The sequence below is a fragment of the Trachurus japonicus genome, chromosome 14, assembly GCF_045865225.1.
Source record: "Trachurus japonicus isolate A0001 chromosome 14, Traja_1.0".
Classification (NCBI taxonomy): domain Eukaryota; kingdom Metazoa; phylum Chordata; class Actinopteri; order Carangiformes; family Carangidae; genus Trachurus; species Trachurus japonicus.
In genome coordinates, this window is record NC_140920.1 from 28,119,123 (window position 1) to 28,263,301 (window position 144,179).

The following is a 144,179-nucleotide window of genomic DNA, read 5'->3' on the forward strand; positions in this document are numbered from 1 at the left end:
TGGGCCAATTTGCCAAAATGTTGAACTATCCCGTTAATTTTGCTCTTTCCATGTCCGTCTGTCCCCTCCTCTGTTGATCCTGAAATTTCCTCCATTTTCATCAGTCATTCAGCTTCACCCCATGTTAGGTAGTTTGACAGATTGACTTTGACTCCGGGTCAATTGACTGCAGACAATGGATGGGAACAATCACAGAAAAAAATGACAAAAAAACAAAAAAAACATGGCGTGAACTGAAAATACCCAGCTCCAGAAAACACAAATGAAGGCTCACATCAGCAAATGTATTTTATTGTACATTTACAAAACAACAAGAGTACAAAAAAGTCAGCCCACAGACGTTTTTTTTTTTTTTTTGTTCGTTTCGGAAGTATATGCAAATTTCATCTCACAACTGCAGCGAACAGTCTCTCAGATGAATAAGGAGGAAGGTGGAGGAGGAGGGGAGGGCAGGGACCAGAGAGGAGTAGGAAGAGGGGAGGGGATGGGGGGGGGGGGGTGGCGTACAATCAAACTTTTATAAAGCCTGTCTGTCTGTCTGCTGCCACACCGGAGCCGTCTGCTGCACAGGAACCAAAGGAAACCGTAGAAAAGTCTGTTCCTGGCAGACTGCACAGGTGCAGGTGGTCCCAGTCCGGGGGGGGGGGGGGGGGCGCTCAGGTGGAGTCGCCCGTCTGGGAGCGAGAACCCGCTCGTTTTGGCTTCTTCCAGCCGCCTCTCTCTCACTCTCTCTCTTTCTTTCGACCAGCAAACACACTTTGTGCTTCTTATTTTCTGTTGTTTTGCCATCACAACAAGAGAGTGCAACAGTAGTTAATGCTTTTCCAGAAAGTATACATTTTGACAAAAAAAAAAAAGTTGGCACATTCAAGACATGAGCTTTTTTTTTTTAATAACAGACTTTTTTTTTTTTTTTTACATTTGTGAGTTTTTTTTTTTTTAATATCCTCATAAATACAATATACGTCTCTTTCCCTGTATCCAGAGCCCACAAAAGAACAGTACAGACACAGGTATTTACAAATCAAGGGAGAGGAATGAAATCCATAGCTCATAAATAATCATAGTAATACCAAAAAACAAGATGTAAAGTCTGTATAGTTCTTTCATTCACAGCAATGACGGAGTCTGGTGTCCCTGATCCTGGATCAGAGAGGTGGTGGATGATGGAGGCATTGATGGCACATCGACAGCGAGCTGGTGTTCTTATCTCATGTCCTGGAAAAGAGAGGAAAAAAAAAAAAACATTTCAACATCAGTAAAAATGTCAAATAATATAAAAAAAGGCTGCTGAAGGACAGGAAGTTTCAGCCTCCCCCTGAGATTTGAAATCGCTGTTTCTCACAACCATCAGTTCACCTGATTAAGGTGGACTCAGACTTTTATTAAACGTGCGCGGAGGCAAAAATGAAAAACCACTGAGAGACATTAAATCAATAAGCCGGGAGCAGACGGCGACAGATGACTCTAATCTAACAGCGGTTTGGTTTCGCAATGGCTCAATTTAGTCACGGCTGAGTTTGAAGAACCTGCTCAGTCGTCTGATGGTGAACATTTTTTTCCCCCCTGTTTCCTGAAGCAGCACTTTCAGAGCGAGAGAGAGAACGCGCTGCTCAGCACGTCAGCGCTCCTCCGTGTCCCAGAGGCAGCTCAGACACTTTCAAGAAACATGTTGTATTTCTGTCATATATCAAAAATACATGAATCGCAGTGTGAACGTAGTGAAGAACAGACAGGGAGATGTCTTCTACCTGGAATCACTCAGTGGAGAGACAAAGGTAAATGCACAGGTAGAGTTTAAGACTCTTATGCACATATTTGACTTTAAATCAAAGACAGGAGGAGACAGAGAATCTGAAAACATAAAGTGGTGCTGAGTCATACGATGATGTGTCAAGTGTCATAAGGGGAGGAAAAGAGAAGCTGTAGATAAATTACAAATCAATTGTTTACTCTTGTGTTTGTGTACACAACGAATAAAAACCTCATTGAGTTGTCTGGAAGCTCTTTTAAATGAACGTTTCAGAGAGTGTCTTGAAGGTCAGACTATCTGGTTTTTCCACCAGCACATCTGTTTTCTGCACCTGAGTCAGACGTTTGCAACAAACTTCGAAAGCAAACTGAAAAAAAACAAAACGAAACACAAGACGTGTCGGGAAGAAGAAGAGGAGGAAGCTGCATGATCTGATATAAGACTGAAGGGTGACATGTTCTCTTATATCTAAACTGGGCGTCAAGTCTGTGTTTTTTTATTTTGGTTCCTAAAAGATGATCTGATCATTTGTCAAAATGTCACCTTAACAATGTTTGTTTAAGTCTTGTGTGCTGTGTCTGTCCTACACATAATCTGTAAATAAAGATGGAGACAGCCTCTGTAGGTGCGTTTCCATTACCCTTGGAAATGTGTAAACCTAAATATCGCAAAAACTAGTAATGGAAACGCCTACATCTTGAAGAAAAACTCTCAAATATTGCCTAAACATTTTAACGCTCTCATGAGGTGGTTTTTCATACGTATCGATATAAGACTGTACCGCAAAAGTGTAATGGAAACACTTTTTTTGCATTTACATGTCACTCCAGGTGTGATCAGATATGATCCCGTTGGTAATGTTTTTCTGTTTCCCTTCGCTGTCCCTCTCTTTCCCGTCCGTTTTGGAACATTTTCACCCAACTGGGTTATTTTAATAAAACTTTGGCGTGTCGGGTACAATCATTCAACTCAGTCTGATAACTCAGGTGGTGTCACACAATAACATGTCTGTGTGAATAACCAAACAATAGTTCCTTCTGTTACGTGAGACTAGACTTCACGAGAATTACGGCTCATTCGCAAAACACCTTTTAATGGAAACACCTGCAAATAGGAATTGTACTTTTTTTTTATTTTGCAAAAACTTGCAATGGAAACGTAGCTACTAATGTCACCTAAAAGTTTCTGATGAGCAGCTTTGAGGCTCAGAGTGAGCTGCTCCACTGTCGCCATCTTGGCGTCTGACTCAGTCTCCAACTCCCACCCACCTGTCACTCAAAACAGCTACAACCTCATGTATCATTTTAGCCTGCATACAATTGAAAAAAGAGAGTGATATATAAAAAAGTAAAAAAAAAAAAGAAAAAATCACCCCACACACTTGTTATGAAGGAGGATTAAAGGTGTTTGCACCAGGCTGTAATATGTTTATTTCTGCTGTAAAGTTAAACATTGTAACATGGCAGTCTATGGGGACTGACTAGTGGTCATTAGAGGAACTGCAGTTTGTGGTTTTTCAGTTTTTCAGCTTCATCAGTCATGGTCTAAAACCAGTAACTGAATCTTCCATATTCTTCATCTGTACAGATATGCATTGTGCCTCAGAGTAGAAGTAATGATCTGGAGGACTTCAACCCCCCCTCCCTCCCTCCCTCACCCGCTCTAGCCTGACCGCCGGGGTCAAAGGGCAAAGATAAGCAGTCGACAGCACAGCAGGAAGAAGAAGTAACCTAATCCAGGCTTCCTGTTGAAAAACACCCCAAACTTTACTGTGAAGGAGGTCGAGCTTTCATGTCTCTGATGAGGTGTGAAAAGGGCAGCAAGGGTCAGCGAGGGTCTGAGGTGTTCTTTACTGCCCCACAGTGGGGGGAGGGGGGGTGGGCTGACCTGGGAGGCTCCAGATACAAGGGATCCGTGTGTGCGCGCGTGTTGAGAGCAAGTGAAAGGAGCAATTGTGTCACTTTTACAAGTTGCTCTGCTTGGTTCCCATGTCAGATGTGCGTAGAGGTCGGAGCGGACTGACCCGTGACTGGGCCGTCCTCCCCTGCGTCTCTGGACACAGGCCAGGCTTTATGACGCCTCAGGTCACAGCATTAAACTTAACAACGGCTGCATCAAAGCTGCTGCACGGCCCGTTCCTCATAAATGCAGCCTGTGGATGTTGGCTGAACTTCCCCAATGTCATTTCCTGTCATAGCAAAGTCCAGCGCTCAGCCTGTAACCCGTTTGATTGCTGCTAGTGATTTTTTTTTTCTCCAGCTTTTAAAAAAGTCAACTAAAAGCACTGGCAGAGAGAAAGTAAGTGCATTTACTAAAGGTTTTGGACACGGCACAATTTTACTTTTATGAACTATTGAGTATTTCCATTTTGGTATTTTATTCCTTTATAATTGTTTGGCAGCTACATTTAGTAATTCCCATGCCAGTATACCCACTGTTTATAAAGCAGTGTTTTATTGTGGTAGTGCTTCTTTTTTAAACAGCTAATTAAAATGTGAAGTGAAAGATAAACACAGTTGATAATAATTCAAATCCACAAGGAGTGGTGAATTATTACTTCGCCCTAATTCATCCGTCAATCATGAATTACACAGAAAAAGAAAAATGAAAGCGGATATTGGAAAAAAAACAAATATTGTGAAATAACTGAAATGAATTATGGGAATATTTAGTTGAAGGTCAGATTTTAATTGGCAGCACTAATGTGTCATTTCAATATTAAATTACTCCTGTTTCCTTTAATTTAGATTTAATGGTGAATTACTTTCAGGAGCAGAGTAATTAATTAACTAATTAGACATTGCTCTTCATTTTCCACTGACCTTTTGCCTTTTATTTCTGGATAAACTTAAAGGGATAGTTCAACATTTTAGCAAATTCGCCTATTGTTATAATCCCTGTAGTCATAGGTTTAGGTTCATCACCTTTAATTATCGGTGCATGTTGTTTTGAGATCAGTGGGGCAGAGACGTGAGCTACTCAGCAAACACAATGGAGGTGAACGGTGCAGGTCTCCTGTCCCTCAAAACTCATCGAAACGCATCACTCATTATTTCATAGTGTGACGAATGTGCAGGTCACAACTTTTGATGAATTTGATGAGGGACAGGGGACCGGTACCATTCACCTTCATTGTGTTCACTGAGCAGCTTGCGTCTCTGCCCCGCTGATCTCAAAACAACATGCGCTGATAATTAAAGGTAATGAACCTACCCCTATGACTATAGTGATTATCTGCTCTACAACGCAAGAAGGGGGTAACTCATTTTTTGTCAAAAGGGAGATTTTGTCATTTTTGGGACATTAAAGGTCTGCTACATCATGTGGATAAATAACTTGACTCAACGTTATCTTATTTGGGATATTTGTGGGTGGTTTTCACAGTAACTCCCAAAAACTGCCATGAAACAACAAGAGAACATAGTAACTAGAGTTACCTTATTCTGTCTGTGTATAGAACTATACCCAAAGCTGTGGGGAAACAACAAGAGAACACCGTAACATGAGTTACTGTACCCTTTTCTATCGGTGTATAGAATGCACAAAACCAGGCTACTACCATTTTACGAACCAATGGGAGTTACCCCTTTCTTGAGTTGTATGGCCAGCTTATATTTTGACAGCTCTGACAACTCTGAAATAAGGGTAAAATGTTAAATTTGAGTTAAATATTTTTACACAGCTAGACTACTACTTGCAAAAGCAAGGATTTGACCGATTTTCAGAATCCTAAGTTCAATACAGTTGACTGGACAACAAAAATACTTTAAACTCATTTTTCTCAGAACTGCACTTTGAGGAGTTGCTCCTTTCTTCCGTTGTAGGGCAGTTATGGCAGTAGGCAAGAAAAAATGAACTATCCCTTTAACCTACTCTGATGGGGCTCTGCTTACAGGTTAGACTCGTCAGGATCCTGACTGCACCTCTACCTGTCTACCACCTGCCTACCTGCAGTGAAGCTGGGGGGGGACGTGTCATACATTCTGTGGTGGTGCAGCCTCTCCGGCCTGACGTCCCTGCAGAGCTTTCCATTCAGCTGACACAGCTTGTTCTGCCATCAAAGACAGCGTCCTCATCTGCAGGGGGCGCATTTAAAAGGAGCGCTCCCACAGCGAGGGGGGAGGCCTCTGAAGTGCGCTCCGGAGAGAGCGGCGAGTGCACACGCTTAACACTGTTTCTGACTGTAAAGCCCATTCTGAGCAGATGGTAATGGTAGATCTGTATGTAGTAGCCTGGGAGCTCATTGGTGACTGTGTGCGTGTGTGTGTGTGTGTGTGTGTGTGTGTGTGTGTGGGCGACAGGAGAATGTAGCGGCTTCTTTTCATGAGCCCACACGCACCGTGTAAGATTATGTGTGTTTTATGGAGCGCGAGTAATGATATGTGGATAAAACTAAACCACATGAACCTCTCAGTGGAAGGAACAGCCTTTGTTCCCATGCTCATGAATATCTGAAAGCATCAATTATTAAAACCCTCAGAGGTGAAAATAGAACTGTTTTCATCCAGAAAAAAAACAGTCAAATATCATCAAAACCATTGATGCTCTATACCTCGCTGTGTTTCCGGGCCGAGTTGAGCCCCCGGGAGCCCGTGGAGCCTCTGGACGAGGAGCTTCCCGTGGTGGAGCAGTTACTGGACATCTGACTCCTGGAGAGGTAACCAGCCTTACTACCGTACAGCATCATGTCGTCACCTGGTGGGGGGGCAGACGGAAGACGGGGTTAACCTTTACTCTGCTGTTTAACAGGCAGCACAGTGTCTTACTGTCGTCACACTGAGATGGATGGATCTGCTGGAACCAATGGGAGTTTAAAGCTAAACCACTTCTATTGACCTTATGCAGCTGGCACCCTCTAAGGTGCTAACAGGACCAGCCTGCTGGACGTTTCTAAAGGTTGGCAGCACGTCAACGTTAACGTCATGTGGCCTGTCAGCACCTCACACACACATAGAGGTATTATATTGAACCAGCTCACTACTTCCTCATGCTGCGTTCACATTTGGGGGGAATTTAGCATAAGTTTCAGGTTGCAATGCAATATCAAGAGGAAGCAGAATTTTATAGCCCTAATGTATAGTTATGATAATACCATTAAATAATATACAGTAATTTGTTGTAAACAATACGCCATTGCAACATATTGTCACATGTATATCGTCATCATGCAGTTCTGTCGCACAGTTTGTTTGTGTTTCGCTTCCCGTCTGCTGGATTCCATGTGAACGCAGCATTATTGTTAAGTTCAGTTCATTTTATTGTCAGTTTATTGGGTAACACTTTATAATAAGTACACACTATTAAGCATTAGTTAAGCATTAAATACTGAGTTCATCATTTATAACACATGAATACTCATTAGTATGTAGTTTATAAACACAGTTAAAATGTTTTGCTCATCATTGATAAGCACTGACTGTATTTATAAACTACATACTAAGTAGTATCCATCGTTATAAATGAAGAATTCAGTATTTATTAATGCTGAACTAATGCTTAATAGTGTGTACTTATTATAAAGTGTTACAGTTTATTGTCATTCAACATGTTAAAAACATGAAGGAACACATTAGGTTCAGCAGCGTAAAGGATAAATAACATTTTTAGACCTATAATAATAAATAACCAAAATAACTGAAAAGAATAAATAGGAATAGACACATAGTTTTTGGTTTGATGTGTTGCTATGCGCTTAAATCATGTTTCATTGTTCCTACGGATGCTCTTGTCTTTTCAATTCATTGCTCAGATGCATATTTAAAGTGCAATTCAATCAAAATGTTTAAAATCCGTTGCGGCAGGTGAGTGTGTCAGTGGTGATCGCATCAGGTTCATTCAATTAGTTGCATCATCATTATAGAAAACGTGGCATGTATATTAGATGTTTGTGTGTTTGGGTAGGGGCTGTATGAGGATATTGACTTTTGGACATCATCCAAGCCTACTGCAGGATTTCTGAGGGTTGGATCTCAACCAGACGTTTTCATTTTCTACGTTCTAAATACTATTTTCAGTGTTAGAAGTTCAATCAGGAATGATCTGGCAGCCACTCACTCACTCACTCACTCACTCACCACGCAGTCCCACTTTCTTCTGCTGTATAATAAGCTGTGGAGGAAACACTGCAGTGCAGCAGCAGCAGCAGCAGGGAGTGATACAGCAGAAATGTGGGACTTGGCTACATCTGACCATGGTTAAAATGAAAAGCAAATGCACACACACACACGGGAGTTGGACTGGTGTGGACTGAGTGATATAGGACAGTGTGCAGGACTGTGTCTTACCGTCAGCGTGTCTCTGTCCCGAGCCTTTCCGTTGGTGGCTGCTGCTGCTGTATTCGCTCCTTTCCAGGGAGGACAGAGAGCCACTCCCTGCGCCGTTGGCCTCCGTGCAACCCTGGGGACCCCGCAACCTATCCTCCTCTGGGGGCGGCTCCGGAGGTGGGGGGAGGTCTGAGAAAATGAACGGCGGGGAGGGGGGGGAATAAAACATGAAGAATGTCTAGAGTTTGCTGCACTTGAAAACTAAATTTAGCGTTGGCTTTTGTGTTATTGAATAGATTTATAGCTTTAAAAAAAAAAAAGAAAAAAGAGAGAAAGAACATTTTGTTTTTGTCTGCATAATTGAGAGAACCCCCCGGAGATAAGTCACAGTGTTGTTCTCTCTTAGAAGAACAGGGCTACGTTTAATTAAAACACAGATTCTCTGACTGGCTCATTGTTAAAGCCAGAATCCTGATTATATGACTCGCATGCGGCCGTGTGCTGTTTAATTGGTTTCAAGGTTAGTGGATTCACAATGCAGGCTGACTTTAGATCACCATCTTTCCCACAGCGCAGTGCAAACGGTTATCTGGTAAACATATGGAGTCGGTGTGGAGTCTGTAAACTAAGATTACAAGTCAGATTTACAAATATAATCAGCCACACATCTTGCCTTTCAATCACGGGTTGTGTTGAGTATTCATTCACAGATGGTGCTGCGGAGGATCTTGTGTGTATGTGCCGGGTGATGATGATGATGATGATGATGCATCTTTAGTCGCTCTCAATGACAAATAACTGATTTTTTTTTCCTCTGGCGCTGCACATTCAGCTGCCGAGAACATTTGATACACCCTCCGTCCTTCAGCGCTGTCACGGTCGCGCAAAATAACACTTATTCTAATACTCGGCTGCTCGGCAACACTTTTGTAAATTGGAGAGGATGTCAATAATGGAGAGAAAAAAAAAAAAAAAAAGAACTCCAGCCCACTCACCTCCTTGGATGTCTCTTCTGTATGCTGAACTCTTGGACACCTTTTTTTTCACACGTGATTTTTGGTTGGGGGGAGTGCATGTATCTGCTGGGGATGAGCGACTGTGCACTGTGAGAGGAAGGGACAACACAACCATTAGAGAGGTGTTTTTTTCTCTATCCAGAATATGGGATGTATTGTTATTATTATCATTATTATTTATTTTTTTGTGTACTTTATCACAATGTCTGATTATTTTGTATAATGTTTTTCGTTGTCTGTTAAAGGGATAGTTCAGCATTTTGGCAAATTGGCCCATTGCCATAATTCCTATAGTCATAGCAGTAGGTTTGTTACCTTTAATTGTCGGTGGAAGCTATTCTTTGGAATGGCAGAGCAGAGCTGCGAGCTGACTAATGGGATTTCTTGGTTTCCCTCATCAAACTCATCAAATACACAATCCAACAACTCCAAAACACTCTGGTGGACAAGTTGTGACCTGCACATTCACCACGCTATGAGATAATAATGCAACATTACGAGACAGAGTTGTTTTCGAGGTAAATTCATGCAAAACTGCTGATGCATGTTGTCTTCAGGGGCAGTTTTTCATCAAGCAGTCTCTGCATTTACCTTGAAAACAACTCTATCTAGCGTGGTGAATGTGCAGGTCACAACGAGAGTGTTTTGGAGTTGTTGGATTGTGCATTTGATGAGTTTGATGAAGGAAACCAAGAAATTCCATTAGCCTCCGTAGCGTACTGTAGCTCTGAGCAGCTCGCCGCTTGACTCGGCCACTCTAAAAACAGCTTGCACCGACAAATAAAGGTAACAAACCTACTGCCATGACTATAGGGATTATGGCAATGGGCCAGTTTGCCAAAATATTGAACTATCCATTTAACTGAAATAAAAAGATAATAATAAAAAAAGTTCAATAACTACACAGTGCTATCTGTCACTGAGTGAAAATATAAATTATTCAAGAAAAAAAAAAGAATATGGGATGTACTCAATGCATATGGATTATTTAAATGACAAACAGTAGGTCAGCACAGCTTGAGGGTGAATGCATCATGCATGTACGGGTCACATGACCTCTCTCGCTAATGTGCATATCTGTGTGCGTTATCTGATGTGCAGGCTTGTGCTGTATGTGTGAGTTAAACCTTCTTTACCCGGTGTGGTGGCGGCGCTGCCGTTGTCTTCATTCAGAGCTGCCGGGCCCTGGCTGTGGACGCAGCGCTGGGCAGGACTTTGGCACTGCAGCGTGCCAACCTCTGATGAGCTGTGATGCGGTTGGCCGGAGAGGTTGGGGTTGGACTGGGTGAGCGGCGGGCTCGGCGCCTGGGGGACTGGCACCGGACCGCAGGGTAACCTTCTGCTATGGGAAATAAGGGCAACATGTTACTGGAGAGAAGAGATCAGCTGAATCGGAAGCTGAAGCTTTCGCCTCAGAGACAGCTTTAATGTGTGTGTGTGTGTACTATTTTTACTCTCCGTTTGCTGGTGTAATATCTCACTGCCTTCTCTTGTTGTGATTCGAAATGCTTTCTGCTTCATTGTTATTTAAATAATTTAACATCTGGCCGAGGGATTAGCCATTTGTCTGACAATGGTGCGTGTGGATTACTGGACATTGCTGCTGTGAAAGGAGAATAAATAAATGCAATTGATGCAATGATGTGTTTTTTTTCCCCTGACAAATGTGTTGTGATGGATGTGAACAATTGTTGTCGAAATGAAAAACTAAAGTGAGACCATGTGAAGCTGAAATGATGTGTCAAACTGTGAATTGTTAAAAAGCTCTTTTTATTTGTGAGAGAATGATTTTGTTATTTTATCTGTAGCAAATGAAAAGTCAGAGGTTGAGCTACATTTTGTTAGATAATGCTGCCGAATGGAGCAATTTTGATTTTTCTATTCAATGAATTTTAATTTTCATTGATTTATTGTATCACACTGACCGCTACCTGTGTCTCTGTGCACAACGGGACAATGGAATCCAATGTTTCTATGTTCTATCATAACAATCATATTCATAGAGTGGATTCATACACAAGCACAACCAATCAATGTCAGGCCCAGTGACGCACCGTGACAGCTGCTGCTGGCCCTCCAGCTGGTTGAGGCGGGAGAGGTCGTGCGGGGCTCGGGTCTCCTCGTGCGGGGACGGGGTGAGCGTGGCGGTGGACTGGTGGCTGTAGGAGGTGGCCGGGGACGAGGTGTTGTTCCTCTGCGGGGGACAGGGTCCGTCCTCGCAGCCCTCCATCAGGTAGGTCCTCTCGGGGAGGGGGGGGCACCACTCCTCATCGGAGCTGCAGAGAGAGACGAAGCTAAGTGATACAGACTCATCTTGTCTTTGTGTGCTCTTAAAGGGAAAGTTCAACATTTTGGTCAAATTTGCCCATCCCTATAGGCATAGCAGTAGGTGCATTACCTTTAATTATCAGTGCGTTGTTTTGAGATCAGCGGGGCAGAGACACAAGCTGCTCAGCGAACACAATGGAGGTGAATGGTACAGGTCCCCTGTCTCTCAAAACTCATCAAATACACAATCCAACAACTTTTGTGGAGAAGTTGTGACCTGCACATTACGAGACAGAGTTGTTTTCAAGGCAGATGCATAGCCGGAACTACTTTCCAGACATGACTGCTGGGTGGATTCATTTCAAAAGCGCAAGTAGTTCTGAGTATTTGCTTCATGTGATGTAATGTTACATAATTATACATGATTATTTCATAGCGTGGTGAATGTGTAGGTCACAACTTGTCCACGAGAGCGTTTTGGAGTTGTTGGATTGTGTATTTAGATGAGTTTGATGAGGGACAGGGGACCTGTACCAGCTCACATCTCTGCCCCGCTGATCTCAAAACAACATGCACCTATAATTAAAGGTAAATGAACCTACTGCTATGACTATAGGGATTATGGTGATAGGCGAATTTGCAAAAATGTTAAACTATCCCTTTAAGACATTTTGGTGAGGGCAATTTGTTTGCTCGGTGGTGCCTTCAAATACAGCCCGCTAAGAGGCCGCCTTAAGATTAATGCTGTTCTTTCAGGCTCCACTCAAATCAGAGGGACTTGCCGTTGGCGAAACTGCAGGAGGTTAAGCTTCAGCTGGGGTGGGATCTGCTGCTGAGAGTGTGATGCTCTGTGACAGTCTTGCCCTGAGGTTGCAGGGAGCGAACAGTGAAAAGCAGCACAGCTAAGTGTGTTTTTAAGAGTTGGAGAAACAGTTAAATCACTAAAGCGATTGACCGAGGCTGAGATAATTGAGTTGTCTGAGCCAGAGGCGCGAGAGAAGAGCCACGTTGGCTCCGATACATAATGTTCCTGTTAGAGGTGACAGGAAGTGCCAGCGATGACGTGGTTAAATTACAGAAGGGAGGCGCGGGAGTCCGACTCACCCGATGTCCATGTCCTCGTGCTCTGGGGGCTGGTCGTCGTGCTCGCACTGCTCCAGCTCTCCGATGGGAGGGGGCGGGGGCAACGCCTCCATCCAGGTCAGAGACGGGGTCTTGACAGCTTTACCCATCGCCTTCTGCTTGGGCTTACTCACTAAAAGAGAGAGAGAGAGAGAGGGGATAACACCGGCATGAAAGCTGACACGTATCCCAGCATGCATGTGGCTCACAGAGAAAATTTGATTCTTACATGACTTTTTAATTTATCTACATACTTAATTACTCAATACTTAATTGTCACTGCATGTTCCCACACAACGAGATTGTTCATCCTCGTAGCACAGGCATTCACATATTACAATAGAAAAAACTCAATAAATATATAAATAAATAGAATAAAGCGCAAGTTGCAAAAGAAAAAATATGTTGGTATGGTGGCAAGTGGGCGGAATATGTGTGTGTACAGTATATGCGTGTGAGTGTGTTATCCTTAATCCAGCGATGATGGATCTAATGGATACTGAACTTTAATTTGATGCAATATTGCTGTTTCATTCCTTTGTATTATTTATTTATTATATATTTTCATTTTTATTTTATTGTATACCATTTACTTACTTTATCTTACTTTTGTTCACTCTGTATTGTTTCCCCCACTGCAAATTGTTGAGTGTAAGATAGCACTTCACATGTGCTTTTAATTCCTCAATGGTTTAATATTTTTTGTTTTTTTTGTGTGAGTGTGTGTGAGTAAAAGTCCTTTTTTGTTTATTATTTTATCATGTAAAGCACATGCTGCTTTGTTTGTGTGAAAAGTGCTCTAGAATTAAAGTTTGATTGATTGATTGATTCATGATGCTATGTAAAGTCCATATTATATCATATTATAGTTAGAGCACATTAGAAAACCATAATGTGGGCCAGTGTTTAGCTCCTGCATGTCATTCCCCCCTCTCTGCCTCCCCATTTCCTGTCTCTCTCTCAACTGTGCTTTCCATTAAAAAAAGGCAAAAAAGCCCCAAAAATATACTTTATGAAAAAAAAAACCCATAATGTGTCTGTGTTGACTGACAACAGACAGGTCAGGTCTGTGCTGCCCCCTCACCGTTGCAGCGGTCCGGCTGGGCGTACTGGGCCCCCGACGGCCCCGGCTGGGTGATCCAGTGGCCGTCTTCCTGCTGCTCGCCGCCGTGGGCCGGCGCCGGCGCCTGGATCTGGGTGGTGAAGGGCATGATGGAGGTGGAGGCGTAGGGCGTGGTGGAGGTGTGCTGGGCGTAGGTGAAACCGTGCAGGTCCTCGCTGGTGGCGTCTATGGTGCTGTAGATGGGCCCCTCAGTGGAGCCCCCCATGCTGTACTTCTCCGTCTGGTTCAGGTAGTTGGAGATGCCGGCTTCTGCACGCAGGCGGGAGGGGGGGGGTTATATTTAGAGCGGGAAGAGAGATTGTTTGCTTTGGTATCTCTGTTTTGTAAGAAAATCTCCCAAAGCAGTTTTTTCTCTAAGCACAACAACACAAAACACATTCACACTGTGTATCTAAGCAGCGGCGTACCGTTGTAGTATCTCTCAGCCGTGTCGTGGTTGGTGGTGCAGGAGTTGACGGCCTCTTTGCCGCTGTGAACCAGGTTGGTGGTGGGCCAAGAGTCTGCCAGCCACGGGTAGTTGCCCATGTTGGCTCCCAGCACGCCGGGTCTGCAGAGACGAGACACTCTGGTGTTAGTTTGAGACACCAACGATGGAAATACAAGCAGCAGAGAAGGCAAGGCAAGGCAATCTTATTTGTATAGCCCGTTTTTACAGACAGTTTGTCTCAAAGGGCTTTACATGGCATCATAACAACATCCTCTGTCCTTAGACTAGTGTTTTTCAACCTTGGGGTCCTGAAATTCAAATGGGGTGGCCTGAAATGTCTAGTATTTCATAAAAAAAAATTACTGACAAAAATATTGCTTTAACTAATTATTATTCTTTTTAAATGATAAAAAACACCACACACAATCTTAAACAAATATTCTATAGTGTACTTTCACTTTCTCAAATATAAATTGAGTTTAAATAAAATGCAAGGCAAGGCAAGGCAAGGCAATTTTATTTGTATAGCCCGTTTTTACAAACAGTTTGTCTCAAAGGGCTTTACATGGCATCGTAACAACATCCTCTGTCCTCAGAACGTCATCGACTGAGGAAAAACTCCATGGAAAACCCTTTTAACAGGGAGAAATCGGAGAAACCTCAGGGTGAGCAACAGAGGAGGGATCCCTCACCCAGGACGGACAGACGTGCAATAGATGTTGTTACAGACAAGAAAACAGTTTATAAAAATATCAAAATGTCAAACTGGGATCACAAGCCAAAAAAGGTTGGGAACCACTGCCTTAGACCCACACATCCACATCCACTGAGGAAAAACTTCCAGGACAACCCCTTTAACAGGGAAAAATTGGAGAAACCTCAGGGTGAGCAACAGAGGAGGGAAGAAGACATTGCATGCGGAGTTGCGGACACATTCGAAGAGAAACGAAAAGACAGAACAGAGAAACACAATGGAATATAAATGTGGGACGTAATTTAATTACCTTCCATTGAGTCCTGATCCCTCTCCATGAGGGAAACCAACTGCAGAAGACAAAATGAGGATTACAGTGAGGATTATATTACGCGATCATTCTTTATTTGAATAAAATAAGTCACACAGCCATGCGTAAATTGCATTCAAATATAAAAAATGGCTTCAGCAGCAACCTGAATCCAGGTTTAGTTCATTTATTGTTTCCTCATCACAATCCCATCCTGACCTGCCGGTGTGTAGGCGAAGGAGGTGGTGTAGTGGCTCAGCTCCTTCCTCTTCTTGCGCCTGCAGTAGATCCAGACGCTGAAGCCCATAAGGATGACCCAGCAGGCCCCGCCGATGCCCGCGATGAACGCCGGCTGCTTGACCACATCGGTGATCTGCTCGGCCAGACTTACGCTGCTCTCCTCGCCGCCGTTGCCGGAGCCACCGCCGCTTCCGCCGCCCGCGACAGAGGGCTGTTCAGCTGGTAGCTCTGGAGGGAAGAGAAGGAGAGCAGAGGAGGGAGAAGAAGATGAGGAGGAGGAGAACACAGAGATGCTTTGAGGGGCTTTGAGGGGCCAAATATTGATGATTAAAAGCTGTATTTTGCAGTAGGGTTCCCTGTATACCCTGTCCACCATTGGAATTTAGCATATTAGCATGCTAACATGCATTCTAATGAGGACTTTCTATTAAGTACAGCTAGGGTCGATGGGAGTGACATCAGTTTTCAAAAAACCAAAGACCTAGTCCTAGCTCTAGATGAAAAGCTATGAGATCATAAAAGTGCAACATATTCAGTAAAAATCTAAGAGAAAATTGAATATGGACCCAGGCCTTGACAAAATTCCACTGTAACTTGATCCAGTTGCTTTTAGGCCAGGAGCACCATTTAGTAAACCTGTTGTTAGAGGTCAAAGGTCAGTTTTAGAGAGTTTTAACTGAAAATGTGCAAAGAAGAAAAATAAACATGCACATTCTGAATCAAACTATCCTCAGAATAAGGTTTGTTCAGTGGACCTTTTCAACTTGTATTCAGACAGCCTAGATCTAATACAATAGGACAACTATTTATTTATTTTAATTTATTTTCTGGTCATTTAATTAATAAGTCACTTAGGATGATACAACTACTGCTACCTTTACACATGTTTAACATTTTTATGGGTTATTTACACACTTGAGTTTTTGTTTCTGGACCATATTGATATTTGATTTGTGGCACTTTCTTTTTGTTAGAATTGTGCTTTTGTTTTTTTGTTTGTACATATTGCTCTATCTATCTATCTATCTATCTATCTATCTATCTATCTATCTATCTATCTATCTATCTATCTATCTATCTATCTATCTATCTATCTATCTATCTATCTATCTATCTATCTATCTATCTATCTATCTATCTATCTATCCATCCATGATTCATCCTAGTGGACCAACACGGTCTTGTCTCTAGTCCTTCTTGCCCCTCTCTCATTCTTTTTCCTCTTTGTGGACTCACTGATGAGGACGGACACCGGCTGACTGTGGGTGCCGACGCCGGCGCTGGTCACCGCCGCCACCTCCACCTGGTACAGCACGCCGGGCATGAAGCCTTTCAGCACCGTGGACAGCGTGTTCCCGTCCACCGTCTTGTTGATGTGGTAGCGCGTCTGGTTGTCTCCTCCGCTGCCCACGCACCAAACCTGTTACAGACACACAGGGTTGGAAGTGAGTTCGTTCTGCGGCTGCTTTCTGTGACACTGGCGGACGTTTGTTTAAACTCCTCAGCTCAGCGTGCTATCTGCCTAATGTTTTTTACCCACTGATCAAATAGTTTACTACAGGCTACAACATTTCATCTGTTCAAAAGGACATCAAAGCAGAGTCAGATGTTCCTTGACCACTAACAACTGAGCTCTTTTCTGTGTTTGAAGTTTTAGAGAAACCCAGAGTCCTTCAGTGGAGGTGAACCGGGGGCCCCCGTAGGGAGGAGGGGGCCCATGATGTCCAACTTTTTGCAATGACAACTATGAACAACTATGGACTGAAGCCGTTGTGCCGGTGTTGCTGCCGTAGCCGGCTCATCTACCACAGGGAAACAAGATATCTCACATAGTCTCTACAAAACGTGCTTCAGATGATTGGATTAAATGTTCCTTATTGTCATTCTGAAATTATAAACGTGTTCTAAAATTGATAGTGACACACTATGCATTACATGTTTCAGCAGCACACACTCTGAAAATGTATAGTATGTAAAGTTAAGTTGACATGGTACACCTAAATTCTAGGTCATATAATAGCAAAAACCCTTATTCTGAAATTAAACTGCCATCTAAAGCATAGAGCAACTTCTTTCTGGCCCTGACCAGGTTATGAGATAATAACGGAACGTTACGAGGCAGAGTTGTTTTTGAGTCAAATGCAGAGACTGCTTGCCGAAAAACTGCCCCCGACGGGAACGAGCATCAGCTGTTTTGCACAAATTTAACTCGAAAACAACTCCGTCTTGAAACGTTCCGTTATTATCTCATAGCGTGGTGAATGTGCAGGTCACAACTTGTCCACCAGAGCGTTTTGGAGTTGTTGGATTGTGTATTTGATGAATTTGATGAGGGAAACCAAGAAATCCCATTAGCCTCTGTAGCGTAGCTCTGAACAGCTCATGGCTCTGCTCCGCTGTTCTAAAAATAGCTTGTACCGACAATTAAAGGTAACGAACCTTCTGCTATGACTATAGGGATTATGGCAATGGGCCAATTTGCCAAAATGTTAAACTATCCCTTCAATGACTACTATGGATTTGATGGCTACGGCACCAGCATCAGGAGATATTAATTCCAGGTGCCGTAGCCTTTGCAAAATCTGCCGTCGCTTTAAGTCCCTAGTGTAGAGTGCAGTGCTGTTGCATCAACCCCACCCTACGTAATAAGTGGAACATCTGCAAATTGTGGTCTACACATGAGGTGTTATACAGACATCTGAAAATTGCAGCACTGGGAATAGATGTAGGAAATCTTATTTGTTTCAACACTTTCTACATTAACGATGTGCAGCTTACAGTGTTTCCTCTATGTCTCACATGTTTTCTGCTCATTTGTCTGTCAGTAATTCGATCTTGTCGCCTCCTCCAGTCGGCCGAGTTCAGGTGTTTTTACCTTGTACTCCTGGATGATGCCGTTCTGCATCTCGCTGGGTGGAGGCTCCCAGGAGATGCTGATGCTGGAGCTGTTGCCTAGCTTCATTGTTGCCACTGTAACAGCTCTGGGTGGGGCGCTGGGGACTGTGGGAGGTTGGTGAGACAACATCAACATAGTGATACAAGGCACAACGAAGAGCAGAAAATTAAGTGGGTAAAAATAATTTAAAATTTTTTCGCTCCAGGCGATAGAGGTGACAACACGAGTCAGGAAACATGAAAGCGAGTTGTAGCAGGAGGGAAATGAAGTTTTATTGCATGCTTTTAAAAGTTATTATTATTATTTTTTATATTTTTTTTCCAAATTAATCTACCCAGGCAGGTGAATCTGGAGGCTCTTGTTTTTAATCTTGAGTTTGGATCAACCTGCTGAGGACCTCAGGCTGGGTTAGCCGGAATTTAATGAAAACAGGGATCAAAATAAATGAACCAAAAATTGCAGGGGATATAAAATTAACCCCAGAATTATTGAGATTCATGTGGTCCCATGCAGGTTAATGAACAACAATTTCCAAGGTCCCACAATATCAAAGAAAACCTCGCCAGGTTTAATAAAAAGGCCTTTTTTTTCTTTCTGCTTTTTCAGAATTGATCAGATTTCTTACCTTCTTCCTGGGTTCGGATCAGTAACGTTCTGCTGTCTTTGCCCTGGAATTCGTCGAAATAGGGACGGATCTTTATCTCGTACTCGGTTCCTTTGAAGAGGCTGGAGAGGACGGTGCTGCGCTCCGACGGGGAGTTGATGTCCTGGAGCATCCAGTTCCCTCCGCTGGGTCGGTAGAAGAGACGGTAGCCCTGAACGAACTGGGACTGACGGTCGACCTTGAGTTGAAGGTGGAGATGGGGAAAATGAGAATTAAAAAAAAAAAGCTGAAAGAGGAGATTTCTCCTTTAACTACGCCCTCAAATTCTCCTTCTCTGAACGCAAAAAAAAAAAAAAAAAGTTTCAGCCACTCACAGTCCAGGACACTCTGATGGAAGCAGGTGTTAGTGTGACAGGCTCTTGAAGCTGGACCGCCACCTCTCCCAGCTCCCTCTGCACCTGCCTGTGGTCCACCCCCTGACCTGTAGGACTCACATCTAAGAGACACACACATCCACTACTCCTTAGACAGCTACAGCCAATGCATTAGCGCACACTGTGCTGGTTTTAATGATTATACGTCTGAGCGTTGTGCACTGCGCGGCGTGTGAAGGGTGCAGGCTGACCTTGTGTTCTGACGGGCTCGGAGATGGGGCTGGGGTCGCTCAGGCCGTAGGCGTTGACAGCTCGGACGATGAACAGGTAGATGGTGTTGGGGAGAAGGCCGGTGATTGTGTACGTTTCCATCTTGACCATGTCGGCCACAGTGTGCCAAGTGCTGCCTGCTGATTGGCTGGGAAAAGGCAGAAGAAAACAAGATGTTCAATTTCTGTTCAAGTATGTGTCATCTCAATGTCAGCCAGTGCATTATGTATGGAGAGTGAGCCGCTCCTCTGTCAGCATCTTGGCAGTCTACACTCTGCTGTCTGCCCCTCAATAATGCAGAACTTTGAACATGAATATAAGTTAAAGGGGTAGTTCAACATTTTGGCAAACTGGCCCATTGCCATAATAGTCTTAGGAGTAGGTTTGTTACCTTTAATTGTCAGTAAGCTGCTCAGAGCTACGCTACGGAGGCTAATGGAGGCATCAGCAGGTTTTGCATGAATCTACCTCGAAAACAACTCTGTCTCATAACGTTCTGTTATTATCTCATAGCGTGGTGAATGTACAGGTCACAACTTGTCCACCAGAGCATTTTGGAGTTGTTGGATTGTGTATTTGATGAGTTTGATGAGGGAAACCAAGAAATCCCATGAGCCTCCGTAGCGTAGCTCTGAGCAGCTCACGGCTCTGCTCCGCCGTTCTAAAAACAGCTTGCACCGTCAATTAAAGGTAATGAACCTACTCCTAAAACAATAGGGATTATGGCAATGGGCCAATTTGCCAACATGTTGAACTATCCCTTTAAACAGGCGAGTGTACCAAGTTGTAAAACGTGTTTATTTCTGCTGCAAAGTTGGACATTTTAACATGGGAGTTAATGAGGACTGACTCACTGTCGGAACCACACTCTAGTGGTCAGTAGACGAACTGCAGTTTGTAGCACTTCCTTATTGGCTTCATTTTTCTTCACTGATGTATTTTAAATTATTTATGTGATTATTATGTAACTCACGATTATTATGGAACTTAATTCATTATGGATTAATGTGATGAGTCACTGTTATCCAGAGCCCAAGGAGATTAATTAAAAATTACTAAAGTAATTAAAAAGCTGGAAATCGCCCCCTCCCCCCCAAAAAAACATGAAATATTTGGCATGAGAAATGACCAGTGTTAAAATAAGATCATGTTTCTGTCAGGTGAATTTATTATATCTCTAAACTATAATTGCGTACACTGTTAAATATAGTCAGTTTGCACCATATCATGTTTTACAAGCTCAGAAGTTTTGGATGTAAAATCAGCTTCTCCACTGATCCACTGCTTCTGCCTTCTACCTAAGAGTCCCTGAGCAAGATCACTGTAATGCCGAATACAGCTGCAGCTGGGGGCTCCCTGTCAAGTAAAGTTAGGTACCACGAAAAGGAAATACTTAAGTAAAGTGCAGCTTCTTCAGCCACCTTGAGTTAATGCACTTAATTACATGCTGCGTCGCCACAGAGAGACAACACGCAGCCGCTGTGCCTGTGTGTCTGCAGCGGCCTCACCGTGCATGCGGGAGTGCTTTGCAATGCTGATTTCATGTGCAGCTACACAATTAACCAGTGCATGGGAAGATCTCAGGGCAATAAGCCGCATCTATTTTTGGCTTCCTCTAATATTTCCTCCATGGTAAACAATAGCAGATGTGAGCAAAGTCACTTGGTTCAGAGAAGTTTTTTTTTTTTTTTTGCGCTGGCATGAAGCTTCCCCTTCAAATCGTACAATTTGCTGTGTCGATGAATAATGTAATGAGGCTTGTAAGGAGGCTACAGCTGCCTGCAGGAAACAAGGGCACGGTCTTGGCCTTGTGGCGCTGGCCCAGACGCATTTATCCCACCACCACCCCTCAGACCTGCTCCGCTCTCCTCCTGTCTCCCTGTTGTCTTGTCACCTTGGCAGAGCAGCAGTCACTAAGGCCTCCCAAACCATTTGTTTTTACACTCTCACATTCTCCCCAAGGGCATTGTGGGGGATTGTGGCGAACCAGCTTCAGAGCCGCACGGCACAATTAGAGCAAAGAGGAGAACGACTCATGAATACTCATTGTGTGCATACGTGTGTGTGAGTGCTGCCTGCCCTAAGCCAGCACTAAATTCAAGGTAACTTTGCAGCAGGAGATGCTCAGAGGGAGTTCAAACACACACACACACACACACACACACACACACACACACACACACGCGCGCGAGGCTGTGGCTCCGACAGCGAGGAAATGAATGCAGCCTCACCGGGAGAACAGAAAAGTCTGCATTCGCGCACTAAATAAACACTATTACCCATCTTTCCTACAAACAAACCTCAGCACCTCAGGCAAGGAAATGTTATTGCAAACATCCCAGCGCTCACCCTGCAGCTTCTTTATAAAAGAATCAGTTTGCGGTTACCGGGAAAAAGCGCTCGGCAGCCGGGGCCCGGGCCACGGCGTACGTCTGGATCTGATTAGGCTCTAACCGGTGTTCCCCTTCTTTATCGCATCAGGCGGACACATCCCCCCCCCTGTAACCCTGCCTATCTCCATCTGGAGGCCCCACCACTCCCATCCGAGCCACCCAAACTGCTCGGCTGCATCTACTTTCCCCCTGAATTAATCCAAGGTGAGCTTCCTCTCAAGCGACTGAACCTGAGGGGTTTTTCTGCTGTGAGGGCAGCTTAGGCTCATGAGAAAGTTTCTGACATGTGTGTGATAGTTACAGCTGCAGCAATTAATCGATTAATCGCACAATAATCGACTATGAAATTAATTGTCAACTATTTTGCTAATCGAATAATCGGTTTGGGTAGTTTTTTAAGAAAAAGAAAAACCCAATTCTCTGATTTTAGCTTCATAAAGGGATAGTTCAACATTTTGGCAAGTTGGCCCATTGTTATAATCCCTATAATTGTCAGAGCAAGCCATTTTTAGAACGGCGGAGCAGAGCCGCGAGTTGCTCGGAGCTACGCTACGGAGGCCAATGGGATTTCTTGGTTTCCCTCATCAAACTCATCAAATACACAATCCAACAACTCCAACTCTCATGGACAAGTTGTGACCTGCACATTCACCACGTTATGAGATAATAACAGAACGTTATGAGACTGAGTTGTTTTCGAGGAAAATGCAGAGACGTAACGTTCTGTTATTATCTCATAGCGTGGTGAATGTGCTGGTCACAACTTGTCCACCAGAGCGTTTTGGAGTTGTTGGATTGTGTATTTGATGAGTTTGATGAGGGAAACCAAGAAATCCCATTAGCCTCTGCAGCGTAGCTCTGAGCAGCTCACGGCTCTGCTCCGCTCCGCCGTTCTAAAAACAGCTTGCACCGACAATTAGAGGTAAAGAACCTACTCCTAAAACTATAGGGATTATGGCAATGGGCTAATTTGTCAAAATGTTGAACTATCCCTTTAACATTTTATTGACCAAACTAATCGATAATTAAAATAATCATTAGTTGCAGCCCTAGAGAACAGTGAAGGTCCCACAGATCATGATAATGCACTGATATCAGGTTAACACACCTGATGATGATGATGACGATGTGGGGAAACTCACCTGAAGGCCTCGATGATGTAGGAGGTGACGGCGGCTCCTCCCTCATGGGCGTTGGGTTGCCAGGTCAGAGAGACGCTGTTCTTGGACACATCCGTGACTATGGGTTTGTGTGGAGGACCGGGCAGCTGGAAGGGCTCTGTGGTCTGAGCCACCGAGGGGTCCGCGCTCTCTGGATGGAGGGAGGGAGAGGAGAAAGAGAGCAAGAAGAGACATAAAAGTAGAGAGAGGAGGAGGAGGGAAAACATTTGATTAGAATGTGATTTTGCCTTTAGCATCGCAGCCTCATAACGTCCTCTCTGTGCGTCATCCCACCGAGGGCGACTAAACATTTGCATCGCTCTCCCTGGAGGCCCCGGCTCCTCGCTTTCCAACTGACTCATGCTCATATTAGATCCTAACTAACCATTATGTCGCTAATAGTCAAATAACAAACTAAAGGTGTCGTCGGAGCGGCTTGTTAAAGTCGTTATTCCTTCATTTACAGCCGCTAATGAAATGTCTACTCATTGAAATATTTTATGTGCTAATGCCCCGTGGAGGAAATAAAGAGGGCACGGCCTCACAGAGCGCTGCGATTCAGCTGAGATGCTCCATTAGCATGTTTTTCACCTTTATTTACCCCCAGAAGCGTCTTTTTTCAACAACATTACCCTCCATACTCACATAGTATGTGCAGTGCGCCGTGGTAACAGCCTCAGGACCAGCAGGGGTTAACTGCTTTATTTAAACTCCCCATCAATTAAACAGTACTGGGACACTGTCTTTATAAAGTAACCGCCTGCACATTAAGAATTACCTCTCTGCTCATAAATCCTCTTATCTGTAGTCACATTTTACTGTGTCATTGATAAGTTCATTGCCGTTAATTAAAGCGGTAGAAAAGTGTCGCAGAGACTTTCCACCAAAAAAAAGTTTTCTAAATGACTAACACAGCAGAAACAGGAGGGTTCATAAGAAGGATTGGGCTCGTTCTACATTTCTTTTCAGCTACACAAAAGGTTTTTTAGTTAATTACACATCTTGGTATTGCGTTATATACCTCGCTACTTCATACAACTGCCATTTGCATGTAGTTAAATCACACGGAGACAATTTACCTTTGACTGTGAGCACTCCACTCCAACTCGTCTCTCCGCTGGAGCTGGAAGCCAGGCACGTATAAACCCCAGAGTCCGTTTCCTGGCAACAGTGAGATGTGTATCATTAGTTTGGTGCGTACACACTAAGCACACATGTGTATGTGTATGTGTATGTGTATGTGCGGAAGGGACATTGCGACACTGTGTTAATGCATCCATTAGCAGTGATTGAGACTAAATGTCATATCTCTCAAAGCTGGATGTTTGTACTCAGAATACTGAGCAGAGAGGAAGGAGGTGAGGATGAAAAGCCGACAGAACAAGATGGACGCAACCCACAAAGCGGACAGTTTTCATATGAAAGAAAAATTTGACTTAAAAAAAAGAAGAAAAAGATTAATATCATCATTATTATATCAGATACTCGTACACTGTGGCTCCCACTGGTGCTGCTGTGTTTAAAAAGTGCTCACATACAAAATACAGGAAAGAGCCACCTCCCTCTGTCTCAATGTGTGTGTGTGTGTGTGTGTGTGTGTGTGTGTGGGGCTTCATGGAGGAAAACCATTCAACCTGAGCAAGGCATGAAAATCACAGATGACACCTTCTAAGTTCCTCAGCTGGAACCTAAGCACGTCCCGCTGACAACGGGGGCAGAATTATCGATGCATGGACAGATATAATAACACAGAGAAGAAATTTCTCAGTCCTCAGACAGGTGAACTTTAAAGGGGACGTGGAGCCCCCATGCTAATGCAGTGGCGGGACTCATTTGCATGGTTCAGACGTCAAGTGCATGTGAATTACTTTGATCATCCCCTTTTACAGCAGCAACTTTGAAATAATATTTAACATCAGCGTCAGCTATTGGGAAAAATACCACATTCAAGTCAAAAAATAATTTGGTATATTTATTCAAATATGTTTGTCATTATTTTTTTCATTATGACTTTCTATTAGGAATCAATTATTGTTGACTTAAAATGATTTTTTTTTGGCACTCTACTTTAATTAACCGTTTCTACTTTGGACATTTTGTCACTTGTAGGTACCCCATTTTTTTTTCATAAATGATAATTCTCAGTGGACTCATTTGAAATCAGAGCTTAAGTCAAGCTGGTGGCTTTTATGTTCCTCGTCTGATTCCTACACAGCGGAGGAGGAGAGCTAAAGGAAGGATCAAAAGACAGAATTTTAATGACCAGCTAGACGTCTAGAAATTTCTGAGGCTGGAGTCTTTTATACTGAACAGCTACTTAGCATTCTGGACAGGCTATGAGCAGATGTAATTAAGAGGTGGGTGATAAATGTGCCTGGGTGTGCACATGTGTGTGTGTGTGTACATGTATGTGTGTGTACACATGTGAATGCTGGCAATTAAATATTTGGGGAGGGAAGCCAAAAGCTAGACGGGCTGTGAAATTGCTTACAACAGAGGAGATGTTGGGGGTCTCCACACTGGGGAATCTTTCAATGTGACTCTGAGGTGGTAACAACTCACCGCAGCTGCACCTCCAAACACGTTTTAGTTTGTTTGGTTTCATCCCTCTGTGTCACATTCTCTTTCTTCTTCTTGTTTCTGTCTTTTTTATTCCTTTCATTTTTTTACTGATTTATCCTCAAAACAGGAAACCGTTCTGCTACTGACGGATGTTAGAGGACAAAGACGGTTCAGTCATGTGGAGTCAGCTTTTTAAGTTTACTGGTGTGATCTATGTTGTGGCCACAACACTGCTTTCATTTGAGAGAATTATGGACTTACACGGCAACATGTGGGGACGTCTTCAGGATATTTTCAGGATGTCTTCACAATGACTTTAGAATGTCTTCAGTATGTTTTCAGGATATGTTCAGGATGTATTCAGGATATCTTCACAATGTCTTTAGAATGTCTTCAGGATATGTTCAGGGTGTCTTTATAATGTCTTAAAATGTCTTCAGGGTGTCTTCAAAATGTCTTCAGGATATGTTCAAGCTGTCTTTAGGATGTCTTCATAATGTCTTTATATTATTGTCTTCACAATGTCTTTAGAATGTCTTCAGGATATGTTCAGGTGTCTCTATAATGTCTTTATAATGTCTTAAAATGTCTTCAGAATGTCTTCATAATGTCTTAAAAATGTCTTCAGGATATGTTCAAGCTGTCTTTATAATATCTTCAAAATGTCTTCAGGACATGTTCAGGATGTCTTCAGGACAGTGAGACTGCAGACTTTTAAACAGAGATTCTGCTACATTGCGCTGCCTTGTTTACACAGTGAACCAAACAAAGCCGGCATGATGCCACTGCCTGTGTGTTTTGAGGTAACACGCTGGTGTTCAGGAGTCAGAGACACAATATGTAACACAACATGGTTGCTGTCCTTTACACAGATGTCAATCCGGCTCCGTGACGTTGTCCACTGCTGCTCTATTACTAGAAAAACTGTGTTTGTATCTTTTATGCGGAGAAGTTGGTGGAATAAACAAACAGGAGCTGCTTTGTTTTGTATTGTGTGCTCCACTAGTATGTGCCCAAGGATGTGTGCTTAATATTCACACTGAAAACTGCGTGCAACAAAGGAAAATAAGAGGACAACTGAGGCTCTGATTGGTTAATAAATTCATTTAGCTCAAAAATGGGCATGGTTCTGACATTATCATCGCCAACTATCACCTTGCATGTTTTATTTGGCCTAACTTTCACCCCAACAAATGAATCAGTGCACTGGGAAACTATAAAAAGAGCCCCAGAAATTAGCTTTGCAAATGTTACATGAATAGCTTTTCCACACGGGACCTTTAGCTATTTAGGATTTACTTTGTAAGCTTTTTCCTGCTGCTGAACGGGGCTTCTTGTTGGAAGCAGGTGGTGGTGACTGTCTGATAAGAGCTTCATGCCATCACTGCAGGAGCTTACAACATCGTGTCCTCTGAGTGGTGGGGGGCTAGACTTAGCACTGGTGTATCCACCTCTGGACACGGCTGTGAGTGATGGAGTGAAGCTTGATGCTGAACTCAAACTGGTGAGTAATCAGCTGCTACAGTAATGCTAAGGTTAGCCATGTAGCAGTAGTTAAATAGACATGTTAAAGGTCCAGTGTGTAATAGCCTATTTGTCAAGGTTTATTGACAAAATCTGAATATACTACCAATAAATATATTTCTAAGTGTATCATCATTATAAAATAAAATTCATTTGGTTTTCGTAGCCTTATAATTCTTCTTTTATATCTACATAGCAAGGGTCTTGCTTAGAGAGTGTCGCCATCTTGCACCGCCATGTTTGTACGGAATGGAAAATCCAGCCAACCAGAGAGCACGTTTCAAGAGTTTCATGTTCATAAATAAACAATATAATTATTTAATAGATAAATAATAGAATCGGAATGCCTCCCCTCATTTTACACACTGGACCTTTAACGCTCCAATCTTATTTTCTGCCTAAAGCCCAACAGCGGTGGTTGATGCACCTTAACAGTTATTGACTGCAGGAGATAGGATCAGTGCAATTTTGAAAAAAAAAAAAAAAAAAAGGGACAAATAAGGTTCTGCAATTGGTCGCCTCAAGGACATAACAATATGTACTGTGTGATATAATTGAAATAAACAAAAAAAACAAAGTTTGTGCACTTCCTCCACAAATGTGAACTCCACAGGTTTAAAACCAGATTAATTCTAATCAGAGACACTCAGGTCAGTTTACAGTGTGTGGTGAGGGCAAAGGGACTAACAGCTCGTCACATTCGCTGCACCTGTTCAAGCTGCTGGCTCTGTAAACACTCCTCCTGCTGCACACTGTGCATGTGGTCATACAAGATATGTGTGCGTGTGTGTGTGTGTGTGTGTGCGCTTTTGTGAATTTTAAATGGTTTTTCATCTGTTTTGCTGAAAGACAGTCCGTTGTTTCCGCACAGTTCATCAATTTACATGCAAGAGCTAATCCAGCACAAACACAATCAGCCTTCCCTTATTCACTTATTCTGTGAACACGGCCCATATTACTCCCATTGAAAACCTTATACATTATGCAGAGGGATATGCACGGCAGAGCCTATCATGACTAATGCCTCGCTGAGCTCTGTTGACGCACTTGGCCGTTCTCCTCCCGTGCATCTGTGGGCCGGCTCATCAGTAACGCTGACAGAGAAATTACTCAGGGCTAAGTGGCTTGTCAGAGCGTCCTGCAGGACACGGGACAGGTGACTCTCCAGCCCCCTATGCGCTCCTCCCCTCTCTTTCTATAGGCTCTGACCTTGGGTTGACCTGTGGACCAGCTGATGATGCGCCAGTCTGAGGTGGTCCCCAGATGGTGGCGGTTTGATCGGTGGACAAGGGGGGGTGGGGGATGCAGCACGGAGGGCAAGGCGGGCGGGGTAAACAGCCGGGACACCTGACTATTAATCAAGGCCAGCAGCTCTGGGCACTGTGTGAAACAGATTGCTGAAAAATGGATGAGGCGAGAGGAGGAGAGGAGGGAGGGAGGGAGGGAGGAGGAGGATATCCAAACTTCAAGAGGGAATGTGAATATTTATATAATTAGGACTTTTTCTACTGTATCTCCCAGAAATCATCTGCCAGTCAAACTGAAGGAAACTTTAGTGTTTTTTCATTTAAAGGGATAGTTCAACATTTTGGCAAATTGGCCCATTGCCATAATCCCTATAGTTTTAGGAGTAGGTTCTTTACCTTTAATTGTCAGTGCAAGCTATTTTTAGAACAGCGGAGCAGAGCCGCTAGCTGCTCAGAGCTACGCTACAGAGGCTAATGGGATTTCTTGGTTTCCCTCATCAAACTCATCAAATACACAATCCAACAACTCCAAAACGCTTTGGTGGACAAGTTGTGACCTGCACATTCACCACGCTATGAGATAATAACGGAATGTTACGAGATAGAGTTGTTTTCAAGGTAAATTCATGCAACACCGCTGATGCGCGTTCTCATCGGGGGCAGGTTTTCTGCAAGCAGTCTCTGTATTTGCCTCGAAAACAACTCTGTCTCGTAAGATTCCATTATTATTGTCTCATAGCGTGGTGAATGTGCAGGTCACAACTTGTCCACCAGAGCGTTTTGGAGTTGTTGGATTGTGTATTTGATGAGTTTGATGAGGGAAACCAAGAAATTCCATTAGCCTCCGTAGCGTAGCTCTGAGCAGCTCGCGGCTCTGCTCCGCCATTCTGAAAATAGCTTGCACCGACAATTAAAGGTAAAGAACCTACTCCTAAAACTATAGAGATTATGGCAATGGGCCAATTTGCCCAAATGTTGAACTACCCCTTTAAATATTTATAATTGTAAAAAGAAGAAAGAACTTTTTGGTCTTTGTTTGTTGAACATCTGTGTACAGATGTGCGTGGTGTGTTCAGTGGCGAGGTTCCTCTTGCTGGTGGGTTTTAATGTATGGATATTAACATGCTGCACAGGAGAAGCTTGATAATGATGTCAGATGCTTTTTTTGTGAGTGGGAGCAGAAGGGAGACGTGATTACCGACCAGAGCACGCGTACGCTGGGGTTTAACGTCAACACATGAACTCGATTTCCCGCCGTAACCAGATTACTGCAGTAATCTGTTTTCTTTTGTGTCCGCGTGGTCCTCCGTCCTCTGTCTGCGCCGGCTTTGTTCGCCTCCTCCGTTGCCCAACTGTTCCTGTCCTTTTCCTTTTTTTACCTTGCCATTACCAACCCCACCCCCTTCACACACACACACACACACACCATACTACGCCCACATCAACCATTTAGCAGAATGGCAGCACAAGCCTCTTTCTAACCACCACACACACACACACACGCTTCCTGTCTGTCCAGGACGTCTTGGCATTCTGCGAGGGACAGAGGTAGTGTGTGTCTGGCAGAGATCCCAGGGTAATGGCATCTACCCGTTGCCAGGGTATGAGGAACAAACAGACCATCTGTCCCCCTCCAGGGGCCCAGATGAGATCAACTGATTTATACTGATTATTTCAGGGGTTAAATGTGATTTATGAAGCATGATTTCATTTTTTTCTTCTCTGCACTGCTTAAATTAGGCTCGGTGTTTTGAATAATGGCAGACTCAACAGTAAAGATGTTTAAAGATTTTATGTATCTATCGTGTTATTGATGCAAAACGACTTAAAATATGTGAGAATTTGGAAAAGACTTATTATTTTATTGTTATTTTGTCAAACTATACACATACTGATATGTATTATTATTAGAGCAGATAATCAAATGAATACCAAAGAAGCATCACAGCATGTTATCTAACATGCGTCCTTGCCTCAAGGTGAACTCCATATGATTTTAACACATACTTACATTGTGTACCGAACAAAACCAGCTTGTCTGCGCCTCCCTGGGGGCTGTAAAGTCATTTAAAGGGATAGTTCAACATTTTGGCAAATTGGCCCATTGCCATAATCCCTATAATTTTAGCAGTAAGTCTGTTACCTTTATTTGTTGGTGCAAGCTGTTTTTAGAATGGCGAGCTGCTCAGAGCTACGCTACGGAGGCTAATGGGATTTATTGGTTTCCCTCATCAAACTCATCAAATACACAATCCAACAACTCCAAAACGCTCTCATGGACAAGTTGTGACCTGCACATTCACCACGCTGTAGCGTAGCTCTGAGCAGCTTGCGGCTCTGCTCCGCTGTTCTAAAAATAGCTTGCACCGACAATTGAAGTTAACAAACCTACTGCTATGACTATAGGGATTATGGCAATGGGCCAATTTGTCAAAATGCTGAACTATCCCTTTAACATGCGACATCCAGGACCCTGACTCTTGTGTTGTAGTTTGTCAGACCCACTGTGGGGGCTCGAACCAGCGAGATAAAGTCACGTTCCAGCGGCACAAGTGTCCTGTGAGTCACTGCTACAGAGCGGCTGATGCAATCGTGATGATCAATGTGTCAATCTGTCTCTGTCTTGCCCCCCCCCCCCCCACCCTCCTCTTCTCTCTCTTGACTTTCATAGCTTTGGCACCAAATTAATTGCTGAGATTTCAGGCTGCCGTGAAATCAGTTTAAAGACGTCCTGTGCAACAGGGAACGAGCCGCTCGTTTAACTTTTTTGACTCATTTCAAATCCATCTGAAACAGTCTGATGGCTTTTTAAATAGGTCACACACACACACACACACACACACACACACACACATAAGTGAGCGGTGTTATTTAAAGACGCCCGAACCGACCTTTCTGTTTAGACCCCTTTGGAGCCGATTGTCTCCGCTCTCCTGTTTCCACCCTTCTTCCTCTCAGCTCTGATTTCAACGGGGCTACATTTCAAACAAATAAATAATAAATCACACACTTCCTACATGTCATCTTTGTGATCTCCTCTGTAAAAACCCGAGCCCCGTAGACATCTTTGAGGACACGTCTGTTTGTCTCTGAGTTGAATCTGATCGGATGAAGTCTCCAACACGGCGTCTTGACAGCTTCAAGAGCACCGGCACTTCCAAGTTTTGCAGCTCTCAGCTGTCAAAGTCGCTCCCCTTTTTAAAATTTTTTTTATTCCACGCATGACGTGAACGCAGCTTAAGATGCTCTTCGGGGCCTCTGACTCTTCAACTGTCTCCTCTCGCATCAGCCTCACGCTCCTCCGTCTCCATCTCTCCCGTCCTCGCTTGCACTGATGTGTTGAGGATTTAATTACGAGTCTCAGCGATCGTTAATCATTGAGAACCCACAATCAATTAATGTGTGAGCCTCCTTGAGTCTCTTGCTGAGGCTGCGGTGACCTCAGGTGCTTCGCTTCTCGCCCAGGAGGGAATTCTGGGCCAGAATGGATTTCATTAGCATCGAGTAAGACGGCTCTAACGACTGCTAATGGCCTCGCTCGCTCATTATCATGGCGATCACGCCTTACCGATGGCGTTTCGCTACATTCTCTCCTCCTCTCCCCTTTCTCATAAAAACTCATCATCGGAGCCAACAGTAAAAACGTCCTCTGTTTAAGTGCTTCACACTGACCCCGTCGGTTCAAACCGTGCTGTTTCATCATGTGGGGTGTGTTTATCTTGCGTGAGTTGTGTCGTGTTTGATGTGCAAATAGTGATGCATGCGTACGGTGAATACATTTTAATGAGTTCAGTGGGAGGTGAGGTGTCACGGAATTAAAAGCCGTAATAAATACTAAATAAATGACTGAGTTGAAGGTCGTTACAGAGAAGCAGTCGGTTTAAAAAATGAAAATAACAGCTGTGGAAAGTTTTTCACTTCCTGTTTCATTGCTGTGGGGTTTCGCCGACAAACAGACTGTTATTGCGCTCCATCCGTCTCCTTTAAATACCTGCAGGTTGGTGATTTGAAAGGTGCCGTTCTCCATCAAGCTGACCCGGCCGTCGTTTCCCAGGATCCTCTGGCCGTCTTTCTCCCACTGGATGCTGGGGGTGGGGTTGCCCATGATGTGGCAGTGCAGCTGGGCGGTGGCGCCCGGAGCCAGCGTGTGATTGGCCGGTCCCTGGCGGATGATGGGGGGGACGCGATCTGAAGGTGCTGCAGGGGGGCAGGAGAGTGGAAAAGTTACATTGTGCTGAGCTTCAAAATAAAAACACATAAAGTTCTTCTGAATTTAGGAAACATATCGATATAAAACTTGTGTTTCTATATTCTCACGAAATACACAGTGGAGAGTCTGTACCACAGTCCATCTCCTTGTCAACACAATGACACTCTGCAGTGGGAAAATGTGGCTACCCATAGACTGAAACATGGTGATCATCCAGTGGATAGTTGACCTCATGCTGGTTCTCCATCCAGAAAACTACAGACTGCTGCTCTGACACTGGGATAACACAGACTCCTCAACTTCCTGTCTAATAGTTTCCAATCTCATCGTCCAAGATCCATCCAAACAGGATGGATAGGAATATCACATCTCATCCTGCTTCTGCTGCACTTTGGATCATTGTCCTCTCTTCAGTCTCTGGGTTACAGATCTAGATTCCTGCCCATGAAGCCACTGTCCTACCATGTAATAAAAACATCACCCTCTTCCACAGTCTCTCAGGTCGACCTCTCTCTGTGGTCCTGCTCCACTTCCACATGCAAATCGAAAATGATGACATAGATTTCTGTGAGGCAACAACATGTTGATGCAGTTTCCTCCTGACAAGGCTGATGGACCACATGACAGCATCTTAATTATCTGTTTAAAAAAAACAACAGCCGTGGATAACATGGGATATGGACCTGCTGGATAACTGATTATTCATACTTTGTTTTCCTCACTGCTGTGGAAAGGTTTTAGGCTCTGTTAGTGTTTGATGTCCCATCAGGAGACATCTGATTGGTCTTTGTGCAGCAATAAGTGGTCAATGAGTCCAAACACAAAACCAGAGCCTTTAAAGGGATATTTCAATATTTTGGCAAATTCTCCTATTGCCATAATCCCTTTAGTCATAGTAGTAGGTTCATTACCTTTAATTATCGGTGCAAGCTGTTTTGAGATCAGCGCGGCAGAGACGCAAGCTGCTCAGCTAACGCAATGGAGGCTAATGGGATTTCTTGGTTTCCCTCATAAAACTCATCAAATACACAATCCAACAACTCCTAAACGCTCTGGTGGACAAGTTGTGACCTGCACATTCACCATGCTATTAAATAATAACGTAGAATTATGTAATATTATGACACATGAAGCAAATAATCTGAACTACTTGCACCTTTGAAGTCACTCTGCCAAGAAACCGTGATCGGAATGTAGTTCCGGCTACTTATTTGCCTCGAAAACAACTCTGCCTTGTAACGTTCTGTTATTATCTCATAGTGTGGTGAATGTGCAGGTCACAACTTGTCCACCAGAGCGTTTTAGAGTTGTTGGATTGTGTAGTTTGATAAGGGAAATGCAAAAATACTGAGCGCCGTGCAGAGCTCACGTCTCTGCCCTGCCGATCTAAAAACAGCTTGCACCGACAATTAAAGTTATGAAGCTACTCCTAAAACTATAGGGATTATGGCAATATACAAACTTGCCAAAATGTTGAAATATCCCTTTAAGAACCAGTCTGGATCTCATGGAGAGACACTGAGCAGGAACAACCTACCTATCTGCTGAGTACAAGGAGAACTGGTGCTGCTTTAAAGACAGAAGCAGTAAATATTTATCTGATTTACCTTTGTTCCAGTTTTTCTGCAGAACCTTTCAGTCACTGGGTTTTGAAACCGTCCTAACTTTTACTTTTTAGTGCCTGAAACTTCTCTCAGCACTGACTGTGTTTTCCAGGAACGAAACCACACTAGAGTTTTATAGATTCATGACCAAGAGACACTGTGCAGTCCACAATCTGTATTCCTGCAGGCTGCCTCTAGTGTTCCAGTTGAAATGGGCTTACAGGGTGTGCAGGCCAGAATACATCAACACAGCTTCTGGGTCTCTTGACCCCCGTGTGCCCGCAGCCTTCCTGACGGTGATGGTAGCCACACGGAGACCACACAGAGCAGCCCATGAACTTATATGGCCGTGCTCCCGTGTCTGCTCGCCTGTAGGTTCAGTCTTGAATGTAAACAACTGTGGTACGAGCGTTGCCAACCACCAGAGTTATGCTCAGTTTGGATAAGTCATAAAGAAACATAAAGTCATAAAGTTTTTTTTTCTTTTCTTTTCTTTCCCCTCCTCTGCGGTGATAACTGCTGCTCCCACGGCTCTGAGAGAAACGACAACACCACGTCGCTGCAGGGCGACATTTTCCTACAGACATATTGCTCGGCCCCTCGGTGCAGTGGGGAGCAGAGATACCATCAGATAACTGAGAGCTAACTGAAAACGTGCAAAAGTCAACACAGGAGTTAGAGCAGACAGAGCTGAATACAATCCCTGTTTACTCTCTGAATGGATGGATGGGAGGGAGGGAGGGAGGGAGGGAGGGGGGCATATGTTGCAGCAGGGTTATTTGCATAAAAACTATCACCAGTTGTCCCTTTTGATCTCATCAGACAAGGACTCCTGCTGTTTGCACATTTGAAGGAAGGGATATTTGGATATATGTGGGTTGCACATGTGGGATGGGGGAGGGCGGAGAGGTGTTATAACAGCAGATTGTGAGAAATAATTAAACAAAATAAGAAGCCTGGGGCGTTCGGTTGAAAGATTTGTGAAGGAATCAATGGATTTCAGAAGCTAGACAAGAATATTTCCCTAAAACACACACATGGACTTTGGTTCATCCAGTTAATACATAAACTGATTGATTAATTAAACTCAAGGGTATAAGTCACTGCAGTCTGAGGATACACACAGATTTCAGTGCAAATGCTAATGAAGAAATATGAAATATACATTTCTACTGATCAAAGCAGCATTTTTCATTTGCTTAAGGTTTTTTTTTAAAGCATCTACTGAAAATTTCTCATCATTTTGCCAATATGTTAAATATATAAGAGCACACAGAGAGGGGAAATTCATGAAAGATCCTTTGACAGTCCTTATTTTGTGTAATCAGGTTACTGTTCTCATGTAAATCCACACACCGCCTGCCTGCCTGCCTGCCTGCCTGCCTGCCTGCCTGCCTGCGTTAATGTGTGTTTCTGTGCTTCCACTCACCACTTTCCACCTCTAGCAGGGCTTTAGTCAGGATGCTGCCAGCCACGCTGATGGCCTGGCAGATGTAGTAGCCAGAGTCTTTGACTTGGACGTCGGTGATGGTCAGCTCGCCGCTCAGAGACACGGAGAAGCGTCCCGCCTGTGACGGCTCCTGGATGGGGAAGAGCAGGATCTGGAGGAGAGGAAACCATCATGAAGATTTTTCATTTTTCTCCATCCTGTGCACTCAGTACCAACCTGATGAATGATTTACATCAGTTTCATGTACACGGTATCTCTTTGTGCATATGTCAGTATCTGTTCCTACGACAACAACCCATCAGATGAGAGGGAGGCGGTGTGGAGCGTCTTCCTCTGGGGCAACCTCCCGGCCCTGACAGCTACATCCAACCTGCTGTTAATCACCTTTTACACACATGCTTGGCTGTTCCCTTTCACCTTATATTTAACTCCATGACAACAACAGTCTTTGATGCCTCATCTCGTCTCCTCTCCCTTTTCTCTCTTTCACAGTATGAAATAACTGGATGTTTCCTGGGTGTCTCGCTGAAAGGCAGCCACCGTTCCCAACTCGCTGCCCACATACTTCCTCTCCTCCTCTTCCTCCGTGCTTTCTCCTTTTTCTTTTTTTTTATCTCTCTCCTCCACTCTTGTTCTCCCTCTCTCCCACACACACACATACACACACACATTCTCCAGGCCTCCTCCAATCTCACTCTACCCCCTCTAATCTGTACCTGGGAGCCATGCTACAGGCACCCACGCACTCTCATCAGGGCTTTCAGCACATTCCAACAGGCTGCAGTGCTTATCACACACACACTCGCCTTTCTCTCGCATACACACACACACACTTCATTTTCCCATCATCCACACAGGGTATTATTCACCAAAGCGTGAGTCTGTACAGGCCTGCATGTCTTCAAAAGTATGTATCTATGCGTGTGTGTGAGTGTGTGTGAGTCACCCTGGCATGAAACTACAGCACATAGAGATAAACACAAAGGATGACAGTGAAGAACATGTCAGTGGGAAGACATGGAGGCTCTCCTTAAACTACATACACAGTACATGAGAGTAGCAGAGTAAAAGCTCCTCTTTCTTATGTGAACATTTGGATTTTACTGAAACTGGCCAAGATAGTTAAAGGAGAATTCCAGTAATTTTTGACCCCTAAATCGTTGTCCTGATGGTCACCCAGTGTTGGGGGCAGCAAAAAACACGACTAAAATTGATGCAGGCAAACCAGAGTTACACCATGGCTACCCAGCGCTAGGGATAGCGATAACGCTAACCCATGGGGGCAATTCTTTCAACCACCACAAACACTCAATTCTGGTCATTTTGACCATCAGGAAAACGATTTAGGGATCAAAAATGACCGGAATTCTCCTTTAAATATTACAAAAAAAACAAAAAAAGACAATTATACAGTGATTATTATTATTTCTTATTTTCTTTATGTTTGATTGCGCAGCAGCAGAAGCAACAGGTTGGCCGGTGAAGCTGTGTCAAAGCCGAGAGAGAAGCCGCTCTGTGATTACAAACAGCAGGGGAAGAAATGATAACTGACCTCTGAGTTGTACAGTCTATTTGATATATATAAATATATATATTCAAATATAAATGTGACTCACCTGGCTGCCTTCTTTCTGCCAGAAGACGGCTGGAGGCGGGTTTCCTTTGGTGCCGCAGAGGAAGGTCACGGTGCGACCCGGAGCCGTGATCTGGTCCCGCGGCCGAATCACGATCTGAGGGGGCACTGCAACACAGGAGGCAGAGAGAGGAATGGTTTAGCAGCTTGAAACTGAAAATTAAGTCTTTATGTGTCACCCTTTTGTGTGTGTATAGTATGTGTGTGGTCAGTGTGCGATGAAAGAGTTTAATACAGTGAGACGGTGCCAGCAGTGACACTGAGTGCATTAAGCCATGACAGACCAGCAGTGATGACAGCAGCTCATAACTGGTAACTCTCTCACTCAACTTGTCTCTGTCTCTTTATCTCTCACACACACACGCACACGCACCCAGACTTAAACGCACTCTGAGGAAAATAAACCAGGACAACACAAATCTCTGCTGCTTTCTCTCACTTGCAGGGCATAAGCTCACAGTATTCCTCTGAGTGCTGCACAGGCCACAAACAGGTCACGTGTTGGAGAGAAGTCAGAACATAAAGATCTTTTTTTTTTTTTAAGCAGAGGCGTCGGAACCAAGAGAGCCTTCTTCATCCTTTTATCGGCTGCCATGACACTTGCTGTCAACCCTCAGTTAACCACGTTTGAATATTCATTACGTCCATATATTCACTCAAGGTTGAAAAGCAATTACTCTTGACTAAACATGTTTAACATGAAGAGGAATAGTGACATAGTGGTGACAGACCATGTCCAGGCAAAACAGACAATAATGTTAATGATGACTTTATACCAGGGCTCCATCTGGTCCTTAATGGGGGCATTTTGCCCCTTAAATTTAAGACAGTGCAAGTACATTTTTCATCTATTTGTGCATGTGCAACCAGTAAATTTGGTCGTTTTTTTTTAAACACTGTGGTGAAATGCTGAAGGGGCGACTCAAAGAATCTGGAGTCTGTCATTACAGGTGGCAGACCAATGTGTGTAAGGATCATGAATGAAAAGGAAATGTGAATACTTGCTTTGAAAGTGAATTTACAGTGTGCGACTTTAAATTTTTTGTGTTCTTAGTAAAAAAACGTTAGTCTGGAGCCATGAAAGACTTTTGTTAAACGATACTCTGTAGAGGGAACACTTAGAACACTGCTGTTTAAATGAATGGTAGATTAAAATCACTGACTATTTGAAATGATGAGTAAGAGCAGCTGTGGTTCAGAACAGATAGGACAGAGACACGAGGATCATAGAGCAATAAAAAAAACAGCAGTTTAAGCTTTTTTCTTTGCAATAAAAAAATCAGTACATCTGTACCCAGGAAGCCGGGACTGACTGAAGCTGGCTCATCGCTCATGCTTCATTTACCTTGGAAGTCAGAGCTGGGTATTACGTTCCAGTGCAGCCAGCCAGGAGCTTGTTAATGTAGTTGCCTGCTTGTTGTTGTTGTTAATGTTGGCAACGCTGATACAAGCTCCAGCATACGCGGTATTTTACAGTTGGACGGAGCTCTGTACCACTGATTTAATGAGAGGCGGAGAAGACAGGCGTGCTAACAAACAGGCTTTCATTCCTGATGATGCACAGAGCAGCCATCTTGGATTCCGAGGTCAGGGTCAGTGAGGTCTTCCAACTCCCAGAGGTGAAAATCTCACTGGAAAATATGGGATTTTGGAAATTCCTGATAGAATATTTGCGGGTGGAGTTTATAGAGTTTATGTCTCTGATTGGACAAACACAAACACAGCAACTCTGTATCACTTCAATCAAGAAACAAGGAAGTACTGGCTGGGACACATCAATGTTTTCTACTTCCATCCATCCATCCATCCATCCATTCATCCATCCATCCATCCATCCATCCATCCATCCATCCATCCATGACCATGCATCCATCCATATGTCCATCCATCCATCCATTCATCCAACCAACCATACGTCTGTATCACTTCAATCAAGAAACAAGGAAGTACTGGCTGGGACACATCAATGTTTTCTACTTTCATCCATCCATCCATCCATCCATCCATCCATCCATCCATCCATCCATCCATCCATCCAACCATGCATCCCTCCATCCATCACAAAAAACAGAGCGAAATGGCAAGAGCGAGAGCAATCTGTCTGAGAGCATGAGGAGAGGAAGCAGTGATACAGTTTGATTTATTTCACACTGACTTCATCTACTTCCAGGCTCCTTTCCCTTCATGTCTCTGTTAGATCCATTTATCACATTCATGAGTCACATCAACTCAAACAACAGTGTCTGAAAGTTATCGTTTGGCTTTGTGTGAAGATTGTGTTTCTACCCCCCACAGTCACATTTAATGCGTCATCAGACTAATTTTACAAACGTTTATCCACACACAGAAACCCACACACACACACACACACACACAGAAAACCTGGAGCTATTTCACTGAGAAGGAAAAGGGACAGAGCTACTAAATCCTGCATCCTCCGTGACCTTGATTTCTTTGGCTATGATTGATTAAGTCACAGATGCTTGTTGGTTACATTCTGGGTCTAGAGTCCATCACAAAGTTCAGCCCAGAAGCCGCAGGGGCCTGAATCCAGGTTTGTGGGTTACCGTTCTGATCCCAGGCACCAGGCTAATGAAATGTCTCTGAACATTGATTGAGGGGAGGAGGGAACAGGGGCTGTGAATAACTGCTGGAGTCTGTCTCACTTTCTCTCTGCTGCTGCACGCCACATCTCATCTGTGTGTGTGTGTGTGTCTATGTCACACAGACACACACACACACACACACACACACACACACACACGTCTTTGATTTCTATTGATTTTGGAGCAAGTGACAGGGCTTCCTCCACAGAGGGGAGTGTGAATGCATAATGATGCCCTCCACCAGTCCTAATTGATTTCTCATCTTCCCACCTGATCTCCTGCTTCTCTTTCATTCTCAGTCTCAATTAGCTTTGGGAGAAAGTGAGAGAAAGAGGAGAGGAACGGGAAAAATCAAACTGAAAAACACTTAACGAATAAAACAGAGAAGACTGATTGTTTTTTTTGTGCAAAGTTTAAATTTACACACAGTATAAATACTGAATGAAGAAACTAAAAAATGAAAAGCTACGATGAAACCAGTGACCGAGATGAGTAAAAGCTGGTGGTTAAATATAGTGTGTAATGTGACATTGCAGAATTCAGAAACTCAGTTTTGCAAGACAAATGATGGAGAGATACCCGGTAATAGAAAACAGATGTTACTTATAAAAAGGACAGAGGGGGAGGGAAAAAAAACCTCAATCACCTCAAACTATTACAATGACCCACAAATGCAGGGTTCAAATACAATCACAACAGTTTCAGCCCAAAGTAATTACACTTTGAAAAAAAAACTGCTTGCTGAGGAGGGCTTGTATGTTTTGGAAAAGTTTAGAAATGAAGTTAAAGAGAGAAGTTAACTTTGGGAGTCTGAGTCCAGCGCACAAAGCAGATGGTTCTGCTGAGATGTTCTGACATGAGAGGCTGGCTCAGGCTCCGCCGCGGGGACCGAGCATCCCCCGACTTCCCTCGTCTCCAACACTCTGCCCTGCTTCCTGTAATCGCTCACCTCGGATGCGTGCGCGCGCTTCATTTCATGCCCTGCATACAGATTTGATACCTGGCCTCGGGGGGATTACCCGGCCCCCCCTCTCCCTGCTTCTACCACCAGGCTCCTCCTTTAACACCCCGACATCTCCACGCAGCGGGGAGAGCATCCGTATAGCGTCAGCGGCGGGGATAAATCACAGCTCTAAGTGAGTGCCTTGCTGCGAGTTGGGCATGGGGTCACCCCCTGGGATCAAATATGCAGTCGTCCATTAACCTTAAAGGTCAAAAGCCCAAACAAGCAGCCAGTGTTTGGATGAGCAGCACAGAGGGGATTATACAGCAGCGGAAGAAGAAGAAGATTTTTTTGGTAACACTTTACAATAAAGGTCCCTTAATTAATGTTAGTTAGTACATTATTAAGCATGAATTAACTGTTTACAGATATATTAACAATCATTATTATGTATTAAGCAAAAAGCGAAACGCTTACTTCAGGTACTCCGACTGAGCCAAGGAATTATTTAAAAAGCCTTTACTTTATTTTTAAAATAAAGGCTTTTTATAGAATTCCGCTTTTTGCTTTCTCTACTTTGGACTTCTCAACTTCATGAGCACCTGAACAAATTGTCTGGAGTCTACCCCCCACCTGTGAGCGCTCGGTAACTTTTTTCATTATTATGTATTAGGAAACACATTAATGTAGCCTATTAGAAAGCAGTTAATTAATGTTTACTACTCAAAGTTAGTTACTAAATTATTAAGTAATAATAAAAGTTGAATAATGTAATAATTTCATTATGTATGCATTACTCAGCATTAATTAACACATTAGTTTATGCTTAATGATCTACTAACTAGCGTTAATTAAGGGACCCTTATTGTAAAGCGTTACCACTTTTTTTTTTTTTTTGATTTTTACAACCACACTATTCACAAATCAAAACAGCTGACTGAGTATCTATTTATTGATTGATTGATTTGGGGTTGTTTGTGTATGTATGAATGTGTGTTTATGGTGTGGTTTTATAAATAGATAAGTTTGTGGTCGGGGAAAATGAACAGCTGATACTGTCCCGTGATTTGTGAAGAAGAAGAAGAAGAAGAAGAAGAAGAAGAAGAAGAAGAAGAAGGGAACACCTGCTTCTCCTCCTCCTTCCACCTCAAGGACAGACTTCCTGTTATGGCTGATGCAAGGCCTGAAATATTAAAGAAAGGCAGGGTAATATTCTTCTTATATAATCTAACCGCAGGCCTGTGCACACACACACACACATACACACACACACACACACACGCACACACACGCGTGATGAACACACATGAAAAAAAAATGCTGCATCAGAGAGAGCCGGTTGACAAAAACTCGCAGACACCTGAGAACACCCTCCCATACACACACACACACAGACACACACAGACACAGACACACACTCCCCCTCCCCGCCGCCCACGCCCGCCTGACACAGCGCCATAACTTTGACCCAAATACAGTGACAGCTCGGAAGATTCAGGCTATTAAAATGCCATTTTGGTGTGCTACACAGCTCCGTCTGGAGAATAACAATGTTTGATTTGAGGAGGCAAGCCGGCACATTGCCTGAGGCTGTAATAAATAATTAGCAATAATGGGTGCACTCGGCGCGACACTGAGCTTTAGATTTAGGGCAGGGAGAAACATTAGTATCTTCACATGGGATGGAAACAGAGGAGATCAGTTGTCACAGAGCGGCTGAAATATACATGACAAAAATCTGCAAACAATGTCTGCATGATATTACAGTATTTGCACAGCATGTCGCTTGTGTAATAATTTAGTTTTCTGGGCTGCTGGGGTTTTTTTTTTCCTTTTGGGCACAGCAGGTTTTACTGCTTAAAGAGCTCTTAAAAAGGAAGAAGAAAAAGTCTGTTTATCAAACTCCTGACTGACACCTTCATTTTCTAGTTTTATGGAACGTATAAGCAGGTCTGAAAAAAAAAGGAAACATAAACCGATAACTGCAAGGAGGAAGTGTCAGAGAGGTAAATTGGGGAATGTCTAAATAAAGAATGAAACAGTGGAGATAGGAATTCAAAAGGAGCTGAGAGACTTCTTTCAAATGCAGGATATTGCCTGAGCCGGAGAACACATAACAAGGCTAACATGCCAAGAGGGAGGCAAAAATAGATGAGCACTGAAAGTTATATTGCCACCGCTTTTACGATAAGAAACTGTCAAAGTGAAGGAGGGAAAGTCTGGGTGTGAAGTGCCGGCTCTCTTTAAATATTAGTGCGGTTCTGTGTGATGAGAGCCGAGTGCTCTGGTGAAGATGAGGAGAGGCCCACCAGAGAGAAGACATTTGTCACCTCCTTACTTTGTTTTAACGGCCAGCTGAAGTTAAGACTGGAGCTCGGTGGGAAGGTCAAGACTGTGTCTGAAGTTTTGAGTTCAACATCAGACGACGGCCTGGACCCTGACAAGTGTTAGCTTCATGTCTGTCAGTCAGAGACAACTCAGACTAATCAAAGAGACTGACTGATACACATGTAAGCACAGATTATAAGTTTGACTGATCTACAAAAGTGCTGTCATTTTTTTTTCACCAGTATGGACAGCATGACATTAGTCTATCCTTAGAATTATCTATGAGAACTTTTCAGAATAAAAGCAGCTCACACAAAAAAGCAGAGGTGATTTTGTGAGCAGCTGTTGCAGCCGTGATCTAATTTGGCAAGAGGCAACAGCAGCTCCTGTTAATGTTGACAGTTTGTATCATTCACTCTCAACATGAATAAAATATGATAAACGTTGCCTAAGTGGGGTTAGAACTTCTGATGCAATGGGCCTAGTGTTGTATAGTACTTGAGACTGGTCTTGGTCTCAAAACTGGGTCTTGGAATCGTCTCGGTCAAGCTGGACTCAGATTTATTTATTTTTTTTAATGCAAATGTCTCTGTTACTCACTTTGGTTGATTGTGTGTATATGCTAATTCAATAACTTTAAGACAATTAAAATGGTCCTACAAAAGTCTCTGCTTGTGTAACCATCTGAAACAGTTGGTCGTACCAGAGTCAACAGTGGAGGAGACTTCAGCAGGTTCTTTGTTGTGTTCTTCTGTTCAATCCAAACTTTATTTGAATTAAATATGGTTTAGATTTTATATAAAATCACCTTTTCTTTTTAGCTGAGGAGGAATAATGTAAATATTGAGCCACATGATTATTATGAGAACTGGTACTGAACACAGTAATGGTATTGACGATGGTCTTGCATTGGTTTGGTCTTGGTCTCGGACTTCTCAGTCTCACCCCCCCTGGTCTTGGTCTTGGTCTTGACTTGGTCTTGGGTCAGGTGGTCTTGACTACAACACTAAATGGGCCAATGGGACGGTATCCTACAGCCTGATCCCAGCCCTGTATTCTAGGAATGATTGACAGCTCTGCACCCCATAATAATACATGAAGTAGTCAGCTGTTCATCTACACAGTGTTTCTCTAACCAAGTGGAATCACAAACCACAGCTGTGATCTCTCTCTGCTCTTCAGTCTGACATACCCACACACACACACCGCCCCCCCCACACACACACACATGCCGGTGTGTGATGTAAGGTGCAGCAGGACACTCTGGTCCGGTGATGCTGATCCAGGTTTCAGAGGAAGTAAAATAAAAACCACTGTCAGCAGAAACAACCTGGAGCAGACAACAGACACACGGCGGCTCAGCTGCTCACCACATACTGCGCCCCCCCACCCCCCCCCACCCGCGCTCACACAGATCAGTCTGTAATTTGCTGCGCCGCTGTCGCACGGTGAGCGCTCCTCTCCGGATCACACGGCGCAGGCAGACAAAGTGCTTACAACCAAAGCGTCTCACCTACCTACCCCACTCCCCCCAACCTACACCCACACCCGCACACTTGACATGTGATTTGCAGCAACATACTGAAGCTATCACAGACAGGGGAACACAAACACACACACACACACACACACACACACACACACACACACACCCTCCCAGTAGGAGTTCCCCCCGGGGCCTGGATGTGACAGGCAGCTGTCACAGTCCCACGCTGATGCAGACGGCATGTTTCACACACTTACGCTCCAGTAAACACACTCTGCTGCTGCTGCATGAGCATCAGCCTCTCTCACTGCTAACTCTCTCTCTCTCTCTCCCATACGTTTGCTTTCTCTTTTTTTTCAATTATTATATATATATTTTTTATTTTATGAGTTTGTTTTCATTCTCAAATGAAGATTGAGGAGGTGGCCGTGTTATAGCCGACCCATAACTCATCTGTGCTTTTATTTAATTGGAGTTGGACCTTTGTGCCCAGAACTCCTGCCTACTTGTCCAAAATCAATATATGAATTGTACGTAGGGCTGGTAGAGCTCTAATAAAACAGACTGGGAATAAGTTCCAGAAACACTCCCCCATAAGGCTTTGTGTTTAGAATGTCTAACCAGCTTCTCCTGCCTCAAGATGACTGACAAAGAAAAGTAAGTTTATAGAAGTCAGTGGGACGGCCATCTTGGTCTGTTAGGAGAGATTTTACAGCAGATACAGATTTGCTTCCCTGATTCTTCGGTCCCTAAGGTTCCATGTTCACACACTGGACTGAATAATTGATTATTAAATTAATCGTCAACTATTTAGGTAATCGAATAATCGGTTTGGATAGTTTTTTAAGAAAAAAAGTCCAAATTCTCTGATTTCAATATTTCTGGTTTCTTTGTTCCTTTATGACGATATCTCTTTGGTTTGTGGACAAAACAAGACATTTGAGGACGTCGTCTTGTGGTTTGGGAAACACTGATTGACATTTTCCAACATTTTTTTTACATTTTATTGACCTAACAACTAATCGATTAATCCTTTGCATAATCGACAGATTGATCGGAGCCCTAATTAACTCAGTAACAGTCTGGTAGGAGAGTGTGGGAGTGTGTGTGAGCAACTCAAACTCTTCATGGTCTCCATGCTCTTCCAGCTGAACCACTGGGCTGCTCCACCACAATGGCTGACTTAGAGCACAATCCCAATGAAATATTGAACAGATATTGCATTTGCCTCTGGACTGATGCAGTGTTGCTAAGCAACACATAAACATCTTCCTCCTGACCTGCATACTAACTCACTTGTCCTAGCTCAGGCTTCTTTCTGTAATTTCTGGGACACATATTCATCTTAGCGAAGGTCTCTTTTAATTTGGCAAGTTAGAAACTATAATAACAACCAAACCACTGACAAAGTTTATACCGTAGCCTCTGTGCTGCCATTGTGTCATCAAGGTGTAAATTACAATTTAAAGAGAGGACAGATCTTCAGAGGAAAAATATTACAGGGGAACATTTGGCTCTAATTCGACTGCAAGTTTATTTAGCTTGAGTATAATTGGCCTGGTTGGCTCGGGCCCTCCTTCCTGATTGTTATCAAGCAGCATGTTTGATGTGTTAGTCGGAGCTCTTGCAGTGGGAACAATCCAATGAGCGCATTTGTTATTCTGACCAATGTCAAATGGAAATCACGGCCATGTGTTACGAGAAAAAAAAGGATGTCAGATGAAAAGGAAATGTTACGGTTCTCTTTCCCTGTTGGCCCTCATCTACATGTTCTCTACTCTGTGATTTTCTTTTTTTGTCATATTCAATCTAATTTTTTTTTCAACCCAAGAATTGCCCATTAATTTCAGTGATTGACTATTCCACACCTTCATATCCCATTTATTCAAGATTTTCCTTTTAACGTTTTGAAGACGAAGAAAAAAAATGCTCATTTCACAGTGAGTGCACAGTGAAAGGAAGTCATTTTGTTTTCATTTCCTTGACGGCAACAAAGTCTGTAAGTGAAGAGACGCTGTCAACATTTTTAAAAACACAGCAAAGGAAACCATGGTTTTGGACGTATAATATAAAAAAATGGTTTTAAGACTCAATACTAAAGGTGATAATTGGTTTAATTCTATGTTGTGGACCAGTGATGGACTGCTCCATATAGAGAACTGTTTCTCTAATGGACATAAATCTGTTGACGTTCTCTGTCAATGTGCTGCAGCTTAAAGCGATTTGTCCATAAGTGTCAATAATAAGCTTGTCTCAGAAACACATGTGTACACTGCAGAATAACACATAAAAACACAAAGACAACAACATATGTATAACCCAGTTAAAGCGGCTCCTGAAACCATCATTTACACTCGATGTTGTGAGACTGAAACAAAAAAGTGTCTGGGTGCAGATTCCTCAAACACCTTTAAGAAATTGCAACTCCTTCTTGTTTTCCTCCATGACATGTTTGTCGGGAATACTAATGACAAGCTCACACACAGCGGTGAAGAAACAATATTTTTACTGCATGGTAAAAAAAAAGAAAAAAAGTTCTATTTCAAGCGCATTAGTATTTTCCTGTTGGTGTCTTCTCGGTCGCAGCTTTTATTCATTTAATCAGCTGGATTCCACCGGTACAAGTAGAAATGGTATCATGGCCCGACAGCTTGGTGTTACATGATGAGTTTGTCAGCGCTGCAGCTAGCTGAGGGCGCAACAACAAACACTGGAAAAACTCCGTACTTCACAGAGAGGAGGACTTTCTTTTTTCTACCAGAGAGAAAATAAAATTGTCAGAGCACAGTGTATGACTGCTGCACTGTCTCATGTCATCTACACTCTACAGTGTTTCCTTTGCTCTATGTTCTATTGTGCACTAAAATAAAATGACAGACCCGTGGTGTTAATGGTAGTGGAAGCTGCTAAAAGATGCCTGGAGTGCAGTTATGAAAAATAAAAGCTCACTCTCAGAGGCTGGTCTAATACTAACTGACCGTCCTCTAGGCTTGGTCTGATGTTGACCAGTATTGGCTGAGTCAGACCCTCATTGCGCTGCTTTGCTTTCTGCACACACAACACTAACACATGTCTTAGGATGACCATAAAGCAGCTGGATGGAACAGCAAAAATGATCCAAAACAGTGGTGAGATGTGTCCCAGGCAAAGGTGTTTTTAATTCAACCATCTCCTCACAAAACAAAGCAGCAGCAGCAGTTGATGGAAAAATGTCCTGTCCTCACCACCTCTAAAGCCTCCATACACATGCAACAGGTCTCCAATCTGCTTCTGGTTCACTAACACACCCATTTTTCTTTATAAAATATTTGCAAAACCTGACATTCCCTCACCCCTATAGTGCAAGCAAACACATCCAACCTCCTAAAGCCCACAGAGATAAAAATACACCCTCCACCGGCGCCCAACTGGGTCTTTTATCACGTTTCCTGGCTGACAACCTCAGAAGCTTCCATGCACAGCGGTCTGCCACCTGCTTCTAGTTCATTAACACAACCTTGTCCCTTTATATTAACTAAATATATTTGCACACAGCCAATTTCCCCCACCTTGATATATGAACAAAGCCGAACCCATTTAGCCAACAAAGATAAAACATACATCCACCAGCACACACCACTCTCACATCCAACTTGGTAAATCCTTGAACTATAAGAAGGAGTCTGGCCCCCGGGGAGCCCTGGAGCAGGCAGAGGACAGTTGACTGTTGCTTATACCCTTAACACTAACTCCACTTAATGCATCAGCGCACACTTATGGCCCAACATCGCACACAATGATATCCAGTTATTCTGGCCCAGTGTTCCATCGGTTACGAGCAAAGGGATGCAACACATTGTCTAAGTTCTCTCTTCCAGAGGGAGCTGAGCAGTGCCGGAAGACAACATATTCATGCTTTGAAATGGAGAAAAGATATAGATAAAATATCACAAAAATAATATTTTACAAATCCAATAAAGTGCAAACACTTTACTGCCAAAGTGCAAGGTGCCTTTTCGAGTTCATTTTAAAAAACCCAGCTGTGCCATATTTAAAAGCCCAGACATATCTCTTCCAGGTAACTAAGTGCTCTTTGTTTCAACATGTATTTTGTAAATGGTGGCTATGCAAAGTTAGACTACTATCCTGTCTTATTGGCAGACAAGCAACAGCAGCCATGTGTGTGTTTCTGCACACAGTACCTCTCTCTTTCATGTCTCTCAATCATTCACACACAGGCAGGTGCATGCAAAGATGGGATGAAATGGAATACTCACTGGATGGACCGACTGCGACAGAATGATGCAGGAAATGGGAGGGAAAAGGAAAAAAAGAGGAACAGAAAGATGAATGAAAAAAATGAGATGATGAGTTCATGATGAATTGGTGATATTAAAAATGAAACATTTGAACATGACAGAGTGAAACTCCAGAGTGCCACGACCACCCAGATCCATTTAAAAACCTGTAATAACATGAATTAACTGGCTGCTATTTAAAATAAAGTGCTCCTGAAAGAAAAAGGGAGCAGAGGACGAGTGTGGGGGGGGGGAGTGTGATGATGAACTGAATGTGGATTACAGGTGAAGATGAGAGGCTGTGTTTTGATTGATCTGTGGTTTCTCTACCCATACGTGGTCATTTTCCTTTGTGTATGTGCGCGTGTGTGCGTGTGTGTGTGGTACTCTTATTATCCCTAATACTGCAGCTGCACGCACCGACCCACAATCAATTTCCATTTGCTTAACAGATGCTGCTGGGAACGACTTCTTCATTCTGCTACTAAATTCTATTAGTAAAGTGTGCGTGCGCGTGTGTTGCCTCTTGCGCCAACAAATACACTGTGTCTGTTTATCAGTGCATGTGGATGTAGACTGCGAGCCTACATGTGTTGACAGATGTCAGAAGTGCCTGTGCCGACTGAAGGGGCCCCGCTACATAATCAGCTGTTGCAGAGTGAAACTCTAAATATTCCCTTTTATCATCACAAATGACAGATTTCTCATACGGGTGCCGCTCTCTCTTCAAGGGACTCATATTATTCTAATGTAATTTCAGTGTGTTTTGATCTCATCCAGAGGGATGACGAGGCCGGGGCTTGTTGAAAGTTTTCCGTCTATTTGCTTATTTTTCTGTCGTCCAATGGGGAGACATCTTCTGGCTGTAAACCATCTTGGACATTAGATGATAACATTAGGACATGTTGTCAAAGCCCCTGGATATTAAGGGGCCTGAGAGGAGTGAGAGGGAAAAAAAGAAAAAAAAATGGGATGGGAAAGTTCAATAACACTTTACTATCTCTATAACGCATTATAACCATACTTATAATGAGTTATAATGTAGTTATAGCACTATATAACTATAGTTATAAACACTCATACATGATCATAATATTTTATAACAATAATCATAACACACTATAAAGCATTTTATCATGACTTATAAGGTCAGGTAATCTAATATGTTATAACAGTAACTCGCTGACAAGGCCCACATCGATAATGTATTATAAATATAGTTGTGTTATAATTGGCTTATGAACGTGTATAACTATCATTATAAACACTCATAAATTATCATAAGACTTTTTAACAATAAGCATTACACATTATAGAGCATTTTATAATGGCTTATTATTATTATTATTATTATTATTATTAAGTATAACGTTATAATGCTCTATAATGCTTATTGTTATTAAGTCTTATGATAATTTATGAGTGTTAATAATGATAGTTATACACGTTCATAAGCCACTTATAACACATTATAACTATATTTATAATCATTCATTGTCAGCGAGTTACTAACAATTATAACGTATTATAATACCTGACCTTATAAGTCATGATAAAATACTTTATAATGTGTTATGATTATTGTTATAAAGTATTATGATCATTTATGAGTTTTTATAACTATAGTTATCCACTGCATTATACCTCATTATAAGTGTGGTTATAGGCGTCAAATAAAGTGTTACTGAAAGTTCTCCACAAAAAAGAAGCAACATAATGTAATGCATCAAAAGAAGGACAATTAGATGAGACAGCCTGCTAGCGGAGCTGTGGGCATTTTGTGATGCATCATTGCAAAACTGTCCATCTGTGCTCATGTATTCAGTGTCAAAATCTATTAGTTTTAAATCAGAGGCGAAGGATAGTGAGTGCAGATCTATCCCCCTGTCTCACTTGTCTAATGATGTTTTTTTTTAAGTTGGCAGCAGATTTTGGCTTTCTTTTGTTAAGAAAATGACACTTTTTTTTTCTCCTTTGTATCACCCAAGCACTTTTTGTTCATATTATTCACACTTAATATTAAATAAAAGGAGATGATGAGAAAAAGAGTTTGCATATCATTTCACTCTGAACACCTCCACAGTGACTGTGCAGTGGCAGGTGCATCAGCTGGACTTTCCAAAGATAAGACCTGACAGTGGATGTGTGTCTGATTCATGTGTCATGTGTGCAGGTGTGTGTGTGTGTGTGTGTGTGTGGGGGGTAAAGTGGAATAGGCCGTGTCTCACCGTGCACTTGCAGCGTGCCCGACGCCTCGGCTTTGCCCACGCTGTTCTCAGACACGCAGGTGTAGGTGCCCTCGTCCTCGGCTCGCACTTGGGTCAGTCGCAGGCTGTTGTCGCTGCGGATCTCGAATCTGTAAAGACAACGACAGCGTTTCACTGGAAAGCTGCTGCCGCCGGCGGGATGAGAACTGCAGCGTTATCTGGCTGACTAAATATCTGGAGGCAGAGAGAAGGATTTTCATTTTCTCTGAAAAAGGTTGGCAAACAGATATGAAGAGGAGGGGGGGGGGGGGGTTTACGAGGAAAAGCTGTGGCTTTGGAGTAAGTTTCTGAACTGAGTGGCTAATGTGTTCGCTACACATGGGCGCCTGAGACAGTGAGTTGTCCTGTGTGGCTTCGAGGCATCGGTCAAAAAATCCATCAGAGTCTCCCTGAGCAGATCTGAGTCCTGCTGACAACAAGGGAACATTTTACTCGATTTCCCCTGGGGGATCATTAAAGTTTCATCCAATCAAATCCACAAAGAGAAACAGAGATAGAGACAGAGACAGAGAGAGGGGGGGAGGGAGGGAGGGAGGGAGGGGGTGAATGAGTGTGACTGTCACAGTCACAGTGTAAACCTGTGAGAGTATCAGGACTGCTGTCACACACTGTCAGGGTTCAGCATCACATGATACAGATGACTCTCTGTCTGACTTTGTAGTATGTGCTTCTTCCTGTCGCCAACACATCATCCCTTTGGAGTTATAGAGTTCTATCTGTGCTCTGACCAGATTGAGATATTGATGTTTAAAGGGATATTTCAACATGTTGGCAAATTCACCTATTGCCATAATCGCTGCAGTCATAAGAGTAGGTTCATTACCTTTAATTGTCGGTGCAAGCTGTTTTTAGATTGGCGGGGCAGAGACGTGAGCTCTGCATGGCGCGCTGTATTTTCGGCTTTCCTTCATTTAACTCATCAAATAGTGACCTGTTGTGACCTGCACATTCACCACGCTATGAGATAATAACAGAACGTTACGAGACAGAGTTGTTTACAAGGCACATCGGTAGTCGGAACTACATTCCAGACACGGCTACTCGAGTGACTTCAAAAGCGCAAGCTTCATGTGTCGTAATGTTACATAATTATGCGTTATTATAGCATGGCGAATGTGCGGGTCACAACGTGTCCACGAGAGCGTTTTGGAGTTGTTGGACTGTGTGTTTAGTTTGATGGGGGAAACATGGAAATAGCATGAGCCTCCGTTGCGTTAGCTGAGCAGCTCTCATCTCTGCTCCGCCGATCTAAAAACAGCTTGCACCGACAATTAAAGGTAATGAACCTACTCCTAAAACTATAGGGATTATGGCAATAGGCAAATTTACCAAAATGTTGAAATAGCCTATCCCTTTAAAGTCGTTGCATACCAAATATTCAAACTGATAAATGTGAAATATTGAAATCCTTGAAAATTTGGAAATGGTGTTTTTTTTAAACAGGTCAAATGCTGAGAGAATCTTATAATTCTAAGAAATAAAAATCAGCTTTTAGAGAGAATTAGAGAATACTAACACATTATTCATAATTTACTTGTAAGCAACACTTGTGTAGTGAAGAGAAATTGTTAAACTTGAAAAAACACCTCCTATTATGTTAAAGCAGAAGTAAGCAATATTTTTGTGGTAATAAGTCTGAAATAGTTGTATCTTCCGACAGCAATCACTTACATAGAGTGTTTGGACCGAAACACGGGTCTGTCAGTCACTCTGCTCTGCTCTGAGCCCAGGAGAAAACATTTATCGTATCCTACAGTTTTTATCCAATGAGGAGAGAGAACGGCATAAAGGGGCAGTCCTCTCTGTGTGTGCAGCCAAGGGATGCACGTGAATGTGGTGACGTAGGGACGAGGACCAATAGATCCATGACGAGGGCGGGGGCTGCTAACTCCATCGGCTGACAAGACGTTATGGTGCGTTCAAGGCAACTCGTAACTCGTGTTTTTCCGACCTGTGAAGTCGTACCAGTTCGATCTGGTACGAGTTCACAGGTCGGAAGTTACGAGTGGCCGTTATAGTGACTTTCACCGGTAAAACAGGTCGGAAAAACATGAGTGGGTTGCCTGGAACGCTACAAAGTCGTAAGTTGTGACTTGAAGCTGTAATTTACGGTTTCAAAAGCCTGCCTGGAACACAGCATTAGCCAAAACGACCGGATCGCTTACTTCTGCTTTAATAAGAGCTGGAATATGTCAATAACTGTCAGATAAGACCTTATAGTTCCAAAGAGATGACATGATGATGCCCCATCTGAGTCTGCAGGGCTCTGGGCCTTATTAACAGTCTTACATGTTTCTTTGTACATTGAAATGTAACATATTGCTGAGTACCAGCGTTGGCAACGAGCATGTGTTGTTAGCATGATGACACCAGGTTGGGTACTAATGCATCATGTTGTACTTGTTGTTTCCACCGTACCTGCCCCGGGGCAGCTCTCCCTCCTCTCTCCGCCAGCGGACGGTCGGCGTCGGGTCTCCATGCACCTCGCAGTAGAAGTCCACTGTGTCGTCTGCCAGCACCACCTGGTTCACCGGCTGTTTGGTGAACATGGGCCTCTCTGGAATTAGAAGGAGACAGAAAACGGGGGAGGGGGAGGGAGGATTAAAACTGCTTGTGGTGCAACTGCCTAATTGCAGTTTGACTTTTTTTTCAGATTTGTCAGCAATTTATAACTCTTGGCTTTCATCTAGTAGAGGAGTGGACACAGCTTGGCCAAATTCATATCATTTCAAATGAGAGAGAGATGGAAAAAAAGGCTGTAATGAAATAAAAGGGGAAAAGGAGACTTATTGTGAGGTCTATTGTGCTTAACTGTGCAGATATCCACCGTGTTGCATTAGAGCTCTCTCTAAATATTTATTTCAAGCCAACTGAGGACAACAAAGGCCCAGGGTCAGAACCAGAACCAAGACACATGCAGGTACTGATGAAGAATCTCTGTTGATTTATTGTCATTTACATTATACTTGTTATATTATACTATACTAACAGATTATTATAGAGATGAGACTGAAACCAGACCACCATACCTAAACATGCAATACCCTATTGCTGCAACGAGTATGCTGGTATTATAAAACAAGTAGATGCAAAGGCAAGACCGCATTGAGTTGCACAGGTGGGCGACTAAAACATGCATAATATATGCACTCTAAGCTCTTATTGCGATCATAATAAGCTCTAAATTCTGTGAAAATAAATCAGTGCAGATGTGCAATGGCTGTTATGTTTCCAGCTTCACAGATGGCAGCCACATTAAATATAAGGGGAAGTGTCATTTTTGCATTTTCAGAGACATCAATTTTGAAATTAAGTCGCTTCGCCCTGGGTTTCGGTTTAATGCTGTGCAGAAGGAGCAGAGGAATCTGGACGGTGCTGGTGTTAGTGGTGGTGGTGGTGGTGGTGATGAGAATGAGGGGGCTGGGGGGTAACTGAAATGAAGAAAATATCAATTTTCTATCTGTTTCCTCTCAGATCAATACACACTCTGAGAATGCCTGTAGTGTTGGCGCTGCGCAAGGCTGAGCGAGGCAGAAAATCCGAGGGGAAAAGAGAAAGGGAGGTCAAGAGAGCAAAGCAAAGGGCAGCTAGGAGAGAAACATTCATCTTCTTCTCCACCAGGAATATCAGCCAGGCTGGAGAAAGATCAACTCAAATAATATAAATGCAGCAAGAGGCTGGGAAGAGAGGAAAGTGTGTTTCAGGAAGCTCCATTTCCTACACTGTGTATTCAACACTTGAATGAAATACAGTGATAATAACTCACCAAACACCACCAGTTCGGCAGGATCACTGTCTCTCCATCCAACCATGTTGGTTCCAACACACACATACATCCCAGCATCGCTTTTTCTGGTGTTGGAAATCATCAGCTTCCCTCCTCGGATCTGAATTAGAGGCGAGGGAGGGGGAGGAGGACGGAGGAGGGAAAGAGGCAGAGAAGAAAATGGAGATAAAGGTAAGAAGAGGAGGAGGAGGAGGGTGGGCAGTGGAGGAGGGGAAAGAAAGAAGACAAATCGAAGGAGGTTGGGAAGAGGATATTGAAGCATATTGGTGAGGAGAGAGGCCACTCCATCATGTTCAGCGTCATGACAGATGGCTCCTCTGTTAGCTCTTTACACTGTTTGGCAATGGGTCTACTTCAAGGCCTTATCGCCATAGAAACATCTTCAGCTGCTCTGTGTGTAAGTAATGTGAATGTAAACTTGCAATGTAAATGTGCAAAAATATAAAAAAGCATATGTGCATCTACTCACAGTGATCCTCTCATCTTGATCGCTGACTCGCACGTCGTTCCTTTTCCATGAGATGGTGGGCTCGGGGTGGCCCCTGGGGGGGATACACTCCATGACGGCCGGCTCACCAGCAGCCACCACCACGTCGCTAGGCGTCTGACGGAAGTCGTCTCTCAGAACTGTGGAAAAAACAGCAAAGGTGCAGACGGATGGTTAGAAAGAGCGAAAACCTCTTGGCCGATGATACTGTCTTTTATATGGACAATTCTGATGACATTTAAAGGTGACATATTATGGAAATATCACTTTTTGAAGGCTCTTTGCCTTTTGGCCCCCAAAATGCAAGAATTGACAAAACAAATCTGTAATGTTCAGGCTCCCTAGGTTGAAATCCACGTGGTTTTACGAGCTGTTCCCTCGGATGTCTTCCAGTGATGTAACTAGTTTTGAATTTGTATAATACCACCCCTACCTGGGACTGGTAGAAGGGGCGGGGCAAGTAGTGGTTTATTTGCATTTAAATGGACAGGCACTGAAAGCAGCCGTTCTGAACAGAGCTGTGATGTTTGATCCTTGGCATATTTTGACCAAAGCATGTCAGAGACATGTCTTTAAGATCCCTGAGAACTATTTTAATCTGTGGAAAGGGGGCATAATATGTCTCCTTTATCTTGCTGTTGACGCTTTATCTGACTTTGCATAGATGAAATCATATTAACATCATGTTGACATTTGGCCTTCAAAGAGAAAAGGCAGAAAATGGCAAAAAAAAAAGATTGCACACACGCAGCACAACAAATGAGGACAATCCATCACAGTTTGGCCGATAAACACAAAAGCAGGACAGGACCCTGACAGGACACTGATACTGTATAACTGCGAGTCAATCATGGTATGCACGTGTCCCAAAGGTCTTCATAAACTCTGTGTGATTTCTGCAGCATCACAGCACATCAATAATGAAGGCTCTCATAGCTGACAAACACAAAGTAGATGAATTATTCAATCCCATCCTCACTCACTCATACACGCACACACACACATATATACACACTCCCCCGGTAATTGTGCATGCACAAATACACTAGGATTTGCGGTCAAGATAACAAGTCGCCGCTCAAACAAGCACATCAGCATGAGCAGAGGGACCCCGCTCTGGATATGACAACCAGAATTAACTACCTCTGTTCTACTTTCTTTGACTTCATTCATAAGACATTAGAGACCTGTCTTTGACTCACATCCGCCTCCCCTACCTCCAAATTGATTCTTCTGTAGTCAACATCTGCATGTTACCTGAAGGCATTTGGGCTTTTTCTTCCTCTCTGAAGTCTCTAGAGCTCTGCAACCTCTCAGATTACAGGTATGGTGGATGCTTTTGTCGTCTAGAGTGGTGCACTGACAGCACCGGTCTACCAGGATGAGGTCAAACCCATGCAGGCCTTCAGGCTACAAGTCTGGTCTAAGCCACTCTGGGGATTTACAGAAGGGATAAACCAATGGGAGGGTTCGTACGGCATTCCTATCTGGTCCAAATGTTGAAGCTGATCTGAAAAGCAGATCTCACAATCTTTTACATCACACTCCCTCTTAGGCATTTATAAAGAAACTTCCAAAGTCAAGCAGCAACTCTTTAAAAAATAGCACTCTGGGGTTATCAAATTTCTACCCTCAAATATTCCACAAAGTTCTCTTTGAAGCTATGGGCAGATGAGATTTTGGACATCAAGGAGTTGGTGGATGATTAATTGATGCAGGAGCATAACGCAGCTGATTTGCATACATTAAGGTGATCCAACCCATGATATAAGTCGTACCAAAATGATGACATTCAGCTCCTGTCCTCAACTCAAGTCTCCCTGAGTGTGCAAAATGCAGCATCTGTCAAAAGCATTGTAAAGATAAACACAAAAAATCTACTACTTCACCTTAAAAGTGCAAGTCATGTCAGAAAGCAGCATCCTAATTCACTCCAACAGCTTGTCAAAGACTTTTGAACATCGCTACTAAAGACGCCATTGAGTCAAAGCACAGTTTTCTGTACAACATGCCCCGAGCACAGAAACTGACAGATACAGTAAGTTTGTCATATTTGAGGAAAATATTAAAGTGCTGTCTTATTCATTTATTTCTTCAATGACTATTTGTCATTTGATTTAACCATCAACTGAATGAAATCAACAGCAGCCACATTTACACCAGACATGTAAACTATCCATTATGTAAATCCTCTTTCTCTTTGATTGAGTATTTCAGCCAGGACATAACAGCAGTAGTAGCAGGCAGCTAATACAAATTGGCACAGATGGCTATAGTTAAAGCTACAGTAGGTAAATTGACTAAAGTGAAAATAAAGTCTGCGACTTGGTCGGAAATTTCAAGATGATACACTGTCAGGTCCCTCTATGAACCTCCATTCCAGCAAATATGACTGAATAATTGTTACCAACTGAATTTAAAAGGTTCTGGTAGATACCTGTGACCATTTAGATTATAAAGCAACGTCTAAGTTCTATATTAGTACTTTAAAAGTATCAACACCTCAGTCCACAGAGATATGCAGAGAGCATGTATTCAGAAACCAAGCCTTAAAATGAGCCGTACTTTGCTCTCAGCCATGGCCCGAGCCCCGCCCACCTGGACCTGCCATCCAACCATACAGGATTTGTTTTCTCTCAGTAGTTTTTCTTTTCCACATGAACAATATTGTGTTAGAACATTTACTGTACTTCTACATCAGAAGAAACAATCTCCTTCACTTCATTTTTCATGCTCTGGATTCATGTAATGTAAGTTCAGTAAGTTCAGTTGCACAAACAAGTTTCATCATGTGCCCATGACAGTCTGCAGTGCTAACATTTAAAATGCTCCACCACCTAATTTGACATGTAAAGCCTTGCAGACTACATGCACTCATTGAGGATAATATATGGTTTACTACAGCTGTGGAGTATGACACAGTGTAAAACTTGCTAAGCTATCTTCTACTGAAACAAACATCCCCCTCGTCCCATCCTCATGTGTTTATGGTCATGTACAGCACTGACTTACATGTTGTATCGTTTGTCAATAAAATGGAATTGTACTGATAGATGCTGGAATATATACAGCGCATTTGTGAATGTGTGTACATTTATTGCATATGCATACATTTATTGCATATGCAAATGAATGTGAGTCCATGTAAGCGAGGAACAAGTGCCAGTGTTGATCGAATGTCAGAGGCCAGCAGGGGCGGGTCACTGCCTCGTCTGATTAATGACACATCTCCTCTAATAACAGCAGCACCAGCAGCACAACAAAAGCCCCACGCCATTAGCATTATCATCTCCATCCATATATCAAATCGGTCCATCCCTCCATCCATCCATCCATCCATCCATTCACACTAACCCACTCGCGCTCAGACTTCTCAGGATTTCTTTATCTCTGCTACCTGGGCCTGTGTGAAAAATTTATAGTATCTCTGTGTCAGTGGCTGTACGCCCCAGCAAAAGCGAAGGCTCGTTTCTCTTCCTGTCAAGATAGCGTGGCGTCCTCTTTGAATGAGGGTAAAGTGTGGGTGTGTATGTGAGGAGATAAATCTGCCTGTTTGTTGGTAATCAAGGTCATGGGAGACGGCCACATCAGTGTTTGAGGGGAGAATAGGATATTTTTCATTTCCTCATTAGCTAACAGATCCGGAGCTTTGCCTTTGCCCTGACACCGCTCTACACAAATTCATTGTTGGCTACTGAACCATTATGCTGCTGTCTTTTTTTTATCCATGTCTCTGAGAGGGATGAAATTGCCACTTATGGCTGTAGTCAGGCCCGTATCCCGATGGCCAATTACTTAGCCACAGAGCATTTGGGGCATTCCAAATCCCATTGGTCCCTCCAATCCTGAAATGATATGCCAAACCACACCCTGACCTTATCTGTACCTTATTCTTTCCCCACCGATCGCTATTCACGGCAGATTACAAAACCTTGACTAAATTGTTCGGGAGCCCCGTCCCGACACGCAAAGCAGGGAGGGAAATGTGACAGCTCGCTGCACCCCGGGTCTGAATTATCATGCAACTGGGGTTAAAAGACCACCGTGGTGACCTGTCACACACACCGCTCGGAGATCACGGTTCCAGGGGCCTCCTGATCTTTTCCACTCCCCAGATCTGAGCAAAAAAAAAAAAAAAGAAGGTCTCCAGAAGTTTATTAGGCACTGGCAATTACCCATGAGGCCCTTAGGGGCCCATATTAAGTGGGTGCACTTTGACCCGTTCTTTAAACCCCTTCAACAAAGCCAGAGTAATCCCCACCACTGGGGTTGAAAAGCAGACTATAATAAGAGCGCAGACACACGAGGTAAGAGATAATGATGACCACAGCTGTACGCATCTGTACATGGCAACTGTAACATGTTGGCGCACTGTGATAGATACAACTAGAGTTAATAGTTTTCTGCCATTTACCTGTTTTCACTGTTGACACAAGAAATCCTAGCATGACTAGATAACTGATTCAAACATCTTAGCGACTTAATCTTATTATATTTAATCTCATTATTTGTCAGATTAAGTGTAGGATATTTGACTCTGTGTATAAGAGCATCAGTGGGTTTCTGAACATGAGCTAAAACACAGCCGCCGCGGAAGGCAAAGAGCCAGAGGGAGCGGCGTCGGTCCACATTCGGTATTTACACAACCTCGTCTTGTAAAACAGACTGGTAAGAGCTTGGCTCCAGGTTCATCTGTGGAAACTCAGAGGACGTCCAAGAAGGGAAAAAAACCCAATGCTCGCAAAACTACAGAAGATTAAATTTTGCCAAAGAGCATGAGAAGAAGGCTGATGGTTGCTGGCAGCACATTCTCTGGTCGGAGAAACCCAACTACATTGGTTTGGGGTCGTATGTTCGCTGTGGTCCAGTCCAGTGACTCCACACGGTGCCGCCCGTGGAACATGGAGGTGAGATTGCGCCGATTTGAGGCAGCATGACAGCAAAAGACTATTGATTACACTCTGATTGAACAGAGGACTCCCTGTCTGAAGAAGCTTGGCAGGGGAGGATTTTATTTTTTAAAGAAGAAAAAGTGAAAAGAATGAATGAGGAGAAACTAATAAGAATCAGGCAGAACATCTCTCCAGATGTTTGTTTGATTCGTATCAGACAAATCCAGGATGATTGGATCTGTCATCAACAAAAATATCCAACAGAAAATGACTTTGCATCTTTGAATCCATTCAATGATGCAAAAATAATTAGTACAATTGTCAGGTATTATTTAACTGAGCCAAAAAACACATATATGTGATATATCACATGGTGGTTTTATGCATCAGCTGTTTCTCAACTCAATATCTGGAGAGCAAACATCCCAATGTAAATTTACAAAGACCATGAGGAGATTTTATCACTGACACCGTCTGTGTCGCATCGGTGTCATTGTGTTTCTTTACCCAGCGACACACACATCAGTCATGACTAAAACAAACAGCGGCCCATCTGCACGGAGCATCCGTCAGCCGCTGATGTCCCCCTGATGGATGTGCAAATTTGCAAAAGAAACCGTACCCAATCATTACGAAAATTAAAAAAAAAAACGCCGACAGAAGCTTATCTAATTTGTGCCCAACAAAGTGTGTGCGATTGTATGGAAGTAATATCTATCTGCCAGTGCTGGACCTGTGTGATTTAGCACATGTGCGACGTATTGGGGACCCCCCCCCCTCCACACACACACACACACACCCCTGCTCCATATCAGGCCGTCATTTGAGCATTTAATTGCACATAAAAAACACCTTTGGGGGTAAGCTCAGTCTCACTTTTAATTAAATGGCTTTATCGCTGTTGTTAATGTTCCAAGGATTGTGTGTATGTGTGTGTGTGTGTGTGTGTGCACCCCAAAGAATAAATATTCAGATGGCAGAGAGAGAGTGTGACAGATAGTCCCTTGGCTGGAGGAGCAAAAGGAGCGATGGAGGGGACGGGGGGGATCAAGAAAAGTGTCCAAGGGGCTCAGGCTGTTGTGTGTATGTGTGTGTGCGTGTGTAGGGGGGATTGAGCCGGTCATCTGTCAATCCGTCAGCTTACACTTGTCCTGACATGAAGCAATCTGCTTTGGTGTGAACGCACACTCGAAAAACACACTGATGTTTTTTTTTTGTTTTTTTGCTCTTTCGTCATACATCTGCTTTATCAGACCTAGTTACACACACACACACACATATAGCTACACATCTTCTTCTCTGTTGTGTTGTATCTGTAAGCGTTTATTCCTGCTCCCCAAGGCAATATCTCTCCAGGCCCTTGGGCCCAACGGGGGCCCCCCATCAGAAACCACCTTCCATCAGCCACTCTCATTATCCAGAGTGGACCCCCTCCGATCCCTATCAACCGCTACACTGTGATGAAACGGCCCGCACAGGATATTGCTATGTGTGTGTGTGTACTTGTACATCTATACATGTGAGGACCAGATTGAGTTTTACACCATCAGAGCGAGGACATTTGGGACTGTGGGGACATTTTGGCCGGTCCTCACTTTCTCAGACCCCTTTAGGTTATAATTATGTTTCAATTAGGTTAAGAGTAATGGTAGGCATTTGTTTTGGATGGTTAAGGTTAGGGTAAGGGGCTAGGGAATACATTATGTCAATGAGTGTCCCCACAAAGATAGCCATACAAACGTGTGTGTGTGTGTGTGTCTGTGTGAGATTTTCTTCTTTTTTTTCAGTGGTGATGGGAGGGTCTGGAGAGGCTGGAGGGGAGGCGGGGGTCTCACAGTTGGAGACAGATGTCCGCACTGCCACTAAGCACCCATCACCTCCCCCACCCACACACACACACACACACACACACCATCCAGTACAAACACAGACACTCGCTGATACGATGCACAGCAGCTGTAACAGCAAACAGAAAAACACAGTCTGCATCCGATATGAGCAACACGGAGCAGAGTGGAGACTGAAACCTCCTACACAGACACACACACACACACACACACATACACATCCAGTGTCAAACAGCCCTTGCCATTTCTTTATAAACCGTATTTCCCATCGTTTGCCAGCTGACCTCGAAGCCCTCATCTTCTTAAAAAACAACTCCATCTAAAAGAGTGATTCCAGCGGTGTCATTGGCTCTTCACGGCCTCACACCCTTATACGGCCTTGAGTAAATGACATAACACAGTCCGTCTCTGTGGAAATGCTTAATCGACCAATAGGGAAGCTGAACGGGCGCTGAAGCTTAAATGAAATGGAATCACAGCGACAGGGCATTTCAATTACTCCTTCCTCCGAGTCCAGAAGGGGTCACCTTCCTGGCCCCCCACCCGAGCCCCTCCGGCCTCTCCGGCGGGCGCACGATCACACACGTATGACCTGTTCATCGACATTACACAAATGTACTCCCTCCATTTTCTTTTGTCCCTCAGTGCGTCAGCTGGCGTGGCCATTTAGGGCCTCCGCCGCTGCTGTTTGGTCCCATCAGCTGATTCCATTTAGCAGCAACAACAGCTGCCCCCGACCCCACCCACCCACCCTATCCACCATCACCGTTACTTACAGCCCTAACACCCGTGTTGCCACCAGACCTGGGTTAATGGTTCAACAGCAGCGTGAAAAATGATTTCTGTGCAATTTAAGCTGCAAAAAAACAACAACAACATAAATCCTACAGGTTGAAGGGAATGTGTTTTTTTTCTTTCCCCCTCTAGTGAGGAGATCAGGCATTAAAATGATACCGATTCAAATAATCAGTTTTGAGGGGGCACTGGAGTGTTTTTGCCGAATTGATCCTGGGTAGAAGTTGACAGAAAATCTCTGCAGCGCAAATTAAAAAAAAAAAAAAATCACGCGAAAGCCCTGGTGTTTCTCACAGTAAAGCTCAGGAAAAACCAATTATTGGTCACAGAGCTCCGATAAGACCAAAATGAAACCCACAAGTCACAGTGATGCATTACAAACTGATTATAAGCTTGTTATTAGCATAGATAAACCTCCTCCCAACATAATCATCAGTTAAAAAAAAAAACACCAAAGAAAATTACGCTCACTTTAATATTCAACTCGTGTTCCGATGCTGTTTACGATGCTTTCAAATGTGTTATCAGCGGCGCTACATGTTAAATCCTGCTCAAAATTGAATTAAGTGATAAAATATGAGAAACCTCCATCACACACACACACACACACACACACCACTCAAAGTGCTGCAGGGGAAATAGATGAGATTATCTGTCAAGGTGCAATGTTTCACGGCTAAAGCACTCATAAATACCCAGGGCCTGGACTCACCATAGGGTCTTGTCACACCCAGACAAGAGGGGGTAGAGGGGGTGGGGGGGTGCAGGTGGGTGGAGGAGGAGAGGGGAAATACTTGGCAGCGGTGCTGTCTGCAGCCAATATGACAGCGGGCCCCACATGCAGCAGTGGGACAAGCACAGCAGGCACTCATTATCAGCCATACAGACACTGGAGGGAAATGAGGGGAAGGGGAGGGGAGGGGCTTTATGTGCGTATGTCTCTGTGTGTGCAGCCTATGTGTGTGTGTGGGTGTGTACGGTTGTGAAGCACATGGCTAATAAACATGCCGGAGTGCAGAGGTTGAGGATAATCAGGCGACAACTCGCAGGCACCTTGTGAGGATGGAGCTGCAATCATGTGACGGCAAAGATTATGCGTTTAAGCCAGTTCACGCTTTACAAAAAGGGTGGGGGGGGGGGGGGGCATGTTGTAGTCTGTAAAATTATGTAAGAGGCAGCAACGTCTCACGAGGTCGAGCGCTTAAAACGACACAATACAAACAGAGATGTTGCGTGGACGACTGGACCTCATTTGATTTCATGCTGCCGTCATGTGACAGTATGCTACTGTTAAGACTCAGACGGAATGACTCTGCAAAGCTTTGGTTAGGTTTAGACAGAGAATATCTTTTCAACTGACCAACATCTTTATTGATAAGCTGCATGTCCTGTCTCCACCCTGATCTTTAAAGGTGTTCAGAAATAGCCGTTTGTCCTGCTTGTCGCGCCTCTTTCCATGGGTTTTCCACGAGTTGCTGCACGAGTTTACGCGAGTAAGGAAAACAAATTTGATTGGGTGTTATCGAGCGGGCGGGATATTCAATGTTTGGGGCGGGACCAAGCTCGATTTACTCAAAAATAGAATTTTGCACAAAGTTTGATCTACATCGTCTGATAGATGAGTTATTACACTAATTTTAAGACCCATAGTGGGCTCAAATTCAAATTTCTTTTCTGGATACCTTTAAACTCTGAAACTGGGTTTAGCATTTTGTGCACCAGGCATCTACACAGTTTCCAGCTACAGACAACATGATGCAATTTGTAAAAAAAAAAAAAACTCTATCAATATTCACACATATCTAGCAGTCATCTCCACTGCAGACCTGCTGCTCATCACTATCAGAGTGAATGAAAGAATGTAAATACAGCAGCTGAGTGAAGAACAGATTGTAAACCCAGCTCATGCCAGAATACAACACAGCCATTTAAAGCAAGATACGGGCGGGCTGCGTTTAATTCACCCATCCAGTTTTGCAGGGGTGTCTGTTAACCCCCTGCACCGAGCATATAAATCCACCACATTACAGCCTGCGCTGACTGCTGGATGTGATTTCATTCAGTATATGCTGCTCTGCAGTACGTCCAGACCTATAGATGTATATCAAGTCCTGAAGAACCGGCCAATAAAAATAATATTCCTACAGATGCTGGGCTGCATACAGATTTGTCACTGTGTAGCCTAATCTATGTAGGTCCATCTGGTTCACCCAGCTGATAGAAAAATAAAGAAGCAAAGAGTCGAACATGAAATATTTACAGCGCTTTTGATGATGGATGAAGAGGACATGACTTTTCCAGCAGTGAGCTTTAAACTGTACTTATTCTGTATATATATGTATGTGTGTGTCCAGAGAGCTATTAAAAGCCCTCCATCCCTCCTGCTACACCCCCCACCCCCCTCCCTCTCCACCTTCTAATTCCCCCATCACACACACACACACACACACACACTTGCTTCACTCAAACAGAGCAGAACAAGCCCAAGGCGTGCCAGAGCCATTTCACTGAAATAGCCATATTTCAAGTCAAGGAGGGGAGTGTGTGTGTGTGTGTGTGTGTGTGTGTGTGTGGGGAGGGGGGGGGGTATTAAAATACCACTTGGCAGCCAAAAGTCTTCTCATGTCGAAGCTCCCTACCAACTCCTCCCACGCCCAGCCTCCTCCCATTAACCTGGTATTACAGGAGATGCCCGGAGTTTGTGCGCGGACACGGATGAACCCAGTCTGCTGTGAACACAAACACACACAACACACACACACACACACACACACACACACTCTCATCGGAGTGCAAATCCCTCCAATCTCCTGGCACAAGGAGCGCTCACCTATGTGTGGCTCGGCAGCAGGTTCCCATCCCCGGCTCTGAGCGGGGTGCTGCTGCTCCGGCTGTGCTCACCCACCCAGCAACCTCGAGGTTAATCCACCGCAAACCTCCCCTGGCATGCCATGTTTGTGTGTGTGTGTGTGTCCATGTGCTTTTTCTGCCAATTTTCCATCTATGTGTTTAATCTCTGCAATTCCTGAAGACTCCTGCCATCCCTCCACAACTTTAGAGAAGCAAACTCAGTGGAGGATTTGGACTCTGCAACTCTGCAGCGTTCTGGTGGGGGTTTAAAGCAGCGAGGAAGTGGAGGGATCCCACAGGGCAGAGTATTGGGACTCTGTCTGTTTTCAGTCAACATCAACCCAGGACTGTGCCAACGGCCTACCGCCCCTGCTGAAGTGTCCTTGGGCAAGACAAGTGATTTGTCTTCCTGCTGCAGCGGCTCTCCCCTGACTCCCTGACCTCCTGCAGTCAGCAGCGAGAAAACAATTTTCTGGCGCGGATCAATAATAACACATTATCAAAAGGCTATATTTAAGATTTATTTCTCCTTCTATTTAGGCTCTTAATGGGAATAGATGAGCGCTAGCCTCGTGACCTCAGATGAGGACAGACTCGAGGTGAGCCCTTTATCAGTTCATCTGTTTAATGAAGCCGTCTCGGAGGGTTTCAATTCAATTCAAGAATGTACATCTGAGATTAAAAAACATCTATAATCCTCGTCCCTCCACCGAAATCATCCGTTCCTATGATGCATATCTCATGAACTTCCTGCATGAGTCTTCTCTGTAATTAAAAGTGGCGTCTATCCTTCAGGGAGCGTGCAGAGATGCATCTCAAAGCCCCACATCCCCTTTGTTAGAAAAAAAGCAAATGTATGCTTCCATCACGGACAGCACCACCACGACAACGTAGCCGACAAGAGATGGAGACATGCCACGTCTCGTCAAATTAACCACTCTCGTTCATGAAATATTCAAACAGTATACGACAATGCTTACTTCAGCTCCAGTGGCTCCTCGCTCCTCCTAAAGCCGAATAATTATCAGGTGAAGCCATTCACGCCTGATTGACAGGCTTGTAAAAAGCAGTTTATGCCCCTGAGACAAAATATAGATCTGACAGAAAAAACACACACAAACAGATATTTTGGAGTGGATTTTAAAGGTTTTTTTTCTTTTTTCTTTTTTCTTTAGCTTTTTGCTGGAAATGAACCATGCCTTTAGAAACTGAGGAAAGGAGAAAGATGAAACAACATTTTGATGGGAGTTGTTTGGCAAAAACAAGCCGGTGGAGATTCAGAGAAAAAAAAAAAAATCTGGACCGCATGCTGCAACAGGAGGAGGAGGGAGGGGGGATTTACAAACATGCACATCCATACACACACTTAATCTGATTGTAATTCAAGCAATATGTCCACAAATATGTGATATTGCAACATGAGGGTGATGAGTGTGCAGCTGCAGCATTTGCACCAAAGTGTGTTGGTGTGAGGGGGGGGGTATTTAAGTTTATTTAAGTTAAAGTTTATTTATTTAAAATAGGGACAATATTAATGGACATATACATGTAAATATGCAAGATTATAGCCAACGGCTAATTTCCATCTTTAGTACCTTCGGCAGGTTGATGTTAACAACATTAAGATTAATAAGACAACAGTGACAACAAGTAGAACTATTAGCCTTAATGGCCAGTATGAGCAGGAGTAATTACAGAGAGAGAGAAAACGTGTCCTTGAAAACACAATAGGACAGAAAAAAACAAAAAACAATGAAACCATATAGTGGATCATGAAACATACAGACCAAGGGTCAGGGGACCATACGTATTTTGCTAGTATTTAAATTAGATATCAAAGGGCTGATTAAAGTGCAGAAGTGTTAGGTGCGTAATTATATTGCAGATTGCCCGACTGCACAGTAAATATAAAGTGCTATTTTAAATGCACAATACTCAATGAATATTATGTATGCATGGCATTGCTAAGGAGAGTCCAAGCATCATCAGACCTCCACTCCTCTCAGCTGGTAACACCCACCCCCTGGACCCCTGGACCCCGAGGCACCCCACACACACACACAACAATACCATTACAGAGGTGGTCGAAGCTCCTGTGTGTGTGTGGTCAGCTAATAAAGCAATTGTCTGGCCCTGAAAAGAGGATTACTTTAATCTAGTAATGGCCGATGTTGTGCAGCCTATAGAAGGGGAGGGGGTTTGGGGGGGGGGTGGGTCGTAGGGAATTGCTGAGAAGCCCATTGTAAGACAACTACGCCCCACTTCGCCCCCACACTGCCCTTAGCTGACCCACCAGCACGGTCCAGGCTACTGTAGTTCACCCATGTGGAAAACCAGAAACACTCTTTAACTCAACCTCGAGGGTTGCCCCCCCTTCCTCCCTCCCCAACCCCCACACTCCTCAATCTAAACATACACATGGCACACACACAAGCCATTAATTATTGACCACTGCAGCGGGACAGTGTGGCCATGAGCACTTTTAAAGAATTCCTCCCCAACAATGAGGCATTCAAGTGACTTTTTTTTTTCTTTTTACAAGGCTGCGTTCACACCAACAATAGCTCAGTGTCAAAAAGCCACGACCCCTCCTCGGCCGAAGTCGCACCACGGGGTCGTCGGACCGAGGCCACGTCATACCTCGCAGCCGTCCAGCCGGAAGACAAACAGCAATTCATGGACGTATCGTTTACAACCGGGGGGCTTCACGGATCACATGTGATACCTATCCAATAGAAACACACTTTGATGTCCATGTGTGGTGTGATTATATAGCAGCTCTGGGTTCTGTATTGATACCGTGAAAAGTAAAGAAAAGCCTCAGTCCACAGAGAAAGGCATGTGCCTGTGTTCAGAAACTGAACCTTAAAGAGGAACTAAGCAGGATTTTATGCTACATTTTTACCTTAAATAAAAAGCGCTGGAGTAATTGTGATAGTTAACTACATGACTTGTGACTTGTGACGAGTGAGAACGGAGGCTCTCTGTCTTCCACCTGGCGTCTCATGGCTGAAAACCAACCTTGCAACATCAGCGTAGTAGCTACCTGGCCGCCATCTCTGCAGCAACATAAACACGCTCCGTAACATTGTATATGTTAGCCGGCTTTGTTGTAAACAAATGCACATGGTCGAGAGGAGGGTTAGTAAAACAGAGGAAAAGCGACCAGACTTACATAGTAGTTCCCCTTTAAAACCAGCCGTCAGGACTTCCTGTGACTTTGTGATGTCACAACAAAAAGCAGCCTCTCTCTGCTCTCAGCCCCGCCCACCTGGACCTACCATCCAACCTAGCAGGATTTGTTTGAGTGTTTTACCTGAAGAGATTCTCAGAGCCTCCCTCTCTTCTGATTGGCTCTGCAACCTGTTGTTATGAGAGCAGCCAGAGAGAGGATATGAAAAACTACACTGAGATTGTTTTTCGGTTCTTAAAACTACAAACGGATCAATACTTCTAAGAGTCTCACAAATAAACAAATGACATCTTGGCTGCGAGGTGTAATAACACGGAGCAGCAGAACCTTGACAGCAGCTTTTCATCTCTGAGACTTTAAGTCCTGTGGATTGGCTTTTTGTTTAGATTCTGACACTGTCCACTTTCCTGAGCTGGCTGCAGTGCCAGAGAGGTGAGGAAGGTGAACCGTCTATCTGATGCTGGTGTCTTCGTGTTTTGGAGGCGAGCCAGCCTGCTTGTGTAAGCAGAGCCACCACACCCCCCACCCACTCCCTCCCTCTCCCCCCCTGTCAACTGTCTCTGTCCACTAACACAATCTATGGCTGAATCCCAACCTGTCAGAGACCTGTGAATATGTTCACATCACCAGGCCGACCTCCACATCCTGCCTCGTGCCTGGCACGCTCCTGCACCCCCCGTTAGCGTGCCACGCCTGCACCGACAGAGTGGGGAGGGGGGGTGGCAGTGTGATTGGGGGGAGGGAAGAGCAACAGTTCCAATTTTCCACCCTGTCAACAAACTCCAAAAACAGATGGATCTTGGAGTAGAAATCCATTTAGCTCCACTTGAATGACTTAAGCCCCCGTTCGCTGACCTTTTCCAACTCTGCGTCTTAAGGAGAAATGAATCTTGTGCAAATATACACACCAGTAGAAATCAATAAGCATTTTTCCACAGCTGCTCACCCTCGCATTTACCATGTGCACGACAGGTCAAATGTGCCTAAATCCCCCTGAAATCCCTCTTTCTTTACCGCATAAAGAGCCGCGTGCCGGTGTTACCTCGGCCGCACGGAAATACTCAAAAGGTGAATGCCTTCATCGGTGAGCAGTTACAAAGGTTAATTTTTAGTCCCGAACTGCCTTTGAAACAGCCGCCGCTCCGCCAGCCACCGGGGGGATTCAGAAAGGTGAGACATAAAAGTATAGAAGCGAACAAAGACGCGCTTTCTAAAGGCACATCCGACAAGGTGACATTAAACATCAAACAATCTTGTGCACATAATCACAGTCTGCAGACGATGCTCCTGATATGAAAGCATTCCTCGCAACATAAAGCCCTGATTTACATGCATAGAGGGAAGTGTGTCAATAAACATCATGCTAATTGGGGTTTGGAACATGACTGATATTTTCCTTCAATCTCATATTCATCTTCCACACAGTGCCGACAGGTTGCACCGAATCAAATGACAGCACGCACCTGAAACTGAGCACTGAGAACAATCCATCCAGTCGCTGGACTGGGCTCTGTCTACTTCCTGGACTCAGAGCGGCGTGAACTGCCAAATATCCACAACCCGGTTTCCAACTCAGACCGATCCATCCAAACACTCACTCTCTAATGATTAAAATGAGTTGGCAAAAAGCAGAGTGGGTTATTTTTACAACATTTCAGAACGAGCACCGACCACCACCAGTTGGAATTTGTTGTCCGACGACTTAACAAAGTTTTCCAATTACAGAATAAAGCTGGCGCGTAATCATTACACTATACTGGACTGTCTAGCAACTGAATCAGTTTGTGCGACGGTAACAGTGATGTGAATGAAAATTTCAATGCCCCGGCCCCTGCAGTCAATCATCCTGTGGACAATGTTCAGACTCTCAGAAATCCTCCATCTGCCGCTGTGATGTGACGTGTCCACTTGTTCCAGCACGGTAACAACAACCACACACATCTTCCCTCTGTAGCTTTAATGATCGCTGATTGTGTTGGATTGATTTGCTCGAGCCATGTATTGATTGCGTTGGCCTCTTTGTGTTTATTGTCTGTCATGAATTACGCCGGAATCTCTCCAGATGCTTCTCGTACTCCGCTACTTCTGTGGGGGGAATTGATGGATATATTTGCACCCACCCACTGTCTGCTACTAAAAAAAACACTGTTGTATCTGTTGTTTGTGTTGTTGTTGTTGTTGTGATGCCTCCTCATGTCCTCTACAGTCTCATCCAGTCCAACATTAGCGGTGCATTAAAAAACCATCAGGCCTCTTATTGAAGCCATTGAGGCCAAAGCGTTGGTGCAGAGAGGATGCAGAGTAGTCCCATCCTGTCTTAACATCTAGAAAACCACAGTGATGATCAACTCAGAGGAGGAATACGTTGCTGCGGTTTCACAGGTCACTGGGTAAAAAAAAAAAAGCACCACATGAGCATGGAGCCTCCAGATGAGCAGTGTGTTGTTATTGTGTCTGATAAGGCTTCCTACTGGACTTCCTTGTTCTCCCTCTCCTAATCTGCGCCCCGAAGCAACACACACTCACACACACACACAGCTCCCTCATGGAGTTTTACCACAGGGCTATTGTTGGCTTCAACGAGCCCAGAGAGGGGGGTCATTTGCATCCTGTAAGCCCGTGACTAATGAATGGCAATTAATTACACTGTGAGTCGAGACATGTCAGAGAAAAAAAAAATGTTTCAAATATTCATGAAACATTCAGGTTTATTAGGGATAGAAAGAAAAAAAAACACTGATTGTGTTTCTTTTTCTCTTTTTTTCCTTTTTCTCCATAGCTGCAAAAATGAAGTGCAGGCTTTTTAAATGCAGGGTGTATCCACCCCCACCTCTCCCTCCTCTGCCCTATTTGTATGGAGGAGGAACACTTGAAGATTAACACAATCCAATACCAGACACAGAAAAAGGCATCCACAACTCCCATCGACAAATAAGTCAGTTGTTTCCCTCCTGCCTTCAGATAAGCATCCAGAGCAGCAGCAGATGTTCTGGACCTAATGCTGGTGTGAAAGCTGAATCAACCCCTCAGTAAAATGTCAGGGCAACAATTAGTGTAGTGAAACACAACTGTCTGGGAGAGTCGTGTGTGTGGCTGCATCCATCTAAAAAGCAGCATTTTCAAATAAAAACACCTGAAAAGACATGTGACACACTGAGCACGATGAAGCGCATTGTCCTCTCTGCTGTTGATGAGCGGCAAAAACACAAACAAAGAACAAAAGAGACGGGTGCTAACAAAGACAACAAGGTCGGTAACACTTGTTATTCATTATCTACTGTTAGTCAGAGCCAATTACAGCCAAGCACGCAGCAGCAGCAGCAGCAGCAGCTATGGGGGACTGTTTGTCATTGTTCCCAGAGGTCTATGTTTTGAGGTGTTTTAACATGGGGTCAGCACCGTCAAAACATAAACGGTTCCATCGGCTTCCATTCTCCTTCCTGAGCCCATAACCGGTCGGTGCAGCCGTCACAAAGAGCTGGAATATACCGGCTTCACTTATTAAGACAGACGACACAGCCTCGAGTTTGTTTGACTGGCAAGGACTCGGCATGAGCAAGCCAACAGCCATTTATTTAAAGATTTGCTTCGCTGGTGTCAGTAAAAGGGCACATTCAAGACCAGAACATTTTGCAACGGTTCAACAGTTTCTTTTTTTTTTAAAAGTCTACATTTTCAACATTTTCAAAATAAAAGCATAGCAGAGTGGGATGCAGCATGTGTGTCGGTGCAAGAGCGGCTCGCAGAGATAATGGGCCGTGATTGGACGCAACGGTCGCCTTTTATTGTTCTCCACAGCCCCCCGTGGCCACTGTGCTGTGTCATTAAAGAGGTGGTGGGGGGGTTAAGGCTCTTCCTCACACCACCTGTTGTGAAACCCCCGTCCGCCCCCCATCTCATCCCTCTGCCTTTGTTCCACTGACCCTTTATGACACAGAGCAACACACACACACACACACACACACACACACGCTGGTCACTGGTCCTGCTCGCCTTCACTATGGTCTAATTAATTCATAGCTATCCTCTGGAGGAGGGTTTGGCTGCTGGGTCTGGCTCAGTGACTGGCAGACGGTGGGATCATACAGAGGGGGTTTAGCCACAGGCCCGTGGCCTCACTCCGGCCATCTGATCCCCCCACACCCACACCCACCTCACTTCACCCACCCACACCCCACTCTTTTGAGATCAGAATGGCCACCGGCTGTATCCTCCACAAGGCCGGGACCTGCAATCCCATTAGTGAAGCATGAACACACCTCAGAGCTCACACAGATACACACAAACACACAAGCGTGTGCGCCGAGAGGAGCTTGTTATCATCAAGCCAGCGAGAAATGTCACGGCCGAGGAGAGTCCAGTACAGGAGGTTAGCTGCTGTTTACTGTATCACCCTCAACACAAACACACACAACCTGACTCACGGTTATGATGACGTATTGTGATGCGCATATCTGCAATGTCTCCACCAGTCTGCCCCACAAAGGCCAAGTGCAGTTTTTGACCAGGCTATGTTTTTTTTGACCAATCAAAAGTGTGGCCTATTCTCTTCAATCTGGTAGAATTTGATATTGCTACTGCTAAAATCTCCAGAGTTATTGGGCTTTTTTATTTTGCTGTCCGTCCAAAAAAGCACTGTGAAACCAAGGCAAAGTGCAGTATCTGCTGTTATCCGCACATTCTAGAATTTACTCTCTAATTCCATTGGAGTAAAACCAAGGCAAAGTGCCGTATCTATAGCTAACACCAAGCCGAGTGGGTGTATCTGCCATAAAACGGTCAAAATTGGTCAGAAAGACAAACTACAAAATACATTTAATTCAGTTCACCTTTATCTAATCAATTATAGACTTGGTAGTTATTCATAATTTGATGCTTAAACCTGACAATGAAAAACACAAAAAGCTGTTTTTCTCAGTTTGGCATTTTTACAGATACTGCACTTTGCCTTTGTAGGGCAGCAGTGAAAAAGGGCGGATTCACACAGAGATGAGTGAGAGGTGATTGGAGGATAAGGTTTGACAGTTGGAGATGTTGTTACACACGGATGTGAATGGACAAAGTGCTGCAGACAGCTGGTGGAATAAAACATTGTCATGCCTCTGTGGATGTGCAGGAGGGCTGAGTGTGAAACTCACATCAGCGGGATGTGTAGACAGCACTCCTGTCAGCAACGCCAATCCTGATTATGTTGTTGTTCGTGGATTATACTGTATGAATAGCAGAAATACAAATACGAAAACACTGCCACACAAAGTAATGTTCTTACAAATAAAGAGAAAGTAGAGTACTGTTAAAAGATAGGATCAATAAATAGTATGACAGATGTCAAAATAAACAGGCTGCTAATTGATGCTATCTGGAATCAACTGAAGATCATAGGATTTAATTTGGAGTAGACTCCATGATGGGTCAGCAGCCTCTCTTTCTTCCAGCAGCTGATTGACAGGCTCTTAAAAGCATCTTATGGTGAACAGGTCAAAAGACGAGCAGATATAATCTGCTTCATTAAAGCTTAACAGATTATATCAGCTCCTTCAAAGTGGGCTAACAGCTACACTTCAGGATAGGTTAACGGCACACTAAGAATAAACAGGGGCCAGTGTCTGCATTTAGCCACTTAGCCCTGGAGAAGAACGAGGCTGTCAGCAGCTTTAGTGCAACATTATCACATCGAGACTTTTTTTTTTTTTAAATAGCTCAGAAGGAGATTCTATTTAAAACAACTCATGGTTAGACTGACAGTAGGCATGTTTACATGGACACTAATAATTAGAATAAAATAGGAATGAATCGGGATGACTGCTTCATGTAAACATGTTGATTGGAAAATTTGAATCTGAACGAGCTCATTCAAACAGAAAGTTCTTTCCGATCAAGATGAATGCCGGTGGATTTCCGAGATTGATATAAAGGGTTAATCTGATCGAAGTCTCTGCTTCTGACCTTCACCCACTGGCTCCTGGTATTTGGTGGTGGAAGGGGCACTAAATGAACCGTTGCTGTTATCTGAGGGTCCTGCTGTAGCAGACCCCCCCCTCACATCGATCCCAGGAGAAGTATAAACAGCCATACTTGCAGCTTAATTAAAGAGAAAACCAGAAACAAAAGGATATAGATCCTTATCGCTTATTCTTCTACTGTTTTGAACAAATTTGATACAGTGATTTTATTCTGATTAATTCCTTGATGCATGTACAAGCACGTTTTGATTGGATCACTTTAGTTTGCGTCCATGTAAACAGTGAAGTTGGAATTTCCAATCAGAATTATTCTAATCAGATTGTATAAAAAATATGTCTACAGGTGTAGGCAGAGACTGATGGCAGGTCATGGGATGCTCAGCTACACCCTGCAGGCTGGTGCAGCTACATGAAGATGTACACATCAGGGTGACTGCTCTCCTCTGTGAGCTCCAATCACAGCCCATATGGCTGCAGAGCGCCGGGGTTAACAGAGACAGAGGGCAGAGGGCCTGGGGAGGGGGTGGAGAGGAGCGGGGAGTGAGAGATTTGAAGGATGTGGGGTCAGTTTTATCTCCTTTATCAGAGCCTCCCCCTCACAACCCCACACTGAATCGTAAAAAAATCCTCTCCCTATTTCCAAAACCATAAAACCCTGAAATCCATTTTTCTGCACAGAGAACAGTACGACACGTGTATGTGTGTGTATGTGTGTGTGTGTGTGTGTGTGTGTGTGTGTGTGTGTGTGTGAGAGAAGGAGACAACATAGAAAGAGAAAGGAGGATCCAGCTGGTGACACTGCTGTTCAGCTGTTTCCCCCACACTGTGTCTCAGATTGCTACAGGTGAGAAAGTGGGCCCAGACTGGTGGATGTAAACACACACACACCCACACAGACGCGCATACACACCCACCCACCCACACACATACACACACTGACAAAGACAGAGACTCGCACTTAGTGCAAATCCACACAAAGGCAGAGGAGGACGGGAGTTTCATCACAGCTTCACCTGTTCATTCCCCAGATTCCACAAGGCAGCTGCTATCTCCAACCTTGAAGGCTTGACCTCCAAACAACCTTAAAACGGGAGCTGGGAGTGGGAGTGGGGGGGGGGGGGTGGTTTGGGGTGGGGGGCATAAAACCCTTTCAGTCATGTTTTATTTGCAATTCCTCTGACTCCGCCCCCTGCACCTTAGAGAAAGCTCTTCTTCCCCCCCTCCTCTGTCAGAGTGAATATTCATGAGCCATAAAGCCGGGCGGTGGAAACATAGCAGGCATAATAAAAACGTCAGAGGTATAAAACACTCAAAGAAAAAGCCGCCAGGAGCTCCGGCAAGTCACTCTGAATGCCAAAATCCCAAACCCAGGGGTGTCTGGTCCGTTAGGTCTATTGTGCTTGACTGACTTTTATGCCTCAGACATGAATTGGCCTCTGCTCCCGGCACCTAACTTTGCAGGCCACGTTTTCAGGATCAAAGAATCTCTTTTAATGCGTGAAATTGGATCGGATTGGAGAGGGGGAGAAAAAATACAAATTTTGGAAGGAAATATTCAGTTAAGTGTTGTAGGATCTATTCTTAATGCAAGGTAAAGGAAGGTAGAGACTGGCAAAGCGCACAGGAAGGGATTTAAAAAAAGGCTTATTGCCGGGTGACAGCTGCATTTTTAAGAAATTTAAATAACTCACGAAACTGTGTCGATTTTGTTTTTCTCTTGGGATTTTCTATTGGAACTATATTTAGGAGTCTCCAAGTTAATGCAACATGATACCTTAGATGTAATAACGGCCGCTTTGCCACATAATCGGTGTTCTGTTCTGTTTGTTTAAAAAATGCAACAGCGCTTCAACCCGCCAGCTACAGTATATCATATCTGAGTTCAACCTACCGGAGCCTGAAAAGACTCTCACAGGTCATCCATCAAACATCCATTCATCAAATATGTCATTAATAATAAGTGGAAACTGTTACCGGGGTAACTAAGCAGAACCTTCCCTAATGAGTTATTGAGTACCTAATTGTCAGTGTATGGATGCGTGTAGAGGAAATATGGCCGGGACGCACTCGAGGAATAACGAGGAAGAATTATAGAAGCCATCCAGTCAATGCAACCGCTGATTATCAGAAAGTTTTATGACAACTCCTGAATGTCGGTGACAGCGTGCAGCTGTTGGATGTTGTCGCCAGGATGGATCACACACAAAGTACCGATCCTATAAAGTAAAGGTCTTGGTTACAGACACATTACATTTTGGTGCTGATGCAAAAACATTTCTGATGACTTTGACTTTTTTTTCCTCTGGTGTCTGGTGTGCGTTGTTAGCTGTGATGGGAATAACAGCCATTATAAAATAACGATGTTACCATGTAGAGCACTGCATGGTAACACATGTAATAGAGCACATGTGTAAAACATGTTACCACATGTGGAAAAATGGGTTCGCATGGGAATTCACATGTGATTCATATGAATTTTGGGCCAAAATCACATGTTTCCCATGTGCAAATAACATGTTTCCCATGTGCAAAATTTTTCAAATGTGAAAAATCACATGTGAAGTTCATGTGTTTTTCCCTAAGGGAACTCAGTTACTAACTCAGTTAATCTTTGGGGAAAATACCTAGTAACTATAGCTAATTGCTTTTTAAAAGTAAAGTGCTCAACACTAGTTTTGACACTGGCTCTTACAGTGGATGTGTGTGTCTCCTCGGTGTGTGCTGTGGGTAAACATGAGTAGTGGGTTGGACTCTGAGCTGGCAGATTCCCAACATTAAAGGACTCCGCTCAGGATCGGAGCCAAAAGCTTGATTGGGACGTCAATTGTGCACTAATGTGAATCATTCTGCTATTTTAAATCATAGTGTTGTTGATCTGCCCAGCATGTTGTTTTACAGTGAAATATCTATAGTAGCTGAAAAACACATTACCATGACTTTGGTGCAGACATGATGGTCCACAGAGGATGATTCTTAATTTGGTTTTCTCTTGAAATTAGATCAAGCATCACCAACGGGGTACGTTAGCTGTGTCCAAGTTGCACCACTGCGCTGATGTCAACAGCAATTTCTATGGGGAACCAGAGAGATGTGAGTGTGTGTTGATTGTGGTGCAGATGTTCTCTGTCAGCGAGGAATGTACAAACATCTTACAGCCACCTTTTCACGCCTGCATGCGCAGCTTCTTTGAGCTCCCAATGATTGATTCTGGGTGGAGAGAGCACTTAAAAAGGTGGAATCCATCACTGTGCACATCCAAACTACAGCTACGGCGATGGGAATGTCTGCTGTTATCCAGTTATTTGACCTCAAACTGCCACTTTAATTTGACATGAGAAGATGTTTTCTACATTAAAATCATCGGTGCGGTCGACTTGTGGAAAAAACTCAGGTCAGGTTCGCCGGTCATCACCCTGCAGTGTAGGCCGGACTGTGAGGGGTTGAAAGGATAGTTCAACATTTTGGCAAATTGGCCCATTGTCATAATCTCTATAGTCATAGCAGTAGGTTTGTTACTTTTAATTGTCGGTGCAAGCTGTTTTTAGAACGGCGGAGCAGAGCCGTGAGCTGCTCAGAGCTACGCTACGGAGGCCAATGGGATTTATTGGTTCCTTTCATCAAACTCATCAAATACACAATCCAACAACTCCAAAACGCTCTGGTGGACAAGTTGTGACCTGCACATTCACCACGCTATGAGATAATAATGAAACTTTACGAGACAGAGTTGTTTTCAAGGTAAATTCATGCAAAACCACTGATGCCTGTTTCTGTCGGGGGCAGTTTCTCAGCAAGCAGTCTCTGCATTTGCCTCAAAAACAACTCTGTCTCGTAACATTCCATTATTATCTCATAACTTGTCCATGAGAGCGTTTTGGAGTTGTTGGATTGTGTATTTGAAGAGTTTGATGAGGGAAACCAAGAAATCCATTAGCTTACGTAGCGTAGCTTTGAGCAGCTAGCAACTCTGCTCCGCTGTTCTAAAAATAGCTTGCGCCGATAATTACCTACTCTTAAAACTATAGGGATTATGGCAATGGGCCAATTTGCCAAAATGTTGAACTATCCCTTTAAAATCATCCGTGCAGTCAACTTGTGGACAAAACTCAGGTCAGGTTTACTCATCGGGGGGGGGGGCGTCATCACCCTGAAGTGGACGCCGGACTGTGAGGGGTTAAACCTCCTGAACCCTCCACCACCCTCCCCACTGTGTTGGCTGCCACCCTGATACCAAATATACACACCAATACACCCCCCCCCCCTCCTCTGTGCTTCCAAGTCACAGGCTGGGGAGCAGAATGACTCCATGCCACAAAGTGCCATCTTGTGCCTTCTCTGATGCCACACTGAGGCCCCCACCCCACCCCACCCCACCCCACCCCACCTCCTCTAGCCCTGTTGGTGCTGAGCAGACGAGGCTGGCACCGCTCTGTGTTTGGCTCAGGCCACTGTTTGTTCTGCATAACCCCTCTCTCTCTCTCTCTCTCTCTCTTTGGAGGCAATACTCCAAAAGTGTGTTTGTGGGTCTGTGCACAGAAGGACGAGACGACACACACACACACACACACACACACACACACAGACTCTTGCAGTTTTTTCGTCCACCGCGGCAGATTAGTGGGTTCTTGTCTGCGAGAGCAACTGCTGCATGTCGGCTTGTGTCCTTGAGCATGTGTCTTCCCGCAGACAGCTGCGGAGAATGTCACCTCCCGGAGGACGGAGACGTTAGAGAGAGAGAACGCAACGGGAGGCCACACAGACACGCACAAACATAGATGGAGCGATCAGCTGCAGGCTGAGAGACAAGGGGCCGAGAAATACACAGAAAAAACATCATACTGCAAACAGGACTCGCTTCTGTGGCTGTGTTTTTGTTTTGGATGAGGATATTTTCCCTTTAGCTGTGGACTTTATGTTTGGCATGCTCTCAAATGCCCTTATAGTATACTTATGTTTTCACCAATAGACGTAGTAGAAAGGAACTACCTGTGGGTGAATGGTCAGAAAAATATAGGCAGGTGTTTTTGTTTATATGTGATATATCAGGGTTCCCACTCTTTTCTTATAATAATTTTCCAAGGCTTTTTTCCGGACATTTTCATTCATGCTTTGGAGGAGTGTTCTTTTCAGCAGTCACTTTATTTTGTACATTTAACCAGTTTGTTTATATGTTTATTATTCTAAGTTTATTCCTCTCTAACTCCCAGAAGTCTGATTTAAAGATGTGCAGTCTATGGCTCTAACTCATTTTTGAAATAATCTCTTACAAGCTTTGAAATTATGACAAATGTATCATAGAAAAGGCAAAAACATGTTTTTGTTTTTAAACCCCACTGAAAACAGCTCCTGCTCCTTTATCTGTCACTCAGCAGAGGAGACAGTAGGTCCAATACTGGAAAACACTTATCAACTAAAAGTCTCTCGTTTTCTCGCACTTCTTTGAAAAACAAATCCTTAGTGGGGTCTGAAAAAGTCAAACAGCGCTCTGGAAGCTGATTTTCTAAGGACAACTCAAGCTTTTCCAGGACATTTGACTTTTTTTCTCATTTTCTATTGGTCAACCAAAGTTTTCCAGGTTTTCCAGGACTCGTGGGAACCCTGTATGTCAATGTTTTATGTGTTGGATGTATGAAATTAGGATCCTGCTTGAGTTTAAAACAGTTGCTTCATTTTCATTTCTCAGTTAAAGCATGACAAGCTGTAGTATCGAAAAAAAACCATGACCCTGCACAGCCCCACAGAGCCTCATCTGAGACGTTGTCAATGTCGCTCTACAAGGAGGGGGATTAGACCGTCCTGTCACCTTCAGCAGTTGCCAGAAATATCACAAAGGTGCTGACAAATATGATATTACCCCTCAAGACGTGTCCTTAGTTTCTAAAGAGCACCTTCCTGGTGTCATGAATGAAGAAAAGCAAAGACAGCCTGTTTGCGTGGAGCTCAAACAGCAACGAATGAGCGCAAAAGAAAAGTGTAGGCAGCAACGTTAAGGATTATTCACGGGGGCTAAGAGAACTCCTGGCATCCATCACCGCTCCTTTTTTTTTTTTTCCATAACCGGCTCTGTGGAAAGTGATTCACAACACCTCCACCTATTCTATCTCTCTGCCTGGCTCCCATGCACACGCAGCTTATATCACAAACACCCTGTGGCTTCTCGCGTTGATACCGAAACAGAGCGCGAGCAAAGTGAAAGGTGATTCTTCACGCTGCTTGAGGAACGCTTTGTGGAGGTGAGACGACGGGCACACTGCGCAGATCTCAGCTGTTTGCACAGGATAGGGAATGATTCATGGACTGTTGCTTTTTTTTTGTTTTTTTTTCTTGTGGAGTCTGATTATTAAGTTAAAGGGCGGGGGGGCCGGAGCCTTTCAAGAAAATATGATGTCCGACCTGTAAGGTGTCTGACAGGAGTCTAGAGTTTCACAGGTTTTTTTTGTTTTTTATGGGGAATGGAGCTGGTTTTTACCACCTTCAGCTGGTTTGTGTTAATAAGAAATGAGAAATTCCTGAGATGGTTTTCAGCTTTAAAAAGTGTCCGGTACTGAGAGAGGCCGGAGTGAAGGGAAAGCAGATCTGGACCTTCACGGGTGTTTCTGTAAAAAGCTCTTCACAGCCCCATGTCCACTATCATTATTGTCAAAATCTTTCTATATATCAATAATTTAGTAACATATGTGCTTTTATGTCGTATTATTTTTAGGGATGTACAGTATGTAATGCTGTTGTTACAGGCTGGCACTTAACACCATGCCCATAAGTGGCTCCTTAGCCAATACTGACACATTTACAGCAATCTCAATTAATGTGCTCTGTCCCAGTGAAAATAAACAAATACAAGTAAGTAAAATAAGTAAAAACAAAGCAAAACAAGCAAAACTCCATCAATATGATAAGTTGCAAAGTCTAAAACTACAGTATATCTGCAGCTGTAACTTTCTCTATATCATCTGCTGCCGCTGTCAAAACAAAGTTCCAGCAGTGATCTGCCAACACGAAAGGTAATGGCCGATTGGAACAGCGAAGATTTAATTGGCCCTGTCCGCATTTCATTAAAGCGCCCGCCGGCGATCACAAGCTGCCCTGCTGCAGGAAAAGTAAACAACGTCGAGAGCTGTCTGCTGGAAACTCATCTGACAGGGGTTTGTTGTATTTTAAGGGGGCCAACATCTGCTAGTGAGAGGCTGCCAACTAAAAAAGTGGCCTTCCCTCGCTTGAAAGTTTCTTTTCCAGCTTTCCTGTCCAGTGGCGACAAGCGTTATCTCTTTTTTTTTTTTTCTCCCTTCCTTCCGCTGTGCTAGCTGTCATCCATCTACATTAACAGGCCCGGTCACAGGGGCCTGGTCACAACACGACAGGGGACCGGGCTCTCTGGCACGGAGAGGAGATAGGATGCCTGGGAAGCAGACTGAAGGGTGGGTAGAGGAGGGTAGTGGCGGTGGTGGTGGTGGGGGGCCTCAGGGTGCAAGCTGCCAGGAGATCTGACACCAAGGTCAAGGATGGGGTCTCGCGTTAAGTCAGCCGAGTGATGGCGATGATAAGGGAGCCGAGTCCTTTGAAGCCGCCTCCACACTCCTCTGCTCTCAGAGCGCAGCTAACGTTGTTACAGGCTGAGATCCTCCTGCCATTCAATCCACCTCTTATTACTGGGACTAAATAATACAGAACAAGATGTCTGACACCTGATACGTGGACCACACACACCACATAGAACCTGCACTGTATCCTCTGATCATCTCGCTTCTGCAGCAAAAATATATAAATCATAATAATAATCTAACCTTCCTCTTGTGTTCCGGTCACCAGTGACCTGTTTTCAGGTTTTTTTTTTGCATAAAAGCACCACATAAATTGGTTTATATTATAGCATCAAGGCTTTTTGACTTTGTCAGGAACCTCTATTTAAACAAAATTGTTTTCTAAAATGCTCTGGTTAGAATTATGACATTTGTGGTTTTGACCCGGTTATAATGTTAAGAACAATAATTAGAATTAAAACTGAAATCATAAGTACAAAACCAACCTTTAATGGATAACTAAGGAAGCCTAACAACGTAACCAAGAGATGAGAAACAAATGGAATGATAAATAATTGTTTTCACTGTGTTTTACAGTTGATTTAAGACTCAGGTCAAAACTGATCCTAACACCATAGATGGTAGCAGAAAGCTGACAAGAGGAAGGTTCAATTAAAGACAAGGGGTATACTGACAATAAAGGCCCAGGGGCCCACAGCAAAAAATATTAAAACCCAAATTTTCATGGATAAGGAAGACTGACAATGTAACCAAGAGAAGAAAAAACAAATTGGATGAAAAAAAAAGTTTTTAGTGTATTTTAGAGCTGATTTAAAACACCATAGATGGTAGCAGGAGGCGAACACAAGACGCAGGCTGAGTCACTTACTTGCCACCTCCAGCGATGCGTTGCGACTGACCGCCTCCCCGAGGTAGTTGCGCGCCACGCACACGTACACGCCCTCGTCCGGCTTGCTCCGCCTCCCGTGCACGATGCGCAGGAAGAAGAGGGAGCCGGCGGGCAGGAGCATCCGGTGGGACCGGGGGTCGTCCCGATCCGTTTCCACGCGCTCGCCATCTTTGTACCACTCCACCACGGGGGCCGGTCGACCCTCTGCCTTGCAGTTGAGGGTGGCCGGCTCGCCCTTGGACACGATCAGATCGGACGGGTGCTCTACGATCCGAGGAGGGCTGTCCTCCAACCTGGGTCTGGATCCTGGAGACAAAGGGGGGAAAGAAAGGGTTAATATTCTATTTGTGATGATTTTTTTTTCATTATTATGGAGAAAAAACAGACAGCAGATTGGAGAGAAAAGCAAATGAACAGCTTGTGTTGCTGAGAGATGTTACAGGTATTTAAAAATCATCATATCTGCTGGGTCCTTATGCTGAATGAAGCTACATTTCAAGCCTTCTGCTTTTCATCTGTGACAGCATGATATATTTGGAGTGCTCAAACACTCATGCTGTATAGTGGTTGCACCAGTGTAGGAAGGGTACAGGCTATAATAAACACAGAACATAAAAATCCTCAATCCTCAACACAAAGAGGGAAGTAGGTGGCACAACTTGTAAAAAAGAAAAACACACTCTGTTGCCCTCTCGCTCTCGAAACCTCTTGAGCTTCAGCTCCGTCGAAACACACACACACACACACATCTTTATCACCGACAACACGGCGGTGTGAAATGAGCATGTAATGCAATTGCTCAACAGTAACATTCAAAGTATAAATCAAGAGGACTTGTGTAAATGACATGCTCTACATTCTGCAGCTATTAAAGCAAAACCAGATTCTCCAGCAGTGGAGGAAAGGAAGGGGGGGGGGTTAAATGTGGTAGAACTGTGCTATTCAGAACCTCAATAGAAAGTAGGTTGACTCAACTGGAATGGAATGATATCAAACATATACAGATACACACAAGTCAATATTTAATAATGTGTCTTTCTCTCTAGAGCTCACCAGGATGCAAATGACTTGTCAATATGAATGTGCTGTGTTTCTGATCTGCAGAGTCTATGAGTCTGACTGACACACACAAATGAAAAGAGACAGAAGCAGATGAAGATGTTCCTGCCACCTGAATGTGGTCAATATTCCTTTAAAATATATGTGTTTCAATACAACTGAAGTGCAACAGCAGATTCTAACATTCTGAGCACTGACAGGTGAAGTGAATAACAGTGAATAACACTTCATCGTGACACCTGTGGGGATATATTAGGCAGCAGGTGAACATGTTGTCCTCAATGTCGATGTGTTAGAAGCAAGAAAAATGTTCAGTGTAAGGATCTGATCCAGTCTGACAAGGACGACTGGGTCTCTCATGTGAGAAGCTGCAGCTCTTGTGGGCTGCAAATGCTCTACTGAATGTCTGTGACTACAGGCTTGTGCCGATCAGCAACCCGACCAACTATCATCGACTGAGAGGACGGTCGTTGTTTTTCTTCCTGCCGTTATAAGCTGCTACATCTGAGCAGCCACATCCACTGTGCTTTTTTTTTTAGCAGCTCTGTTGTTACAGGTGACGCACATCTATATGCATATGAGAATTAATTTTGAATCGAATCGAGACACTCAAAGATTTACATCCCTACAGCCCAGTCTTTTGAAAAGAGAGTATAAGTTCAGCTAAATGTAGCAGTTTACTTTAAAATGGTTCCAATATATTGCTGCAGAATAAATCTTAAAAACTGACTCAAATGTGATGTGCATTTTTGGGGGGAATTATGACTCCTGATATAGGTCTGTAGTGTTAAAGGGATAGTTCAACATTTTGGCAAATTGGCCCATTGCCATAATCCCTACAGTCATAGCAGTAGGTTGGTCACTGTTAATTGTTGGTGCAAGCTGTTTTTAGAACGGCGGAGCAGAGCCATGAGCTGCTCAGAGCTACGCTAAGGAGGCTAATGGGATTTCTTGGTTTCCCTCATCAAACTCATCAAATACACAATCCAACAACTCCAAAACGCTCTGGTGGACAAGTTGTGACCTGCACATTCACCACGCTATGAGATAATAACACAACGTTACCAGACAGAGTTGTTTTAGAGGTAAATTCATGCAAAACCGCTGATGTGCATTGCCTTCAGGGACAGTTTTTCATCAAGTAGTCTCTGTATTTACCTCGAAAACGACTCTGTCTCGTAACGTTCCGTTATTATCTCATAGCGTGGTGACAACTTGTCCACCAGAGGGTTTTGGAGTTGTTGGATTGTGTATTTGATGAGTTTGATGAGGGAAACCAAGAAATCCCATTAGCCTCCGTAGCGTAGCTCTGAGCAGCTCGCGGCTCCGACAAATAAAGGTAACGAACCTACTGCTATAACTATAGGGATTATGGCAATGGGCCAATTTGCCAAAAAACTAAAAATCACAAAAATCGTAAAAGAATCAAATCGGGAGAAAAGAATACATCGTCCCAGCCCTACAGTATAGCTACTGCTGCTCAAACTGCTGAACAAGTTCATGCTGCTTTTGATAGAAAGCTTTGTATGTGTGTGTTTTTTTTTGTATCACTGTGGTGGCATGAGGTCACAGCGGTTAGCGTTATCACCTCGCAGCAAGACAGTTGTGGGTTTGATTCCCAGGCTTCTGAAACGTTCTCTGCAGGTTCTCCCACAGTCCAACATGCAACCACACAGCAGCTCCAGATACAACTGCAAACAGCTCGTAGGTGTAAATGTGGGTGTGCGAGGGTTGTTTGTCTGTGTGTGTGCCCCCCCCCCATACACCAGGTCTTGTATCACCCTGTGTAGACTTGCAGCGACAACAGTGTTATTACAGCAGACCAAGACGAGGCCTATAGGTAATTCCCACTGGGTTTTTTTTGCCAAGCTTTGTTTGAAATTGCTTTACCCCCACCACCACCACCACCACCACTGTCTTCTCCTCTTCCCTTGACAATATGAATGGCAGCGTGTTGGTGGTACAATTATGTATGAAAAGCAATAACACAAACTGGAGCACCACAAGGCACGAGTGAAATCTCCCCCTGGAGAGAGCCGATGAAAGAGCGACAACGGGAGGTGCGTCTCGCCGCTGATTTCCACAATAATCAAGTTTCTGTCGCTGTGATTGTTCCAAATGTTCCCAGCTTCACGTCTGTGTATTTCTGATCCCCCCTCCCCATCACCAACCAGTAAAGCTGTGTCATTTCTTAAACTAGAAAAAAACCCATTTTCTCCGTCTCAGTCACAGGAAGGCTTCCTTTAACCCCGTCCCATGCAGCGCTCGATTACGCAACTTTGTGTTTTCAGAGCAGCCACAGCGGGCGGTCGGGGGGAGTGGCTGTGTGCTCATGACAGGGAGACAGAAAACATGAGGTGCTTTGTTCAGCATTCAGGAGTTTGTTTTTATTTTATTTTGTTTTTTTTGGTTGATTTTCTGCACAACCTGGCTGCCTGCATCACTCCGGCTTTGTGTTTTTTTTGCTCATATGCTGCTGCTCTTGTGGAATAATTCACTGCTTAGCAAAAAGTCAAAACAAATTATGTTTGCATAGAAATCAGGCTTGGGAGAGATCCAGAATGCTAGTGAAATGAGGGGTCGGTCTTGGCGGTAGGGGAAACAAAAGTGGAAAAAATGTTAATGGTAAATATTGCATATGGTGATAAATACTGAGATATTAACAATTACAAAAACAAAAACAGTTGCTACCCTACAGCAACAACCACACAGTGCAATATAGATTGTGCAGCTCAGCAAATTGAAAGTTGTGTGTTTGTTTTGTTTCATTATTTAATGTCTATTTGTTAACTCAGCTTATGGATTTCCTGCCCCCCACCCACCACCACCAAAAGAAAACTATGAGAAGCACCTGATGAAGAGCCAGTTGATTGAAACATTGTCTCTTTAATATGTAGCCCTTGAATAAATATGTTTTCTATTTCAGGAAAAGAGAGTGTTGCGAGTTCTCTTTTTTGCCTTCTTTCATTATTAACATTATTTATTCTAGCTTTTTTTAATACTTTTAAAATCTTTCTTTTTTTATCTTTAAAATCGCACCGTCTGGTTTGGCATTTTTAATTCTGTTGTAAATGTGACAATGACAATAAAGCATATTCTCTTCTAAATAAACATCTAATTCTAAGAGAATATAAATTTGCCTCAGGGCAATAGCAACTTTTCTACAGAAGCTGAGTCGTTTTGGTTGTAGTGTGTGGTTCAATGACAGTGTTCATTGAAAAGGAAGAAAATAATAAGATGGAGACTCAGGTGGAAGGACGGAGGGTTTCAGATCTAGATAGCAGCTCGTTTCCACCGCTCTGTGGAAAGAAAGCTGGCAAATGTGCCTCCAGCAGCGCTACACAGCGTGTCATGTGCTGCAGGCCCTATAGGTGAGATAGAGGGGCCGTAACGCTCCTGCAGCCACAGGTGCATGAATGAGGGGTTCAAACATTCAGACTCTGGCCTGATAAGACCAACAGTCGTCCAAATTCCTCGGAGTGACAAACCCCTGCGTGCAGGTTTCAGGGGGATTAAGAACACCACTTCAGTGCTTTTAGATGATGGGAATATAAAGAGTATTATCTGGTGGATCTGCTCTGAATGCAATTACATTCAGCGAAATGGGGGAAACTCTGAAGAGCAGGAAATGGCAGCGAGGCTTTGAAGTTGTTTCCTAGTTAGTGTCAAATAGCAGATGAGCCTGTGTCTGACGTCTGCTCTCAAAGCACTGAAGGCTGAATATGATCAGATTTAAGGTCAGAGCGCCCTTAATGTGAAAAAAAAACACATTACTGCTCTTCCGTGTCTGTCTCTTTCTGGACTTTCTGACCTGAAATCGAACATCTTGAGTGCAGCGTCCACTGTGGAGCGATGAATCTACTTTTACAAATATTACCATTCGCTGAGTGAGAAAACTGTCAGCGCTGCCTGTGCTGCCGTTTTTGCATCACAAAGAACCAGAGACAAATTAATATTCTAAAATGAATCAACCGTGAGCTGCAGTCGATATGAATTCCACCTGAGCGCAGAGTTAAATAATGCAGTTTCTTAACATTGTTTTGAAGTGAATTTTAATTAACTGAATTTTAAAAACGGTTGAGAAAATCAACCAAACATATCAGCACTATGTTATTTATTGATCATGGCTGAGGTGATTGTTAACTAGCTGCTGGTCTCCCATAGTGCCATCATGAGTCCATGGAGGTCTAATCTTATCTATGCAAACACATATAATCACTGATCTTTAATGCAGAACTACCAGATAAACTTTTGAGGAGAAACATTTCTAAAAATGAAAATATATATTTTTAAAAACTACTCTTTTGGGGTGAAAAATAGAAACCATCCTCCCTGTCCTCACCCAAGGTCTCTGAGCTGCAGACTGCTCATCTAGTAGCTCTAAGGTAGCATATGTATCATGTCTGAGCTGAGTGTGTCTGGCTCGGGGAGGGGTTTAGGTGCGGTTGGGAGGGGGGCTCAGCAGGACAGAGCCTTTAAGAGCTGACTCATAAATTTTACAGTCGGCACTGGTTGGAACAAGCCATGTGGAAATGTAAAAGGGAGGATTCTTAAAGAGAAGAGACCACCGGGTGAGACTGAGCTAAATATCACCATCTGAGCGCTGATGATCTGCCCGCTGAACCAATTTAGACCGGATGAAATGATCCTCCACCGCTTTTTTACGGTTCAGTTAGAACAAGGGGGGGAAAAAAATAATAAAATCATTAGACATCCTCTAGATCTCTGCCAATCTGGCTGTGCATTCATACTGACAGCAGTATAGACACACGGCGACCTGACTGCTGCGTTACCATACGACTCGACTCTTATCTGAATTTCTAAGATGAGTGGTATCCCCCTGTTGCGGTGCATCAAAGTGTTGTGGATGTATTTAACAGATAAAGCGGCACGGCTGGAAGAGATGAGCTGAGACTGGGTTAAATGGACAGCAGGAGACGGACTGCAGCGTGGTATGACTGCTTGTCTTGAAGAAGGTGTCTAATAGGAAGGCCCCGGCCCCTCTGAGGACCTATTAGCTCCTGCCTGCGGTGTACTACAGCAGGATGGCAGGAACTCTCAAAGCTACAAGCCGGCTAATGAAACCACGGGGATGCTGCAGTGAGTCCGGCCTCACCGAGCCACGCTCTGTTTGACAGGGATGGTGTGTGTATATGTGTGTGTATGTGTGTGTGTGCAGCGAGGATGAATTACTCTGCCTTGCACACACAGCTGTGGTGGATTTACCGCACGTATGACCGGCCGTGTAGATCTGATGGGCTGAGAGTCACCGTTCATTCATAAAGGGGAAACCTACAGATGTATGTAAAGTAAGGGAATGTGAACTCCTCTGTGCAGTTATTATATTAGGAATCATATGATTCAGCTTTGTGTCACCTCTCAATCCAGATTAACAGCTGTGAGGCCCCACATGTTGAATGAGCTGCAATCCATGTAGAAAATCCCGCTAAACCATAATAATGCAAGTTTTTACCAGTGACTTATAGGCTAATACAGTCTCTTCAGCTCCACCCTATGCACTGGCGCTGAGGGAAACTGTATTTTTTTTAGTGTTTTGTTCTGTTTAATTGGTAAAAAATTAAGTTAACATCTATTAATGCAATCTTTTTTTGTTTTTTTCAAAGGAGGTTAAATCAAAAGCAACTGGACTTAGTTCTTTGTCTAGACAAATAACTAAGTCCAGTTGCTTTCGATTTAACCTCCTTTGAAATACTATGACCTGGAAAAATGAGAATATGCACCGGATTAATGCAATCTATTAATATTAAAACAAATGCATTGTTGTTGCTCAGGATGGTGTGTGCTGTGTTTTCTCTCTTGGGTTTCCTCCTCCCATGTTTGTCTCGGGGGGCGTGGCTACGTGTCTCCTGGCTGCACCTGCACATACACTGTTCAGCCTGCCTCAGTGGAAGCATGAGCATCTCTCTGAGCCACCAATTATCTTCTCACGTGTCCTCACTAACCTGATTCTCCCTTTCGCCCGATCACCCGATACGTCAGCGGTTTGTTACAGTGCAGCGGATACAGCTTTGTAGCACTTGTTTACTTTAAATGGTCTTTAATTGTGCTGATTAACACTAAAGACTACAAATAAAGATGGAGGCAGCCTCTATGTGTCATATTCACCCACAGGTTTCTGAAGAGTGGCTTCAAAGCTCAGAATGAGCTGTTCCTCTGCAATGTCCGACTCCGCCCCTAACTCCCAGCTTATCCAAACATAGTCAACGAGGATGGAAGACTTGCTGCAAACATGCACTCACTTAACCATCACTCAAAGTGGCCAGAATTGGGGATATATATACACATATACTTTTTTGTCTGTCTATGTCGCATTGTTCTTTTGTTTGATTGTTTGTTTTTTGGGGGGTTGTTCTTGTCATCGCCATTTTGTTTTGTGTCCTATTATGTAAATAAAGATTGAAAAACTAAAAAAAATATATATAAAAAAAGCGGCCACATGCTCAACAATGCAGACCTTTAAGCCATGATAGAATTCAAATAGGGCTAAGGCAAACTGATACAAAACTACATGTGGTCAGATTACAGAGTCTGATCCACTGGCACTAATGACAAATAATCAGCATTTTGCTGCACTTTGGAAGTTGTGCAGTCCATAGAAAACTCCACATACTTGAACCTCCCCCCTGTTGTGTAATTACCAGATTAATCAAAACCCTGATTAATCCGGCGAAGAAAATCAAACCGCTGTTTATTTTAATTAATTCGTCTCAGTCAGCCTGAACTTTCCCTGTCGACCTGGAGGATTCAAACTGGAACAGACTCGCAATCAAAAAGGAGTTTGTGTTTAGATTCTATTTAAACATCAAGACAAATGCACTTTGACTGTGAATTGATGTCAGATAACTTCAAAGCCGCTTGAAACAGCAGAAGGGAGGAGGAGGAGGAGGAGGAAGGAATATAGCCGGGGAGAGTGTGTGACAGAGAAATACAGCGAGAGGTGAGAGGGCACCAAGACAAATGAGGAGAAGCGGCAACAAAAAAGCAGCCACAGGGAGCTGGAGCTCCTGCTGCAGCATCCTCTGTGATGGAGGACGGTGAAGTGCTGAGGCACGACTTTTTCTCATCCAGCGCGAGGAGAAGCGTCTCGGTGCAGAGGACCACTGCCAAAGACACCCCCTCAATTTATTTCACCACAAAGACAAGAGGACAGATTTACATCAACTGAAAAGACGAAAACATCAGAACCTCTCACAGTAACTCACACACTGTTCTCTGGAGCTACAAGGGGGCGGGGCGGCCTTTTAATGTGGTGGTTTCCAACTGTTGACAACAGCAGACATGAAGTGAAGTGATACTTTAAAGGGATAGTTCAACATTTTGGCAAATTTGCCCATTGCCATAATCCCTAATAGTCATAGTAGGTTCCTTACCTTTAATTGTCGGTCCAAGCTGTTTTTCGATCGGCAGGGCAGAGATACAAGCAGCTCAGCTAACGCTACGGACACTAATGGTATTTCCGGCCTTTCGTGATCAAGCTCATCAAATACACAATCCAACAACTCCAAAACACTCTCATGGACAAGTTGGGACCCACACATTCATCATGTTGTTTTCAAGGTAAATGCATAACTGGAACTACATCCCAGACACGGCTGCTGGGCGGAGCAAGCAGTTCTTTTATTTGCTTCATGTGTCGTAATGTTACATGATTATATTATTTCATAGCGTTGCGAATGTGCAGGTCGCAGCTTGTCCACGAGAGCGTTTTGGAGTTGTTGGAATGTCTATTTAGTTTGATGAGGGAAACGTGGAAATACCGTGCAGCTCGCGTCTCTGCCCTGCCGATCTAAAAACAGCTTGCACCGACAATTAAAGGTAAAGAACCTATAGGGATTATGGCAATATGCAAATTTGCCGAAATGTTGAAATATCCTTTTCAAGGAGACATCCTATACCCCTTTTCCACAAATGAAATAGTTCCCAGGTGTCTTAAAGACATGTCTGTGACATGCTTCTGTCAAAATATCCCAAGGATCAAACATCACAGCTCTTTTATGACAAACTTATGACATCACTGTAAGACAACTGAGGGAACAGCTCGTCATGGATTTCAACCTAGGGAGCCTGCACATTGGATATGTTTTTTGTCAGTTCTCACATCTTGGGGGCCGGAAGGCAAGACAAACACCCAAATATATATTAAAAGAGTGATATTTCCATAATATGTCCCGTTTAAGAAGTCAACTTTTTAACATCTGAAAGCTCATTTGGAAAACTAAAGGCTTCTCCACTTTGACTGACAGTGTGAAGATTCTGCAGATCCCTCTGACATGAAACCCCCGAACCCCGTCTCCGCTCCGATTATCCGAGTATAATCCAGTTCTGAGAGGTCAGGGGTCAGATAAATGCCTGTCAACTTGTTTTTGAGCGTCGTGATGAAGCTGCTGCTGGACACCAAAGGCTTCATCATTAATGAGACTGACACCATGTCGCCCTTTTGATCCTGCTGGTCTGATGCAGAGCACTGAAAAAGTTCACTTCACTATCATTTTTGATTGATGAGTTGTTTGCTCCGGCTGTTATAACTTTTTTTTTTTTTTTTTAAATGCTCAGGCAGTAAATATCCACATCTTTCCCAGAAGGCATTTCACAGACTTACACAGATGACGGTCGAACTTCTGCGATAAATTCAAATGTCGTTTGCGCAGGGCTGAGTCCCGAGGTCGACACAAATCCTCACACCTACTTATCAACTATCCCCCCCCACTCCCACCCCCACCCACTGAAGGTCCACAGCCGCCCCCGAGCCAACAGCACCGGCTCACAGAGGGTTTATGTGTCATCACACATAGGATCAAAAATATTCAGTTCGCTGCAGCCCTGCGGGGAAAAAGGACATAAAACGCGGACGGCACTTCAGCCCCATCAGACAGGGTGAGAAATACCTTTCATTTCAGCACCAAGGACTTGAAAATAAATCAGAATTCCACAATATATGAAGAGCCTGTGCTCTCATTCACTCCATGGTGAGAAAAAAAGATCTTTAAGCCATCCTCTCTGGCTTAAAAAGCGGCTAAAATTAAGGCTAAACTGAGCTAAACGTCACATTGTGCTTGAGATAACCCCCCTCCCCATCCAATTCCGCTTAAAAAGACCCACTGTTAATGACTGAGAGAAATCTTTTTTTAAGCCCGAATTCCAGTACAGCAGCAGAAAAAAAACAGTACCTGGTGAACAGAGGGAGCTTAGAGAGAGAGAAAGAGGGAGGAGGGAGGATGAGAGATGGCGATCAAAGAAAATTCAACAACTTATTCCTATTCCTCCCTCATCTGCAATTCTTTTCAGCCTCCCTCTCGGAAGAATGCGTTGTTTTACACCTCTGCCTCCTCCTCTGGCTCTCGGTTTCCTCCAAAAAAAAGCCGCAGGAATTGATTTGCTAATGTGCATTCAAAGTTAAATTGGCAGCGGTGGTGAAGTGAGAGGAGGGAGGCGGGAGGAGGGAGGAGGGGGGGTCAGCAGCCTGGAGTACTTTCTCTACAGCCTCCTCCTCCTCCCTCTGACCCCTCTAGGGGACGACAAGATGACATACTTGCATGTGAATACAGAGGGCCGGCCGTAAAGAGACGACCTCCTTAATTGAGCTTGTGTGGATGCTAAGCGTTTAAATGGGCAGGCTGAACTTTACAAAAGGAAATTGCCTGTTTTTTTTTTTTTTTATCATGTCCCTCTAGGAGCGATGAAACAGCTTCATGAGTAGAAAGGCTGGAGCCGCTGCTCTGTTTTCTTTGTCAAGAGGAGATCATGGAAATTGGGAGCAAAGAGACCCAAACTCCCAGGGCAGCGCCAGAGTAAAGATAAAAAAAAGCCCTTTGCACTAACAACTGTTTCACGCTCCCTGTGAGTCTGGCCCCAAACAGCTGAAATGAGATTTTTGGCCGGATGTTAGGGCACGATGACAAGACAGAGGAGGCTGACAGCAGATAGAGAACAAACACTGGTGTCCGACAGGAGCAGTTCGGCCCAACAGAGCAGTGTTACACATACAGTATGTCCTCCCTATAAAACAAGGCTGAGAGGCTTGGGGAGCAGATTAAGCTTCTATCTCGATTCAAGCACAGAAACGAGATGTGGGGGTTCAAGTACACCTCCCAAAGACATGCAGTTTGACTTTTGTAGGAATGTCAACAGTGTTGGGCATGTTACTTTTAAAAAAGTAACTGAGTTAGTAACTGACTTAAAAAAAATAAATAACAGGAAAAGTAACTATTGCCTTACTTTTTTTTATAAAATGCTCAAATATGTCAAATTACTACTTGCCTCTCTAACCCCCGTTTGTCTGGAACTAGCCAACCCACTTGGCTTTTTTCTGACTAGTTGATAGGATACTGAAAAAAAAATTGTTTACGTACACTTTAACAGGTGTATTATTTTGTAACAGGACTTCTTGAGTCAAGTAACGGCACATTTTATTGTCAGTAACAGTAACACCGTTATAACGGAGGAAACTGTAACTTTTTGATTACTCATTACTGAAAAAAGTAGCGGCATTAAGTAACGCTGTTATTCCCATCACTGCATGTCACCTATAAAGAGGTCACCAGTGGAGATAGTCAGTCAGTATAAGTACCTATTCTGGACAACAAACTGACCTTTGAGGCCAATAGAGACAGAATTTAAAAAGAGGTCAACCAAAGATTGTTTTATTAAGGAAGCTGAGGACTTTTCATATTGAAGGCTCACTCGTGAAAAAGTTTTTACTCATCATTTGTTGAGTCTATAATTACATTCTCTATGATCTGTTGCTCTGGCAATCTCAGCCTGGTGAAGAAAAATGGGCTGCGAAGTGTCGTTAATCAGTGTGGTGTAAATCTAAATGATCTCAGCCAGGTCTGTCAGGTCAGGTGTATTCAGAGGGCTGAGGTCATCCTGACAGACCCTCAGCATCCTCTATAGAAACAGTTTAGGCCTTTTGCCATCAGAAAGGTCGGCTTTCTCTAGGAAGGTCAAGGTCCAACAGATATCTGATCCATCATCATCTATCCATAATACTATCCACAATAAAGATTTCAATTCAGTTTCAATTCAACTTTCCGCAGCACAGTCCAGTCAGAGGAACCAAGCAGAATGTCCTGCATCAGCATCGATGCTGCTAAAACTATACTCTCGCTTTTAAGCATCCAGAGGACCTTGAAAGCAACGCGGGGGAGGCATCTACAAATAGCAGTGCCGGGGACTGATATAGAACCGGCCCAAACTCGTTCAAGTTACCGCAAATCCTGCCAAGAGTTGTTAGTTTGAGTTTCAGTTACCCTCCAGTGAGAAGCATCGATTTTCTCCGCCGACTCCACCACGGGGGGATTTGGAATCGGCTTTGAAAAGAACAAGAGAGCAGCAACTCAACTGTATGTGGCAACTAGGCTCACTCCTCATTCAGTTTAGCTCCAAGTGTTGTGTGGTGTGATGAGAGCAGGAAGAGACACGAAGAAAACTACCGCAGGGAGAGAAGATACTGGGATAAGAGGGAAGAGCATGTATATTAATGTCTGGATTATTCCTTATCAGTGACCATTGCTGAGGTTCATCATGGAGGAAAAGCCTCGAGGAGCTCCAGGAACGACCCAACCGCTGCCTGTGGGTGGCCCGGCCGACGCAGCTGTGGGGAAATGCCATTGGCTTCCTGTCCCGCCGCAGCATACTTCAAGATTAGCCCCTATTAGATCTGTGTGGGGCTCGCGGGCCGACAGCGGTCTGCTCCTGTCTGTCTGACCGCGCCGATCACAGCGTCGTAGCGTCACTCAGAGCGAGGAAGGGGTCGAGACGGCCACTTCCTGAACCCCTGAGTCCTGAGAATGAAACTGAGCCGACTTGTTTTCCATTCAAACGCTCAACACGAGGAGACATATTTTGGTTTTGGGGATCAACACAGTGGGTTGAGTTCAGAGATACGGTGAACTTTATTCAACTGCTCAGTCCTCCAATGCATCAATGCAATGTCCCTGCACTGAATATAGACATACACAGCTGGTTATGAAAGAATATAGAAGATCTTTTCATCGTATGAAACTGTCAGTGTGTAATTGTAACTGTGAAGAGTAGATGAAGGAGGAAAGTGGTTAGATAGATTAGACCCAGGCTGATTTGATAATAAAATATATTGCAATATTTCTCATGATATAAAAAAAATAGAAAAATCACAAGTGCACTCATCGTTCATTCACTGCTTTGTTCTGCTTTTGTTGCATCTCAGCATGTGACAAATACAACTTGGAACTGCAATCACATACCTGAACCATAAAACCTAATTCTACTCATATAAATAAGTATTATCCAAAAAAAGTGAGAAAAAAAGTGAAAAAAAAAAAAATATATATATATATATATATATAAATATATATAGTATATAAAAATGAGGATGAGGTCATATTTGTTGGGTCTTGTATCAATCAATCATATTCCCTTTCATCTAGAGAGGATGATTTATTGACCAGTGCATCTCTGTAGCAACACAATGCTTCATTTATGGTCTGTTGTGACTCATTTTAGCTGCGGCTCCTGTTGCACTTGGTCATGTTGCGATCTCATTAATATTTCAATTAACAGCCCTATTGAAGGGATTTAATTGGATGCTGGGCCCAGCCTAACACAGTTAAGACATTAAGTAGTGACTGATGAAGAGACTGATTCAAATCCAGCTGCCTATCACTTTTCCTAAATACAGTGAATAGAGTTGCACTTGCAGGTTCTTTAATGAGCATTCTTTCAAAACATCTTGCAAGACCATCAATCATCACCCAGAGAAGTGAAAGTCTAACTGCCTCCTATCCTCAAGTCACCCCTCTGTGCATCAACAAAATAACAGCCACCCAGTGACTGTCATGTCATTTTTTCCCCCCAAAAGAGCTGTCCCTGTCACTTCTAAAGCCTGCCATTAAATCATTGACAGAGCCTGTCACAATCCCTCCGCCACGGCATCATCTTGATACACTGGTGCTGAAAATGATCCATTATCTCTCTCTCTCTCTCCCCCTCCACGCCGAGCTTTTCAAGTGCCAACGTTACAAACCACGCACCGACAAAGCGGTGGCGAGGAGGACAGCTGCGGCGATATACCCGTGGGTATTCCCTTCAGTTTGTGCTTCAAACAAAAAGCAGCCCAGGTAAACATGAGAATGCGCCCGAGTCGCCGGTGAAAGTTGAGCTGCTCGTGTTGGACAAAAGGATGGCATGTTGGGTAAAAAAAAAAACAGAAAAAAAAACTACGTCATCCACGTCAGGGACTGATTTAATCACTCTCCAAAATGAGACAGTAACAAGAGACTGGATGGCTCTCAGCAAAAGAGAACACACACTCATGCTACTGCCTGTCCCTGCAGCGTGTAACCTGTTTATCATGTTGTGTAACATTTGTGTTCACGCTGCACATCAACATCTGTGTTCAAAAACACCTGGGGGGGCTAACAACGTCTAAAAAAAATAGATTTACTGTTTAATTATTGTGATGAATTATAGACTTTTTTTAAAGGGATAGTAAATTCATGCAAAACCACCGATGTGCGTTCCTGTCGAGGGCAGTTTTTCAGCAAGCAGTCTCTGTATTTAGCCTACCTCTAAAACAACTCTGTCTGGTAACGTTGTGTTATTATCTCATACCATGGTGAATGTGCAGGTCACAACTTGTCCACCAGAGCGTTTTGGAGTTGTTGGATTGTGTATTTGATGAGTTTGATGAAGGAAACCAAGAAATCCCCTAATCTCCGTAGCGTAGCTCTGAGCAGCTCATGGCTCTGCTCTGCCATTCTAAAAATAGCTTGCACCGACAAATAAAGGTAACAAACCTACTGCTATGACTATAGGGATTTGCCAAAATGTTGAACTATACCTTTAAACTTATTTTTTCCCCCAGCAAAGGGAAAGAATACTCTCTTCCTGGAGATAAAAACATCATCTGTACCACAGGCCGCCATCAGACTCACCTCCCTCCACCGATAGAGCGATATAGAGGTCAACCTTGCTAAAAATCCACTGGAACTAATGTTTGGGGGGCCATCCATCTGTCTGCAGCCTGAGGTGGGGAGCTCAGGCGGTATTGAGCCGGGGGCCCCTCGGGCGCTCGCACTTGAGACCTTTAAGGGAGGGGAGAGCTGACTTGTCCTGTCAGCGCCCACTGCTAAGTAGAGATCCTGCAGCGTTTAGTCTCTTCCTTTGGTGTTTACATCGGTCCTCAGTGGCAGTAATGTGCAGGGACATTAACAGAGGAAGTTGTGCACTGTGAGAAAGTAGAATATGGTTTCATTTGTTTCCACGACTACATTAGAATTCACTGTATTATGATGCATCCTCGTCTTGTCAAACTTTTCCAGTGAAAATCTTTAATCTGCATTCTGTTCAGTTTAACTCTCACATTGTTTGATTACTTATTTCTTATTTCTAAATTTAGCAAAAAAAAAAGAAAGAAAAAAGAGTGATGTAAGAAATAAAGACACTGGAAATAGGCAACCGAGCTTCAAACGGCTGCTCGGGCTCATGATTAATGCAGCTGATTGTGCGATGACAGGAAGAGGATGTTTAGATCTCTGCCCTGCCTTCTCACTGTTTGTCTTCCAACGTACGTGAATTAGAATTTCCTCGTGTCACGATGGCTGTTTCAGCTCATTTCCATGTATCATACCATGGCTTGCTGAGCTATTGACAGTCTAAGTGATCTGTAGAGAGCAGATGGGCAGGCAGGTGGGGGAGGAGGTAGGTACACTCGCTGTGTGTGTATGTGTGAGTGTGTGTTTGTTCTCAAAAACAACTACAAAGCTTTCTCTGTCTCCGATTTTTTTTCTCCCTGTGGAACGGAGACATGTTGTCAATAAGCCAATAGCAAGAAGCTACGCTGCTATATGTTGCCTCATTATGACTCACCCACAAGTCAGTCGCATCAACAATGTGGTAATGACTAGAATACTGACGTAAACTACAAACCAGATATTCACACACATGGGCTATAAATATACATACATTCTTTTTATTTTACCTCTTATAGCAGGTTTGTTCACATATGCCAGATTTCGAAGAAATCTGCCTCAGATTTTCCATCACCAATGTTCTTGCTAATCACCTTTGTGTGTTAAATATCATTTTAGGCCATAATTCATAAGAGTTCCATGCGCCACTATCTAGGAATATGAATATTTATCCACAGAAAAGTGCAACTGCTGCTCTGATAAAACAAGATTATTCAAAACAGCGCCTTTGGCTTTGGATTGTTTCATTCCTTTGTGGCATTTTTCTAGACAAAACAACAAATCTGATAATTAGAGAAAAGAAATCACAGACAGACCCAGCTAAAATACAAATAACCACGAGCTGCAGCTCTGTGTTACAGAACATCCTGTCAACCCCTTTTTTAGGGGCTGACCTCCACCAGAGAGATAATCCCCATTAAACCTGCTGACAATGGGCCTGTTGAATATCCACACCAAGGGGACACTGTTTCTGGGGAGAGATGCTGCTCCAGTGTTTTGGGATGGTGACGTTTTTTGACAGTCAGTGTCTAGGATTTTAAAAAAAGTCTGATATTTTCCTCCCCAGTATTTGAGACTGTATTTATAGTGACTGTGTTCAAAGCTCCATGTCCCACTCACTTAAATAAAGAGCATGGTAAACACATGGCCCGATAGAGAGCTGCTGGAGCTGCGTTGACTGACAGTGACAGAGATGACAGACAGTAACAGCGCAGGCTCCAGTGTCACCTTACTGACCAAACAGTCTGACCAGTCACAACTCTGGCCCCCCCGAGTGAAGGGGGCCCTTCACACGTGTGAAAGGGAACAGGGAGATGGGTGGGCTCGGATAGGATTCTTGAGTTTTCATCTCATCATATGGAGCTAATTTTAGCACATGTACTTTCTTCAATGCTTGTTCTGATCTGAAGCTTATCCTCCACTTTAATCTCGCTTTTTAAAAGCAGAGCTGGATAACAGTGTCAGGATGAGACACAGATGGGTGATTAAATTGAAATCTTGAATTATGATAATAATAAAAAAAACAGTTGTGGCTAAAAACAGTACAAGCCTTTTGTCAATCATAACTGTGTGTTTTGCAAAAGCAAAAATAAGCAGCTTTAATCCAGCCTTTGTCGTCCCAGAGGAGCCAGTGAAGTCGCTGGAGGAGCAACTTTCACTGACGCTTTAGTTCATATGCTTTGGGTTCATAGTCGGTGTTTACAGCCTTATAAAAGGAAGCCTCAGCAGTAGGGCCAGGCCCGAAGACACCACGCTGTCACAAACTATAACATCCCACTAGCATTGAAACTATTGCTTTGTACATCACAGTCTGAGTGTTTCTGTGTAGAACACAAAGAAATAGGTGTTTTAACAACGGGCCCGTGGCCCTCTGGTAGCAGTTTACCGGTTCCATGTATCTGATTGATGGAGGATCTGTATAGACCCAGCATCCACGCAGGTTTTCATCTCAGAGCTGACTCAGTCTACAAGTGAGATTCATTGCTCTGGTGGGTGATGAGCCTGTAATGGCAGCTTTTTCACCCCAAGCTAGTGCAAGAGGGACTAGAATTAAACATACAGTATAGCCTATGCAATTATTGGACTATAGTGATTAAAAAGACTGTTGAACTACAAAGGCCGGTTTCCAGTGTTGGAAATGTGTATCTAGGGATTTAGTGAAGGATAAACCCAAGGAAACTAATGTTCTCAGTCTGCTCAGTGCCCCAGCTCTACACAACACTACACAGCATAACACAACACAACCCGACACAACAATTGGATAGAAATGGAGTTACAGTTTCAACATTTAACATGCAGCATCTGGTGAGGGCTCTCAGAAGCGCAGTACAGTAAGAAGAAATCATACATTTTTCAGCACCGTTGTCCACCAGGGGAGGAAAAACCAAACTCACTGTGCTCACTGACAACAGAACTGCACCAGTGGGTTTTGAAGGAAAACTGATTGTGCTGTTTCTGTTCCAACAAGAAGCATTGTGCAGAGGATACGTCTTCACCTAATGGGCCTCATAATGGAGATAAACGAGCAGGCTACAGAATCACAACTAAGTCAGATAGATATCTGTGGGGAGCAGATGCTGGTGCGAATCCACAGTCCCCAGGGCAAGAGCCTCAGTAATGCTGCATATGGGCTACTCTGCTGTCTGCTGGTTTAAGTGGCCTTTTAAATGACATCATCCATGAGGATTACCTCCAGATACTGGCATTAATGCAAGAGTTCTCACAGTTCTAGGATATCATGTACAGGATGCATTAAGTTAAATAAGGAAACAACGGCATAAAAGTGTCACTTTGTATAGCCTAGAGATAAAGCATGTAAAATTCACAGCTTTTTGTATGTGTGGTGTGGACCCCCCCGTACCCGCTTTAGGGTCCGGTATATAGGCTCCATCTGTGCAAACATAACCCAAAACAACCAGCAAAGGTGCCAATGTAAACTCACCATATGCCAAACTTCTGAGTGCAAATAAAACCAGGAGGACAACCAAAGCCGGGCACTTCTCCATAGATGTCTCATAGGTTTGGTCCTCAGGTTTAAACACAGGGAGTGAAACTACGTATCCAGCGGCAGCGGCTCAGTGGCTTCAGTTACATCCAACACGGCTGCGCTGCTGCTCCGCCTGCCTCCGCTCCTCTCCCCGCTCCGCTACTACCAGCGACTTACTACAGCCTCATCTCAAAACAGCACGCTCCCGGAGCCAAAACACACTGGGGTTAAAGCTGGCATAGGAGCATTAAGAGCTTCCGGTTTGGATTTCAAAATAAAAGCGTGAGAAATACCGCGCTGCGTTATGCCTTTGACGGATGAGTAAACAAATCACGGGGGGAGCGCATTATAGAGGGAGCTCGCTGAATACAAAGTTCATGTTCGGTGGTGCAGAACACTTTAATGTGATGAAGGTGATAAATGCAAGAGAAAGATGTTATCACTCTACTCCACTGCATATTCATTTTTCAAGCTTTTAAATTCCTCATATAATAATTTCTTATTCCTTATCCTCCTACCACAGCTTGTCCCTTAAAATCCAACATTTATAGGCTACTGATATTGTGGTTGCACATTGGATACAACCTCAGCAGGCATGTTTTTGTTGTTTCAACTGTCATACATGTTGGCATCTGCCGTGACTGTGGTTGTATGCTGAAGGTAGACTCATCACTTCCTGTCCTGGTCGGTGTCTAATCCGTCCTGCTTCACCATCCCGCAGCCGCTCTCTTAAAGGGCCAGTGCAAGTCAGGATTGCACGTGAGGTGTAAGCCACTAAGGGACTTTTAGACTGAAAATTGATCAAGCTATTAAAAAAAAAAACTTCTGAAGAAAGTTCTGCAAAAAACTTTTTCAATATCAACATTCATATCAACATTCATTGAGTCTTTCATTTGCCAATAGCAAAACCTAATAGCTTTGAAATTATTTATCTTTTCTTCATTTTAAGTTTAATTTCCTGCTGTTTACAAATCCATGTTGTCAGAGGATGGTAGCTACACAACACATTTCTCCAGTAAATTAAGAATCACATGATGCACTCCATTCAGTCTGTCTCTCTACCTGATTGGCAGAAGCAGTCATGTGACTGACACAGAACTGACGATCTGATTTCCTCTTGTCTAAACACTCTACTCTTTTGGCTATAGTTAAACTCAGTCCTATGTGTTTTGCCAGTCTACAGCCATTGTCAGTGTCAGCTCCAAGTGAAGCTACTACTTAATTGCTTCTGGAGTCTTGTTTAGTTTTAACATAGAGATAATTCATGTGTTGAGAAGATTCAACATCAAGTTCCTCATAATCCTCATGCTGATGCTACATTTTGCCCGAGGACATGCTACAACTAACAAACTAAATCATGCATTTTTAAGTTGCAGAGATAACAGCTGCAGAGCTAGCCCATGTTTGTATCACACTGTTGATAACACTGGCTTAAAAGAGCTCCAAGACATAGACAGTGACAATTGACTGAAACATATTGTAACGATGTTGTGATGTTTCCAACTATCACATGAAACACCTGACAGGGGCACAGATGACTAATTGAAACCACAACCTAATCAAAGGGCAAGACAGAATGAGAGTGCATCACTTTTGAATAATTTCACAACATGAAATATTACCATTTGCATCTGAGCAAGGTTTCCTGGACATATGAGTGATAACTGACAGCATCAAAGTCCCTTTTTACGATCCCCCCTGATCCATTTAGAAGCAACCTTTTCCACCGAAGTCACACCATTAAATGTGAACATGTATCTCAAAGTTGTTATCTAACCCACAGAGGCGTAAATTACCTTGGCAGTAGTGTGAATGCAAATGTAAATTTGTCTTACATGTGAAAGACCTTTGATCGCATCGACCGCGGCGCTATGTATACAAATCAGCCAATGGAAATGACTCAGACGCTGAGAGACACAAACAAACCCCGCGCACCACTGCGAAATGTCAGTATTTATCTGAGCACCAGCTTTTGCCTTGCACTTGATGGGAAGCGAAAAGCAATATTACATGTGCCAGGAGATATGGCAAACTGCAGCCAATGAGACTTGACATAGCGAGAGCCACATTTCTGCAATGAAGCAATAAGGAATGATTGGGTAGAGTGCTGTTGAGCTGAATAAATATTAGGGGTCAGACAGAGCTAGTAAACACACAGCTCTTGACATTTATAGAAATGCATTGGATGGTGGTATGCATCGGGCAGTGCATACTAAGATGTGATTGAACACTCTCTGTCACAGAATAGGATGAAAAAGAAATGATTCCAGTCTGGTCTGTTGTGCAGGGCTGAGAACAGACAGCACCACGGACAGAAGCCACACAACGCTTAAACACCCCTGATATTTTTCTTTCATGTTTTATGCATGCATGTTTAATTTAATTGCAGAAACTGATTAATTGAGCATCGCTCCGTTATTGAATAAAACATGATGAGGCCCTCCGCTAAATGCATTTCCGTTCGTCTGTGACTGATGCTGCTACTTTGGGCGCCTTTGTCAAACATTTGGTGTAGCTGTCAGTGGAATCAAGCACTCCATGAATTTAGACTAATTATCCACATTAGGCAGTGAATCACCACCGCAGCAGCATGTGAGTATGGTTTTGCTATACTGTTGCAGCTGAGCCCCTTCACCTCTCGAGACCCAGAGTCAGAAATCAGCTTTTGGGAAATGCCGGCAGCATTTCCTGGCAGAGCTGCCGCATGAAAAGACAACCTCTATGATCTATAGAGTCTAATCACTCAGAAAGCTTTGGGTGGTCAGTGAGTTTTCCCTTCCCTGGCTCAGGACTTTGACATCCTGTATCCATGTAAGTTGGATGACCAAGTGTTTTGTGGAAACGCGGACATCCGAGGCATTTGCAGCTGATAAACTCACTGAATGTCTTTCTCGATGTATCCTATTAGCGCTTTTACCGGCTGAGCGAAAGCAGTTGCATGAGCCAAAACTTGCGATCTCTGCATAATACATTGAGAAACTATTTGTCAGTTCATAAATAAATTAATGACATGAAGTGAATTGAAACTATGATGTATGTGTGCCTGACCACTGGATTGCTCGAATCCTTTTGGCTGAGGCTGCGCTGCCACCGCAAGCAATTTCATTATTCTGCACTGATTGAATGCATTCATGGAAAAGAAAAAAAGAAAAAAGAAGGGGCATCAGAAGTGAAGTGACCACTTTTGAGTCAGAAATCAAACGTCATTAGCCGACCGAGACCAAATGAGCAGCTTAGAATGCCATTTGGAGTCACGGCATACTTTGAACGCATGCACTTTGAATGTCAGGTCCAGAGATAATTCAAGGGACAGAGTGATTGTGAAGTGTTATTCATTCACGATGAGCTGCACAGGCCTTGTCTTGTTTACCGGCTTGTGTACAGCTCCTCACATGGACGCCATAGAAACACACTGAATTCATTTTCCTTTCCAATGCATATGTCAAACCTATGGCCAAATGACTTGTGAACTGTCAAACAGCAACATGTCCTTCTCAAGGATACATATACAGATGTTACTAGTCTCATAGCATCTAAAGGATGAATGAAATCCTGTGTGTGTGGCACTGGGTTTTCACTGAAAGAAAATAAAAATTCTTTATTTGTAGCTGTATAAGTGGGGCATCTTTTCACTCCCAAATGACAAAACACTAACCGAGTGCAACAGGCTCCATTTATTGCTCCTGCTGAGCACATTTTTTGCATCAGATATGATTTACTTTTCTCCAAACTGCCGCCGCCGCTGTATAATGTAGACACTACTTGCGTAACCCAAGGCGCACGCTTTAATATTTTTAAAGTGATGCCGAAACCATCACAATATATTTCACTGGAATGATCAAAGAACGGTGAATGTAAATCAGCGAAGAACCCATAACTGTAAATTCCTGGTGCACAGAAGGACTCTGGATGGATACATGACCTAGACCTCACAAAGCAAGATGAACAATTGTCCTTTGTCCTTGCAACACCACATATAAAGTTACATAGTGTTTTGCATGTAGGGAAAAGGACATAGTATCACTCACTTCCTGGGTATGAATCGCCATTATTCTTGGTGAAAACATGCATGAACAACAGTGATGGCAGCCCTGATAGTGTTGGCAATTTTGCATGCTTACAAATTACAGCAGTGGGTGGGGCGACAGGCTGTCGATGTCAGAGATATAGACTTTCTGTGAATGTGTGTTTGCAAAGTGGACATCACAAAAAAAAAAAAGTGTGCAAATGCTTACACTGCTGCTCCTTAGCTCCGCTAACCTTGAGCTCTGCTTTACACCGCAGACACTGTTTGCTGAAGCAGTGGATGTTCATCTTTTTACAACCGCTGCGTTGGCTGAGCATGATGGGACATTTATTATGTGGTTATATAGCCACTGCTGCGACGCTGTGTAGCCAAAGCTTGGAGCAGAAAATAACAGTGCATTAAGATAGAAATCACCAGCAGGAAGTCCCCATGTTCCAGTCACATACATGTCCCTGTATCTGATGACGCAGCAGAGCAATGGGAATAAGTCATTATGACCGTGCTGCGTGTAATCTAGGTAAACTGACCTATTGCCATTAAATGTATATCACGTGCATCTATCTGAACCTATTCCAGTTTTCTCCTCCATTACTGGTAATGAGACCTCTATAAGTCTGCACCTTCTCTGACCTAGAGCTGGTAATAGGGGGACTGGCCCTTTAAGAGGCTCCACTGAGTGAATTCTATTATAGATTAATTGATTAAGAGGGTGGCGCTCTGAGGTGACAATATATCTCTTTATTGATCTCCCTTTCAATGAGATTGGCTGTTACCCAACCTCCCTGAGGGATGGAGAGAGGGAAAAAGAAGAAGAAGAAAAAAATAAAAGGGCGGGGGGAGGGGAGGGGGGGGTGGCAAGAGCTGCTATTAAGGGGGCAAATAATTTCCTGTTTCTCTTGCTGGCCTCTCTCAGCTTGGATTCAGTCCCACAGAACAAGCAATGACCGATTCAGAGAGCTGCATTCAGGCCGCAGCTCTACTTCACATATTCATGTCCCCCCCCCCAACACACCCTCTCCTCTCATCTCATTACACACACACACACCTCTCCAGCTCCCCTGTCTTCACCGAGACCTCTTTGTCTTTCTCTTTTCTCCATAATGAGGGGCCCCCTCTATTAATTTTGGGGCTGTGAAGCGAGACATGGCGGCCCCCATCTCTCCCCGTCCTCCCCACTCCACCAGGCTTTCTGCAATTGATATGGGTGTATGAAGACAGAGTGGGCCGGGGCGTCCCCCCGTCTGTTTGCCACCACACATCATGATGAGAAGGGCAGATTGGAGTGTCAAAGGCGACATTAACCTCTTGTCTATCTACTGGGGCTTAAACATTCAACTGGTTTCATATACTGATTGTATTTTGTAACGAGAGGGGATTAGGTTTGGCATGCACACCCTGAGCTCTCCAAACAGGACAGAAACGGGCGATAACAATGTTTGTTTTTCGGGCGTCTAACCATAAATGAGCTTTTTTTTTTTTTATGGCTATGAATTTGCCGCAAGATGAGAACATGAATGAATCTTGAATGTATTTTCACTGGCACTGGGCCAGAGGAGCTTCAGAGCACCTTGAAATACATTACAGCAGAGGTGTCACTGTAATTGTTCACTTGTGCCGGGTTAGGTAACGACCATGGCTGCGATAAAACAGATGGGATGTGTTTCACATTGGTTTTCCTGTTTATTTAAAAAGGTCATTTTTTTGACCAAGAGGGATGCTCTGTGGGTTGACATGTTGCCATTGGAGATGAAACCAGCTTTCTTTCAAAACAGAAAAAGCTTTCACTGAGAATCTATAAACACACACTCTTTCCAAAATCTTTACTTGACCTAAGGGCGAAGATAAATATAACGTATCATGTTAGGCTCTCCTCACTACAGAGACAAAGTGCTTTGTCTGTTGCTCTTACATCCATGTTCACCCAACAAGTGAAGTGGTGGGTTTTAGAGTGACAGAAAGTCCTTTACACACAAAAAAAACCCCTCAAAAAAGCATGATTTGTTTCAATAAGTTCAACAAATGATGCATCTACAGAGAGAGAAAAGAAGGAAATGATGTGACCTTGTAGAGAGCCAGGATGACAACAGGATGTTTGGAGAGGTCAAATGTTTGCTACTACAGAAAACATATTGTACATAGATAAAGAGCTTCAGAAAATGAATGTGCTGTAGATACTTACTCGGGTACACTTGTTACACTGACAAAATGATGTATTATAAGACTTACACCCATGTTTTTTTTGTTGTTGCTGTATTTAGATGTTTGTAGCAGTGTGTGCACTCAAATATCACTCTGACTTAAGGGTACTTTTGGAAAGCAATAATCACCTATTTCCAGGTTTGAGGTACTGTTATTTGCTCAATTCACTACAGCTAACAAGGTAATAATTGCAGTAGAATCACTTTTTAAATGTTTCCAATACATTCTCATTGTTAACCATTAAAGGGGACATAATGGAAACATCGCTTTTTGAAGGGTCTTTAACATTTAATTGGGTGTTTGTCTTGGCTTCTGACCCCCAAAATCTGTAATTTTCAGGCTCCCTATAGGTTGAAATCCATGTGGTTTTACAAGCTGTTCCCTTGGTTGTCTAGCAATGATATAACTCACTAATGATGTTTTTGAATTTGCACAATACCCCTGCCTGGTACAGTAGAAGGGGCAGGGCGGGGCAAGCAGTGGTTCATTTGCATTTTAAGGGACAGACACTGAAACCAGCTGTTCTGAACAGGGCTGTTTTGAACGGATGAAAAAAGTGCTGTGATGTTTGATCCTTGGGTAATTGGTCACAGACGTGTATTTAAAGGGATAATTCAACATTGACAAATTAGCCCATTGCCATAATCCCTATAATTTTAGGAGTAGGCTCAGATCTACGCTACGGAGACTAATGGAATTTCTTGGTTTCCCTCATCAAACTCATCCAACAACTCCAAAACGCTCTGGTGGACAATTTGTGACCTGCACATTCACCACGCTATGAGATAATAACAGAACGTTACGAGACAGAGTTGTTTTCGAGGCAAATGCAGAGACTGCTTGCTGAAAAATTTACCCTGACGGGAACGGACATCAGCAGTTTTGCATGAATTTACCTCGAAAACAACTCTGTCTTGTAACGTTCCATTATTATCATAGCATTTTGGAGTTGTTGGATTGATGAGGGAAACCAAGAAATCCCATTAGCCTCCGTAGCGTAGCTCTGAGCAGCTCGCGGCTCTGCTCCACCGTTCTAAAAATAGCTTGCACCGACAATTAAAGGTAACGAACCTACTGCTAAAACTACAGGGATTATGGCAATGGGCCAATTTGCCGAAATGTTGAACTATCCCTTTAAGACACCTGGGAACTATTTTAATTTGTGGGAAAGGGGCATATTATGTCTCCTTTAAAACACAACATTGTTGTATAATATAATCCCACAAACGCTCAGTTCAGAGTTCAGTCTTAACCAGCCACTGAAGTTGTTTTTACTTTGTGCACCTGGACAACATGCTCTATACTATTTAGAAAAATAACTTATTGCACGGTTGTTGTATTAGATTGCACATATTGCACAGGGTGTCATGACACCGTGTCCACCTCCTGACGTTTCTGGCAGAAGATGTGCATCGTCTTCGAAATAGCCGCCGGGTCTGGCTGCGAGTTCCGTGAGGACAGAGGGTCAGAAACACAAGCGGCCGCCACACCGCGCTGCTCTGTAATTTAGCCTCGGCCGCTTCCCCACCCCGCAGAGCCCCCATCCGTTCCTTTCCTCTTCGTTGCGAGATGAAATGACTCTTCCAATTCTCCCAGTCTGCACCAGGGCTCTGGGGGGAAGAAGGGGGGTGGCGGCAGCAATTATGACCCTCCCTCCAACACACACACACACACACACATTCTGACAAAGCTGCCGGAGAGCCTGAACAAAATTGTCTCTGCACCACAGACAAGCTCCTCCAGCTCCATCCCTGCTTTCACCTGGAGTTAACAGGCAGCCCTGTCCTTTCACACAAGCTATTATGGTGTGTGACAGGAACCATTCAAGCCTAGCAGTTAGTTGCCCTATAGGATGCTTCATTTTCAGCAGGAACACGCGGAAAGCCAGTGGCAAGAGGGGGAGAAAAAAGGCATCAACCAGTTAAGATGCATAGGTTTTCTCAGCGGTGAAGGCATTGTAATTGTTCCATTTACATATGCAACATGCAGAGTTTATTCACTGTCTTTTCCCTCATGGGTTGCTTTTTACAGAGTGACAAGCACAACATGGTTTCCTGCCAAAGAATCTGCACCAAGCTGTTGCTGGACTAAAAAAAAGGAATGTTTAAGGCAGCATCAGACCACATGAATTCAGGCTGATTTTCACACGACTTGGTCATGGCCGACAAATTTCCAGCGTCGGGCCTGATTATGAACCTCCGGAGCGACAGACGGACATGCAGTGTAGCATAACTGACGAACTGCATTTTTTGTGTCTAGGACCGGATGGAAAGTCAAGCATGTTAGACATCTTTTTGATTTCTTCGCCTAGTTTGACATCTCCTAAGACGTGAACCATGATGTTGACCAAAAGGATCACACACAGCGCTATAGTAACCACGATTGACAGTTTGTTGTGACGCCTCCCCGACGGTCTATGAACTTGAGCAGGGTCATGATCGGTCGTGATCGATGATTGGTCGGGGTGATACTATAGCGTTGGTGTAACGGAGGGTCCGGGTGCACTCACTCACCCATAAAAAGGACGAGCAAACCAGACTGCCAAGCGGTCATTGACCTCTTGGCACATCGGTTTGCATCGTCACCTGCCATGCGGCGACCAGGGTTCGAACCCCACCTGGGGCAGTCCATACCGAAACACAACGCAGAGGGCCAGATTAACATCGGCTACATTGGCGGTCTCCCGACCAGGACACGGCAAGAACTCATACCACTGTGATGGTTTAATCTGCATGGTGACCATCCTGAAAGACCAAAAAATCATGTAGTCCGAACCCGACCATACACTAGAGCAGGAAGTAGTCATATGCCAACACTGACACAACCTTCACGTTCTCCTGTCCTCAACACACATAACCAAACTAAATGCCATATAAATGAAACCTTAAATTCTGGTCCCAACTCTCCTGCATGTAGCCTCGTAAACCAGCCTCTCGCGGAAGTGCATTTCATTTCATTCCGAGGGAGAGTCTGGCCTCATCCCCATTCTAAGCGTTTGGACTGAAACCCCCAGAAGGCCGAGCCAATCAGCGTCGCCCGCTGTGATTGACACAGCACGTTGGCCAATCAGGGACCGACTGGTGCAAAGCCCCGTCACTACACCAACTTGCTGATTGGCTGAATGGGGTTGTCTGTCAACGCTACTGCCAAAGATATTAAACCGTCTTTGCTACTACTCCCGCCCAGCTCCCGCCCACCCCAAACGCTTGCAGGGGGGATGAGGCCAGACTCTCCCGAGAAATGAAATGAAATGCATTTCCGCGAGAGGCTGGTTTACGAGGCTATCCTGCATGTGCAATGTGACTAAATGTAGGTTTAAAAAGCAAAAAAGCTGGGATGACTAAATCTAGTTTTCCCCTCAGTGTGCACTTCCTAATGACACACAAACCCATATTAACCTTTAAACTCAACTTGACCGACTGCTGCTGAAGTCTCACACATACTCACTAACTTCCTGCATACATGCAGAGGTGTAACTGGATTTGTACATGTTCCAAAATCAAACAGCCTTTTGGATAGCATTACTCCTGATCCCTGCCACCTGCAGGAGACTGTTAAAAATTTGCATTCTGGTTTAAATGTCGCCATCATCTCCGTGTCATTTTTTTCATTTCCGATATGCATTTTGTGTTGTCTGAAACTTGAGCAACGACACTTACTGGCAAACTTGCATTTGTTGCTCCTCATCCAGTTTGAAGAGAGGAGAAAAAAACACTTCACCATGCTCTACATCCATTCTCAGGATGCAGAGAGATTGCATCTGTGAAGCTGAAACCAGAGAGAAACCAGGAGATTGCTGCCTGATATAATTCACATTTTCATAGCCTTGTTTCATCATCTCTACTTCCAGGGAGCAATTACCACACACATACACACACACAGATCAGATGCTACATTCATGTATTGACTGCAAACAGAAAACGCCTGAAGCTTTGTCTCCTGCATTGAATCTGACCCCCTCTCATCAGACTCCTGCTGAGAGGTAAGCTAATATTCAGTTATTACTTTAGCTGTGTTTGAGACCAAATAGCCTATTATGTTTCCAGGACAGAGCTGTTGTGTCTGGAAAATTGGAAAGGGAAAGTAATTAGGCCATGAATATACACAGGCAGCTCATTTGAAAGTACTGAAAATGGATATAATAAAGCAAAATAACACTCGCAGCAGACATGCTCCCATTATAATGGCAGATGGCAATAAATAGTGAGACACTGACTTTGCATATGATATTAACTAGACCTTAGCATTGCAGCACTACAGCAAAGCAGGCTTTTAGCCACGCCTTAAACGTGGCAGGGGCCATGGTGGAATAAAAGGGAGGTGAAATTCATAAAAGCATTCTGTAATCAAGAGGAAATGTCACCGCGGCTCGGTAATCTCAGACTGCAGTGCTCACAGCTGCTTGTGATCCGGGCTGTTGCTTTGACTAACATTTCTTCAAACCGAAGGGCTTTATTTGAACGGTGTGGTCCGAAGCATGTGGAACATTTAGGGTGTTTCCAAAGCTTTCACTATTGCTATTGTAAAGGTAAGAAAGAAGGTGCTATTCAGTGAGGAGGCACAAGCATGTGAGGCAGCTCAGTTTGTTGTTGCAATCTGAGTTGAGACTTGTATCCCAAGATCAAGGTAGGTCGGTTATATATAACTGTATAATGTGTGTGAGGTTGTAGTGTAACCTTGTGTTGATTTAATGAAGTTAAAAAGTGCACAGTCATGCATAGTCACACTATGGCCAAAAAGCAACTTAGGAGGTGCGCCATTGACTTAGGACTAAAGGGTTTTGTGGCTCAATCATGCAATCAACTCTAGCTGCATGAAGATGGTTTTGGATCAGACTACACACAGATATGACTCACAGGCGGCCATATTGGGTCTCTGGCTGCAGCAGATGGAAGAAAACTATTCATAACTCTGTGTCCCTATAGCTATTACTTTACCTATCTGCATAATGTTACTTTCATAGAAAAGTACATGATTAAAATTATTTGTATTTTTAAGTATACTACAGTATAATAACTGCATTTCTGACGTTCACAACAAACAAAACTGTTTGTAAATCGGTCAAAAACTGAGCAGGTTCTGGTTATTATAGTAGAGTCATCTAATCTTGTTACTGTATATATGTTTGGACCAACATTGCACCCCATCACACTTCCCATTTAAAGTAAAGGGGAACTCTTCAAGTCTGGTCGCTTTTTCTCTTTTTTGGTCTCTTTTTTCTCTACAGAGCTCCCCCTACAGTTTCAGAGTGCATATTTCCACTGTTGTATAATCTCACAGCTAACCTTCCTCCCTCAGCCATGTGTTTTTGTTTTCAACGAAGCCGGCAAGAAGGCAATCTGTGGAGTGATGTAATATTGGTGTAGCCTTATGTGTCACAAACAAGAGATTATAGATTAAAGGGCACGCTCCTCCTGAGACAAGATCTGGGACATGGTTGGTTTTCAGCCAAGAGACACTACAGTAGGTGGAAGGCAGAGAGCCTCCATTCTCCCCGTGACAAGTTTTGACCATCACAATTACTCCAAAGTTGTTTAATTAAGGTTAAAATCTCAGCACAGTTCCTCTTTAAGACTAACACAGAGGGGTGCTTTGATGGGTCTTGCCCCTGCTGCCTTAACAGCACTCAGTCTGAAACTACACTTACAACATTTAGCAAAAGATATGGTTTGATGTGCATGGATGAGATCTGGTCTGAGATCTGATCTTGTATGTGATCCTCTAGATCCCTTATGACAAATGAACATTAATCTGTGTTGAAGTGCAACATGCAATGACAAACATTGCATCATGTCTGTATCGTAGTACATGAAAGTACGACAGCGACTGACATGATGATACTGAAAAATACAAGTGTGTCAGACTGGACCCACTCTGTGTGGAGAGCAGCTGAAAGCAGCAGAGAAGTGCAGACATGCAGAGAAACAGGAGGAAGAGCCACTTCCAGCCCGTTACCTCGTATCTGCTGACATTTTTTTAAAGATCGCTTTCCACCGCGCCCCGGTCTGTGCTCCAAACGAAAGCAGCCACAGCAGCAGCAGCAGCAGCTCAGGAAGTCGTTTATAATAGCAGTTTCATAGCGAAACACAGCGAGTGGTGTTGATGTAGAATATATCTCAGCGGCTGAAAGAGTACATTTAGTGGCTGTGTTGTGTAGGATTTCTTTGTATTTGTCACTGGAGAGTTTCTCCTCGCCGTGGTATAAAAGTTCAAAGCCATTAGAAATAATGACTCTGCCCCTGCAGAGGTGGAGTTTGACTGGCACTTTAAGTGTTGTTTGGACTCCAGTCAGCGTTTAGTGTAAAGCTGAAGGTTTAAATGAAGCCACAGCCACTGAGCGTGGAGAGGTAGACGACCGTGTGATCGTTTGATTAAAATCTAGATCACAAATAGATCAATTGCTTTTGTTCTACTTGCTATTTTCTCTGCTAATTGCACGACATCCAGCTTCAGCTCTATGTAACACCACCACCTTATAGTGGAAATAGAATCAATTCCATTCCCTGATTAGCTAAACTCCAACCTGTGAAATGTTGACCTTCATGCACAGAGTCAGTTTCACAAAATGAACAAACACCAGAGCTGATATAAAAAAAAGAAAAGAAACAGTGATATAGTGTGACTCTCTCCCAAGATCATCTAAAGCTCCACTGTGAATAAGCCCCTGAAGGCCCCTCCAGGAGCTTTCTCTCTCTCTTTTTTTATTTTATTTTATTTTTTTACACACACTTGATTCCACACCTTGCGGCATAACTGCACCCCCCCCCCCCCCATCTAATGCAAGCAAACGTCCAGTGGAAAAGCAGCCCTGGCTTTCCTCCTCGTAGGCCTGTCAGGTTAAGCCTCACAACCTCAAGGGGAAAATGTGAGATGATGGGTGAGAGCCAAGTCCAAACACTTTCAGGGGTCGGGAAGAGGAGAGGGGGGGAGGAGGAGGAAGGGGGAGGAGGAGGAAGAGGAGGGGAGGGGGGGAGTGCAAAACTACATTCCAGGAGGCTTAGTTACCTCTGAGAGAGACAGAGATACCTGGGCCCAGAGGGACAGTGATCAGTGTCAGCCGGCGTTAGGCCGCAATGAGCAAACCCACCTTGACAGCTCGGGTAAACAGAGGCAGGAGGCGAGCGACAGAGGAGGTATTGTCCAGGTCGGAGCGATTTGGAAGTTTGATGTGAAACCATGTAGTGCATATTGATATTGTGTTCACCTCGCTTTTTCCATACTGTTTGTTTAGCCCTACTGTTTATGCTCTGGATTCAGTACAATGTCTTTTCAAACTGATATAAAATAATAACCAAGGTCAGAATCATCACATATGTCTCTGCTTTTAGTAAAAAGCACCATACAAATAAATACATATATACAGTATACTATATCACAGTTTCTTTTATTTGTAGTAGTAATTGTGGTTGGTGTGGCAAAAGGAGCGCAGTGAGTCACAAAGGCACAAAGGTGCAACCATTCAGCCATCGCACACACACACACACACACACACACACACACACACACACACACACACACACACACACACACTGTCTTATCCCTTTCATCACTGCCTCTCTCCCTTCAGCCTCCTCCATCTCCAGCAGCAATTCTTTTCCTCCACAATTGTCAGAGATGGCTTTATCCCTGTGAAAGCAAGGACATTGCTTGGCTGTAGGCAAGGCAGCGCCGCGCTACAGAAGAAGAAGAAGGAAAAAAAAACCTTTTTGCACATGATTTCAGCCTTCCCTCCCCCTCCACCCCCCCTCCTCCCCTTCCCCTGATGGGGTAGAAATCAAAATCCCTTGTTCGCTGAAAATTATTGCTGGATTACCTTTGTACCCTCGGTGGCAGAGCTGTCAGGACTAAACCTTCTACCCGCCGCTGGATTTATCACCTGCGTGAGTGTGCGGGCGACACGGCGAGGACAAACACGTGTATTCACATTTGCTGTTTTTTTCAATATATATATATACATGCATCTGAGAGAGTGACCAACACCCCCCCCCGCCCCCCTTCTCCCTCTCCTGTGCCTTATCATCCTCTGTTCCTGCCTTTGTCTCCCACGCTCCCGGCCTGATGACAGGAATGGCCGAGCTCCCAGAGAGCCAGGTTCCCACTTTAATGTCTCCTTGCCTTAGCCCCCCCCCCCCCCCAACCCTCGCTCTCAGCTCAGGTTTCTACCCCAGCCCCGTGCCCTCTGATTTACAACGTCCCCAGCGGCTGACAGGGGGGAGGAAGAGAGAGAGAGACAGAGCCGGGAGCAGAGGGGGAAAGGGGGAAAGGGGGGGGGATTCATTGTTCTCTTTTCTCTCCCCACTGTCTCTCTTTATTTATGACATGTCCAGCATGACCAGGGACGCGACGTGACCCCTAGGTGTGACTGTTTGTGTGTGCGTGTAAGTGTATGTGTTGTTTGGTTGGGTGGGGATGGGGGTGGGGGGGTTATTTAGTTCAGGGTTACATGGTTCTGGTGAGTGTTTGTTGGCCTGTTGCAGTGTGACTGGACTGGACTGAGTTCTGTGCTGTGTTCAAGGGCTTGGGCTTGGGAGTGGTGTGTATGTGTGTGTGTGTGTGTGTGTGTGTGTGTGTGTGTGTGTGTGTGTGTGTGTGTGTGGGGGGGGGGGGTTCTTGTGAACTTAATTCAGACCTATTTTCCAAAATAGTCCAGATTATTCTGCATCATTTCACGTCATATTCTGGTTGGCTGGTTTGTGGATGTTGGGCTGAAACAGGGAGTCACACTGTGACAATTTGATTTTAAATGAAAATTTCAAATTTCTTTTCAGCCGATGTCTTTAGCTGACACAGCTTGAGATCAGCTGATGGTGGACGTGTCTCACAGTTTGATGAAGGGGACGCTGTATTGGATTGACGACCTCGGGTTTTTGCAACGTTCTTCATTGACGTTAACGAACACTTCTTTCTTTTTTGCCTCATCTATCTATGTATCTATGTAAAAAAAATGAAATTTAAAAAGGCTGAACATCTTTGAACACTTTGACAGATGATATACTCTTTTAATATCACAAACTCCATATCTATAGATGATCTTTCATCATTACAAGTCATTATTCATGTCTTAAGTTCCCTGTACAGTTGACAGGAGAAAGTAATAAATGAAAAACACTTGTCGTGACCAACTGCCTTTTGATGCGTGGGCCCTCCCTGCAGAGCAGCACCGAGTCAGCGCCACATGTCAGGACTCGAGTCTACAAAGAGCTAACGCAGGTAATGATCTATTTGCATTGTGTCAAACAGACTGTGTGTAATAGGTTGTCAGAGGGGTAAATGCACCACACACCTGTTTGACTGAGCCTGGGAGCAGCTGGACAGGCCAAAGAGCAAAAGGCCGGAGTCTGTGAGGAAGCGGTTCACAGAGGTACGGCGCGGCGGAAGTGGCTGAGTGGAGCGTCTTCAGTAAACTCAACAACTGATACGAATCAGCCTCGCAGCTGTTCACACAACTGTTGTCGCACATTATTTACTCCCCATTACCTCTTTCCTGTGTCCTGTGGCTGTGGTCATGACAGTGTATACACATGCAGTCTGTGCTGCAGAGGCCAGACAGGGCTCATTAACCGCAGCATGTTTCCGTAATAATCCCCGTTCACGTTTAAAGCTCAGACTTGCATCGACTGAATGCTTCTTTCTTCAGCTTCTTGCTCTCCACAACCGGCCTGCAGTGTGACGTCACTTTTAAAAAGGGCATGCCCCTGTCTATATATTTAGTTCCTTACTGAGTCTGGTTAACTTTAATGAAGCAGAACAGATGCTGAGCCAGTAAATCTGCATGGTAGATCCCATAAATTGGACTTTAAAAAGGAGTGAAAATACACGGAGCACACATCATTTAGGAAAGAAAATTCATGCAGAGAGGCTGAGATAGACTGGAGAGTGAGATGAAAGTTTTGATGAGTACCTTCAATTAAATCTTCCTAAGGCATACTGTGGGGACATTTTTCATCTGAGCAATTACCAGACAGAATTTCTTTTAGACAGTTGATTTTAACTTGATATCTGGCTGTAGTATTTACTTTTAACCCTTTCTATGGCTCTCATTTAAATACTCAGATTTAAATTTTCCATCTAGGTCCCCTATTTGAGGATAACTTTTCTTGCAAATTGTTTCTTTTTTTTTTTTTTTTTTGCAGTTTATTCTTACAAACCAAGATCAATGAAGTTACCATATATGGGGCTTCACCCTTCAAGGGTAATATTTTTTCAATAAGGTGTATAAGAATATATTAAAAGAAACACAGATGAAAATAAAGCTACAGTTATGAATACATAAAAAGGTGTGAAAAACTAGCAGTACTTAGCTTGACTTTAAATATTTGATGTTATCCCTCATAGTGTGGTTACTTGCCAGATTATGGGTTAATCTTCACCATTTAATCATATATAGATTTAAAGGGATATGCAAGTCTGGTCGCTTTTCCTCCGTTTTGCTAACCCTCCGCCTGGCCATGTGCATTTGTTTACAACGAAGCCGGCAAAAAATCAATCAGTGGAGCAATGGATAACGTTATATACAATGTTTTACAACATGTATATTTGTGTAGTCTTAACAAAAGATTGCAGGTTACGGAGTGTGTTTGTGTCGTGGTGCCGCAGAGACGAGAGCTGGGACACCGGGGCGGTGGCCAGGTACTACACTGATGTTTCAAGGTTGGTTTTCAGCCATGAGATGCCAGGTGGAAGGCAGAGAGCCTCTATTCTCAAGTCATGTAGTTAACTATCACAATTACTCCGGAATTTTTAATTACGGTAAAAATGTAGTATAGCCACGGGAATAATAATCCTGCTTAGTTCCTCTCTAAAAGCGGTTTCATAAATGGATGAATTCAGTGTGAGGAGAATGTCAGGCAGTAATGAACAGAGATGAAGAATGAAAGTCAGACAAGTAGATGCACACATGGAGGACATAATCATAGATGAGCAAAGTGGAGAGAAGAATGTTGGAAATTCAAATTCACACTGCAGCAGAACGGCTACGAATGGTGGGATGAACTGTGAACAAGCCCTGAGAGCTTTCCCCGGCGTGGAGGCCAAGCTGTGTGGGTGTAAAGAAGTGCAAATGAACCTTCACTGTCTGTTTCCATCATTGGACACTGTTGCAGAGGACAGATCCGATCCTGAAGAGCTGCTTTTCCACTCAAACACTGAAGAGGGATGGACCGATGGGAATTAAAAAAAAAAAAAAAAACGGAGCTGGTGCGGGTTAACAATGGCTTGTTGGGAAATTATTCCAAGGATGTTGCTATTTCAGACAGACTGATTCAGTGGTGGATTCTGAACTGTGATTTCCTGTTGACTTGTGCAGCTCTGCTGACTTGACAAAGGGGGAGAAGGTGTTTGAATTCAGCTGAGGAGGTGTGAGGAGAAAGTGGTCGCCTTGGGATTTGCAGCGTGAAAGACTCTCTCCCCTCACCAGAGTGACCTCTCTGACCTATCCTGGCTCATACTGAAGGCTCCAGTCCAGTCACTAAGCACTAAGCAGCACCAGCTGCCCACTGCCATCACAGCCCTAACGCTGCCCATTCACACCAGCAGCACCAAGTGTGTCACAAGTGTGAAACATTCCAAACATTCTGCAGCGGCAGCCTTGTGCAGCACTGACAGAGAAGTTTATGTGTTTAACACTTGACCTGGAGCAACTCTGAAACTTGTAGACATTGTATTGAGTGTGGCAGACAACACCTCCAAACACGCACAAGAAAAGGACAAAGACGTTATCTCAACCACTGCATCCCAGGTTCCAGTCCAACCTGTGGCCATTCGCTCCACATCACCCTCTATCACATCAACAACTCCCCGCCTTGTTCATCTCTTTAAAGCTGTTTTGTGAGTATTTGCAGTCCATCTGATGGAGACCATTATTCATAGGGTCTTGCATGTTCAAATATTTTAGATATTGTGTATTTAAAAAACATTGGAAATACTTTTTTGAGTTAGGAATGACAGCCTTTCTGTTTGTATTCTATTATTATTTAAATCAAGAGAAAGAAAATTATAATCAAGAAGGTTAGGGTATCTTTGAAACATGTAAAGTGAGGAGAAGAATGTTAAATACAGATGTGATTCAGTTTTGGGAGTCAAATTATGGAATAATGATAGTGATGAGTTGAAACTGTGTAACTGTGTTGAGTTTCAAAAAAGCCTTAAATGTGAAATAATAAAGATTTTAAGTTACAGTAAAGTAAACTCTCTTTTTATCTTTCTTTTGTACTGTTGATATTCTGGGTTATTTTAGGACAGGCAAATATACAGTGGCATGCAAAGGTATGGGCAGGGCACCGCTGGCCAAAATTAAGTTAACTTAATGTGAACAGTTCAGCAAGTGGAAGATGGAATGACCTCCAAAGGCATCAAGTTAAACATGAACCACTCTTATTTAAGCAATAGCAGTGCATTATTTTTGTTAAACAAAGCAGCACCACCAGCAGTGGATTTTATTGTGTGTAATGATTGGGTGTCATCATGTATGATGATGTGTTGTTGGTTGGTAATCCACACAAAAGGTTAGTTATTGCATGACCGAAATAGACTATTCATTCATTCATTCATTCATTCATTCGTGTTAGCTGAGTTTGCAGTGTTTCTGCATCTGTTTTCTTAAGTTGCAGTGTGTCGCAGTGTGCTGGATGGTACCTTCTCTGGATTAATGAGGTACCTGTTGTCAAGGCTGATGAGACCCAACCACAGAGAAACTGTGGGTTTCAACGTTTCCAAACGTCTCAGGTTTTTGTCCATCTAGTCTGTAATAATCCTCAACTGAGTTCTCAAACTGAAAATTAAAGTCTCTTGTTTTATGCTCTGGCAAACTGTGGAGATGTGTGGACAGCAGGACACTTAGTGAAGGAAATTAGTTTTAAATAACAGTGGTAGATGTGGCTGCACCTTTGATGCTGCTCATCCGATTCATAACCATCACGTTAATAATGACTCTGTTGAGACCTTGGATAAACTCTCGCTGCTAACAATATGCTAATAGGAGGAAGAGGAGGATGGGTTTGCTGACTAACCTCAGCTGGACGCTGTCAGAGCTGACTGAGACAATGTAAAGCTCCTGCTGCTAATGGCAGGCATCATTAGCTTTGTAGAGCATCATCAGTTTCTGTTTTGTTTTGTTGTTTTTTTTTACTTTGGAGCTGATCCGGGATGTTGTTATGGTCAGCTCATTAATTCACAGCCTCATGCCTGAGAAAACCTCCCAGATATAAAGCATGGCCAATTATCTGCCAGTGTCTCCTTCCTTGGACAGGTGAAGCAGGGCCGTCCTGCCAACAGCTCATTAGGAAACAACCGTGACTGTGCAAAAAAACACAAGCAAACTAAAAAAAATGAAACTTTTGCATTGAATGTGACATACAGTATCACATTGTAAACTACTGATAACTTACTGCTGATAGCATCATTGGAATTCAGTGCCAGTGAACAATGAAGCCAAAAGGGGGGGGCGGCTGCTGCAGCACAGTTAAGGGTCAAGGGAAGATTAACAAAGAGGTAGATAAGAAAGAAAAATCTGCTTCACAAAATGAAATTTATTTTTCCTCATGAAATCCTACTTTTTACTTAGCAGGATTCAAGCTGCGTTCAGGCACATTAGCAGGCAGCGTCCAGCCTCTCACAAATCTGTAGCTCTGTGGCTGATTGTTTTCTGATGCAGCAAAGCACAGTTTCTGTTGCAATCTTTAAAAATCTTATCGTATATACCATTAAATCAGTTTTCTCTTTCTTACCCTAACCTTAACCATCCAAAACAAATGCCTAACCTTTACCATTACAACCTAACTTATACCTAATTATAACCTAAAGTCTTAACCCTCAAACAGCCCTTGGAAAAAGTGAGGACCGGCCAAAATGTCCTCACTTCCCAAAAATGTCCTCACTCTTTTGGTTAGAAAACTCTCGCCGGTCCTCACAATGTAGCAAGTACAAGAACACACACACACACACTTCATCGCAGGACATTTGCATATCATTGAGCTTCTCTTATCTGTGCTCCGTCAAACCCCTCAGCAGGCTGTGACACCACGGTGGGCTGCAGCCTGTTGCTGTGGCAGCTCTTCAGTCGGTGTGTGTGTGTGTGTGTGTGTGTGTGTGTGTGTGTGTGTGTGTGTGTGTGTGTGTGTGTGTGTGTGTGTGTGTGTGTGTGTGTGTGAGTGAATGGTCCATTCACACCAGAACAATCTGAGATGAAAAACACAGCTCACACTGTTTTTCTTCAAGGTGCAATGTGTTCGGTCTGTTTTAGTAGATTTTAGCTTCTTCCTGTCGACTGTGGCTCAGTAACTTCAGTCCAGAGGAGACCAGACCATGTGTTTATCAGGAGGAGCTGATCCTACACACTCCACCTTGAACTCCAACAGCAGAGTGGACACACACAGTGACTGAAACTCCATTAGTCACCTTCACACGTCACACAATGAGACCATAGTAGTCAGGCTGTTACTAGTCTTCTGTGTATCTACCTAGTTTTGTAATTCAATAACACTTTTGTACAGTACTTTCTGTGCAGTATCTTTTGTTAACATAAGTTACTGTCACAGTATTTTGCCTTTTTATTCTTCTCTACTTACGTCTATTGTAGAAATGCACATATATGAATAATACATTCTAAGGAATGAAAAGAAAACTGCTTTTGCAGCTCCTCATTTGTCATATTTTATTCACGCCACAATACCCAGTGTATATCAATGGTCAAGGGGGGTCATGTGTGTTAGACTGTACAGAGATCTTTGAAATGCTGCATGAAAATGTTAAAATGTGGATCTAACTAAATAAGATTTTTGCAACAAATGGTCTCCTTATCTTTTGAGTAGAAAACAGGATGCTACAGGTTTACTCCCCAACAGATGACAGACATGATGGTGACTGAAAAAAAGGATTCAGTGCATGAACAAAGCAGTGTATCACTCTCCACAGCTTTTAAAGACATAATCACGTATAGTGCAATTAACTGTTTAACATCAGGGACCAGATACCCAGTGGCCAGATAGTTCCAGCCTGCCTGAGAAAGGCTGCAGCAGTGTCAACAAGTCTCAACTTTTAACTACTGTTTCTGAACGCTCATATTGTGTTTATATAAAGTCTGGCGTTGGAGGGATACAGGTTTGAGGAATTTCCCATAAATTTAATATTGACTGAAAATGATTTTTTTGTATTGTGTGTGAGTGCAGTCACAGCTGTTTTGACTGACCTGTCCTTGGTTTAACAGTATTACTGCAGCATGGCAACCATTCTGAATAAAAGATAACTTAAAGGGATAGTTCAACATTTTGGCAAATTGGCCCATTGCCATAATTATAGGAGCAGGTTGGTTACCTTTAATTGTCGGTGCAAGCTATTTTTAGAATGGCGGAGCAGAGCCGTGAGATGCTCAGAGCTATACGCTACGGAGGCTAATGGGATTTCTTGGTTTCCCTCATCAAACTCATCAAATACACAATCCAACAACTCCAAAACACTCTGGTGGACAAGTTGTGACCTGCACATTCACCACGCTATGAGATAATAACAGAACGTTATGAGACAGAGTTGTTTTCAAGGCAAATGCAGAGACTGCTTGCTGGAAAACTGCCCGACCTGATGTGCCTCGACTTAACTTTATGGTTGAGTTTCCTCACAATGGGAAAATAAATGAAATGTCAAAACATTTAATATCATTTAATTAAAAACATTAAATAACAGGGGGAAAAAAGAAATAATGTGTTGTCCTCTGAACTCTCAGTGTTTTATGTCACTATTAAAAAGGGTCATGCTCCATATAATTTTGGTGGTGTCTCACTACAGCCTGTGTTGTGTAATGAAGCCTCATGAGGCTAATGCTGGTCGTGTTAAATGGATGTCTTTTAAAGCATAACACTTTGGATCTCTTAAAGCATATTTGATTTCTAATTATACGATCTTGTACAATTATTTATGAGGATCTCCTCTTTGGATTTCAATTAATGTACAAGCATCTACGTATTGTTTATTTTGGATCTAATACAGAATGAGATGCACTTTCTAATTACAGAGTCATTAAGGTGTATGGTGTCAAGCAGGATATGAGTGTTTACTGTCTAATGGAGAACTTGTTTAGTCTGATTTTACTCAAAATATGGTCTATTAATCTTTAGAAATAGATGCTGCATTCATGCTACTGCAGACTTTCAGACTATAAGACTTTAGAGGCTTCATCATATTAATTTCCCCTGTGCTCAAGGACCGGGCAGGAATGCAGGATGAGACCACACTCGTGATAGAACGTCTAAATTAACTGAGATTTTTTTTTTCTATATTCATTCATTGAAATTGATTCAGGGCACGTACACAGCCAAGGTAAGGTCTCGTGCATGACCCTTTCTTTAATAGAGGCATCCACACATGCAATCATCAAGCCAATGGAATGAATGATTTACCACACAACAGCGCAAATAAAAAAAAATAAAGACCCACAAAGCCAGAAAAGATTGAGTTCACGCGCAGCAGTCAGCAAGTCCCAGCCCACTGTCACATCAACGTCTTAATTCGCTCGCAAACTGAAATAAATTCCACTAATTACGGCCTCACCTTGAGCGCAGCCTCCAGTGGCGACAGAGCTGTGTGTGTGTGTGTGTGTGTGTGTGTGACCCAACAGGAGAGCACACACACACACACTCACCTCTGACTGAGCCACGTTGCTCTCAGCCCAATTACACCGCGCTCATAAATAACATAAACAATGCTGTATTCCCTTCAGGCGTTGTAGTAATCAGCTGAAAGACGGCGGGGCAAAGAGGCAACAGCATGCACACACATGCACACATGCACACAGACACACACATAAACATAAAAGGACAGAACAGGTAGAGTACACAACAATTCATGGAGATAAAAGAGGGAAACATGATAAAGGTGCAATTATCTCTGCAAACACATGATAATTGTTGTTGTGTTACATCTATTCCCATTTGTTCAGGTGATGGACTGTCATATCTGGTCAGGCGACAGATAAAAAATACACACACACATACACACGTACACTTTGATGCTAAATGACTAAATATAGAGTCTCTCCAAACATATTCTCAAACTGAGTGCAGGCTAAATTTATTCTGCTGAGCTAATGAGTCGTTTGGGACTGATGCTCTCCAGAGTGTATGTGTGTGTCTGTGCGTGTGTGTACAGTGGCTACTTTCCGTAGCTTTGTTTGACTCGATAAAGCTTTTTTTTTTTTTTTTTTTCTACTCAGAGCTGAACCCCAAACACGCCGCACGCTGAAAGCTCCTACTTCTCACAGGGCTCCCTGGGTAAATTGGCAGTGGCTTATGCATACAGAGTGCAGTTATTTTAATTGGCTGTTGTTTTCCAGCAAGATTATGAGAGACTTCTATGAAAATAAAGAATGAGAGGCGCGCGCAAAGTCAACATCCACGCACATACACATGCGCACATCCTCTGACAGTGCTCCTGCAGGCCACAGTGCTCAGTGTAATTGTCAGAATTTCGGGGGCCCCAGATGTTCCCTGTGTGGCCCTGGGCCCTCTGCTCTCACATCAGTGGCGCGTAAACACGTTCACATCATTCACTCCTGACTCATTAGACGCAGCCTTCCTCCCCTTTTATGATTTTCCTCGGCTGCCTAATTCCCCACCGCGACGCTCACTTTAAATCTGTGTATTAAATTTTAATATACTGCCTCTGCTGTGACCTTGAGGCGACGCCTGTCCCTCGTCAGCTTTAAAAAAGGGAAATTAGCAGGAATGTATTTTTTAATTATGGATGTAGCGCGCGACTGGCAGGCTTTTGTTTGGGTGAGACGAGGATTTATTTTGAAGCTATTTGAAGAATTTGCGTGTTTGCGGAGGGAAGAAGAACATATGAATTCCTCTGAGCCCCACATAAAAAGTACGGTGGCACGACAAGTTCATATGGGTATACTGGGTAAACAGAGGATGGATTAAACAGCCAAGTGTGAATCATCAGATTCAGCTTGGTTGCTATTATCAGTATAACGCAGTTGTTTCCACTCTAATTGCTCCAATGAAGTTCATTAAGCATCATTTCTAATCAATGCAGCCGCAGGTGAATGAACTTACATTAGAGAAGCTGCGGTGTCAGCAGAGGCTCACCACTGGGAGAGGCAGACTGAATACAGCTATGACAACTATAAATACAGATGAGGAGTTCAGGGAACGTCCGTATAATTGCAATGTGTAATGATATTCTGCAGGAGAGGCGTGTATTGGGGACATAGGGATGACTGAAGTGCCAACCAATAATCAGCCTATAGTATTATAGAAAATTAATTAATTAGTGAATGTGTTGTGCGACTGATGCAGAAAACAAATGTCTTGTGTCGCTCAGACATAAAGTTGTGTGTGCAGTGTGAGTCTGGATGCTGAAGAACAAGAGTGTGTGCGCTTGCATACATTTTATGTCTACTTAGCAAATACGGAACCCTGTGACACATGCACGCACACACACACACATACACACACACACACACACACACACACACACACACACACACACACACATCCTGGGCTGTTGCCTCTTTGTGCTCCCATGAGGAGGATCTATTGATCAGAGAGGAATCTCCCTAATTAGGCCTGAGCTGAGTGGGAAGGAGACAGAGTGGAGGCAAGGAGAGAGGAAACGCCGCGAGAGGCAGAGAGGGAAGAAGACAAGAAAACAAAGGGGAAGAGAAGGGGAAGAGGCAGCCTGACTTGTCACTCTGTGATGGATCGGGACATGACGGAACAAACAAGTAAACAACAAAGAGACGCGCGCACGTGGAGAAACCAGAGGAGGGAGGAGAGAGGGTGACAGCGAGAACCACACGGGAGGGAGAGAGGCGTGAACAAACCGTATGATGTGAGGGGAGGATGAACCAGACACACAGGGAAGAGAGAAGTGCAGATCTGACTTTACAAAGCTCTCAGATTATCATATCCTACGTATGTTCGAGGGCATAGGAGCCAAGGCTGAGGGTGATCTGATTCTAATTCGAGCGTTGTTGCGGTGCTCCAGGGATTTAATTATAACATGCAATTATCTTCTCCACAACAGCGCACATCTTCCTCTTTGTTTCCCCTCAACAACTGCACAGGTCTCCACCAGAATGGACCAGCTGGTGGCTTGATGCGCGGTTGCCCCCTGTTATCCTGCTGTTAGCGTGGACATAATACAGGTGCATCTAAATAAATTAGCATATAATGGGAAAGTCCATTCCCAGTAGTTCAAGTCAAACACGCCCAAACAAGTATTGAGACCATATAAATAGGCATACTTTTCAGAAGGCCAACTTTTCCATATTAAAAATGCTTTTTTCAATTGGTCTTTTGTAATCATCAATTTTTTGAGATGTAAGTACAAGTAAAAGAAATTAAATAAATAAAGACATGAAATGTTTCATTCTGTGTGTAATACTGTAGTTTCACTTCTTCAATTGAATTACTGACAGAAACAAACTTTTCTATGATATTCTACTTCATTGAGATGCACTTGTATATGCTAAGGGATGGATGCTTTTTATCCAAAGCACTGCACATTACCATGAGTGTGCATCGCAGGTATGGACACTGAACCACGATGAAAAAAAAAAAAAGCAGACAGTGAGGCATCCCATCATCTGTCTTGTTTGTGATGTGAATGTGACATGCTGCATCTGTTCAGGTTTGACTAGCGTAGAAGACGTTTCCTACTTATTCTTAAGACGATAGTATCAAATCTATGCTGCAACATACATTTTGGAATTCAGTCCATCTCATTTCCACTCTCCTCCCTTTTCTGCACCTGGCTGTGCAGGAGGAGGTGCACAATCATTTGCATGATCAACCCCCTGGAAATGCTAGTAAATAAGGCAACATGTTGACTTCTGAGCAGGTTTCATTCTGAAATTTGGTACTTACGATTAAGAAAGGAGCAATTTCCTGCAGCAGTGCATCAAGTCTGCTGCACAACAACATGGAACGTTTAGCAGTGAGTGTTCACATTAGGAGAGATGAGGAAATTAGGAAATATTACTACAGAGCAGCAATTAACAGACATGAAGCAGCATGGATCATGAGTCACTCTGCTCAGTGGTCCACGACTTAGATGATAATGAAGAGGACGCAACAGTCACTAGAAGTGAATATGATGAAGTATGAAATGCTGGAGCCCTGTAAATATTGGATTATAATTTTTTTCTCTCCAAAGTATAGTTTTGGGGCTTTTTGCCTTTATTTGTTAGTATAGTTGAGAGAGACAGGAAATGGGGAGGCAGAGGGAGGGGGAATGACATGCAGCAAGGGGCCACCCGATGAGGGATTCGAACCGGGGCCGGCTGCAGCGGGGACTACAGGCTGGGCACCTGCTCAACCCACAGAATTATAACGCCCCAAGTAATGGATTCTTTAAATAAAAACATCCCATTACGGCTGCTTGGCGGTCGAGTGGTTAAAGGGTATGTCCCGTGTTGGCATATGCTGACTGCCAGTTCGATTCCTCACCTAGATGATCATGTAATTTCCCCAGTCTCTCCCTGCTCTCCTGTCTCTCTACACTATCCTATCAAATAAGGGCAAAGAAACGCCCCAAGAAAAACCATCCCATTAAATTCATGAAGACCATGTGTTCATGAATCATATTAAAACATGTATATTTTCAGATATGTAAAAATGAACTTGAACCATCTTTCACATCAGTTCACACCTGTGTCAGCCGACACCTTCCCTGCTCCTGCATCCCAGTCACATCCTGCAGCATCTGTGTCATGTTGATCACATTTCAGAATATTTTTATACACCTTTTTATTTCCCTGCCTGTTCAGCAGATGTTGGGATATGTCAATGAATAAATGAACTGTCTGTGAGCTCTCAGTTTACTTAGTCACATTTTTCTTTTTTTTGCATGAGCCATTAATTCAGTTTAATTAATCCACAAGTTACTGCTGTTGAATTTTCTTGTCAAACACGAGACTGAAATATGATTAGCATCCACATGAGCAGCCCAGCTGTCTGTGGGATAACTCCTCGAGCTGTCAGACTAGAATCCCTGTCCTGGATTGTTCAGAATCAGTATCACATCTCACTAGTGAAAGGGTGTTTGATGCTTCCAGCTCAAATGGCTTCTGTTTTTTGTTTTTTTTTCCAGTGTCCACTGTCTAAACACGTGAATTCCTTCCTCTGAGGAAATTCAAATGTCTTTTGATCCCATCAGGCAACATCTCAGCACAGTCGACTCCTGCTGTCACGTAGCGCGCTGAGGGATTGTGTCTCCTAATTTCACTTGCAGTCAGTAAACACGTTCAGTTCTTTTCAGGCGGGTGTTGTCGAAATTGCAGGGGAGCACAAAAGCCAGATAATTGACGAGATTCAACAAATTAAATGTGCGACTGAAAAGTGCAGCGGGGATGCTGATTAGCGAGACGCGTTCCAAGGCGTTCGCTCCAGTGTCATGGACGTTTTTCTTTTCGTATTGGGGGAGGGTGTGCGCCAGCGTTGAGCCTGCGCGCCCATTTTCGCACCGTATGCACACTCTAAACTAAATCTAATAAATCTCTGCAAAACACTTTGTGGCAACATCAGAGAGCCGCCTCACAAAGCCGTTCCCCTCGCCGCCTCCGCTCACGTCGGTCTAAAATTGCACGGGCATGCTGCCTGAAGTGGTTTTGGAATGCTGAAGGCTGGTGCAGTTTAAAAAAAAAAAAAAACGTGTTAATTGTGTGGGAGTCGGAGTAAGGCTTTTGAGTATCATCCATCCGGAAAGGTGGAAAACTGAAGAGCTCAGCGGCATGAGAGGCCACCAGTGTGATTGTAAACTACTGTAAATCAGGAGAATCAGCGATGTAAGCGCCATCATTGTCTCTCTCCCTCTGTTCGTCTTCAAATGACTCACTTTGCCTTACAGAGTTTCTCTTCCTGCTCACTAGGCTGTGGGAAGTCATTGATTGTTTTATCAGGTCGAAAGATGCCGTTTCTTCACGTGCCAAATGAAATAAAGCTCAAACGGCTCAATGCCTTTTCAAGACAAAAGATCTCGCTTTCATCTTTTGATCTAAATGAATGTTGTGGGCGATAACGGCTTTCAAAGTCTCATCTTGTGAATTATTAAAGCTGATGAGCAAAGGTGCCCCTTCATATTTTGGAATGCCATTGTTCAAACAGACAGTCTGTCTGTGTTGTTTCTTCCTCTCCAAACCTTTAGCGAGGATCACTGGGACAGGAGTGTGTCCTCATTTGAGGCAGCAGACTGGTGTTGTGACATGTTTTCCTCGTCAGTGTTCATCTGCCTCCTCCTATCAGCTCCTGCTGTTTGGAGCTAATTCCCACAATGCTAGGTGTTATTACCGTCTTGCAAAATGCAGATCCAGATTTATTGAATACAGTTGAGATGAATGAGAAACTGTTTTGGAATATCAAACGATGAAGTTGCATCAGTGTGATTTACATTATAAGCAGCTTTCGAAATCCTCAGTTTTCCAGTTTTGGTTGGGCTCCACCAGGGCGGCCATTTTTTTTTTTTTATTACCCCAAGCATCTGCTGATTTCTGTGAAATTAGGTGGAAAATTAGAGTGCAAGCCAAAAAACTAGTGATTAGTATTTGGTCTGGATCCAGAACCTGGTGGGCTTGAGCGTTTTTAATATGTGCCCCACCCCCTACCCCCCCACAAGCCATTGAAACTGTCCACACAGACAAACCAGCAGCTCCAGTGGTATACCACTGCTCTAAAACGACATGTGTTTACAATCAAGTGACAGCATCCTCTAGTTGTAATCATAGAGTCAGGCAGTGTTGTTATAGAGACCACATAGGGTGGCGTGGGGGTTGGTTTTTAGTCTTAAAACCATCGTCCATCCTCCTGGTCCTATTGACAGTTCTATTGTCTGTTAAGCCTGTAGATATTGAAACCATGACAAAGCTCCTCCGAACATAACATAACGACTGTTTTCCCCTGAACATTAACTAAATGATTTCTGTGACCAAGCCTCAACCACAGCACTGTCACACCATCAAAGAGATTTATTTTCCAGCTGTGGTGAGTGTGTGAGCAATTTGGAGGACACACAGACAAATGATCTGACCCTGCTGATTGAGCTGTCATATCAGAACTGATACACCTGCTGCTCTGCATCGTCTCTTTGTGGTATATTTTGCAGTTATCACTGACTCTAAATATCTGTGGTTGGATGAAGACAGGCTCTTCAAAGCTTCTGATGCAGTGGATCAATCAAGAAAAAAACAGTGGTTGTATTTTACTGAAGTTCCCCCCGTCATGTTTGAACTGTTTGTGGACTGAGCATGCATCACTTTGAAATAATGATCCATCTTTGTGTTGAGTTCTGTATCATGATGATGTTCAACTTAGCCTGGCTTTCACTGAGTCAAACGCAGGCCTCCTGCAGAGAACTGGTATCATGAAGTATTCAATGCAAAGTGCAAACTGAGATGAAACAAGAAGATCCATGGGAACACCAGGATAGAGAGACAGTAGAAAGTGTTGTGTGAAAGCTAAAGAAGATAATCACTAGAGCAGAAGCTGTGGAAACATAGAAATAATCTCCAAACATTATGTGAAAGTCCTGCATGAGAAACACTATTCAACCCTCAGGCTAAAGTCCTGGTTTAAAATTATATTATTTAAATTTAATAATTAAAGGCTGTTACACACAGGAGACTTGACGAAATAAAAGACAAGAAAATGTGAAATATTTGCTGGCATAAATTTTGCATCCATCAAAAAACCATTGATACTAGTGGCGATGTAAATATGCCACAGACGTGACAATTATAGACCAAAGTTTGCACGCCGCATTGGGTGAGTCTTTGCGTCCATGGCGTGCCTTAAAATGGTAATAAACACCTACTTGTTGATTATCCCTTACGTATTCAACACCAAACACCAAATCTGCTGTGCCACTGTTGTCTTGCTACCAACTGTGCTACCTCCAATTAGAGGAGCATGTTATATGTGGAGGTGGAGCCGGTCTGAACGGCTTTACATTGAGTTTTACAAACAGGAACACAGATAAATCTGAGAGACGAATGAAGCAAAATAGGATCTGACAAACAGATTTGTTTGTCAGCGTTCAGATTTCTCTCCAATCTTTGAGTTTTGCTTGTTTGAACATTTACTGAAATGAAACTATGAGATGTTTAGAGGGGGGGGGAATCACCAATTAGTGCAAAGAATCAGAATTAATTAATGTCTATGAGCTGTAAACAGTGTGAATGACTTACAAGGACATCAGAGGCAGAACCACTGGTTTGATCTTGACCAATGTGTTGTCTTGCTGTTATTGTGTGAAGTCTTCATAAAGTCAAATCGCATGGAAAAGTAAAGTACAAGTACCTCAAAACTGTAGTAGTAGTACTTGAGTTTCTCTCCAACACAGCGGAGGAGAGAACTAGTTCATGTCTTCAATGTCAATGATTGAAATGCGGTATTTATAATTACAGGGAGTATTTAACAGTGTGGATTATTATTCAAATAACAAACAATAGAGGGTTTAGTTTTTCCATTTACACTCACAATATCTCCTCATTACAGTTGTTATTCTGAGCCGCAGTAATGCAATAAGAGTGTAAAAGCATCAACACTGTCAGGAACGAGATAATCTTTTCAGTGTTTCTGCTGAAACGCAGCTGTAATAATAATTATGCTGTTGTTCAGTCAATTGAACTCTCTCTCTCTGTTTGAAAACCAGACTGAACCTGGTGGCGTGATAGGACTGATCTATAAAAAGATCAATCACTCTTTATCTGTTTGTCCCTGTCTGGATCGGGTAGAAATGTGTTTTCAGTGATCTGATCAGGAGGCAGCAGTGGGTATAGGTTATGCTTTGTAACACTGCTGTAGAATACTGAGAAAGCTGAATGTGGCTCAAAGACACTAATCACTAATCTCATTTCATGGTACAGGATTCTGTTAAAGAAACAAAGAAAACACGATCCAGTTTTCAATACTAATATCTCCATGAACGATCTCCTGCACAGAGGACAGTCAGTTGAATCTCTGCAACACACAGCATGATCCTATACCAGCTACAAATCTGCAAGTTTCCTCTTCTTTCACTGTTTTGCTAACTCTACTCCCTCCCAGGTCATGTGCATTTGTTTTCAACGAAGCTGGCGAGAAGGCAATCCATGGAGCGGTAGATACATTTTACGATGTTTATATTTGTGTAGTCTTATCTGTCATAAAGAAGAGATTACAGATCATGGGGCATCTGGGGCAAGGTTGGTTTTCAGCCAAGAGAGGGAAGGCAGAGAGCCTCCATTCTCCCCATAACAAGTCATTTAACCATCACAATTACTCCAAAGCTGTTTAAGGGTAACTATATTGTATGGGTCCCCTTTATAATCTATCCAAGTGCACATTTGAGCACAGCACCTCGACTAGCATTCCAGAGCCATGGTCGCCAACCCTGTCAATCGCGATCAACTGGTCGATCTTGGAGACTTTTTCAAACTTCAAACATTAATATACTCTGATGATGGTTAGATGCTGTCATTCCAACATCCCATCACTCTGACATACCACTATTTAGACGTACCACCATTCTGACATGCCGCTATTCCGACATGCCGTCGTTCCACCATTCCGACAAGGCTTTCAATATAAGGAAATGTGCGTTACTCGACAGGTGGCTCCCTCCTACTTTGCCTAAGCTCAACCAGTGCAAAATCTTTTGGGGAAAAAATATGCTATTAAAGGAATTGTCAGAGAGGTAGGATGTCTAAAAAAGAAAAAAATACTGAATTGTTGGAATAATGAAATATTTGATAGAAAATTAAGTGTTGCCATTTAGACAAAGACCTATGTCGGACAGGTGGGATGTTGGAATGGCGGTTGCCCCCCTCTGGTGATAATTTGCTACGATGCTGACAGTAGGTGTGGGAGGCTCCACCATAGGAGACGAAAACCCACAATTACCATCCACAATGGGAAGAGGGATTTATTTTTACCTTTGGCCACCAAACACGGCAGCACAACACCAACTACCAGGAATTCAAAGACACCAAAGAGCACAATCTGTTCTAATGAAGTTCAAGAGCAGAAATCGGAGTTGAAGGCTCAGCAATCGTCTCTACATCCTCTACAGCAAAATGCATTTCTCTCCCCACAACAAGCTATTTTGTCATCATCCCCTCCATTTGTGGTGATGCAGTCAAGTCTGAGTCATGTCACAGGTGTTTCTACAGCTGTACTCTACACTGAAATTGGTTCCCATTTCCTGATTCCATCTGTGTTTCAGCTAGGACATGGGATGGAAACAGTAAACATCATCCCTGCACACCTGTGATTTAAAAATGTCCAACTCATTTCATGAATCTCCATAAATCCATGTCCCTGCTCTAACTGAATCACAATAATTCAGGTTTAGATCCATCATCGGTCGAGCTGTGACTTCCTGTCGGAGCAGAGTAGTGACAGTCTTCATGTTGTCTGCCTGTCGGCTAATCCTGTAAACCTGCTCATCCACCAGCCTCCGAGCTGCTGCGCCTCTGGGCTGTGTGACCAACAAAAAAAAAAATACAACAGTAAGCCACGCTCCCTCCGCCCGTAATCAGCTGTTGGCTCTGGGTTATCATTCAGCGTGCACAGGTAAGGAAGATGAAAGGCATTGTGGGAGAGAGAAATGATAGGAAATGGCTGCAGGAAGATATGAAGGCGAAAAGCAAGTGTGCTCATAGAGATGTGGAAGGATGAAAAACAGAGGCTGTACTGCTTTGAACCTTGGGATACAGTACTGTACTCTCTGTGTGTAGTACAGCAGACAAAAATAGCGAGACCTCAGAAAGTGTCTTCCCTTCAGCCCTCATGCATTGATTGCTTCTATTGATTGTGTCTGTCCTTCAACGTGAGGGCGACATCTCACATAAAACACCCAAACATACAGAATACCTCCCTCTCTCTCACACACACACACACCTCATAACACAACGCCCATGTAGGACAGCCCTGTCGCAAATAAATGAAGGTAAAGCTCTCCTCCATCTCTGCCTCCTTCTGTCCCTCCGTGTCCACTCCCTCCCTCCCTGCAGGCAACAATGTGGACCGAGGTCACGTAACAAAGAGTCATAGCTTGCTTTGTTTAATTTGTGTGCGGATATCTCTTCAGTTTCAATTCAGCCTTAGCTGCTAGGGCTAACATCCCAACAATGAGCAGTGAGCAAATGACCTTGTAAGGCCAAGCGACCAAGAGAGAAGGCATTAATATTTCATTCTTACAGACCCTCCTCCTCCTCCTCCTCCTCCTCCTCCCACCCTCAATCTGTCTGTCTCTCCTAAAGGGGGATGAAGACCTGCTGAGGCCTGACTGAGGTACTGAGTATTCATCTTTTGGCTATTTTGGTGAATTTGAATAAAACTGTAAAAGTTTCTGTCTCCATGTGTTCAGCATTTTCCATTTTAGATCCATAGCTGATTAGTAAATTCACTCTTGAAACATAATTCTGCAAATCCAACATAAACAGGTCCATCATGATGTATAAGAACAGATAGTACTTGTTGATATATGCAAACAATCACATGGAGATTTGTCTCCTTTCATAGCGCACATGTTCACGCCTGTCAGCAGATGCAACAAATTCATAACCCACACAAAGCGCGCGGCCATATGCGAGAGCGTGCTCTGATGTACGCTGAGCTGCCGTTTGTGTCATTCAATTACCAAAAACAGATTGTAATTGTATTTAATTGAAATTACTCCCCACAAAGATGTCCTCAGGGGGGCCCGTTGGAGAAATGCACAGTAGCAGGGGGAGAGGCATGTCAAAAAAATGACCTTTGGGAAGGAATTTGATTTAGCAGCAAACCGGTTCGGAAAAATTAGCATATCCAGATGTAGCCGCTTTGATTTGATTTCATTGCCTTAATTGGATTTCATCCACCGCGCCGCAACAGTCATAAAAACCAGAGTCCTGGACTTTCAACAGCGGCTGCGTGTGGATCGCCATCACAGCTCTGGGATGTTATTAAGCCACTATGAGGCAGGAATGTTAATGAAGAGAACAGTTGACACACACGGCCCGTCGGCGCGCTTGCCAATTACGAAGCGTCGTGTAGTGTGCAGAAGCTACTGTGGAATTGTAATTTCTTTATTTAGACACTCACTGGCGGCAGATTGCGAGGAAAACTTGAAGTGTTGTTTCGTTTCTCTTTTTTTTTTCTCCCCATTCTCGGGCCTGTTAAAGAAAATTCCTGTCATCTGATTCACAGATTGCCTGTGGTGGCTTTGTAATACGTGCTCATTACGGTTGCGGCTCTGATACGGCAATCAGAATCAAAGTGTCAGGATGTATATGTGGGTCAAACGGTGGATGTTCGCAATTACGCACTGCCATATGCTGTGTGCTGTGGCTGAGTGTGGGAACGGTTGGATGATCTACATGTAGCAGAGTGAGGGAAGGTTTCACTTCTTGAAATCCTCTGGTTTTCAGTTTCATTGCTATTTTTTATTTTTTTTAGTCTGTAAGAAGCACGCCTCAGGTGCATAATTGTCCATTTTCAAATTATCAGATTAATTGAATTGTTCAATTAATTTGATGATTTAATTTACTAGCGCAACGCCTATTCATATCTACATATGGCTATCCAGGTAGGCCAGATTCTTTTTTCTATTTACATAATGGGTGTTTGTTGTTACTCTACATTATGGCAAGTTGGATTTTTTTTTTTTTAAATTCTGAAGTGAAATGTGAAATATTTTACAACAAAATATCAGGGTTCGTACTCAGGAAGCATCTCAGAACTAAAACTAACTCTGAATTTGTTCTACACCACAAAGTCAGAGTCATGACCTGTTATTAATTCATTTGTATTCATATTTATGTCTTTTATAATTGTGTTTACTGCAGGAAGTTGTGTGTTGTGGCATGCTGTGTGTTTTAATCACCGCAGACAGTTATTAACCAATCACTGTGGTTCCAACAAGTGAGCTCATCCATGAAAAATGACACCAGCCATAGTAATGGGGTTGCATTCTTATCATAGGAGGAATAATTTCTAATAAACTCTCAAAGATAAATGGCCTCGCGCTGTTTCTCTCCCTCTCTCTTGGCCATATAGTGCTTCAACTACATGGTTCTTCACTCCAAGGCCCAGCTGGCATTTTATTTGCTTGGTCTTTGCTGTGACTAAAAAGCAGTGGTCAGTTGCCTGCGGAGCACCTCACCAACCATTACCATGCTAATATCCGCAAAATACACTTTCTTGTAGCAGGGAGTGGGGAGCACCAGACAGCAGGACACCCACGAATGGACTGTAGCGAAATGAGAAAAAAAAAAAGAAACTGATGGTAAAAATGGAGGCGGAAAGTACATGTGGAGAGAGAGGGAGCAGTGAGGATGACCCAGAGTGCTCTGCTGTTCTTAATTCCAGATGATTTCTTCCACTTTCACCCGAGTCGGGCCAGAGATGCAGCGATGGAGAGAGCCGGCCCCCTCCAGCCTCATTAGCCCCTTCCAGCTGCCTCGGTGACATTTTGCACTCCGGCGTCCATCTGAACCGGAGCACATCCAACACAAACACTCTCTCAGCCTCAGTATTAAACCCTTCTCAAGCATAATTGACAGCTCCTTACAACACACAACTCTATTCACTCTCCCTCTCTCGTGTGTCTCTTTTGTGTTGAGGTACATTTGTTTTCTTTACTTTGTTTTTTTTTCTTCTTTTCTTCACCTCCCACACGCTCTCACCACCATCACCTGCACCGCTGCCAATATGGCCACTATGAACAAAAATGGTCCTCCATTAGCGTAATTGGCCAATTTAGCTGCTGCTGCTGCTGCAGCTCAGGGTGGTGTAATACAAGTGGCTTTTTATGAATAACAAATAAGCTGTTACCTGGTGACTGTATATCCAACAAGTGGATATTTGTAATGTGGAAAAAAACTGGTACTTATCAACAATTTAATTTGAATGGAAATTTTGCATTTAGCTGCTGCTGCATGGACAAACCTGAATAATTACAGTAGGCAGGCGTAGAAATAAAACATAACTTTTGCTGTCCCTGTTGTTTGTGTTCTGCACATATAAAGGGTTTTCTGTCAATGTCTTTTCCTTTATGTGCGCTCTTTTCTATCATTGGTCACTTCTGTCACACACCCACACTATTACTTTGCAGCCAACCTCTGTCAGAATGAACACTGACCGCGGTCAGCCCAAACAAATCTCGACAGTCAATAATACAAAGGTGACAATGTTTGAACACATTTTTATTCTGCCTCCGTCTGCTGTGTGTGTGTGTGTGTGTGTGTTTCTGCAGGAGCCAGCTGATGAGCTGCCACCAAAAAGGAATGACCTCCCCACACACACACACACACACACACACACACACCCATCCACCCACCCCCCGCCCACCTCTCCTGTCCTGTCCTTTGGCCATCATGTGCAAAAAAAAAAAAAAGGCATTAACTCTTCAGGCTCCCTCAAATAAGCCACAATCAAAGCCTGCAGGGGAGCCCTGCGTCTGTATTTATGGCCGTGCCGCTGTTGTTCATTTCCATTCAATGCCCCTTCTGATAAGCAACTTGTGATAGCTGAGGAACAGCCATTCTCCAGCCCCCTTCTTCTCCAAGCAGACTATCAGACAGGCAGATAACAGAAACAACGGAATGGAAATTCTAAATGTCCTCATTCACATAAAAGAACCACAAAGGGAAAACCTGATGCTGTGTGGAACCACTGTGTTCTTAAAATGGAAAACTGAACAATGGATTGTTTAGTGTGGTTATTTTAAATTCTGCTTCTCCCACTGGCTTTTTTTTCTTTAACCAAACATTTGTTTCCACATCTCGCTTCATCATTTCCATTCTTTAAATAAAAACACATTCAACTTCTGATTTTTTTTTTTTTTTTGTCTCTGAGGGTTTTTTTTCCCAGTTTCTTGCCCAACCTATCATTTGCATTTTTTTGTTATGTGAGCCCAAAGCGGCTGTCATCAGCTGCACCAATCAGGGAGCTGTTCTCTAACCCCTAGAGCTGATAGAAAAGAATTCTCCTCCTGCCAATCAGAGTTAATGTATTAACATGAAGATCAATCCTGGCTCAGCCGGCTCCGCCCACCGGGGAAAAGAAAACAAGTCAACACAAACAACACAGACAGTAACACAAAAACTGTCTGCATTCACCGCCGCTCCGTCAGATAACAATTAGCTGTTTGTTCAAAAGCAGCCGCCCTGTCTGGAGCATCCTGGCATCTGGGTTCGCTAAGAGTTGTGCACTGACACTGCTCATTGGACAGGAGGGAGATGGAAACAAGGATAAAGAAGAGGATTATCTTGTTCCTCAAAGAAGAATCTCTCTGTGATGATCAATTAGTTCATAATGTACCTGTCATCTCACAGGCAGAGAATCAGGCTCCTAACATGAAAACCAGTGATCAGTTGACATCAGGTAATTACAGTAGGCTATGTTCCCCATTCACCAAAGTTTATGTTATGATGTTGACTGATCTATCTGGTTAGTTGCTGAATTATCAGGAAACTCAAAGAAGACATAAAAGAGGTGGGATGAGGTCACGTCTAAGTCTTTGACAGGGTCACAGTGCTGTCAGAGAAGCTGTACATTGTGATTAAGCATGAAAATATAGTGAGTAACTTATGGAAACAGAGAACATCGGCTACTCAGGGGCTTCACAGGCTGCAGATTGCATCACAGTGGTGCAACTGGCACATTTCAAAAGCTGCTTGTGATGCGGCCGAGACCGTCTGCTCTCCCGTTTGTAGAGGAACAAGGATGCAACTGGTGGATTCAACTTATCCCAAGATTAATGCACCTACAATGAAAATAATACAGCAGATAACAGTGTTAAATGATGGGTTTTAGTTTAGTTCAAAGTAAAAACTGTTGAAACCTTGAGTTAAAACATAAAATAAAAGCACATTACGAGTTTTCAAGGTTGCCAGGCAACAGCAGCCCTGATCTGTGATGCAATGGCAACGATGGACACGGCTGGGGACACAAAGCCAAAATCCTCAGATGGACACACAGTCACATTTCAGGTTATTGACAGCCATGAAGGGTCCATACATTAAAAGGCTGCAGCCTATACATTCAGCATTTCTATCAGTCACATGTAATTAAAGTCACATTAAAGGATCATAGGGCAGGATTAATGAGAACGGCCAGTGACGCGACGGCCGCTGCGCGTAACTACAGCAACCAGGGAAGCCACCGGCACGGGAGCGCGCACAGACTTTTCACTGTTTACTTTACTCTTTACAGTCTTTCCTATCTGGGGAGGGAGAGGGGGTATTTTACTGTAGGTTCTCGCTCTCACAGACAGACAGACAGACAGACAGACAGACACACACACACACACACACACACACACACACACACACACACACACACACACACACACCTTCACTGTGCTGCAGCAGGAGGCTGCTTGTCTGTTCCTCTGAGCTCCTCTGCATGGATCTGTATGGGCTCCTACTCCTACAGGCCGGTACCGAGAATTAACGCGCCGGGTCCGGGTGTCGGGCCGCATCTGTCAGGGTCCGCGGTCCCATGAAAACCAATAAACACCGGACATATTCATGATTTCATAAAAAAAAGAAAACGGACGCGTCGCGGACACGCCGGCCAGGACGTGAAAAGTGGACGTGTCCGGGCAAAAGAGGACGTTTGTCCACCTGCCTGATAACGTTGTTAAAGTTATAACGTCGGCTTTTAACCGCTAGCTGCGGCTAACGGCTAATAATAAGACAGTAGTGAAGAGGGAGAGGGTGTGTAAGTTAGTGACCTGCCTGCTGCTGTGTGCGTGTGTGAAGGGAGGGAGAGAGAGTGGCGGCGGGGGGTTAACAGGGCTTTCAGTTGTGCTGGGTCGTTTGCTGGCAGTAACAGTAGGTCTAATTTGGATCCACCGTGGTTCAGAGCGATTGATATAACAGGGAGTGTCGCCACTCTGTTACTGTATCAATGGCTCTGCCGCGGTTGCCCTCTTCATGTCTCCATTCCATTGATCCATTCGAAGGCAGTCGTGGACGCGCTGACGTCAGGTCCGCCGGCCAGCGCGCGAAATTCACCCCCTGAATTGCAGCGCATTTTGCAGCACAGACCCCGTTCAGGGCAATGGAGAGATACGCGGGTGGGCTCGTTCTTTTTGGTTTTGAACGCTTCCTCACCCATTATTATTTAAAAAACGTAAAACGCATGGGTATTTTCCGGTATTTTCTCACAAATCCTGCCCTATGATCCTTTAAGTTGTCATTAATATATGTTGTATAAGCATCTCAGAGCCTTGTCCTGCTCTGCAATCTATATCTGAAACGTATGTAGAGGAGTTTTCCATCCCTGAGTACTGTCTACAGGTACAGCCTATACATAAGGTCAGTAACCTGTATGTGTGGTGTCTGTGCTCATAAACATTTAATTGGCCACAGTAATAAGTAAAGGCCACCATGATGAACATATGAGCATTTGTATTACCCTCTGTGATCTGATTTACAGTGTCTGGACAGGCAGCAGACACAGCCTCAGACAGTGTTAATGGGATTTGTGTAAGTAAATTGAGCTGAAAGTGTTCAAGGGAACATGGGGGAGTTGATCAGACCTGAGGTGATATTACCTTCCTACTCAACCCTGTCACCTTTAAGTTGGTTCACGAAAAGTAATAGTGCCTTCCTTACTTATTAGGTGAGAGAAATCCACTTTATTTCTGGTCCTGTATCTGAACCATTGTTATGTTACTGTCATAGCCACTAGAGTTGGATTTATTCATTTGAGGCTGGCTCTAGTTAAACATGAGTCTCTGCACCAGACAGTAATACTGCTGATGTCACTGTTGATGTGTATGTGCATTAGCTAATTGTATTAATGGTTAGAGGATAAAAACTAATCATGAAACACTCAGAGATCTCTGATGTCGGCCTGTGATAGCGACAGAGTCGGTGCATCAACAGTCTGGGCTGCCTCTGGTTCTGGTTGTTTATTATCTGATTACTTTATAATTGGAGTTTATGCAAAATAGATTCATATTGATAAAATTCTATTCTGATCATATATCTTCTCTTGTCTGACTTGGATATTGCTGCCCAAACTGTGGCTCTACAGTATTAACCTCTTATTTTATGTCACCCTATCTCAAAACCCTTCCATTTGCTTAGATACACTCTGCTCTGGCTGCCACCTGCGTCCCTACCCCTCATGTGTTAGCAGCATATATCTAGTATGCAAAGCAGGCTGCACGGCCCCTAAGACGTGGTTAGTCGGAGACATGAGTTCTCCTGGGGTCGTTCTGATTGGTGCGGCTCATGACAAGTTTTGTTGATAAAGGGAATGTTATTATTAGATCATTATTAAGAAGGGAGATGATTTGGGTCTTTTTTATTATTATTATTAGACCAGTTTATTTAGTTTATCTTCATTAGAAATAACTCATTCTAAGGTTTGGTTTTGTTCTTTCCGCAAACAGCACTCATTTTGCCATTTTCCCCTTCCATAGATGTCCTTTTCCTATTCGTGTTTATTGACCTCTTTAATTATTTACACAATAACAGCTGGTTTTTATGTAACTTCCCCTTTTCACCTCAATACATGAGTTGGATCGTAACACACTCTGACTGGGTTTTTATGACACTAAACCACCAAAACCATCGACCACTGTAGCTGTAGCTCAAGTTCATGTTCATGAGGACATGAAATAAAATCCTCAGTCAAGGCCCAGAAATCATATGAAATCTACATCTTCACTTTATTGTCATGACATCTAGTTTTGCCTCAAATGAGCCAAAATGGAAGAAAATGATTTCACAGACAGTATGTCTAATCTTCCTTCAAGGACTCTTATTAGTGGGCAGTTGATAGATTTTTTTTTGCCTGATTTGGGAAAACCTTGGACTCCGTGTGACATGAATTGTCTTGTTAAGATAGATACGTGTTGCATTGTGGCCCAGTGGAAATACAATTCATTTCCTGACATGAATGGGGATGAAAATGAAGTGACGGCTGTGCAGACAGCGCTGAAGGAAAGAGACGTCTGAAAAACAAGTGGCTCTGAGCGGGGGGAGGTGGGGATGGGGGGGTGGAGGGGCAACCCCCCCCCCCCGTTTGCACTGGCCCATTTTGCCTTTATAGGGCATGTCTTGCCTTGTCAGATGAGGCCTATCACTTTCATTAAAGGGGTCAAAGCGTGGTGCGGCGTGGCTGCGGATGCCGCCCAGATGGACCGACACATGGCCTGAACATTGTCATTCAGATGCAGCTCTTTTGCCACATCACTCTCAATGAAGGACAAGTGCACGTTCAAGAGCTTTTAAAGGGAAATGAGGAAATTTGTATCATCTGTTACCGAGTGATTTGGGATTTGAACATGTGTTGTGTTTGCTCAACTTCATACCAGGAGTTGTGCTTTTTTTTGGTGCAGAAGCACTGGGCTACTACATTTCTACACTGATCTGTATTATCAAAGGCATTGTCAGAAAATACCTTGTTGATGATGTATGGGAAGTAGGTTGATGACATCTAATATTTTCTGAGTTAAAAAATGGAGATAATACTTTGATGTAAGATCTTATGATAGTCTATGTGGTCCACAAAATAGGCTATATACAGTTACAGTTGATAAGGAAATGCATGCAGGTCATTTTTGGATGAGTTATGGAAACTACAATTTCTTAAAATGTATAAAAGGTAGAATACAAATTTAAATAGCATAACATCAATAAGGTCCAGGTATTTGAGGAATACCTGGATCATGAAATGATAATAACTTTTCAATACGAAGATATTGCTAGAAAACAATCTCACCACAAGGTCACATAATAAGTGGATGTCCATATAGTTTCTATAGTAAATGTATCATTGCACTCAGTCCACAGAAACACGTGCAATGAGAATAAAATATCTTGTTCTGGAGGTAAACATCTGTCTCTTTGGTCGCTGAATGCTCCACTGTGTTCATCAGCTGCTGAGAACAGCCGCCTGCCTCTGTGGCCAGAAACACAGCACCGAGTTAGCCGCGACTGTAAACTCACGAGACAATGAGCTGGAAACCGCTCTAAACTCTGCAAATCCGAGGGAAGCTGCAGATTGAGCCGATAATGCTCTGTCAGAGTCTCTAAGTGCTGAGCGCCCGAGCGTGACTATAAAAAAAACATTTACTAATGCTTTCGTAGCAGCGAGCAGATATTGTATGGAAAACACATTAAATATGAAACTGTATCTTGAATTCCTCTTCAAAGTCTTTTTCTGTAAAGA

General features: G+C 43.5%; 1 protein-coding gene across 4 annotated transcripts; it reads right to left on the reverse strand.

Moving 5' to 3' along the window:
• Positions 1 to 270: 270 nt before the first annotated feature.
• robo3 (roundabout, axon guidance receptor, homolog 3 (Drosophila)) lies at positions 271 to 101,971 on the reverse strand. 4 transcript variants are annotated; one of them, XM_085798714.1, is made up of 27 exons: positions 101,763 to 101,971; positions 83,271 to 83,597; positions 55,307 to 55,464; positions 54,817 to 54,937; positions 53,469 to 53,607; positions 51,012 to 51,139; positions 37,127 to 37,251; positions 35,490 to 35,661; positions 32,238 to 32,443; positions 23,993 to 24,074; positions 22,896 to 23,064; positions 19,342 to 19,508; positions 19,091 to 19,212; positions 18,738 to 18,954; positions 18,092 to 18,216; positions 16,453 to 16,636; positions 15,196 to 15,444; positions 14,977 to 15,016; positions 13,953 to 14,092; positions 13,507 to 13,794; positions 12,405 to 12,555; positions 11,087 to 11,308; positions 10,169 to 10,371; positions 9,012 to 9,119; positions 8,038 to 8,205; positions 6,306 to 6,448; positions 271 to 1,218 (listed from the first exon to the last, which is right to left on the reverse strand). In XM_085798714.1, exons 1-27 carry the CDS (start codon positions 101,824 to 101,826, stop codon positions 1,207 to 1,209), a joined length of 4,230 nt encoding a protein of 1,409 aa, XP_085654840.1. In that variant the 5' UTR covers positions 101,827 to 101,971; the 3' UTR covers positions 271 to 1,206. The 4 variants fall into 4 exon arrangements, with proteins under 4 accessions (XP_085654840.1, XP_085654839.1, XP_085654842.1 ...); XM_085798713.1 differs by having other exon boundaries at positions 10,169 to 10,374; positions 101,763 to 101,957; XM_085798716.1 differs by having other exon boundaries at positions 945 to 1,218; positions 10,169 to 10,374; positions 11,093 to 11,308; positions 101,763 to 101,957.
• Positions 101,972 to 144,179: the final 42,208 nt, after the last annotated feature.

Excerpts from the sequence above, each read along its gene's own strand:
- robo3 (XM_085798713.1), bottom strand. The coding sequence starts at position 101,826 with ATGGAGAAGTGCCCGGCTTTGGTTGTCCTCCTGGTTTTATTTGCACTC. Across the intron at positions 54,938-55,306 it reads ATCAAGATGAGAGGATCACT|ATCCGAGGAGGGAAGCTGAT; the intron begins GTGAGTAGATGC and ends CCTCTAATTCAG. Across the intron at positions 10,375-11,086 it reads GGCCAGCAGCAGCTGTCACG|CAGAAGGTTACCCTGCGGTC; the intron begins GTGCGTCACTGG and ends TATTTCCCATAG.